General features: G+C 38.2%; 8 protein-coding genes, 1 long non-coding RNA gene and 1 pseudogene across 15 annotated transcripts; 4 read left to right on the forward strand and 6 right to left on the reverse strand.

Moving 5' to 3' along the window:
• The first annotated feature begins 3,943 nt into the window (after positions 1-3,943).
• On the forward strand, positions 3,944-39,239 carry LOC122646811. Of its 3 annotated transcripts, none has more exons than XM_043840411.1 (14): positions 3,944-4,039; positions 14,124-14,669; positions 15,630-16,823; positions 17,033-17,360; positions 24,828-25,083; positions 25,195-25,411; positions 25,545-25,897; positions 26,214-26,750; positions 30,459-31,662; positions 31,954-32,304; positions 32,733-32,970; positions 35,327-38,004; positions 38,084-38,235; positions 38,719-39,239. In XM_043840411.1, the coding sequence occupies exons 1-14, from the start codon at positions 4,013-4,015 to the stop codon at positions 39,074-39,076; spliced, it is 8,439 nt and encodes a 2,812-aa protein (XP_043696346.1). In that variant the 5' UTR covers positions 3,944-4,012; the 3' UTR covers positions 39,077-39,239. The 3 variants fall into 3 exon arrangements, with proteins under 3 accessions (XP_043696346.1, XP_043696349.1, XP_043696347.1); XM_043840414.1 differs by having other exon boundaries at positions 38,084-38,233; positions 38,715-38,952; XM_043840412.1 differs by lacking the exon at positions 3,944-4,039 and adding an exon at positions 12,260-12,372.
• Positions 39,240-42,123: 2,884 nt separating this feature from the next.
• On the forward strand, positions 42,124-43,109 carry LOC122646815 (microsomal glutathione S-transferase 3-like). Its single transcript, XM_043840419.1, has 4 exons — positions 42,124-42,344; positions 42,441-42,513; positions 42,633-42,802; positions 42,914-43,109. Exons 1-4 carry the CDS (start codon positions 42,229-42,231, stop codon positions 42,987-42,989), a joined length of 435 nt encoding a protein of 144 aa, XP_043696354.1. The 5' UTR covers positions 42,124-42,228; the 3' UTR covers positions 42,990-43,109.
• Positions 43,110-45,904: 2,795 nt separating this feature from the next.
• Positions 45,905-62,546, reverse strand: LOC122646813 (stress-response A/B barrel domain-containing protein HS1-like). 3 transcript variants are annotated; one of them, XM_043840417.1, is made up of 3 exons: positions 61,373-62,546; positions 48,857-48,863; positions 45,905-46,121 (listed from the first exon to the last, which is right to left on the reverse strand). In XM_043840417.1, the coding sequence occupies exons 1-3, from the start codon at positions 62,269-62,271 to the stop codon at positions 46,068-46,070; spliced, it is 960 nt and encodes a 319-aa protein (XP_043696352.1). In that variant the 5' UTR covers positions 62,272-62,546; the 3' UTR covers positions 45,905-46,067. The 3 variants fall into 3 exon arrangements, with proteins under 3 accessions (XP_043696352.1, XP_043696351.1, XP_043696353.1); XM_043840416.1 differs by having other exon boundaries at positions 60,809-62,546; XM_043840418.1 differs by lacking the exons at positions 48,857-48,863; positions 61,373-62,546 and adding an exon at positions 49,556-49,721.
• Positions 48,206-48,632, reverse strand: LOC122646818. The gene is made up of 2 exons (XR_006330699.1): positions 48,563-48,632; positions 48,206-48,410 (listed from the first exon to the last, which is right to left on the reverse strand). It is a non-coding gene; the product is annotated as an uncharacterized LOC122646818 (long non-coding RNA).
• Positions 62,547-62,956: 410 nt separating the features above from the next.
• Positions 62,957-67,972, forward strand: LOC122646816 (mediator of RNA polymerase II transcription subunit 21-like). 3 transcript variants are annotated; one of them, XM_043840420.1, is made up of 5 exons: positions 62,957-63,016; positions 65,539-65,783; positions 66,963-67,040; positions 67,138-67,189; positions 67,717-67,972. In XM_043840420.1, exons 2-5 carry the CDS (start codon positions 65,574-65,576, stop codon positions 67,791-67,793), a joined length of 417 nt encoding a protein of 138 aa, XP_043696355.1. In that variant the 5' UTR covers positions 62,957-63,016; positions 65,539-65,573; the 3' UTR covers positions 67,794-67,972. The 3 variants fall into 3 exon arrangements, with proteins under 3 accessions (XP_043696355.1, XP_043696357.1, XP_043696356.1); XM_043840422.1 differs by having other exon boundaries at positions 67,493-67,786; XM_043840421.1 differs by lacking the exon at positions 62,957-63,016 and having other exon boundaries at positions 65,197-65,783.
• A 2,687-nt stretch (positions 67,973-70,659) lies between these two features.
• LOC122646814 lies at positions 70,660-71,730 on the reverse strand (annotated as a pseudogene).
• A 13,979-nt stretch (positions 71,731-85,709) lies between these two features.
• LOC122646812 (phenylalanine ammonia-lyase-like) lies at positions 85,710-90,390 on the forward strand. Its single transcript, XM_043840415.1, has 3 exons — positions 85,710-86,851; positions 88,133-88,669; positions 89,696-90,390. Exons 1-3 carry the CDS (start codon positions 85,766-85,768, stop codon positions 90,227-90,229), a joined length of 2,157 nt encoding a protein of 718 aa, XP_043696350.1. The 5' UTR covers positions 85,710-85,765; the 3' UTR covers positions 90,230-90,390.
• Positions 90,391-94,027: 3,637 nt separating this feature from the next.
• Positions 94,028-103,239, reverse strand: LOC122646052 (zinc finger CCCH domain-containing protein 19-like). The gene is made up of 4 exons (XM_043839511.1): positions 102,891-103,239; positions 96,504-96,614; positions 94,307-96,368; positions 94,028-94,261 (listed from the first exon to the last, which is right to left on the reverse strand). Exons 1-3 carry the CDS (start codon positions 103,002-103,004, stop codon positions 94,308-94,310), a joined length of 2,286 nt encoding a protein of 761 aa, XP_043695446.1. The 5' UTR covers positions 103,005-103,239; the 3' UTR covers positions 94,028-94,261; position 94,307.
• A 1,601-nt stretch (positions 103,240-104,840) lies between these two features.
• LOC122645216 (polygalacturonase-1 non-catalytic subunit beta-like) lies at positions 104,841-105,818 on the reverse strand. The gene has a single exon (XM_043838548.1). It carries the CDS (start codon positions 105,816-105,818, stop codon positions 104,841-104,843), a length of 978 nt encoding a protein of 325 aa, XP_043694483.1.
• A 3,124-nt stretch (positions 105,819-108,942) lies between these two features.
• LOC122645658 (ABC transporter C family member 3-like) lies at positions 108,943-117,510 on the reverse strand. The gene is made up of 10 exons (XM_043838977.1): positions 115,684-117,510; positions 115,281-115,367; positions 114,546-115,199; positions 114,283-114,447; positions 110,893-111,187; positions 110,574-110,782; positions 110,120-110,425; positions 109,630-109,693; positions 109,165-109,404; positions 108,943-109,043 (listed from the first exon to the last, which is right to left on the reverse strand). The coding sequence occupies exons 1-10, from the start codon at positions 117,493-117,495 to the stop codon at positions 108,943-108,945; spliced, it is 3,933 nt and encodes a 1,310-aa protein (XP_043694912.1). The 5' UTR covers positions 117,496-117,510.
• Between the last annotated feature and the right edge of the window lie 6,837 nt (positions 117,511-124,347).

The following is a 124,347-nucleotide window of genomic DNA, read 5'->3' on the forward strand; positions in this document are numbered from 1 at the left end:
TAGCTACCCAAACTTAAAGGTAAGAGATATCTTAGATGATGGTAGCAAGTGGTATCAACCAATCCAATCCCAATACCTAAAAACCATGATCTAATGGTAGCTACCCAAACTTGAAAATAAGTGATCTCTTAGATGATGGTAGCAAGTGATATCAGCCAATTCAATACCAATACCTAAAACTATGACCTAATCAATGGTATCAATCCAAACTTGATGGTAGCAAGTGGAGTTCAAAATTTCTAAACACATTTTCCGATAATGAAAGTAATGCCAAAGAATACTTGGTAGATTTAGCCATTTAGGTAAGGGTGTAAAAAAAACCCGACCAGCCCGAGCTCACCCTAACCTGCCTTGAACCCGGACAGGGCCGAGCCAAGCCTAGGATTAACTCAAGGTTGGACTGGGTTGAGTCTTTTCCTGGCCCGATCAAGAAAATATGGAGAAATTCCCCAATGATCTGGGCAACTCTTCTTAACGGAGGTAGTAATGAATAATGGAAATAAACAATACCTGCTTGTAAAACTCCTCTACACTCATAATCTGTGTAAATTTCATAAGAAGATAATGTAGGGAAGATGAATACATACAGAAGGTCCACACTTCCATCTCCTCCCTAAACAGTACATTCTGTTGAAGTGGTAATTCTGTGGAAAGGTCAAGTCCCCTGTTTTTAATTAGGTCGAACTTCAGATTTTAACCATTGCTCTAAGCACTGGCCCCGTAAAAGGGATGTTGGGTCCTTGGAGGGGTGGGTTCGGAGTTGGTCCTAAGCTTTGGCATTTTTGCATAAAGTGATCGCCCTCAAGATTCGAACCCGAGCATTTGCCCTAACAGCTTGAACCTTTTACCATTGCTCTATAGATATTAAGAACTTAAAATTGGGGGAGTACCTCTAACCTATGTTCTTCTTCAGCTTGTTATATCAAATCGAGGCCCAGTGGTGATCCTCAAGCTTCATGCGTTAGAGTTTCCAAACTTGATTGGCCAGAATAAGATCTTCTTTACCATGTAATCGGTGTCATATAGGGATAGAATAAGATCAGACCCAAGTAGTGCCTGTTAATGGATCTTGTCTTAAGAGAATCACATGTATCTGGTGTAAAAAGAAGCTGATCTTGGATCCACGTGATATTAGCCCTTTACTACTTGTCTGAGGGACCATACTATAGTAACAACTAGTGATTCGAATGCCTGCCTTTTTATGGCACAAATGCAATCCAAGAGAGTCGATCCCTTGACCTCCTCTTGGGGGGCATGTAGTCAACCTGCAATGCCTCCAACCAATCAAGGTAGTGGTTGTTTTCGTCCTGTATTTAGTTGGGAGACCCTATTTACAGGCTTCACTATTTTGCGACCATTTGGAAGGCAGTTAACCTGAAACTTTTTAACTTATACAATGACATCATTAAGGAAGTCAATTTGGGACTAGGACCCGGAACTATCTCGGAACCAACCTGCTAAAGCTCCAGAATCGATTCGTTCCATTATTAAATGGGATGGTACTGGGAGTTGATTTTGGGATCGATTATCAAATGGGATGAGATGGTTATAGGACGGATTTCCCAACAGGTCCATAATTGAAAGGGCTAATAAGGAACCAACACGAACCGGTACCTGTAGGGCCATTTAAGATGTATATTTTACTTATGGGCAAGAGATTGTTGCCTGGTCGCATGGCCCCTACACCAATATGGGGGCTAATGAGAGTCCGTGTAGGGGCATCACATGAATAGGATTTTTTATTTCAAGGGGGTGGGGCGGCAAGTCTGCACGCTCCTGTATCAGGGTAGGGGCCATATGACGATGCAACACATTCTTTTTCCCTTTAGTTATTTAGTTAATGGGAGTGTTTGAATGATACGTCTATAGATGTGCTTAAAACTTGACACCTTCATTTAATTGTCCCTAGTCTTATTTCCAAAAGTATTTAATGTAGATTTTTCAATGAGGGTAAATCTATTATTTTATCTAAGAATTGCATTAAATGTTGCATTAAATGAATTTCACATTTTAAAAAATGCTTTCTTTTAGGTACATTTTGGGAATTTTAACATACCCTAAACCTAGAAATAGTACCTCCAAGTAAAAAAGAGAGCAGAGTACTTCACCAAAAAAAAAAAAAAGAGAGCAGAGTAGAGAAAGAGAGATAGAGGGAGAAGAAGAGAAGGGACTATCAAGAATAACAACCCATAGATTGCAATCTCCCTCCCATTTTCTATTTATATAAATTCAAATAGTACAAAAAGCAAGGAATTCTTCAATCCTTGCCATAGAATGAAAGACTAGACAACTTGTCTAATCTAACTAGGAAAGAAAAAACTAAAGCTGATGTGCCAAAGAAACACTTATATTTGAGCATTTTGAGTGCCTAAAACCATTGAGGGATCAGAACTAAACCGTCCCATTAGCAAAGAAGATCTAATCCTAGTTTTGGGGCCATTTAATATGCATGATGCTTCTTGGGGCCTAGAATCGATAAGGAACGGTCTTGATTACCAAACTATCTCATATGACACCCTTAGTCCTTAAACATCATGGGCCTACGTGATAATACTTCTGTTTCTTTATTTCTCTATTTGTCTTGTTCTTGGGAACCAAAAAATAAGAGAAATCCATTTGTTAATATTGGTTCATTTTGGTTCTTGGGAATGAACAGACGAAAAAGTTTGTGAGAAATAGAAAAAAAAAAAAAGAAGTTCCAATTTGAAGTTTCTCTCTCCTAGAAATAAGAGAGGGGGGGAGTTGCTATTTAATGAGCATATGGTTAGTTTGATGAGCAAAGCAGTAATTTCTTGTTCAAAATAAAACACCACGTCTAGTGCAATTTCAACCACCACCACCGCTACCATCAAATTTTTAGGTATTCAATGATATTTTTGAAAATTTATAGAATTTTAGAAACAGAAATGATTGTGCATAACAAACACGTTTCTGATTTTTTTTTGACCTAGAAATATAAATTATTATGCTTTATCAAACCCATTTTTTTGTCCAGAAATTTGGTTCACTAACAAAAATACATAAAGCCATTTTTGGAATAGAAACATAACCCAAAAACAGAAATGTTATCATGCAAGAATTTTCATCCAATTGGATGCTACCATAAGTCTCCATTTGTTTCGATGTAAAATTTTGCATGATAAATTTTACATGTTGAAAAATTTTTCAATACTTGTTTCCATAAAAAAACAAGCATCGAGAAACTTTTATCCATGTAAAATTTTTTAAGTCAAGTAAAATACATTAATATTACAAAGGAAAAAATGCGAATCGAATCGATAGGGAAGAGTCGATGATTGAGTTAATGCGTTCACATTGGGAAAAGTAAACGATTGAGTTTGATTCTTAAAATTCACACAATATTACTGTAAACCTGTACTCTATCTCCTTGGTAGCAGTCTTTGCCAATGTTGAAGATCTTACTAGAATTGTTTACCTGGTGGAGCAGTTCCCAACTTAATTAACCCACTGGGTCGCTCCATCTCTTTCTTGGCTTTTTATACATCCTTCATTCACTGCTCGATCATATCTGATTCGATGTCTCAAACCTGTTTGGGTTAACAGATCCAATCGGATCCGACCCGACCTGACCCGGTTTATTCTAGAACTTTTCTTCCATGCAACGTTTGCATGTAAAGGGATTCAGACTTCAGGGATGAGAATTTCAGGTGTTATTTTTCTAATGGTTGGGATTTCCTTTCCTAGGTTTCTTTCTCCTCTTTCTCATCTTTTCTCCTTTTACCTTCCTTATGAGCTAAGAAATCCATTAATTTCTTTCTCTTTTCTCCTTTCTTCTTTCATTTGAGACTTTTTATTGTGGATTCGTAAGGTGAGACTGAAAGTGGGTTCTCACTTCTCACTTCTCAGGTTATCTTTGTTTAATACAGAGTGAAAGAAGAAGAGAGAAAGAGAGAGATTAGAGGAGATGGAGAAAGATTCAGTTAAGAAGAAGGGAAAGCTTACAGACACAGAGTTGATTGATTTGGTGTTTTCATGGAAACTAGAAGATGTCATGCACGAAGAGCTTTACAAGGATCAAGTTCGCCATTTTCACCTCTGTTCCTCTTCTTTACGGTCTAATCATAGTTTTTGGAATAGTTTAACCTCTTTGTGTTTTTTCCAGATTGAGATTGAGATAATAAGATTAACGAGACAAATTCTCTCTGGTTTCTAAAATCTTTCAAACCCAAAACTGAATCGTATCACGTAAGAGTTGCATTGAGTCTACGGCCAGTCAACCATAAGTAATAAGCCCATCAAACGGTACGTTGTTCATGGGCTTGTTAAAGGAGCCCACATGGCATAAAATTGAGGACCGTCACGATATTTAACCGGTTCGGTATATCAGGTTTGTGTCGTTTCCTTCACCTGTATGTACCCTTCGGTACCATTAATTTCCACCTTCCTTATGCTCTGCCTGTCATAAGGCTCACAGCTTCCAGACTAGTTCTTCAATGGGTCATCCTATGTTCTTGGCCTTTCTCTCAAAACCTGAACTTAGTTGCAGTTGGAAGATTTTCTTCTTTCTCTTAGCTTTATGATCTTTCAAGTTTGCCTCATTAGTTGATTCATTTAGGAGCTTTGCCCATGAATGTTTTTGGTTTCAAAGCCTAGATGGGATCATTACAAGGACGATCCAGATCCTCTACTGCCAAGCTGCCCGGCAGGACCGTGCTGCCCAGACATATGGGTAAGGCGAACATTAAATGCAGCATTGTATCTGGACAGCACGGTCAAGCCGGGCAGCTTGACAGTAAAGGATTCAAATTGTTACAGGGAGAACATTAAAAACTCAAACTCACCCGAGTCATTGAGTCAAATGACTCGGGAAGCCCTTTTTGCAAAATCAGTCTCTCTCATTTAGTTTCAATTTTTTGTGGTTGTTTAATATAACTTGTTAATTCTATTCATATGGTGGTGAACAGTGATAAGATATTAGAAAAAATATGTGTGTGGGTCGTTGACTCTCAAATGCAAGTAAATCATTAATTTCTCCTATTTTTAATGCTTTTTGGTAAAGAAAGATCTATTCATTTGATCGTGCAAAACACGTAAGAGATGGAGATAACAACTCAATCAACCACGGAGTGGAATTGGGCCACACTGTTGTGCACGAACAAGACAGGGCCCTCCTATTTTTAATGCTAACAAGAGGTTTTTTTTTTCTTTTTCTTTTCTCTGGTAAGAAGAAAATTTATTGAGCTAGGGAGTCATTACAACCAGTGGCTTCTTTCTCACAAAGATGAAGAAGCCAAGGAGTGGTTTCAGGAAAGTCTTGGTGGAATCAAATTGTTATTCGTTAATTCAGCAGCTATCCTCTTCTGATCCGAAGCTTGCCATTCAGAGTATTCATCATGATATTGTTCAGCTTCAGAAATCTTTTGATGATTGCTCTTTTTCTTTTGTTCCAAGGTCTACCAATAGTGTGGCTGATGCCTTGACTAGGTCGGCCCTTTCGATTAAGTCTCTGATTGATTGGCCTATTGGTAGAATGAGAGGTCATGTTGGACACTGTAAGATAATGCAATTATAAAACTATCTCCCACCGATAGGATTGGCCTGCCATTTAATTTCACATAGACATTCATCAACAAATTGATTTGGTTGTATTAAAAAGTTTCCCTGATATTTTTGATAAACTCCTATGTCTAATGTTTTTTTTGAAGAGTGGGAATACGATATTCTTGGCTTCAATTTATACAATTACAAAGTGAAATATTGGTACTAGTTTTTAATAGGTCTGCACTCTGCATTCAACTTTTCAAAATGTCTTGGCATTTGCGGATATTCGCAATTGCAAATTCGATCTCAATTTTCAAGATTACATTGCTACCCACCATTGTTGCACTCTAAACGGCTCCCGCTGGGTTTTGCATTCAATTTTTAGTGTAGATATTAGAGTCTTGATATTTGAATACTATGGAACAATATGAGCGGGAAATCTTCATGTACGTGAACGACTCACAGTCGTTCAGATGGAATATTCTCACAGATTGAATTCCATCTGAACGGCTGTGAATCATTCACATACACTCACGTACGTGAAGATTCACCGAACTCTGGAACAACACCTCCATAACTATAGTAAACAAGAAAGGCAACATGGGGCACTCTCGCCGAATCCCAACTTACTTAGGGAAATAACTTTTAGGGTTTCCATTGATCAAAATGGAAAACTTAAGACAAAGAAATGTACTTTTACACCCGTATCACAAACCTCTGGGGAAATTTCATAAGGAGCAAGCTATATCTGATAAACTCCCACCAGACTTAATCGAAGGTCTTGTGGACATCCAACTTCATGGCTAAGTAGTGAGCTTTCTGTTTCTATTCAATGCAATAAAGGAACTGAACCTCCTACTCAAGGGTTGGATGCTAATTGTCCAGGGATCGTTCTCCTCTTAGGTTCCTCGCCCAGTCAAGTGCGCAGGTTCCTCTAATAGGGAGGCAAAAATGATGACCTCACCCCCTGCCCGAACACACTGCCCGGGTGGGGTGAGGTTGTCATTTCCTCCATCCCTATGAGAGGAACCTGCGAACCTGACCGGTCAGCGAACCTGAGAGGAGAAAAATTCAATTGTCCAGTACTTTGCCTTTTTAGTAGAAAAGAACTTCACTGAAGGACAGAAAAAAATTACTTCAACTAGTCAACCAAACTAAACAAGAAACAATCACTGCAATAGACAAAGTAGAAGTAGTATTGTCAATTGTCATGAGCCACAGTTCCTATTGATACCAATGAACTCAAAAGCATGCAAGACGTTCAAAAACAACTAGTAAATAGAACAACCATTAAAATTTGTTTTTGGGTTGTTATTTTTTTTTTTGGGTAAATTACATGTCACCCCCTGATTTTTTAAAAAACTCAAATCACCCCTGGTTTAGACCCCAATATGACAAATTAGTTCCTACCATTAGTTTTATGCTGTTAAGTGATGATGTCAGCCAAATAAATAAATTTAAATCCCTAAACTACCCTTGACAAAATGTTGAAGATGAAGGAAGGCTTGTATTGTAAATTTAATTCTAATGTTTTAGTACAAGGGGTAAAATAGTCCTTTCACACCAATAACTAACAGCAGACTGCTAACACCGTTACTATAGAGGGGGTGATTTGAGTTTTTTCAAATACCAGGGGGTGATCTGAGTTTCATTTGAGAACCAGGGGGTGACATGTAATTTACCCTTTTTTTTGTTTTGGCTTCTTACAAGATAAGTCGGGGGAAGCCAATAAGAGATAACAAAAAAGGAGAAAAAAGAATTATACAACCATAAATAAACCACCCTCAAACAGGGGAAGCACCAGAAACCATGAGCTGAATAGGCAAACGCCAAGTGGAGACCAAGAACCTGTTATGGGGAGTATCAATACAAGGATTTTGGAAAGCTTGCATCTTACTTCTAATCTCAAATGAGATCGAATCCCAAATTTGTTGGATATATAGTTCTAGAGCATCTAGCCTGATTCTTTAGGTTCCGTTCCATCCAAATATGATAAATGATAGCTCCAAACGCAATCTTACCAATTGAGTCTAAACTTGATTTCCCTTTAAATATTTTTCTAATCCATTTTCACTGTGCCTCAAAGGTCTTTAATCCTCCGATTGGAAGGTCAACATTTACAAATTTTTTTGAGTTGTTATTCATGTCACAAGGATAGGTTAAATTTGAAAAAATGAAAAAATGAGGAAAAGACCAGTACCTAATGAGTGGTGGGACATGGAAGCATCCATTACGATAGTAAACTGCGTCCATTCTCCTCTCAACACCTCTTTTTAGTCTCTGACCAAATACTCCCTGCCTTACCTTCCTCCCATTTTTGGCGGAGCTCAAGCTCTCCTTGAAGTGGCTGTGGATGGTTGAAGAATACCTATGCATGCTGCAAAGTATTTCTTTGTGTAATTGATATTTCCAAAAAAAGAAATCAGGGTTTTAGAAATCCGGAATCATCTTTGTCGTCATCTCTCTAAGCCCTCTTCACCCTCCCCCCCCCTTTGTTAGTTGTAGGATTCTGTTGACTTGTTTTAACCAATCTGGATCCAATTACATCCAACGAGATATCTAAATTACCTGTACCTGACCTAATTTTGAAATGGATCTTGTCTTAAGAGAATCACATATGGCGTAAAAAGAATCTGATCTTGGATACAAACCACTCCATTTATTGCCTAGTGGTATATGTCTTCTTTGTACAAATGAATAGTAGTATTTATGTATAGATATTTGTATCTTCTTGTAGAGATTAAAGATGGAACTTGGACCCTTTTCTTATATTTAAGTTTCTTACAAACTGGTATTAAATATGACCATATATGAGTCTTATATGAGGAAAAGATCTCTACTTGATGGTTTTTTCTACGTCCTCTCACAAGGCATCGTGAAATGATGCTTCTGCCCCCGGTTAGATACGCAGGCGTGCTCGCCCCCCCCCCTCCCTAATTCGCCTAGATGCTTGTGTAGAGATCATGCGACCAAGTAGAGATCTCTTGCCCGTCTTATGTATAAAACTATTTCTTCATTCTCATGACTGTCTTTGGGTTAGAATCCAGAGCTGATCTTGATAACTCCTACTTACTTGAAAGAAAAAGTTTTCTTTTTTAGTAAAACATAAAAGAAAAAGTTAAATCTAACAATTTCCACACACACACAAAATATATTTGGCCTCTCCACTAGCCATGTATTATTAGTCAATTTTATTTTTTTTGGGTAAACGGGGAATTTATTGATGAGAGGGGTGGGTACAAGCAGTAGCATCAGTCACACAAAGATCCTGAAGCCACCGAATGGAGTTTGGCCAATCTGTCACGCACCCAAGTGACAGGGTCTTCCTGGCCAAGGCATCTGAAATACAATTCATAGTCCTGGAAACAAAAAAAAAGACAATGTTGGAGAAAGAAGAAGCAAGCTTCGACACATCAACAACGAGGTCCTTCACCTCCCAAGAAAGCGCTTGCTCACCATTGATGAACCGAATAGCTTCCTTACTATCAGACTCCACAACAATGCTGTCCAGCCCCAATTCCAAAGCAGCCATTAAGGCACTATGAACGGCCAGCACCTCCCCTTGAATGATCGAACCAAACTGAAAAGGAATGGACCGCGCCAAGGAGAAAGCCCATGTATGATCTCTACAGACCACACCCAAACCACCTTTCTCGGTACCTTTGGAAAAAGCCGCATCACAATTCAACTTAGAGGTACCCACCGGAGGGGGATTCCACATGGAACAACAGTGAGGAGACGCACCAGTAGTAGGAGAAGAGTGGTTATCCTGCTTCTGAACAGCATTACAGAACTCCAAGAAAGCATTGTCAGCCAGTCAATTGTCTGTTACCAAAAAATTAAAAAATAGTCAATGGTCAGACTTCCTAGGTAGATTTATGAGCAATGCTTTTGAAGTTTGAAAATTTTGTTTCTGTTATAGATTCAAACGAAATTTCATGGTTCAAGATGATAAGAATGTTTAATAAGGATAAAAAAGTAAAATTACAAACCTGTTGATACCTTAGGGGTGTCAGTAAGAAATTTCTTTAATTAATAGCTAATAGTATAACCTATATAAGGTTATGTCAAAGTTAGAAATAAAAACTAAAGATGATGTGTCAAAAAAACACTTACATTTTAGTATTTTGAGTGCCTAGAACTATTGAGGAATTGGAACTAAACCATCCCATTAGCAAATAAGACCTGATCCTAGTATTGGGGCTGTTTAATATACATGATGCTTCTTGGGGACTAGACTCGACAAGGAACGATATTGATTACCCAAACCATCCCATATGGGGCCTGCATGATAACACTTTCGTTTATCTATTTCTTTGTTTTTTCGTTCTTGAGAACAAAAAAATAAGAGAAATCCATTTGTTTCCCATATATATTTTTTTTCTTTTTTGTTCTTGGGAATGAACCAGGACAAAAATAAAATTTTTTGAGAGATAAAATAAAAAAATAAAAAGATCCAATTTGAAGCTTCTTTGTCCCAAAGATATAAGAGAGGTGGGGGAGAGTGGATTGAGCTCCTCTCCAGGGAGCCCAGCACGCCAGGGGCATCCAACTATTGGGCTGTGTCGTACACATCCCTAGGCACATGCCGAGATGTGTGCGGCACAACCCAACCCTTGGATGCCCCTTGGGCACTCCCTGGGCTCTGAGGTCCTGGAGAGGAGCCGGATCCATGGGGAGTTGCTCTTTAATGACCTACATATGGTTAATTTGATGGGCAAAAAAGTAATTTCATGTTCAAAATAAAACACTACCTTCAATGCGATTTCAACCACCAACACCACCTCCATCACTGTCAATACCACCACCAAAATTTTGGGTATTCAATGACATTTTTGAAAATTTATATAAATTCTAGAAACAAAAATGATTGTGTGTTATCGGGCCCATAAATAGAAAATACGTTATCAAACCCAATTTTTTTTGCCCAGAAATTTGGCCCAATAACAAAAATACATGAAGCCATTTTTGAGATAGAAACATGGCCTAGAAACAAAAGTGTTATCATACTAACCCCATATAGTGTCAATTTTCATCCAATTGGATGGTACTATAAAGAAATCAATTAAAAAACAATACATTAATATTACAAAAAGGAAAATGCGAATCCATAGGGAAGAGTTTTTGATTGAGTTAATGCCTTCACATTGGGAAGAGTAAACGATTGAGTTTGATTCTTAAAATTCACACTATATGACTAGGGTTGCAAGTTTGGCCCTGTTGGCCCGAACCTGCCCTGAGCTCCAACAGGGTCTGGGCTGAGATATTTGGCCATGAGGGCGGGTCGGGGCTGGAAATTTCTAACCCTGAGTTAGGATCTGGTCGGGTTAGGGTTGAGGCCTCGAGCTAAGCTTGGCCCGGCGGCCCGGCCCTGATTTAAGTTATACTATAAAATATATATTGATATAATGTATACATTATAGACTTTAAATTTTACTCACATTTTTTTATAAAATATATTATATATGAAGACAATAAGTGTTATAATATAATTTATTTTATTTTTATTTTATGTAAAATTAATAATGTTCTTCCTAGCCCATTCTAGCCCATGCATTTCTTTCCCCCTCCCCATGATCAGGGCCAATCAGGGTTGGCCCGACCCGACCCTGAGGGCCGGTCAGGGTTGGATTTTTCTGACCCTAAGTCAGGGTCGGGTCGGGTCGGGTTTGGGCCCAGCTAAGGGGATTTAGGGTTGTGCTAGGGTTCTATAAAGCCCGGCCCAACCCGACCCTGTTGTAGCCCTATATATGATTGTAACCTGTACTCTCTAGTCTCTCCTTGCTAGCCCTGCCTTACTCAATATTGATGAACTTAGAACCTTTCATGGGTGTGTCGAATCGATTTGGGTTAAGAGACCCAATCAGATCCGACCCGATTTATTATAAAATATTTTTTTTTTCTCTTCCATGCAAAAGGGATTGAGCTCCTCTCTAAGGAACCCAACACCCAGGAAGTGCCGACTGCCCAGGGGTCATCCAGTCGTTGGATTGTGCCACACACATTCTGATGAATGACTGAACATACGTCACGATGTGTGCGATACAGCCCAACCCTTGGATTTCCCCTGGTCAGTCCAGCGCTGAACTCCTTGGAAAGGAGGAGGATCCATTCAGACTTCAGAGACAGAAAATTTCAGGTGTAATACTTCTGGGAATCATAAACATTTGATTGGAGATTGAGTGTCTAATGGTTAGGATTTGTTTACTTTATAATTTACGTTGACTGATGGAAGTCTGACCACCTTCATGCAATAATAACGAGGCTAACACAGTAGAGGAAGGGAGTACTTTTCAGATCCGTACTACCAACCCTCATCTGGTATGGAAAGAAGTCTAAAAGGTCTGAAGACCCCAAGTCTTTCTTCTATTTCACTCTGTCACATTAGGGTTTCCTTATTCTTTTTGGTTTTTATCCTTTCGAATCAGCTTTTCTTTTGGGTGGAAAAAGGAGACAATAGCGGTCACTTTCCTATGAATTAGTAATTTTTAGTGCGTTCTTTTGATAGAATTGCATGTGATTTGTACTAAGATAAGCTTTCCTTTCCTAGGTTTCTTTCTCCTCTTTTCTCCTTTTACCTTATGAGCTAAGAAATCCATTAATTCTTTCTCTTTTCTCCTTTCTTCTTTCATTTGAGACTCTTTATTATGGATTCGTAAGGTGAGACTGAAAGTGGGTTCTCAGTTCTCACTTCTCAGCTTATCTTTGTTTAATACAGAGTGAAAGAAGAAGAGAGAAAGAGAGAGATTAGAGGAGATGGAGAAGGCTTCAGTTAAGAAGAAGGGAAAGCTTACAGACAGAGAGTTGATTGATTTGGTGTTTTCATGGAAACTAGAAGATGTCATGAACGAAGAGCTTTACAAGGATCAAGTTCGTCATTTTCACCTCTGTTCCTCTTCTTTACTGTCTAATAATGGTTTAATCTCTTTGTGTTTTTTCCAGATTGAGATAAGATTAACAAGAGAAATCTCTCTGGTTTCTAAAATTTTTCAAACCCAAAACTGAATCGTATCACGTAAGAGTTGCATTGAATCTACGGCTAGTCAACCATAAGTGATAAGCCCATCAAACGGTACGTTGTTCATGGGCTTGTAAAAGAAGCCCACATGGCATAAAATTGAGGACCGTTACGATATTTAACCGGTTCGGTATATCAGTTTTGTGTCGTTTCCTTCACCTGTATGTAGTATGTACCCGTCGGTACCATTTCCACCTTCCTTATGCTCTCCCTGTCATCAGGCTCACAGCTTCCAGACTAGTTCTTCAATGGGTCATCCTGTGTTCTTGGCCTTTCTCTCAAAACCTGAACTTAGTTGCAGTTGGAAGCTTTTCTTCTTTCTCTTAGCTTTTTGATTTTTCAAGTTTGCTTAATTAGTTGATTCATTTAGGAGCTTTGCCCATGGTTGTTTTTGGTTTCAAAACCTAGATTGGATCATTACAAGGAGAAGATTAAAACTCAAACTCACCCGAGTCATTGAGTCAAATGACTCGGGAAGCCCTTTTTGCAAAATCAGTATCTCATTTAGTTTGAATTTTTTGTGGTTGTTTAATATAACTTGTTAATTCTATTCATATTGTGGTGAACAGTGATAAGATATTAGAAAAAATATGTGTGTGGATCGTTGACTCTAAAATGCATGTAAATCATTCATTTCTCCTACTTGTAATGCTGACAAGAGTATAATCAGTGGTAGAATAAGAGGTCATGTTGGATACTGTAACATAATGCAATTATAAAACTACCTCCCGTCTGTAGAATTAGCCTGCCATTTTATTTCACATAGACATTCATCAACAAATTGATTTTCTTGTATTAAAAAAGTTCCCTGATTTTTTTTGATGAACTCCTATGTCTAATTTTTTTTTGGAAGAGTGGGAATACGATATTCTTGGCTTCAATTTATACAACTCCAAAGTGAAATATTGGTACTAGTTTTTACTAAGTCTGCACTCTGCATTCAACTTTTCAAAATGTCTTGATATTTGGGTATATTCGCAATTGCAAATTCTCAATTCTCAAGATTACATCGCAACCCACCATTGTTTCACTCTAAACGAAGAATTGCTGGCTCCCGCTGGGTTTTGCATTCAATTTCTAGTGTAGATATTAGAGTTTTGATATTTGATGGCAGAACTCCTTATAACATTGTCCATGTATGATTTAAGAGCTATTTTTAGATTTCTTAGGTGTTTGCACTTAGTATATGTTGAATTTTGTCCATGTGTATGGTTTGATTGTTGTTGGAATTAATTATTCCAGTGATAATGTACAATATATCTTTTTTTCCAATTGTAAACCTTTTAGCAAACTACACATTTTCATGACAAGTAGGTCGAATTTTGAGCTGTTATGTTAGGCCTCAATTTTTACTATTATAATAATTTGCTTGTATTTAGTGCCATCAGATTTTAAATCTTTTTTCTTGAAGCAAGTTTTGTTATATCATTTAACCTATCTATTAATGCTAGTACTTATGGTAAGTATGGTTGTCTCTTTTTTGGAAGTATCTTCATTGGTTAATTATGGAATCAATTAATTGTGGCTTTCCACTTTGCTTTAAGGCTATGAGCTTTGTTTGCTCTGTTTTCTAAACTTAACCATTTTCTAATGTTCATTGCAGGTGGAAAATATTCCAGAATCTTTTCTGTCAGTTGAGCATTATCTTGGGTCTTTTGTGTCCCCTTTATTAGAGGAAACACGTGCTGCATTATGTGCAAGCATGGAGGTAATTTCAGAGGCGCCACGAGCAGAAGTAACCTCCCTTGCAGAGTCTAAGCCTTATGGGTCACTCTTATATGAGATCAATGTTGACTCTTGGAAGAACAAGTTGAGATCAGGTGGCAAGGAAGCATACGCAACTAAGCCTGGGGATATTTTTGTCTTTTCAGATATAATACCTGAAACTGTTTCTGATTTACAATGTTATGGAAGGTCATGGACTTTTGCTCTAGTCACTAAAGCTCCTGACAATGAACAATCAGAAGACGACTCAGCTATTTATTTAAAAGTTAAGGCTTCTAAGGCTATTGAAGTCAAAGAGGGGATGCAGAATTCACTTTATGCACTTTTTCTGATAAATTTAACAAGAAGCAGTAGAATTTGGGCTGCTTTGAAAGGGATAAGAAACTTGAAGGTTATCGAGAATATTCTTGGTGACAATCTTAAGGTATGAAAATTGAGATAACTAGTTCTATATTTGGAAATGTTTAATAGGACTAACGTACATTTACAAACAGTCCTTGCTGTTGTGGAGAACTCAAGGTTCACTTGAATTTCTAGGTTCTGTATCCACCTATTTATTGTCACATAGGATGTGCTGACTTACATTTTACTTGATTTGATGTATTTAAGCTTAGATCTTTAGGTTGTGAATGACAAGGAAATGTCAATCACTTTATTGGTCATACTAGAGTCTTAAAGATTGTACCATTAGACCAATCCTCAATTTTGATTGGATAACAGTCTAATCTATGGAAAAGAGATGGTAATCTTATGAATGATTTTAAGAGATAATTATAGATTGATGCTTAAGATGCAATGTTCTCCTAAAGGTGAATATTGGTGATCAAGTACTGTTTTTTCAAGTGGTGTGAACTAAATACATCATTTTCCTTGCCATGTATCAACTGTGGCCAATATGGTAGTTCTCCATGTTTCAAAATGTAGCTTAACGATCCCTTTTTTAGGTTTAAGAATCACCTCCTTGTGCCAAGCATAATTTATTGAAATATGCTTTTTATATTTTTTGTTTATTTTCTTGATTGTTTCACTTTGTGAAACTATTATGTTTTATAGTTCTTAATGCTATCCTCCTGCAGTTTTAATTATTTATTTTGTATATAGTATTCATAGCGTCTAGGCAACCCAAGTTGTTGGACGGATCCTTGCATCACTGAAGGCAAAACTAATTAGGCGACCAAGGCTACCCCCTAGGTGGCCAATGCGCCTGGATGCCTAGGCGAAGCCTTAACAACTATGTTTTGGATAGATAATGGAGAAATTAGAGATAGTTCCTTAGGGTATTATTTCTGTTAGAAATTGATATTATTGCATGAAGTAGATGGATCAGAGTGCTGTGTAATTACTGTGATTTGATGATTCCTTGGTTTTTTGTTTCATATTCTAGGCAGAGCATTTCTGCAATATCTGTTCTCTTTGGAATGAAAGATTTGAGAAGGGCATATTACCAGAGTTGAATGAGTCCCAAACCAACGCAGTACTACAATCTATTTTGGCAATGCAGTGCAATCACAAGTGTTTTGTTAAGCTTATCTGGGGTCCTCCAGGAACAGGAAAAACAAAAACAGTCAGTTCATTGCTTTGGAGTGCCTTAAGAATGAAGTGCAGAACTGTGACATGTGCTCCAACAAACATTGCAGTTATGGAGGTGGCCTCACGTGTCCTTATGCTGGTTAGAAGTTTCAGGCAAACTGAATATGGAGTGAATATCACATGTTGTCCCTTGGGGGATGTGCTGTTGTTTGGAAATAAGGAACGCTTGGAAGTGGGTTATGATCTTGAGGAAATATTTCTGGATTATCGGGTGGAAAGGCTTGTGGAATGCTTTGGACTAACTGGGTGGAAGCATCGCTTTACATCCATGATAGATTTTCTTACAAATTGTGTTCTACAGTACAATATTTACTTGGAAAATGAACTAAGACAGGTCCATAAAGATTCGAAGGAGAACAAAACCAACAAAGATGTGCTGTCATTTCTTGATTTCACTAGGGAACGATTCAAGGCAGTTGCACAACCACTACGAGGATGTGTCATGTCATTATCCACTCATCTGCCCAAACATATCATCTTGCCACAGATTTTCCAATGCATGACTTCTTTGCTTTATTTGCTGGAGTCCTTTGAAAGTCTGTTGTTTCAAGCTGATGTGGTTGAGAAAGAGCTTCAAGAACTCTTTTTAGATTCAGAAGATGTTGGGATGGCAACACCTCCTTTGGTTAAACTTGAGCATCAATGGATTAATTGTTCCAAATCAGACATTTTGTTGAAGATCAAAAACCAGTGCCTCTGTACTCTAAGATCTCTACATGATTCTCTCATGAATCTTGATCTGCCCCAATCTACGAGCAAAGATTCAATAAGAAAGCTATGTTTTCAATCTGCTTCTTTAATTTTCTGCACAGCATCAAGTTCACATAAGTTGCATTCTTTAGAAATGGAGCCTCTGAATTTACTAGTTATTGATGAAGCTGCTCAGTTAAAGGAATGTGAATCAACAATACCATTACAACTCCCAGGCATACGGCATGCTATTCTCATTGGTGATGAGTGTCAGCTTCCTGCAATGGTTGAAAGCAAGGTGTACATAAACTCTTCTTTCCCTCTCCCATCTCCAACTCTTCTTTCCCTTTGTACTTGTAAATATTGCATTCATGAATTGTGGTTGTGGGCCACTATTTATTTGGTCTCTCTCGGAGGAGATTTATTCCATTGATCTATCCTATGGGAGTATTGCAAATGTTCTTTACATTGTAACTGATGATAGTAGTTCCCCTACCTTTTTTGTAGTTATCTAGTGAAGCTGGTTTTGGAAGGAGTCTGTTTGAGAGATTGAGTTTACTCGAGCATCCAAAGCACCTTCTTGATATGCAGTATAGGATGCATCCTGAAGTCAGTATTTTTCCAAATGCAAAGTTCTACTGCAACCAGATTTTGAATGCACCAAGTGTTCAAGACAAAAGTTATGAGAAACACTATCTTCCTGGATCTATGTATGGCCCTTACTCATTCATAAATATCCGTGATGGAAGAGAGATATTGGATGATGTTGGACATAGTCGAAAAAATCTGGTGGAGGTAGCTGTTGTTGTAAAAGTATTGCGGAATCTTTTTAAAGGTATGTTCTGGTTGTAGGATTTTGGGTAGAGATGTACCTCAGTATCCAAATTCATATCTGATTAACATATCAGTTATCTGAATATGATTTAATAGCTTCTTGATATTTAATCCAAGTATCCATGTTTCAAATCCAACAAAGATTCTGATATCCAAATTTGGATTTGATATGCGATCATCTTGATAAATGGATAAGAGTCCTGATAGAGTTTGTATTTTTTAGTTTTTTACCATACATTGACCTCCCTACTTTGTAGTTCATTTTGAATCATCATTGTGGTCATCATTGTTGTTACAAGATAACTTGTCTCCCCTTTTCACTGCGGTTCATTTTTCTCTGTTATCCATTTTTAATGATTTTGTTTTTCTATTAGTATGTCGTTAATCAATGCATATCTGAAAGGAGGCAGTTTCCCTTGCTTTTGAATTCAGTGACAAAGGACGTCCAAAATGACACCATCCTCTTTCTTTCCTTGTCACTTTTGGCAATGGGTCCTCCTTACCTTCAAAGTTTCTTCCTTTCCTCTACCTCCAAAGTCCAAATATATTAGCTCACTTCAGAAAGAATCTTTCTTGTCACTATTTCAGATTTTTTCTGTACGGGGCCTCCCTAACATTTTGACAAAACTGAAAGTATTGATGACCAAGAAACCCAATTTACTCTTGTGATGTAAACAGAATCTAGAGCCAATACCTGCACACACAAAGAAGACCCTCACCAACATGCACATACATATAACCTCATAATAAACTTATTAAAAAATATAGAACACCAAAACTACCATGCCAGCTAGGATATAAACTTTAACACTCATCCTCAAGCTGGATCATATACATGACCCATGCCCAGTTAAAACAGCATCCCCTAAAAAGTTTTTGTAACATTCATATGAAATAATAAAGAAAGAGCAACTTCTAACAAATTTCTATTCTTTCCTTCAACTACACCATTTTACTGGGGTATAGGCGCAACTAGTTTGATGTATCATACTATGATTAGAATAAAAGGAAGAAATAGCATTTTGAGGAAACAACAAAGCATTATCCGAAAGGTAAATCATAATCGAAGCATCAAATTTAGTCTTTATTTCAGTATAATAAGATATAAGAACAGATAAATAAACTGAACTATCTTTCACTAAGTACCACCAAGTCAGGCGTGAATGATCATCATCAAAAGTAACAAAATATCTAAAACCCGAAATACTCTAAACTGGACATGAACCCCAAATATCATAGTGCACCAAAGAAAATAAAGACCAACTCCTAGACTTACTACGAGGAGGAAATTACAAACGATGATGCTTCCAGAATTCACAATCTTTACATTCAAGATGAGGTATGGATTTGCAACCAGGAACCAATTTGTTGAAGAACAGACAATGATAAATTACCCAATCAGGAATTCCACACCAAAGGGGAAACACCACTAGAAGTAGTAGCAGCAGTCATAGGAGACACGTCACCATCCAGATAGTACATCCCATTCTTCTCACTCTTTACACCAATTGTCTTCTTTGTCTGAAGATCCTGGAAAACACAATGAGAAAGGATAAAAAGTAACAGAACAGGTAAGAGATTTATTGAGCTAACTAACAGACAAATGGTTTAAAGTAACTGGGGGTACATATGGATTAGAGGATAAAGTCATAAAAGAGGTGAGGTTGAGCACACCATGGCCAATCACTTGCGTAAATGACCCATTAGCAAGAACAACTTGTGAGGGACAAAGAACGTCATAAAAAGAAGAGAACAATTTAGACTTACCAGTCATGTGATTTGACGCACCGGAGTTAATGACCCAAGAGATAGGAGAAGGAGTGGTAAGCAGTGTAGTTGTACCTGTATGAGCCAAAGTAATAGTAAATGTGGAGGCAAATGATTCAAGCTGTTGGACGGACATGCTTCAATAATTGAGTGACCAGATCATCTCGATAAATGGGACCTGAAAAACTAGCTCCAGATGAAGTACTCAGATTGGTGTTGCCTGATAACACCAAGTTATCAGACACTGCAGTATTAGCCAACTGTTGTGCCCATTCAGGCTTACCATGTTTAACCCAACAAGTGTCTACCATATGATTAGATTTCCCACAATGCGTGCACTGTCATATAGTCCAACAAGTGTCTACTGTATGATTAGATTTCCCACAATGCGTGCACTATCATATAGTCTGATCTGTCTGCTGACACCTCCACCATGTCCATGCCCTCCCCCTGAACAATTACCTTTGCTAGAAAAACCACCACTACTAGCAACAAACGTAGAACTTTCCTTAGAAGAGGTAGAGTGATTAGACTTGGAATGAGAGGGAGAGACAACCCATTGAATACCGCAAAAGTCCACGTTCATCTACAACACTTTCTCTCCAGCAAGAAACTTACTTTTCACATGTTGAAGTCCTGAGTTTAACCCGAACAAAAATTTTCCACCTTGAAACTCAGCCCTCTGGGTCTTTAGTAATTCCAAGCCATTAGTGAGAGGCTAATAAACTTTAAGTTCCTCCCACATCCCCTTAAGCCACTATAATATACACTAACAGATTTATCTCCCTGTTTAAAATTAAAAATATTTTCATAGAGATCATAAATGCAAGACATTCTTATCGTGTGGGAAACTTTCTTTCAAATCATCCCAAACACCCTTAGCGGTGGTGTGGAACATCACATTAGCTACAACATAGGGCTCCATACTATTCCATTGTCACACTAGAAGGGTGTCGTTTTCACACATCCATTCAGCATACTCTTTAGAATCAAAGGGTGGAGGTGCAGGCTTTGGATAATTAAGCTTTCCCTTGGCATTTATATAAACTTTAACGACTTGACCCCGTAGCAAGTAATTAGAAGCTCCATTGAGCTTAAAAGAAGTAATTTGGACAGTGACGTAGTCCACAAGAGGCTTAAACTCACTTATCAAATCAAAAGCCAGCAGTCAATATAACCAAGCCAATAAAAACAATAACCAATAACCATCAATGATCTATTAAAAAAAAAGAAGCCGACACACATTGAGAAGTCCTTCCACCAAATAATAAATCCCACTAGAGAAACTAGCAATATATATATCCCTATAGAAATTGATAATGATCTGATGGCTAAATCTCCAAACAAATCACAGTCATGAAAATAGCAGCTATCTAAAAACATGCAGAAAACAATGATCCATAACCTTTAATATACTATCAGTTCATCACATGTTATATAGAAGAAACAGATCATAAGTTGGGGAGAAAACACCTCAGAAAATTTCAGACTTGCAAGAAATTTTAGCTGTAGTATAGATCCTTGTAGCACCAACCATCGGCTGTCCTGATCAGCCACCAAATCAGGTCTAGTGGAAGCCTTACGCAGAAGAAAAATATCTCATAGTTTGAGAATGATTTGATGGCTTGATCTGTAGTTACATAAATCAGCAACCAAAATAGCAGGTATTCAAGAACATGGTTGAAGAGAGGTTCCAGCTCAAGTATTCATGCTAGAACAAGCTGAAATCCAAGTCTAATATGTTAAATAAGTAGCTTATTAGGTTATAGCGGTCATCAATTAATTATTCTCATCGGAGGCGCACGTTAGGTTTTCTTCACGTGGGGATTAGGTTATGGCGATTCGTCCTCCTCAGGAGGAAAGCACTCCTGATCCATCTCCCCGTCTAGGGGTTGTTGCGGGTCGGTCTGCGCCTGCTTCCTTTGCTGCCGTGGTGTCTCGATCGCTGGCTTTGCCACCTGTCATTGTGGAGGTGAAGAAGCCTTCGTCCTTTTTTGGGAGCCTGCGGTTTTTTTCTCCAGGGAAGAATTGGAGAGTTCTGAGAGGGCTTTCTCTACTGCGCTGGTTGCCAAATGCAGTTATGGGAAACCTGCTCTGTTCTTGATCAAGGATTATCTTCAGAAGAAGCTGTTCCTGCAGGGGGATGTTGTTGTTTCGACTTTGGACCCTAGACATGTGCTTCTTCGTTTCTCTCTTCAGGCAGATTTTGTCAAGGTCTGGTTGAAAGAACAGATTCACATCCAGGGTTTCCTTTTGCGATTTATGAAATGGACTTCTGATTTCGTATCGGGCTGGGAATCTCCTTTGGCGCCAGTTTGGGTTTCCTTGCCAGGGCTGCCGTTTAATCTCTATCAAGGGAATTTCTTGGTGTCTATTGCTGGGACGATTGGAAGGGTTCTGAAGGTGGATGGTGCAACGGCAAATTGCACTCGCATTGTGGCGGCCTGTGTATGTGTTGAGGTGGATCTAAGAGCCTCACTTCCGACGAAGGTATGGATTGGTTGTGGTGCAGATGGTTTTCACCAGAAGGTTCTTTATGAGAGACTCCCCTCTTATTGCGAGTCTTGCTCGAAGATTGGACACCCTAAGGAGTCTTGTAGAAAGTCGCTAAGGAGGATGCCTGCCGTCGATCTCCAGGATGCTGCTGGTTTGGGTGATGATAAAGGAAACAGTTCAGGCGCTGCGGCGGTGGGTGTTGGGGATGGGGACAGAACCAGTGATGACGTCTTCATCCCTAGGGGAGAGGGCTCCTCGCTTGGTGGCGTTGGGGGCCATAATGGTGAGCCTGGTCAGGGGTACCCTGCGGCTGGCCATTTGAGAGGTGGTTGTTGGAGACCAACTGCGAAGCAGGCTGCTGCTCTTCGTTCTTTGTTGGCCGCAGATGTGGGACGGTGCGCTAATTCTTCTACTGTTGATTTGGTCCCTATGGGCCAATTGGAGGGTGTGGTTGCCCCCCGGCCTTTGGAAGAGGGGGTTCTTGCTATGGTGGAGATGGCGGGTGGTGTGGTTGCCCCCTAGCCTTTGGAAGAGGGGGAACTCCCATGCGTGGCGGTGGGGTCTTCAGAAGCCGAGAAGGCAGGGGTCGTCGAGAGCAGGGTCTTGGCTCCTGCGTTGTTGAGTGAGGAGTTGTTGGATGAAGGGGAGGTTGAGGTTGCCGCTTGATGCGAGTTGGAAGGAGCCTGCTCGCAATCTGTTAGTGGTCTCTCGTTACCTTATTTTGAAGACAAGGCTGGGCCCCATGGGATTAGAGATGATTTACATGTGCCATGTACGGCTGCCACGCTGTTGGGCCGTGAGGCTTTGCTGGAGAGCTTTAAAGCTTTTAATGCCACTATTGAAGGGAGAATTCACAGAACTTTTGAGAGAATTGGGGAGGAGAATGACACCTCTGAGTCAGCAAGCCCTCGAGCAGGGAAGCGGATGCCCTCCTGGTCTGCGGTTTTCAGTGCTTCCCATGTGTGTTTACAATTAAACAGAAGACTGATGGCACTGTTGACAGGTACAAAGCTTGGTTGCTAAAGGATTTAGAAAACTTATTGGATCGACTACCAGGAGACCTTTGCTCCAGTTGCCAAGATCAGCACCATTAGAGTTATCATCTCTTGTGCGGTTAACCTTGGATTGGAGCTGCAACAACTTGATGTTAAGAATCCCTTCCTCCATGGCGAGCAGGAGGAGTAAGTCTGTATGGATATCCCTCCTGGTTACTTTGGTGAAGCAACTCAAGGAAAGGTTTACAAGCTGAAACTTGCATTGTATGGGCAGAAGCAATCTCCCAGGGCCTGGTTTGGTAATTTTCACAGGGCTATGGTGTCATTGGGATACAAACAGGGCAATGCTTACCACACTCTATTTATCAGGTGTGTCAGTAATCATGTAACTATTCTCATAATATATGTTGGTGACATTGGGGTCACAACGAGTGATCCCACTGAAATAACTAAGCATACTTGGGTAAGGAGTTCGAGATTAAGGATCTGAGCAAGCTACGGTACTTCCTTGGCATTGAAGTGGCTCGATCTATTAAGGGTGTATTTCTTTCTCAACCGAAATACACTCTTGACATTCTTTCAAAGACCGAGATGTTAGGGTATAAGCCTGTTAACAGTTAACAGTCCTTTGGAGGCCAATACACACCTCAAGGGCAAAGATGGTGAACTAGTTGATAACGGAAGATATTAGAGGTTTGTTGGCCATCTCATTTATCTGTCACATACTTGCCCGAACATAGCCTATGCTGATAGTTTGGTTAGTCAGTATATGCATGATCCCTATTCCTCTAACATGGAAGTTGTGTTCCGTATTTTACGATACTTGAAGTCAGCTCCAGGAAAGGGTATCCTTTTTTCCCCTCATGATCACATGCGTGTGGAGGCATTCACTGATGTTGGTTGGATGACTCACCAAATGATCGGCGCCCCACATCAGGGTACTATACCTTTGTTGGTGGCAATATTGTCACCTAACGTAGCAAGGGACAGACTGGTTGCAAGATCTAGTGCTGAAGCCGAATTCAGTGCCATGGCACATGGGATTTGTGAGTTCCTATGGCTTCAGGGTTTTCTCCAAGATTTGGGATTTTATTTCATATGCTGATGATGTTGTACTGTGACAGTATATCTGCTATCAGCATTGTTCATAATCCAGTTTAATATGATCGGACGAAACATGTGGAGATTAATAGACATTTCATCAAAGAGAAGCTGGAACAAGGTCTTATTTGTATACCTTTTGTGAAGATAGGTGATACGTTAGCGGATGTCTTCACCAAAGGTCTTAGTAGTAAGGTTGTTCATCCAATTTTATGCAAGTTGGGCATGTGTGATATCCATGCACCAACTTGAGGGGGGTGTTGTAATATGGGTATAAGGGTATTTCTGTCATTAGGGGTATTTTGGTCCTTGTACTCTATTTCTCTTTATTTTATAAATAAAGGTGGCTAGTTTCTGTCAGACAGAAGTCAGTTTTCTCCCAAATCTCAACAAGCATTGGAACTTTAATGCCTGATACCCTGTGACGTAAACAGAAAATATAGTCAATACCTTTACACACAAAGAGAGAGAGAGAGATGCAAGGAAGAAAGTATCTCACGGTTTGACTGAATAGTCTTATCGTGTGGGGTAGGGTATATTAAATAGTAGAAACAAAAATACATGACCTTAGTACCCCCAAGTCCCAACATGCACATACACATAACCCCATAAAGTAACTAATAAAAAACAAACAGTATAGGCATAACTATACCGAAGACGTAGAGTTTAAGTTCTGTTGCTATGGTAGCCACTTTTAACCAAGCCAAAAGTTGATACCTAATCCATGTGTTTTTTCATTTTATTATATTTTTTCCCTGTTCTTTGATAAAGTAGATTTTTTTCATTTGATCTCATCTTTTCTTTTCTTTTTTTAACAAGAAGTAGAGTTTAAGTTCTGTTGCTATGGTAGCCACTTTTAACCAAGCCAAAAGTTGATACCTAATCCATGTGTTTTTCATTTTATTTTGTATTTTTTACGTGGGCTTTGATAAAGTAGATTTTTTTTTCATTTGATCTCATCTTTTCTTTTTTTTTCTAACAAGAAATACTTCATAATCAAGGATATAGATGTTGGCCTAGTTTTTTGAGTACTGTTTTCTAATATCATTCTCAACTATTTTGATCGAACCGTGAAACTTCTAAGAAATAGTGTATTTTAAAATTTCCAGCATGGGATGCCTCAAGACAGAAGCTTAGCATTGGTGTTATTTCTCCATACAATGCTCAAGTTGCTGCAATTCAAGAGAAACTTGGAGGGATATTTGGGAAACACAGTAACTTCGAGGTGAAAGTGAATTCTATTGATGGTTTCCAGGGAAGTGAGGAAGATATCATAGTAATCTCTACTGTTAGATCCAATAGTTGGGGGTCAATTGGGTTCTTGTCTAATCTACAGCGAGCGAATGTCGCTTTGACGAGGGCCAAGTATGTCCTCTATGTGCTTTAAATTTTTTATACTAATGCATATAGGTTAAAGATGGTCAATCTAGTCTATTGTATCATAGATTATTTATTTAATTATTTCATTTTTGGCAGGCATTGCCTTTGGATTTTAGGAAATGAAAAAACTCTGATCAACAGTGGATCTATCTGGTCTGAATTAGTCAACGATGCCCAAAGGCGTCAGTGTTTTTTCAATGCTGATGATGACAAAGATCTGGCTAAAGCAATATTGCAGGTTAAGCAAGAGCTTGACCAGTTAGATGATTTACTTAATGCGGACTCGACACTTTTCAAAAATGCGAGGTGGAAGGTAAACTATTTAAATAAAATTCACTTTCGCTCACTAAATTATTCTTCAATATAGTAATTTGTAGTGTGAACTTTCATACGAATACTTAGGATATTTGTATTAAAGTTCTTTTAATGCTTCTCCAAATTTGCAGGTTCTCTTCAGTGAAAACTTCAGGAAATCATTTGGGAAACTGATATCGACGCAAAAAAAGAAATCAGTTATTAATTTATTGTTGAAGCTCTCATGTGGATGGCGCCCCAAAAAATCAAAGATAGACCCCATTTGTGAAAGTTCTGTACAGCTTGTTAAACAGTTTAAGGTTGAAAATTTGTATATTATTTGTTCTGTTGATATTATGAAATATGAAAGCTACTTGCAAGTTTTGAAGGTTTGGGATATTTTACCTCTAGAGGAGATTCCAAAACTGGTTAAACGTTTGGATAACATCTTTGCTCCATTGACAGATGATTTTGTCAATCGCTGTAAAGTGAAATTCATGAATGGGTATGTTCTTTTCTTTGTTTCTCAGTTATATATGCAACAGTTGTGTGTCATGCATTTTGATGTTTTATATATTTTCATTCCACCTTTGGTGCCCCTCTTAGTCAAGCAGTATGGATCATTTTTATGTAATATACAACCTTAATATATGGTTGTGTCTTAGTATTTTACTTCTCAATTTTCCCCATCTATAACTTGTTTCGCTATTTTTATGCATTTGGTTTGTCTTGGAAGAAATCTTGCATATAATTAATGGGACTTTCGAAGCCCCCTTTTTGTATTTTTTAAATTTGTTACATATTTATTTGTTGACATGTAGGGATTTGGAAGTGCCCATGACCTGGCCAAGCTCTGATAACATTGTTCGGAGTAGGAATATATGCTGTACAAACCTTCAAAAGATTTCAAATGATGACGACATTGATGGTAGAAGCTATGTTGAAAATTCAAGGGTGAGCGAGAGTTTGCTACTGATGAAATTCTACTCATTATCATCTGGTGTTGTTGGGCATCTTCTCTCTGGAGATGATGGTAGAGAACTTGATCTTCCATTTGAAGTAACAGATCAGGAGCGGGAGATTATTCTTTTCCCTAGTACCACATTCATCCTTGGAAGGTCTGGAACAGGGAAAACAACTGTGTTGACCATGAAGTTGATTCAAAAGGAGCAACAGCAATACCTTTCCTCTGAAGGACAATCTGAATTGAAGTTCGACACAAGTAAGGATGTTCACAAGACAAATGAGATTGTGAAGGGTGTTGGAGAAGCCAGCGGGACTGTCTTGTGTCAGGTGTTTGTCACTGTTAGCCCCAAATTATGTTCTGCTGTCAAGAAGCAAATTTCTCAGTTGAAAAGGTGCATATTCAATCTTTAATTATTAGACATTATGTATTTGTTGAGCGAGTGCAAGCCAGGACAGACTGCACCCCAGTGCAGTACAAGTGGCATTATCTGCCATGTGGCAGGTCATGCTCCCCTAAATTTATTGTCAGATAGACCCCACTCTTCTCTACTTGTATGCCAATTTTGAGTTCAACCCTGCTCTTTCACAAGTTAATTTAAAGTGAGGAATGCTTTGGACAAACACAACTTTTGAGCAATTTTGGACCATTGAAAATACAAGGAAAATGTGTAATACGAGGTGGATTACTTGATTGCACTAGATCCCTGAACTATGCACAACCTGTGCATCATGATATCTTCCCGTTCAATTGTTCGTATTTGCTTAGTTGGAATTCCATGTGGCAAAAATGAGGTGCTGGAACTGCACTCCATTTGTATCTTACTGAACCTGTTTTTCTCTACTTTAATTCTCAGAATAGTTTTCATGCATAAGCCATGCTTTTTCGCTAGGTTGTTCTGCTGGTTCTATTTTATTTTGTGGTTATCTGTTTTCTTGCATATGTGATTTTGAGGGCGGGCCTTGGTGCAACAGTAAGGTTGCTCCATTGTGACCTAGTGGTCACGGGTTCGAGTCTGGAAACAGCCTCTTTGCTAAAGCAGGGGGTAAGGCTGCGTACATTATGACCCACCCCAGACCCCACAGTGGTGGGAGCCTTGTGCACTTGTTACGCCCTTTTTTTTTAAGCATCCATTATAAACACTGTAATCTATATTAGACTATGTGATTATAGATAATAATAGTTAAATGGAGCATTTTATCAAATTTCTTCTGTAGATTACTAATAATATTATTGCTTAGATGGATACTCTATACATGAAGAAACCCAGCTCAATGTTGAAAGTGATTAGTCAAACCAGGTTAGTTAGGGCCTAGGGGTCCTGGATGGGCTGGGCTAGGGTGGGAAAATCTCTAACCAAATTTTAGCCACAATTGGCTAGATTAGTAAGACAGTCAATGATGCAACTAGGGCAGCCAACAGTTCAATCATTAGAAAAAAACAATACTAAATTATGGTGATCAGAAGATATGTCAAATGTCTAATCATAGTTATCAAGGTGTCGCCTAGGCGTCCAGGCTCCTTGGACACCTTGCTGCCATGTCGGTGTCGCCTTGATTTTCGACCCTCAAAAACACCATGTTCGCCTTCCCACCTTGATAACTATGGCCTGGTGGGGTTAGGGATGAGCACACGTCAGTGGATTTGGTTAGGCTGCAGCCTACATGGGTTCAAAATTTGAGTATATGTTTTGTTTTGTCTGCGGCAATGTTTTATGTTTCGGTTTCGCCCTTGGTTCCAGGCCACGAAACTGAAATATACTGAGATCTTGGCAAGATGATGCATTTTTTCCATCCCAACTCGATGGTGGGTTTCGGCGACCTTATGGCCAAGATAGGTCCTGAAACTTGACATCCACCCTATTTTAGGCCTTCTAAACACAATGGAAGCATTAGTTTTTACAAATTCAAACCCAAAATGGTACTTTGAATTCGGACCCTAGGTTGGTAGCATTACTTTCTATTTTTGTGTAATCTTTTGTTATTAGCTTAGATTTTATTTATCTTTAGTACCTTCTATTTTGGTTAATAGTTAAGATCTTAGTTAGTTGCTTTGTATAAATAGAATGCCCAGTTCTTTTCCTAGTTTTGAACACTAAAGGTAAAAACTTGGGACGACATATGGATGAACACAACCCTCCTGCTCAGTGCAACAGTGCCTCATCTTGGTAGCTGCATAGTAGAGCCTTCCATAGAGCTTGATTTCCTCCTTTTGTTCTCTCCTTTGTTTTCCGTCGATCATTTGGCCTTTTGATGCAATAAAAATGTTGATGGTCACATGGAGAGGGAAAAATATGTGATGCTTTTGAGAAGGAACTAAAGAAGACAAGTATTTTTATTTATTGAAGGAAGTGGATGCACTGAGGAGGGTTAAGAGCCTTTGGTTGAGGCTGAGATGATCTGCAGGGGATAAATTCTTCTTCATTGATCTCTCCTTCCTGATTTTGTGTCCTATGAGGGTTTTTGTGTACAAAATAACTCAAAAAGTAAATAAATAAAAAAAATAAAAACAGGCTTGCTCTTTATACTAGGGATTAATGTGAGGCTACTTGAGGATTGAATTTGTTTTTCTCGATTCCTTTTTTTTTCTTGTCCCTTCATTTCAAAGCCACTTAAAAAATAAAAATTATGTTTTTCGAGGTTTTATGGTCCACACAATGGTGACAGCTCAATGTAACCATGCATGGTTACAAGGAGAATATTCCCTTTTTTATCCTTGTTTTCACCCCTTGAGTCTCATATTTCTCCTATTTCTTTATTTCTGTATTTTTTAAACAATCTTAACCAAAACTCTTCATTTTCAAGATTTTGTCCTGGTTGCCCTTGAAATCGGAATGAAACATTGGGATTTTAGGAATCCTGAATGAATTTAAGACCTTGGTATAAAAAGACCACCCCCTAAAGGATAGATAGGGATAAATAGATCCACTGAACAGTATATACTTCTCCATAATTGATAATTTCTACAATGGCTAAGTTAGGAATGTTCTCTGTGTAGAGAGCAAGATACTGCTGAAAATGCTGGAAACACCTGGAATTCTAAATGTACACTGACTTTCCTTGTTCTATCCTGTTTAAAAACACCCAATGTGCCATTGCTTTCCAAGCTTTTTCTTAAATATGTGAACCACTTGCCATCTAATTTATGTTTTTCTCTCAATTATAATCATTAAAAGCTCCCTATGGCCTTCTGACCTAGTAGCTTAACCTTGCTATGGCCAGACTTATATGAGCATGCATCATTAAGTAGATAATCAAAGTAGGTATACTGTTCTCTGATGAATTATCAACACCCTCAGTCTTCACCTGTCATCTAGAGCTTTTATCATACCTGCTTAAGAGTATGCCAGGCTGTCTTATCTAGTGTTGCTGCTGTTTGAAAATATTTAGTCACATCGCAGTAAGTTTCATAAGATCTTAGAATATTAATTAAAGGTGACAGAGTGAATCCATAGCATATAATTCTAGTAGTTGTTGCATTAGAAAGTGTACTTCATATTTATGACGTATTGCTGATTGAATTGTTGAATATTAATTATAAATATATGGCATCCCCTACACTTAAAACTAAATGATGATTCTAATAGGTTATCTAAGCTTATAGTTTCTTGTCTCCAACATTCTGAACTAATACGAAGAATGATGCGCGAAACAATTCTTCTTGTTGGATGTTGTGGACAACTAATCATGTTAATTTTGAACAAATAAAGTTAACTGATGAAATAGTGGGTCCTTACAAATGACAGATGCAAATTTTAGCCTGTAGATTCAGATCAACTCAATGAAGCCTTATTCTAACTAAATGGGTCAGCTACAGGAATACTTTTTTATTATTCAATTCTATTTAAGTACACATCTTCCTATGGATAAAAAATTAAATGTATTTAGTTGGAAAAGTATTCAGTCTATCCATTTAGTTAGCCACAAGGTCCATAATTATGTCTACATGCAACCGAATTTCTCATTATTTATACTTTTATACATGATGTTATCATCTTATCTCTAATGTTCATATCATAGATCTTCTTGTCATTTCATAGAAAGAAATAGTCTCTGCATTGCAATGTTTCTATTTTCTAATAAACGATCTACACTGTCTGCAGCTTTATCTGTGGAGGAAGTTTTTCAGAAGCTAAGTCAATCGATATGCATGATATTGATGACATAAATGTCTCCAGGGATATTCCTGATTGTTTCCGTAATGTCCCACCTACTTCCTGCCCTCTAGTCATACCTTTTCAGAAATTTCTTATGATGCTTGATGCAAGCATGGAAAACTCATTTTTTGATAGATTTCGTGATGCAAATAAATTTTCGCTGGGTACAACTGGAACTTTTAATTCAGTTGCATTACAGGCCTTCATAAGAACAAAGGAGGTTAATTATGACAGGTTCAATTCATTATACTGGCCACATTTTAATAGTCAGTTAACCAAGATGTTGGATTCTTCCATAGTGTTTACTGAGATAATTTCCCACATAAAAGGTGGAATGTGTGCAGGCAGGGCAGAAGATGGTAGACTCAGCCGGGAGGATTATGCTGCCCTGTCTGAAGGCCGGGTGTCCATCTTAAATAGAGAAAGGAGAGAGGTAATTTATGATATATTTCTTGATTATGAAAAGAAGAAGCTTATGAATGGTGAGTTTGACTTGGCTGATTTAGTCATTGATCTTCATCACCGATTGAGAGATGGAAGCTATGAAGGTGAGGAAATGGACTTGGTCTATATTGATGAGGTTCAAGATCTAACCATGAGGCAGATTGCACTTTTCAAATATATATGCAAAAATTCTTCTGATGGCTTTGTTTTCGCTGGTGATACTGCCCAAACTATTGCCAGGGGGATTGATTTCAGATTCCAAGATATAAGATCACTGTTCTTCAAAGAGTTCCTTTTGGAATCAGCAAGTGATAGCAATGAGAGAGGGAAAAGAAGTAGCCAGCCACGTGTCTCGGAGATTTTCCATTTAAACCAAAACTTCCGTACCCATGCTGGTGTTCTCAATCTTGCACAGAGTGTGATTGACCTTTTATATCGTTTCTTTCCTCACTCTATTGATGTTTTAAGCCCTGAGACAAGTCTTATATATGGAGAAGCTCCTGTGTTGCTTGAATCTGGAAATGATGAAAATTCAATCCTAACTATTTTTGGCAATAGTGGACCAAATGCTGGAAGTATGATTGGCTTCGGAGCTGAGCAGGTCATATTGGTACGTGATGATTCTGCAAAGAAGGAAGTCTCTGACTATATTGGAAAACAAGCTCTTGTTTTAACAATACTTGAGTGCAAAGGACTTGAGTTTCAGGTGAGTGGTTGTTTCAATTTCCATCTCGTGAAACAGATGTCCCTTTCAGTGTCATTCATTTTGGATGTCTTCTAAGTTGGTATAACGTTTCAAATGCATACTTTGAATGCCTAGTTGGAGTACCCTTCCATATAGATCAGAGCATGAAAACTTTACCAAATAAAGTACTTTTTGTATGATTAATAACTTTGGTAGAATAGCTGAGATCCATGAGTATTTACTGAAGTTCATTGTTCAATGAGAAGGATTACTTATAATTGATAACTTGGTCCTTATTTTCTTCTATTGCAGGATGTACTGCTATACAACTTTTTTGGCACATCTCCTTTGAAAAATAAGTGGAGAGTTGTGTACGAGTATATGAAAGAACAGGATATCCTTGATCCCTCTTCACCAAAATTTCCATGTTTCAATGTCACAAAACACAATGTTCTTTGCTCTGAATTGAAGCAATTATATGTGGCTATCACTCGTACAAGGCAAAGATTGTGGATCTGTGAGAACATTGAGGCGTTGTCCAGGCCTATGTTTGATTACTGGAAAAAGTTGTGCCTAGTTCAAGTTAGGCAACTTGATGGTTCACTTGCACAAGCAATGCAAGTTGCAAGCAGCAAAGAGGAGTGGCGTTTACGCGGCATCAAGGTATAAAAGTTGACAATTTCACATTCTTTGCTGTCACTTCTTTTTGAAAGGGGGTAGGGTTTATCACCATTGGATAGCTTGGAAACCGTGTGGATTGTCTACTTTGACAAATTTGGTGGCCCATCTCAACCATATTATCTAGTTAACTTTTTCCTTGTTCAATGTAGAAAAAGTTAACTACATTGACAGGGAAAAAGAAAAAAAAAAGTAGGAAAGATTGACAATGATCCCAATCTTTCAACAGTGGTCACATTTCTCCACACGTCCAGAAGATCTATTGCAATAAGTTAATAAATCAGTCTGTTGCAAAATACCTTTCTTCTTTATTAATTTTCATCTTGCAATGATTACAGCTTGCTTGATAATGTGAGAGGATACTTTTGATCATCCTACCTTTACCATTTATATGAATTTTGGTTTTATTGCAGCTATTTAATGAGGACAATTTTGAGATGGCTACAATGTGCTTTGAAAGAGCTGGAGACACATACAGGGAGAAATGGGCTAAAGCAGCTGGTCTTCGAGCTGCTGCTGACCGCATGCATGGCTCTAATTCTGAAATGCGGCGTACTGCTCTTTTAGAAGCTGCAGAGATTTATGAAACAATTGGTAGAGCTGAGTCTGCTGCCAAGTGTTTTTGTGAGTTGGAGGAATTTAAAAGAGCAGGTAAGAATTTTTGTATTGATTTTGCATATTGTTCCTATAACAATAACAGAACCTGAATCTGACATAAGACAAGAGAACACAGCCCACGGTTTGAGAAGTGAGCATAACACTTAAACCGTGGGGTGGGGGGATGTATATAAAATAACTAAAGAAGCATTTAAAACCTGAAGACTGGGTCCACATCCCAGAACTGACTTAAGAACTTAAGAGTATTGCAGATAAAGACTATGACAATAATACCATTAAGATCGACACATACCCAAACCCATAAAGTCAACAATACATAACTTAACAGTTCCGATTGTACTTTCACCTCTTATATGTTTTTAGCCTTTTGACTATTTGTTTTTTCTTCGTATGACCATTTAAGAATTGGAAATTACAGGACTCACCATTTAAGAAATGAAAATTACAGGACTCACCCTTTTCTGTTTCCATCTGATATAGTTTAATGTGGAATCTTAAAATAAATAATTTTCCTGTACTCTGTTTTTTTATCATCCTGTGTTTTATAGTAAATATGTTAGGTGAAGCTACCAGAGGGCGGGCTTTGGTGCAACGTTAAGGTTGCTCCATTGTGACCAAGTGGTCACAGGTTCGAGTCTGAAACAGCCTCTCTGTGAAAGCAGGGGTAAGGCTGCATACATTATGACCCTCCCCGGAACCCCCATTGGCGGGAACCTCGTGCACTGGGTATGCCCCTTTTTTTTTAAATGTTAGGTTAGGCTACCCAATGGTATATCTTAATCTATTAATTTGTAAGACATGCCATGTGCACTATATGCCTCTTATGATGAGAGACCTTATCATATGTTTTGTGAAAAAATTAAAAGATGGAGAAGATTTAAAGATTATAGAAAGTCATGGAGGTATTCCTGTTTTTGCTTATTTTTAATTTCTAGTGGTAGGAGTATCAATAAAAAATGCACCATGAGTGGCATACACTGACAGAACATTTTTTATTTCATAGGTACCACATAGTCTTATTCTGTTTTTTGTTCAGAAAATTTAGTGCAGATCTAGAACTTGGTGCTGGGATCTTTGTTTTCTTTGTAGGCCCTCAAAAATTTTGAAGCAAGTATTTTAATGTTACTCATCTTGTTCTGTTTAAATCACATTATTGCTTACCAGATCTTCAATTTTCTCCATAGAGTTTTGTGGCCTTTCTCAGGATTTCAACTACTGTGAGGATCTCAATTTGTTAATGCCTCCTCCTTATATTAATATTTTTTATTGTCTCAATTCCCATATGAAATGCATAGCAAGCAAAAAGAAAAATAGCTATCTCGGAACAGCATTCCTAGATTGAAATTAATTATATTAAAAATTTGTTAACATATGCAGTTTGCTGTAGTAGTTCAAGAAAATAACAGTACCCAGGTAGGAATACCTAAATCTAGCATTCAATTGTGAAACACCCATTACTAACATGATTTGCTTTAAAATTCCAAGCTGATGACATATATCATTTTTTCTCTTTTTTTCTATCATAAATTCAGCAGAACCTGTTCTTGCATAAGAAGTTTCACTATTGTGGTACTAATCACTAATATTGGGTCAATTTATCTTGGTAAGAATTGAAACCCATTATCATTTTGAAGTCTTCTGAATAACTGTAGTGTCTGGCTTACTCATTGGCATTGTGGCCATTTTCTGTATGCTGTACCATGGATTATTGATTCTCTGATGCTTTTCCTTTTTTATGCATTTAATATGATAAACATTTCCAGATTTGAAAGGCAAGAATCTATTTCATTCAGTCTTATGTAAAGGACGTACGCAATGCATGAGGCTCCCTCCATTGCAGGGTCTTTGGAGGGGCAGATATGTACAAAGCTGTACCCCGGCTTCACGGAGAAACTGTTTCCCCATACCTGCTACCACCAGGTTGCAATGGAGCAACATTGCCATTGCGCCGGTATATTGATATATGAATATATGATGATACATATAGTTTCTAATTGGAAATTATATTGAGCTTTAGCAGCGACTGCCTAGCAATGGCTTTACATGTGGTGCATTTACATGATTTAAGAGTTTCTGCTAAAAACTTTGATCTTTCAAGGATTTCTTTTTTTTTTTTGGGGGGGGGGGGGGGAGGCGAGGAATTGTTGGTGGAGAATAAAGTATGAAGTATTGTTTGTCAATTGGGTTATCAAAAGAGTTTCTTACAATCATATCCTTTATTTCAGTTTATTGTAGGAGATATCTGATCTGTGACTCTTTAACTGCATTGTAACTAACCATGTATGCAAGCCTTATTTTATCTCTAACCAACTTTTGTTGTCCTTATTGTAGGAGATATCTGATCTGTGACTCTTTACGATGCTTATTTTGTAACTTCCTACTGATACAGGTATGATTTATATGGAGAAATGTGGGGAATCAAGGCTTGAGATTGCTGGCGACTGTTTTTCCTTGGCAAAATGTTGGAGTCTTGCTGCTGATGTATATGCTAGGGGCAACAATTTCTCAAAGTGCTTAGTTGCTTGCACCAATGGAAAACTCTTTGACATGGGACTGCGCTTCATTGAATGTTGGAATGAAAATTCAACTCCTGCCATTGATATGGTTGCAAAAAGTCAAGGATTGGATGAAATCGAACAAGCTTTCCTCGAGAATTGTGCAAGTTACTATCATGAGCTTAAAGATACAAAAAGTATGATGAAGTCTGTGAGGGAATTTAACTCTATTGATTCAATTCGCACTTTCTTGAGGTCACGGCATTACCTCACTGAGCTTATGCTGTTGGAGGAAGAACTTGGGAATTTTTTTGAAGCTGCCAGCATTGCAAAGCTGAAAGGTGATATTCTTTTTGAGGCTGATATGCTAGGTAAGGCTGGATATTTTGAAGATGCATCGAGGCTGATTCTCTTTTATGTCATTGGGATGTCTCTTTGGGGATCTGGAAGCAAAGGCTGGCCACCAAACCATTTTCTTCAGATGGAAAATCTCTTAATGAAAGCCAAGTTGATTGCGAAAGATAAATCAGAATTCTTCTATGGGATGGTCAGCGTGGAAGCAACCATATTATTAAACCAGGAGGGCAGCTTGTTAGAAATGGAAGAATCCTTAAGTGCTTCCCATGAATGCAGAAGTTTATTAGGTGAATATTTCTGTACTCGGAAGATTCTTGATCTTCATTTTCGGCCAGAACCCTCTAAATATGAGTGGGAACAGGAAGTCCTCCTGGATCAGAAGAATCATGTGTATAACACCATTTGCAGGAACCAGGTCTCTATTGAAACACTAGTTTATTTTTGGAACTTTTGGAAGGGCATGGTTGTAAACATATTTCATTACCTCCAGTCTATTGGATCACCCCTCCATAAGAATGAATATATGGACCATGGACAGCTTTGTTTCGATTATTTGGGTGTCCGAAAGCAGGAAAATAATCATGATATACTCCACCTTTTGCTCAACTCTGATGCATATTGGGTCAAGGAAATTGATGAAAGAACACTTTGGAGAAATGCGAACTTGGTTGGTCTCAATCTGAAGCAGTTTGTTTCTGCTGCTAGGAGCCACTGGTGTTCAGAAGTGTCCTTTATCGGTATTAAAGTATTGGAAAGACTGGAAGCCCTTTATAATTTCGCTAGGCGCAATTTTTTCCCAATATTTTGCCAAGAGATTGTTGTCCTCCACATGTATGAAGTATCACAATTTTTAGTTGAGTCAGACTTTCTGGTACGGAAACACCGGTTACGTGAACTTCAGAAGTTCCTTGCGTCATGTAGAGAGCGCTTCTTGAATATTCTATTCCCCCAGGACTGGAGGCAAGCAATGACAGAGAATTTGATTGCCTTGAGGGAGACCTCGCCTTTTAGGGATTTACTTAAAGATGTTATAATTGATAACATCAATTTGAAGGGTAGGCCAACATATGGGCAATTTGGGAGGGTGGTGATGCTGATCTTTGTATCTGGAGATCTAACAGATGAACTGTATCAGATGATCGCAAACCGATTTTGTGTGCAGGCGCCTTGGAGAGCATTCATTGAGGAGTTGAAAGAAAACAAGGGGTCAGGATTTGCACGGATTTCTCTAGTCCACAGGCTTCAACATGCTCTGGAAGATGCTTTCAGAGTGACCTGGAACATGGAATCTGACTATATGTCACCTCACTGTTACATATATCTTGTTGAGCGCCTTTTGTATTGGGCATCTTCTTGCCAAAGATATTTTTTCACAACGAAATCTTCTATTATTGAGTCGCTCGCTTGCCAAGAGTGGAATGCTAAGTCAAGCATTCGTCGGTCTACTGATGTGCATGCATCATTGGAAAATTCTTATGATTTTATTGCTGGACAAATCGCGCAACTTCTTTTTGACAAGCGCGTGACATTTGAATGGCTTAAGAAGTCCAACTTCACCGTCAAGGACTATTATCCAGTTTTTGTGTTAAGATTGATTGTAGTGATTAGTTTAGTTTGTCTTAACCGTCGGAGGCATTTTGGTTTACTTTATAAACTGCTAAGTAGGAATGACATTATCCGTGAGCTACCTCATGCATTCTATGGGATACTTCAGGGAAGACGGAAGCATAATTTTTCTTATGTGCTAGCTGAAGCACTTAAAACTATTGAGAATCCCCTTGTACTGATTTCAGGAGGTAATTGTACAGAAATTTTATGTTCAGATGCTATACATGTAGATATGGGGGCCATCCAATGCAGAGAGGATTTATTAAGAGTTTTATACCCTAAGAGTTTGGAAGATGTGGAAAGTCAAATTTGTTCTGTTGAAGCAGAAAGGATTATTTCATGTAATCAAGATCTTTCTTCAGAGAGAACTGATCAAAAGAATATTGCTGAACCTCCATCTCAGTCTAGGTTAGCTGTGAATGTAGATGAGGGGAACAATGTTAAACTTTCTTCTGCCGCTGAGTTAGGTGGAAAGGTGGATCCAATCATTGAGGGGGAAGATGAAAATGAAAAAAATGATCTGCAAATGATATATCAGCATTTTTGGAAAACTTTTGAAGATTATGGGAATGCTACAAGCTTGGCTTCTAAAATCCCACAGATCAAGGTATTATGTTTAAATGCATCCATGTTATTTATTTAATAGATGAAACGCGCATATAAATTGTTTCCTTTTCTTTTCCCAGGTGTCAGTGAAGGAATCTATTTGCATTATGGAGTTCGCTATAACCCAACTGGGGCAGAAGAATAACTATCCAAATGAAGATTTAAAATTGTTTGAAGAAGCAAAACACATGCTTGCTGATTTGACTAAGCTCTCCTTTGCTTTGGACATGCGGTTAGTTTCAATCTCTTCCCTTCGGTGTGGGTCTGGGTCTGGGTCTGGCCGGGTGGGCGGGTGTTGTGTGCATCCGGTCTTGCTTTACGCTACATCATTGCAGTCACCTTTTCTTGACTATGCTGTTTATTTGAATGGCTATTGAAATTGGTAATTTACCTCCAAAAGTGTTTATTAATCTCTTTCACAAGCTTTTAACCGAGTCTGGAATAGTTTGCTTGGTACATTAGCCTTCATTGTTTCGTACAGTTGTTTCATTCTGGTCTGAGCCTGAAACCCATTCAAGTGATTGACGCATTCAAGTAACGCCCAATGATTATTTTGCTTCATACAGCTCAACAAAAAAATTAACTACTAAACAAACAAGAATTTTATATCCAATGGTGCCGAAATAATTTTACTGGTTCATCAGTTTATTTGGTTGCTGAGGCTTTGAAATTTTCATTTCCTTCTGATTGAACATGTTTGATTTTTTTTCCCCAGTGATGAAGAGCTTAAGAATAATATTTCAACAATCGAAGAACTTTTTAGAAAGTTGAGTGAAAGGAGGTCAAGACTCGAGAATTTGTTGGATTCCCTGTTCTTGCAAAGTAACTCAGACACACTCGGTGAGGCATCACAGGATGGTGTTGCCTCAGGAACCCAAAATCACAGCAGCAAGGGAGAAGAAAAGAATGGCAAGGGTAAGAGAAATACCAAGTCCAAGAAGGGGAAGAAAAGGGCTTCAACTGAAAGTATTCCATCAGAAGCTGAAAAGACTAGCAAAAATGAAAAAGAAAACGAGAAGGGGAAAGGAAGTACCAAGTCAAAGAAGGGAAAGAAGGGCAAAAGAAAGAAGTAATTTTATGCATTCTTGCTCTCATTCCTGTTCCCTCTAATATGTTTTTTCCTTTTTTTTTTTTTTTTTTTTGTATATGTAGCTTTCATCAATGGCTTATTTGTTTGTAAATTTTTTTTTTTTTGGTAAATTCTAAGCAAGTTGAACCCCATCCTTCAGTTCTTTTTCTTTTTTGTATCTGCCAAAACAGGGATTTCCCAGTGTCTTCATGCAAACTTGGGCAGGGGCCAGTGAAATCTGTCTCGCAAAAATGTTCAGCATGAATGTTTCACCCTAGGAAGTCATTGAAATTTTAAAGTTCTGTTTGAGTAATGAAAAAAATCTCAGAAGTTTTTAAACATTTGGGGAGTGGGTAAGCTTTTGAAACTCCTAGCTAATGTTTAATTTAAGTTACCTAAGTTAACTTTGTGTGAAGGTGTCAACTTGAAAGAAGTAATAACTGCATATGTTCAGTTGTCATTATTCATATATTTGCAGGTGTGACTGTTCCTTTAACTTAGTAAAGTCCTTAATATTTCTGTAATTCCTAGGTTTCTGACCTGTTCGATGACTTCAGGAAAAAAAATGAAAGCCACAAGGATTCCTCAGTGTCTAATTGTTAAACCATATAAGACTTAAACTATTATTACCATATAAGGGTTTCTTGTAAGCCTATAGCCTCAGCTTCCCCTCCTAGTTGAATCTTAATCTTACCACAAAACTAGTATTATTTCAGATGCTCTCTCTGTACAATGATGGCAAACATGGAAGGTAACACAAATATAATATGTTACTGTTGATCTCTTATTCTTTGTAGATCATTAGTTAACATGTCTGATGGCTATTTCTGTAGTTGATGCATCTACAGTGTTAATCCAGCTACTCATCCTAATTCGAAAATGAAACCAGTCATAATGCCCAGATTTCTTTTCCTGTTTTCTCTCAGATGGATCCAACTCGGCAATTCAGGTATGATTTTCTACCATGTAGCAGGTATTGAGTGCATCCATCCCTACTTGTGTAAATTTTGAACCCAAACAAACCCCATCACATATCAAACAAAAGTGGATGAACATAATTAAAACTCATTTGCGATTCAATAATTTTGGAATTTGAATATATGAAATGATAATAAAAATTATTCAATACATGATGAACCATACAATTGAGTTTGGACTTTTTGAAATATAAGATCACGGAAGTGGTGAACCCCTGAGTATAATGTTTGTTTTGATTACGTTTTTTATAATCTATAAAAAAATAAGTAAATAAATAAGAATTGTGTCAGTGTCAAAACACCTTCTAAGAACTAATCCAACTATTGTTTAAAGTGCAACCCACATAGTGGCAAGTGATAAATAGTCAAGTGTTACATTTCGTTAGGCATAGGCATAATGACGCCTAGGTCCGTATATTCTTACACTACCACTGACTATGCAGTTTCTCCTGTTTCTATTCAACGGTTTGAATTTCCCACTTGGCATGCTGACACAAAGTTGGTGGAGGGTGGAGTGACGGAAAAAAATTACCACCTAAGGCGGCTTGTCCAAGGAACTCTAATCCATTCTAATAAAATTTGATGTGTTTTGTATAAGTTTGATTTCATCTGGCGAAGGGTTCTGTTTTCTTAATGGATATAAAAACCACCAAGTGGTAATAAAATGAGGCAAATAAAGAAAAGGAGAGGATTCATCTTAAGGTTCATAAATCCCTTCAAGGGTTTTAGTATGTTCTAAAATACCGTTTCTTGCTTCTCGTGAATTGGATCTCATTTACCGTGGACGGAGGGAAACTCAGTCCTATATATGTGGTTTGAACTGGCCTTACCAATATAGACTGTATCATTTTTTTGGGTTCAGTCATTGGTAGATGAGTTGAAAATCTAAATCTAAAATTTTACAAAAAATATAAAGATGAAAAATGAAAACTTTTAAAATACAACGAAATTACAATAAATGTGTAATAAACGGTAATTTTTTGTTTGTTGAAATGTAAATTTGCCTAGAATAGAATTACTAAAAATAGTAATAAGGCTCATGGTTGATCAAATCCATACCATGACTAATATACTTAACCATAATGAGATCGGTTAGGTATCAGTATCATGCAACGACGATACGTATCAGTCGATGTAATACTAATACCTTAAAAGGTTTTTTGGAAAAAAGTTCCCTGCATGGCCATCCCCAGACACATTGGGGATGGAAATGACCACCCCACCCCCATGAATGATAGAATTTCCATCCCAATGTGCCAACACGCAATCTCATTGGCTGCCGCGATCTCATGGCCTCTACGTTCCCATGCAGAAAACGATTCCCCAAAGGTTTAAACCATGCAATGAGGAGAGAAAGAGAATAGAGAGAGGAGCTGCTGCTGATACAACTAGGGCTGCAATAGGGTCGGGTTGGGCTGGGCTTTTTAAAACCCTAGCCCAACCCTGAGTCCCCGTAGTTGGGCCCAAGCCCAACCCGACCCTAAGTCAGGGCTTGAAAAATCCCAACCCTGACCCGCCCTTAGGGTCGGGCCGGGCTGACCCTATTTGGCCTTGATTGTGGGGTGGGAAAGAGATAGATGCATGGGTTGGGCTAGACCGGGGAGAAAATTATCAATTTTACATAAAATAATATTATAATAAAATATATTATAGCACTTATTACTTTCATATATAATATATTATGTAATAATGTGTGTGTGATGTCTAAAGTTTATGATATATATTATAATGTCAATCTATATTTTATAGTATAACTTAAACAGGGTCGGACTGGGCCGGGCCAGGCTTAGTCGAAGGCTCAACCCTAACTCGACCCGACCCTTACTTAGGGTCAAACATAGCCAGCCTTGACCTGCCCTCAGGATCAGGATATCTCAGCCCAGGCCCTGTTCGGGCTCAGAGCACGTTCGGGCCAACAGGGCCAAACTTGCACCCCAAGACACAACCAACGCCGGCAGCCCAAAGAGATTTTTCTCTTACGCACGTACTTATCAAACATGAGAACTAAAAATGGTTTTTTTAAGAAACTTCTGTTAAAAATAATAGAAAATGGAGAAAATCTAGACTTGCTACCCAAGTAAGTCGTCTCTTCCGACCTGATAAAAGGGCCCAAGCTACGGAGAATCGAGAAAACATCGAATTCGACTCTCAGATCAGAGAAGAAAAATCGAGAGAGAAAATGGCTTCTGTGGTTGATTTGCTGCCCAAGGAGTACGGCTATGTCGTTCTGGTGCTCGTTCTCTATGGCTTCTTCAATTCCTGGATGGCCTTCCAAGTCGGCAAAGCCCGGAAGAAGTAATCAACTCTTCCTTTCTCAAAATGAAAAGAAGAATTTATAATATATATTTCATCAATCAAGCAAAACCCTTTAATTGTTGTTGATTTTTACAGGTATAAAGTTTTTTATCCTGCCCTATACGCTGAATCAGATAACAAGGATGCCAATCTCTTCAACTGTGTTCAGGTTCAATTTCTATATAAAAAGATCCATCTTTTGTCTTAAATTTCATTTCTTTTTATTGGGTTTTCGATTTCATTTAATGGGTTTTGAGGATTAAATTCGATGGGGATGATGGGTTACAGAGAGGACACCAGAACTCACTGGAGATTATGCCGGTGTTCTTTGTATTGCTTCTGCTTGGAGGGCTTCAATACCCTGTAGTTGCAGCTGGGCTTGGCATTTTTTACATCGTTGGTCGATACTTCTACTTCAATGGCTATGCTTCTGGGGATCCCAAGAATCGTTTGAGAGGGTGAGTTTTTGAAATTTGAATCATCAGATTTCAAATCAAAATTGAGTTTTTGATTTTCTGTAAATGGGTTTGATTTTTATTATTCTTTCTGGGTTTTGTGGATTTGAACAGGGAATTCTATGCCTTATCATTGCTTGGACTTGCGGGTTGCTCTATTTCATTGGGAGTTAATCTTCTGCTTCGATGAATTTTCTGGAGATTAGAGATTGGGTTTTAGATTTAGGTTGGCTTTTTGACTTTTAAAGAGATGGAAATGTTGTGATTTGGGAGTGATTGAGGTAGTGGTTTGTGTTTGACGTTGAAATAAATGTTGGGTCTATGCTTTCGTCTTAGTGTCAATCTAAGGTTACATTCTGTATTAATATATTTTACTTTTTAGATTTTTGAATCTAATGTTGACTTTCATATCCATTTATTTAAATTTTTTTTATTTATTGACGTTATCTATCAATTTTTTTAGACAATTATTACAATAAAATTAAGGGCGATGTTCTCTGTTCGGGACCGCACAGGAGCAGTGCCTAGAGGTCATTTAGGGGGTGGGGCGGTTATTTTACCCACCTCCATGTGTCTGGACGCATCCTACACTCCCAGACACAACCATGTCTACAACCATTGAATAGGGATAAGAGGTCATGTATTATACATAATCATTCTCATCCAATGGTTGTAAGTAAGGTTGTGTATTATACACGATCATTTTCATCCAATGATTGAAAACACAAACATGCATCATGCACGACCGTATACAAAACCTTTTTGTCAAATTATAAACACAGTTGCAAGTAGTCAAGTATTAATGAATGATGGTTTACCCAAAAAAAAAAAAAAAAAGTATTAATAAATGATGACCAATAGTTTGACATTGTCTAAAATGTATTTTTTTTGTTATAGTAAATAGATTCAAAATGAGGAAAAGAACCACAACTGATTTCAATGAGAGGAGTCTCCAAAGCCTGCTAGAGCATTCGCTACAAAGCTGTCTTCTCTAAAACGTATAAAGGTCAAAAGTGCATGTGTGGCGTGTAGGTCCTATGTTGAAGTTTTCTTTTTTTGTCTTTTTTTTTTGGTGAAAAGAGGAGTATTTATTGAAACGTGTCCAACGCTCGGTATCGAGATTACAAAGATATGATAGCCAAGGAGAGGAGATGGGCCAGGATGTCCTACATGTGACGGACATCACCCTCCTTGCCAGGGAGTCCGCTGTGCTATTATTGAAGTTTTTTTTTTTTTTTTTTCCTTCTTTTGAGATGCAATCCATTCGGACACACGTGTACTTATGCATACGTACATACACGTGCACGCACGAACGCACATTTCGACACACGCACAAACACGCATGCACAGACACACACAGGCATGCATATGTGCATGCAGATGTATGGACGCACATAGGCACATGCATGCCCACACATGCCCACATAAAAACATACGACACAAATAGGCACACACACACACACACAATGGCATGCCCACACACCCAACACACTCATACGCATGCACACTCATCCACACACGGACATGCATGCAAGCACACGTACACGTGTGTGTGTGTGTGCTTCACTACTTCCTTCCATGAGAGAGAGGGATTGAGCTCCTCTCCAAGGAGCCCAACATGCCCAGGGAGCATCCAGCCGTTGGGCTGTGTCACACACATCCCTAGGCATGCGCCAAGATGTGTGCAGCACAGCCCAATCCTTGGATGCCCACTGGGCACTCCCTGGTGCTGAGCTCCCTGGAGAGGAGCCAGATCCGAGAGAGAAAGTGAGAGTTGCAACGATCTCGTCTACCTTATTTGGTAGAGATAATCCTAAAACTTAGCTAGCAATTTGTGTTTCACCAGTCCCTTTGATTCCTCCAGTCCTTGAGCTCTTGATCTTAATGTTCTCCTTTCTTTTTTCACTATCTCCTTATCTTATGTTTTTGATAGATATTTAAATTCTTATTTTTTTTTTGGAAAAAGAAAAAAATTAATTAATAAACAGACCTTTACATCCTATAGTAAAATTTCCCTGCAGCATCTTTGGAAATAAGATGGTGCAAGAAGGGGGGGGGTGGAATCTATACAAAATTCGATCTCAGATGGAGAGTGTATAGAGTTAGCTAGCCAGTTTGCACAATGATTTCCATCCCTCTAACAAAAAGGAAAGGAGGTGGACCGGAAGGCATTTGCTATATACTTGATTCGATGGATGGTGTTCCAAGCTCGCCAGTGGGCTTCGATAGATATCTAAATTCTTTTATCCATAAAACATAAGTAAGCTATTGAGGTAGAGTAAATAGATTCATTGGATTGGTTATGTCAAAGCCTTCACACCCATATTTTACTAAAAGACATGTCCACCGATAAAGTAAGCTTATAAAAATAAGATTTGGTTTCCACCAAAACATGCTCTATGAAAGGATTGAAAGCATTTAAAAGATAGTATCGAGTTTTCCTTCACCCATAGCGAAGGGCGAACTCTTTCACCGATAGTCATCATTATGAGGTCAAAACTGTCGAGTTGAAATTGCTCTAAAACAACAAACAACAAACTCAGCATTATCCCAGCTTAACGGATCGGCTAAATGAATCCAAACAAAACAAGTAAAGTTGAGGTCTAAACAAAGAGGGGAATGAAGAGATGCAAAACAAGGGATGCAGAATAAGATGAGAAATGAAAAAGCAAAAAAGAAAAAAAGACAAATGAAAGGTGGAAAATAAAAGAAAAATGAAAGTAAGAAGAAATAGGCACAACCTAGTAAGTCAAAAGAATCTCAGTTAGACGGGTCTGTTACATGAAATTGCTCTAAACCTCATTCCATAATCGTAGCTGACCATCCATAACAAATCAAAAAACAAAAACCCTTAAGAAAATAATAATGAAAGAAAACGAGAACAAAACTACCACAACTCCAATACATAACCTGGGAATCTGGAGGATATACTTCTATCACAGATCCATTACATGACCGGGCCTCGAGGCCTACGGCCTCTTAACAGTCCTTCGGAATAAGCCCATTTATGCAAGTGTCGGAATACAAGATATCGCATCCCAACAACCACCATTCAAAGTAACATAATAAAAGTTTGTGCACGAACGTCTCACTTTTATGACAAAATAAAAAGATAGAAATATCACTTCTGATTTAGGATTTGACAAATGTGGGTTTGTAATCAATAACAACGACCTTGTCCAATGCAGGCAGGAGCAAATTTGAGAATTCAACATGGACTGGGTGAGCAACATATTCTGCAACTCCTTCCACACTCTCGAAAGTGGATTCAAACACATGGGTGAATCCTTGATGCAGGTTCTCTGCACTCACATCTGTTCCCCTGTTTTATTGAAAAAACCCATGGAGTGTCAGAACTTGGAACCGTGAGGCAATGAAATGATATCTCACTAATCAAATATTACTCCATATTCTACTAGTGGGTGATGAGAGACCCTAAATAAGAATGACCTTTCCAATTGATTAGTTATTGCTAAAGTATAACCATTTTGATAAATACAATGAATTTCTGAAGCAAATGATGCTAGCACATGCACATAAACAAGTCCACAGAGTCCATAAACTACGAAGGAGTAAGGAATGACCATATTAGAACTGAGCTGGGAGTAGCTCTGATTCATGATAAGCTACAAGAGAGTCGTTTGAGGTGGCATGACCATGTTCAACAGATAATGTAGAACCAATTCAGGTTAGAATTAGTCCCAAATAACCCAGGAATAAAGCACAACAGCATATATCGAACAGGAAAAGGAGAAAAAGACAGAAGAGAAGATAGAAGAGAAAGGAGGGGTAGGGGAATGGCTATCTCAGCCTGGATCTCTCACCCACAGCTATCCCAGCCGTTGAACATGGGTATTACTCCCATAATCGTGTACAAGAGTGCCTCAAAACTTCATTCATTAATTCTGTCTCGATCAATTACAATAGCTACCTTTATATAGACTGAGTCTAGGCTACAAAAATCGAAAGTAAAACTTAGCAACTGTTTGGAAAATAGAAACTAATGAAAATAGTAACTATGGAAATAGAAACTGAATGAAATTAGAAACTACTTAAGGCTTTATAACTCAGCCTTCTAAACATGCAAAGATAACCAAATTAGAAACTAGTATAAATTAGAAACGACCTACTATAAACTGAACATAGAAACTAAACTATGACAGCATTAGGATGGAATCTTCCAGCACTGATGGGCCCACAAGATCTTCTAAAAATCAATCCCAAGCAAGCCAAATATTGGTTGACAATGTTCACGTGAACAGTGGAATGAACAGTGTTTTGTCTTTTTTTTTCCCTTCATATTTTGATCTACATCAACAGAGGCCTTGGAATGCTCCAGTACAGACGAGTGGTTTGATTCAGATTGAAGGATCTAAAAGAGATAGGAGAAGGCCTAACATAATCCTAGGAGAAGTGGTGAAGAAAGACATGCATAGCATAGGCTTTGTATTTTGTATGACTTTGACTAGAGCAGATTGGAGAGCAAGGATCCATGTAGCTGACCCCATTTTGTTGGGATAAGGCTAAGGTGGTGGTGGTGGTGTTAGGGACCATAAACTTTATACAGTTTCCAAAGAACAAAAAATCATCACAATAAAAAATGGTAATTCAAATTACTCAATGGTTTCATATAACCATGCAATGATACGTCTTACTCCATGGTTTATATTATTATGTATAACTAATAAGACATGACCTTTCAAATTGATTATGTGTTCCTTGTAACATGGGCCAAGGAAAATAGCCAGCCTAAAACTAAGCAATGATATGTCTTACTCTACTCTACTCTTGACATAAAGAATAGACAGATACCTCCAAAAGAATACAAGAAGCTATTTATGGATATATTATTATGTATAACTAATAAGACAAACAGGTAGTGATGGACATATTATTATGTATACCTGATAACCCATACAAATGGATAAAACTGAAAAACACTGTATATTCCTGACTTGATATGTGTGCCTTTCTGAATCTGAGACACAGTGTACTGATTATTAGTTGTTCAGACAAAATTACAAGGACTCATCCATGGTTTCAAGTATCAGGATCAGATTGGGCAGATTGGCTGAGTAAACTCAGAATCAAGGCCAGATCCACTAGTACGATATTTGATCCACCCAAAATATAGTCTTACCCAGTAAGTTTAACCCCGTTTCCACCCAAATTTCCCCAGGATTGGTTGGTATTGGCAGAGTCAACTTGGGAATCAGCAGCAGCAGAGTCTGATCCGATAGTGGATCCCAAGTTTAAAATCCTTGGAAACACCAGTCACACTCTTTATCACTCGAGTGTGTCAAAAACATGAACAAACCAAAGCTAGAGGAGCTCCCAAATTGCTGATCCAACTTGGAATCGGATCAGCAGCAGCAGAGTCTGATCCGATAGTGGATCCCAAGTTTAAAATCCTTGGAATCACCAGTCACACTCTTTATCACTCGAGTGTTTCAAACAACCTGAACCAACCAAAGCTAAAGGAGTTCCCAAGTTGCCGATCAAACTTGGAATTGGATCAGCAGCAGCAGAGTCTGATCCGATAGTGGATCCCAAGTTTTAAATCCTTGGAATCACCAGTCACACTCTTTATCACACGAGTGTTTCAAACAACCTAAACCAACCAAAGCTAAAGGAGCTCCCAAGTTGCTGATCCAACTTGGAAATGGATCAGGAGCAGCAGATTCTGATCCGATAGTCGATCCCAAGTTTTAAATCCTTGGAATCATCAGTCATACTCTTTATCACTTGAATGTTTCAAACAACCTGAACCAACGAAAGCTAAAGAAGCTCCCCAGAACCATAGATAGTTCATTCAGTCCACCTGTATTGTTTCTCCAGTTGTTACAATGCCATATCAGATATGGTACTGGATTCCCTCACCTTGTAAGCCAGTAGTTTTCCCAAGCTCGTATCAACAGTTTTAAAATCTCGTATAGGTGTTCAAGTTCAAAGAAACAAAGGTTTTGAAGTACAAAATAGTTTTATACAGGCCAGGTTAGAAGATTAACAATATGTTAGGCAGCATAGAATTTGAAGAAGAAATTATAGACATAGAACCTTGAGACTTCTCTACTCTTTGGGCATAACAAATAAATCTATGTTAACTGTATGAGAAGATAGATAGAACAGCTTACATACAAATAAAAGTCCAGGACGATTCAGAAAACACCAACCATTTAGGTCAAATGCCCAAAAGGAAACCACAGGGATGCTATGTTCATAGAATAGAGCACTCAAACAAATAAAAGTTGTGTACTATTCTGAAATCAAACAGAAATTCAACTTCAATATGTTAAAACTGTATTTCCACCCACTATACAATTGATCCAGACAAGGCAATAATGGTGGAGGCTGTGTCTTGGATTGGTAGTCGCCATTAACAAGTAAAGGTTAGCTGATTTGAGTGTTCATAACCATCAGCTAATTGAATCGTTCTGTAACTTACTGTAAAAGACAATGTGCTTTCTTATCTATTTCATCAAGCTGTGGGTACATCCATGTATCGAACCCTCCATGGAAAGGATTGCTATTCTAGTTTATGAAGCTCAGTTTCCTCCTGTTGATGGGTTGACTGATTGATACCAATCCGGATTGAATTAGGGCTCTGGCAATAGGCAACAAGATTCATTGCCTCTTAAAAATTTTGGCTGTGGAGAAAGTCTAGGGTTTTGGGTATAGAGAAGAGAAAAGGGCGAACCATCTATTCCATACGAACAATAACACAAACACACAAAGAGAGAGGGAGAGAGATGCTACCATTGGAAAGCCTTCATGGGTTCAATGAGATTGACAAGATTTGCATAACCCCTGATGAGTTCGACAATCTTTTCAGGTGGGATATCGGCCTTGAACTTGGCCAACAGTACGTGCTTCACCACTCCCTTCGCCTCCTCCATCCTCCCCCTCTCTCTCTCTCTCTCACATGTCTATAATGCATATCTATTATACTTATAGGGTTTTTTCAAAAAAATAATTAAATAAAGTACACGTACCCCTTATAATGCACCCAATATTCCTCCTAACCCTTAAGCTTTTGATTAGTCCACGTATCACCTTTTAATATTTCACATATCATTCCTATTTTACCCCCTAATGTCATTTAAGTGTACATCATGTATTAAATACTAAAAGATGACCAAACTATTCTTTCTTCTATCTTTTTTTTAAATTTGAAAAGACCTAATTGTCCTGACTTATTTACAAAAATTTGAAAACACTAAAATGCCCTCATCTTCCCCAAATCATCTTCTTTTACACCACCCCCACCCCCACCCATCCACCTTTAATACCATCACCATCCTATCGTGAAGCCCCACCTCCCTGTCTCTCCTCCCCTCCTCTACTTCCTCCACCTCTCGTTGAGTTGGGAGCCGGAGCCGCATCCACAGCCATCGCTGATTGTAGTGAAGAAGATGGGAGTATCACCTCAGTTGCCAGGTCTCCTCTAACAAGGGGGCTGAACTCTCACCCATACAATGAGGTGGGGATAATTTTCCGCTTCACGGTGGGAGAAGAAGGAGAAGAGTTATGAAGGAGGCAAAGGGTCTTTCAACTTTTTATTTAATAGACAGACAACTAAGCAAATCAAGCTGAAGCAATATTTAATTAGAAGTAAGAAGCCACGACCTGCAACACCCATATTTTCTTCCTTTTTTTTTAGTTTCTTATTGCTGAACCATTAATTAGTTTTACAAAACTTCTAATCGTTGCCTAGAGGCAGCTGTGGGTCAGTCCCTTTGTTTTTAGGATAAATAATCCATTTTAAAATTGGGTAAATTTCTAAAAGAGCTTTTACACTCAGGAACGGCGAAGATCATCCAATCCAGATTAGGATCAGACACCATGTTTTAAATCTATATCTAACAGGACTGGAACTAGGACTAGAAAATCTCATCTCATCCTAACTGAACCCTCCAATCTGACCTTTCAACCTGGCCCAATTGCTTGACCAGCTGTTATCTTATACAAAATTCCAAAATCTGGCAATTTAGGGATTGTTAATCAATTGATCCAACCGGTTACTAGTTGGCGTTTTCTGGTCTCATATTTTTAAAAATCTAAATGTTCAAAATCTTTCTCTGTATGAGTCATCAAGCACATGTTAGGCTAAAATGATCTGAGCTATTCTCTTTTATCTCATCTCATCTTAAAGATGGGAGTGGAAACTTCACTACAATCAGCGATGCTGTGGCTGCGGCTCCGGACTCAACAAGAGGTGGAGGAAGTAGAGGAGGGGAGGAGAGACACTGAGGTGGGGCTTCACGGTGGGATGGTCATGGTGTTAATGGTGGGTGGTGGTGGTGGGTATGTAAAAGAAGGTGATGATTTGGGGAAGATGAGGGCATTTTGGGCTTTTCAAATTTTAGCAAATAGATCTTTTCAAATTTTAGAAAAGATAGAAGAAAGGGTAGTTTGGTCATCTTTTAGCATTTAATACCTGGTATGGATTTAAATGGCATTAGGGGGTAAAGCAGGGGTGGTACGTAGAATATTGAGGGGTGATACGTGGACTTATCAGAAGCTTAGGGGGTACGAGGAATATTTGGTGCGTTATAGGGGGTTACGTATACTTTACCCAAAAAAAAAAAAGGGAAACAGTTTTCTGTACTGGAGTGTGGCCCACGCCAGCATTCCCATGAGTCTATCTCTCTCCTCCTCAAAATAAGGTGGCAGATGTGTTTTTTCACATGGGGAGGAGAGAGATAGACTCATGGGAGTGCTGGCGTAAGCCACACTCCCGAACAAAGATCTTTTTCCCAAAAAAATATTATACTTATATGGAGATGGATGGATATGCTAGCGGTATAGTGTAGGCTAGCACCATATGTGTGTCTCTCTCTTCCCCCTTTGAAATAACTCCCTTATCCCTCAAAAGGAGGAAGAGATAGATTGACATATAAAGATATGGGGAAGGTATTGATACACGATAGATTCCGTACATCAATGCATTCAATAGGGGGTGGGGGGGCTTTATGGTCATTTTGGATGGGTATTTTTTCCCATCTGACGGTACTTCATACAGGTCGTGTACATGCACAACCGTGTATCAAAACTTCTGCCATAAGGTATTAAGGTGCTAGCTTATGTTGTACCAGTAACATACTCAATCTTTTCCTATACTTATATATCTTTGTTATAAATCTCTACAAACATGAGTTTACCAAAAAGTTTTGTATTATAGGCCTAAAAGTTTGTTCAAACACTTAAAATTTGGTTCAAGGAATCTGTATCGGATCGGTCATATCCATCGATTCATATCAATATTAGTAGAGATTGATACCAATTTCTGATCGATACGATACCAATCCAAGAGTACTGACCAAGGGTAAAATTGATTTCTTTTAAATTATTTTAGAGGTAAAACCGTTCGATTTGGATAGACATGGGCCGCTCCGGATTGGTATCATATACCGATCCTGATTACTAAGTTGTCGAAAAGTAAATTTTGGCACATTTATGTAAAATTAAATAATTCAAAAAAATAAAAAATGGATATATATTGGCAGAAAATTATATATAAAGGTTTTCTTTCCCATCTAGGCCAACAGAAGCATAACACTTCATTGTTTACAACATGGTAGTACATGGGTTAGTCCATGTCATAGAGGACTAGCTAAGCATATCATTGGTACAATTTCAACTCAAAATGAGTAGAGGATGTAGCTAACATTACAAAAGGTGTCATTATGTATTTTATTTCATCTCCATTTGATGGTATTTTTGGTAAATTTTTTAAAACTCTGAATCAGAATTTAAGTAACTTTTTTTGCTTATTTTGAACTTAAATTTGACCATTGAGATGTATATGGAGTCGTCTATCACATGGATTAACCCATGTACTACCAAATGGTAAATATTGAATTGTTATATTTCATTAGTCATAGTGACGCCTAAAAGAACAAAAAGAATCATAAAAATATGTTTAGGTGTGTGATACTATCACAAATATATGTCATAAGAATTATATTTTTTTGGGATTGATTTTACTGTCTAGATGTAGTGTACGCTAGCGCCTTCGTTTATCTATCTCTTCCCCCACAATAAGAGGGAGGAGAGAGATAAACATAGCCCACACCCAAACATAGAGGGGCAAAATGACCTCCCCATCCCCATGATCAATGCCAACACGCACTCTCATTGCCCCTGGCATGTGCAGGGGTCACGCTCCCTTTCAAAGAACACGGACTCTTTTTTCTTTTCTTTTTTTTTTTTTTTCCTTTAAATGCCATATCAATTGTGATTGAAAAAGTTTTGCATGTGTGATTTGTGAGTTGGTAAGTAATACAGGGGCTCGCTCTGATTTAATCAGCATCTTCGGGTGCCAACCCTATATACCTATTCTGTCACACCCAACCGACCAATTTGTAACCTCTCATTGTAAAGGTGAAGATTAACTAAAAAGGGGAAGTGTTAGTGGAAGGAGGTTGTTATAAGCTATTATCACATGCAATGCAAGGCAACCCTCCTCAATTTAACCTAACCACCAGTTAGTCAAAGCTCTACTCTAACTCCTGTGAAGGAGGAGCAGATTCACACAATTCCCACGAGAGTCTCTCCTCACTTACAACTTATCTATAAATCATACCCGAACCCCCTACAAACTGATCCAACCTCTTTCTATCTCTTGCAGGTTCTACCGTTCTGACTTATAACTGGTTCTTCTCCAAGTGTTTGATCAGGTTGATATCCGGTGAGTGATCTCCCTGCTAGCTTTGTCAACTATGCAGTCTTTTGCAGGTTCACCTCTATTTCGTTGTCTGTTCGACCTTGAACTTACATAAACATAATGAAATATAACTAATCAGAAACCCTAGTTACTCTCATCTAATGAGCTACCTATCTATAGTTATTGTAGTGGCTTTCATGAGGATTCTAGTTTAGACCAAGTTAGAAACCCTCTTTAATCCATAGGGACGTGATCAAGGGTTTACTATTTATCAAAACTCTCAATTCCTCAATATCTTGTTCATTCGCAACAAAATATTTTCTTTGTGTCGATGAAAAAAAAAAAAACATGTTTTTTTGAAGAGAGATACTATTTCACTAATCGAGTCACAAATTGTAATTCACTGAACAAAAAAAATCGAAATAGAATATTTATTGGAAAAGGTATGCCATAAATGGGCCAAAGGTGAATCGTAGAAAAAAGATGTCATCCAGTAGATCGATATGAAGTTGTTGGTCCTAGGGTTCATCATATGGTTTTACAGTTTGATGTTTAGATCATGTGTGATGGGTAGATTGAGTTTTACCATTCTATTAATTGGAAGTAATTGGGGAGGACCTATGTAGAAGTGTAGAACAAGTAGTGATTAAAGTGAATAATATGATCTTATCATTACATGAAATCAATTAGTATACTATGAAAAATGTAGAAAACAGATTTATGAGTATTACTAGATAAGGATTAAGTAAATTTCCTTTATATTCTCCTTAAACACATACAAAATTAATAATTATATCAAGAACACAAACAGAAATGACAACAACAACAAAAAAAAAAAAAAAACAAAATTTGGTGGTAAGGTGTATCATATATGCTTGATCACCATTTGTGGGTAAGGTTGTTTTCAGGCTTTGGAGGGTTGAAGGGGGGGGGGGGGGGTAGAGAGAGAGAGAGAGAGAGTTCTTATATTTGGTGGTAAGGTGTACCATATATGCATGGTTTCCATTTGTGGGTAAGGTTGTTTTCAGGCTTTGGAGGGTGGAAGGGGGGGGGGGGGAGAGAGAGAGAGTGAGTGTGTGTTCTTACATTTGGTGGTAAGGTGTACCATATATGCTTGGTTTCCATTTGTAGGCAAGGTTGTTTTCAGGCTTTGGAGGGTGGAAGGAGAGAGAGAGAGAGAGAGAGAGAGAGAGAGAGAGAGAGAGAGAGAGGATCATATAGAAATTTACTGTTTACAAAAACTATTATTTTTGTAGAAGTAAGAAGATTTGAAAATTTATGTTTTATATATAAAATCATGAAATTCATACTAAAAGACATTCTAGAAAAGCTCTTAAAAGTATTTAATGTTATTGTTCAAGGTCGAACAAACCACGAACTTGAGGAATAAGCCAAGGACTACATATTTGATAAGGCATTTGCATGGAGATCATCGATCAATACCATTGCTGGTGTACTCCATTATAAGTGTACTGATTATGTTAATTTTCGAAACCTTTTCTTGTTTCTTTGGCTGGTTGCTGCATCAGCTTTTAAGGTTTTTCTGCTGTAACTATTCTTGTATTTTATCCTCATTTTTATCTTAATATATACTTGCTGACCTTCCGCAAAAAAAAATGTACTGAAGCTCTTAATCGACATGCTTTACCCTCACTCCATTGGCTCTTGTAACTAGAACATGTCATTAATTAAACAGATATTTAAACCTTCATTTCTTAGTCATGTATGTAATTAGAAGTTCAAATTCTCTTACTTTAGTTGATTATTTACATTAAGATGTCATAACTTTGGTCTATACCTGAATCTTCTTTGTGGCATTTAATATTGGAAAATCTCTCTCTCTCTCTCCAAGCATTGTCTGAAATCCCATAATGTTGGGAAAGTTAATTGTTAGATTTTGTTTTACAATAAGATCAACCTATTTTCCCTAAAAAGTAAAACTTCATAGTATTTTCTTGTGAAAAACATTGTAATCTTTCATGTTGGGAGTCCATGTGAAAGCCATTATTCTGCATCGTATTTGAGTAGCCCGATGTGAAGGACTATAAGGATTTGGGACCTCTCTTAGTGACTAACTTTTAAGGGTAAGTTCTATATACCCAAGTCCCAACAAGTGCTATCAAAGTCCAGTTCTTTAAATCGTGGGCAATGATTGAAGGAAACACCACAACACGGTAAAGCTTGAATGCGAGCAAATGGATGATTTAAAATGCAAAGACGGAAAACTTGCTATTCTATAAGGATTTGTACGCACCTGTAGAGGGTGATAAGATGAAACCTGAAAGTAAGAATGGTGCCAAATGGAAAACCTTTGATCAAAAAACTGTACAAAATGTCATTAGATTTATCCAATATTTTTTGGATGACACCATTTTCCATCACGTAACCACAAAGGGGTCAGAGCATTCACTATGGAAGAAATTAGAAGAGTTGTACAAAGGATGATTGACGACAACAAAGCTTTCCTGATCAGAAAGCTTGTGAACCTGAAGTACAGAGAAGAAAGCTCAGTTGCAGAATATTTAAACGAGGTGCAAAGAATTGTGAACCAACTCTCCTCCATGAAGATGACGCTTGATGATGAATTACAAACCCTATTACTTCTCAGTTCATTACCCAACAGATGGGAAACACTAGTGGTGTCTCTTAGCAAGTTTGCACTAGATGGGGTGTCTCAATGAGTCAAGTAACAGAATTTTTGTTGAATGAAGAAGCAAGAAAGAAATCATTGGGCTCACCTTAGCAAGTAGTATATAACAAAAAATCGGGAGATAAATATAAACAAATTAAGAAAAATGATTACATGTCACTACTGCAAAAAGGAAGGGCATATGAAAAAAGAGTGCAGGAAACTCAAAATAGATTCAAATAAAGAGAAAGATGAGGAGGAGAAGACAGGTGAAAAAAACACCATTGTTGTATAACACAGAGATATTATGTAGATCTTGCTACACCTCCTCAACATATTTTTCATAATGATGACCTCATTAATCATGTTCAAATCCTCCTCCAATAGCACATAATGATGGAGTAAGATGTACACTAAGATAATGAAGATGCAGATGGTGATGATGATGCTTCTACAGTTGGTTTAGGTAATGTGAACAGGGGGAGCTGCCCCCTCAAGAGCTAGCAGTGGAATCTTAGTTGATGAGATGATCTACCAAAGAGCGACAACCTTTTACTAGATTCCACCACATCACTATATGTATGTAAACCAAAATGCTTGGAAGAAGCAAAGGCCGATGAGTGTGAAAGCCATACAAGTAGAGTATTTGCCTGAGGAAGTAACCGATGCCAAGTTTGATCCTTTCCATGATCGAGAGTTGTTTATTCGAAGTACTAGACATTGAAACGGTTAATCATGTCTAAAGCTTATGGCACTTAAAGATTTATTTGAAAGATAAAGAGTTCACGATCTACAAAAAACTCAATGTTGAGTAAATAGAGTTGATGAGGACCGAAGTGGGAATTGAAAGAGGTGCTTGGTTCAACTATTCCGAAGAGATAGAACCAAGTTCAAAGAGACTAAGGGATTTGATGATAGAGAAGAAAAATGAAGAGGTGTTGTGGGAAAATAGCCAAATTGTAGAATCGTTTAGAAGATATTGTTCATATGAATGAAGATTAGAATAAGATCCATTGATTTTTCTTTTGCTTCTAATTTTTTATTTGAATGGACCAAACTTGATTTTTTTATCAAGCTTCCTGCATACCCTTAACATTTAAAAGGATCAAGTCGAACGTAATTCCGATAGTGTCTTATTTTAGGGATAGTATTTCTTCAATTGGTTGAGGTTGGTTAGATACGGCAATTCAAAACCATCTAGATCCATTACTCTGATAGCTTTACTGGAAAGTATTTCCTTCACCTTAAAAAGGCCACTCCAATTTAGCCTAAACTTCCCTCGTGGATCATATATGGGTTTTCTTTGTTTTTTAAAACAAGGTTGCAATTTCTAATTGGCATGTCACGATCTTTTTTATTGAATGTCTGGCCGTCCTTTAATGATAAATTTTTATTTTGTCTATCACACACATTCTCTCTTCTCATGGATGAAATTAGTTCTTCATATCTAGGCCTTAACCATTCGGCTTCTAAGAGCTCACGTTCCATTAATACTCTTAGGGAGGATACTTCCAACCCAAAGGCCGGGAAGGATGATTTCCATTGCATAAATTAACTTGTCAGGCCCAATCATTATTAATTTCTTTCAGCCATTTTTTCTAGAATTCTCTAAACAATATTATTGGCCGCTTTCGGCTTGTATGGTTAAGATCTATGTCTTTTGATCCAAAATTGGTCACACAATGCTTTTGTCTAACCTCTAAAATGAGACCCTTAATTTGAGATTAACTCCCGTGGAACCCATATCGACAAATAATATTTTCGTTGAAAATTTTTTGTGACCTTTTTACAATGTAACTTTATCATATGGTTGCGCTTCAAACCATTTAATGAAATAGTCTATGGTGACTAAAATATATTTATGATCATTAGATGATTTATGGGCAACTTGACCAATGATGTCGATGCTCCAAGTTGCAAATGGTCAAGGAGAACTCATAGTATATAACTCTGTTGGAGGCATATGTATCGGATTAGCAAATATTTGACATTTATGACACTTCATATCATAATCGACATAGTTGGCGGCCTCCAATGTATTACAATAGTATCACAACCTTAATGTCTTGTTTTTCCAGCATCTTTGCTTTCATATGTGGCCCACATATGTTTTGATGGATCCTTTCCTTGAGTCTTCGTGCTTCTTCTTCATCGATGCAAACTAGTTGTAAGCCATCAAAGGATCGTTTATAAAAGATTACTTCGTAGCTTAGTTAGTAAGTTCGGGAACGGCAATTGAACGGGAACGGATATGTACGGCAATTAAACGGACTAGACGGTAATAATACTTTTAAAAAATCCGGCTTCATAAAACGCATATAATAATAATACGGTACGCGTTTAATATGGGTATAATACGGCATAGACGGCAATAATACTTTTAAAAAAACGGATATATATTCATTATATAACATGCATTCACCACCTAATAAACAAAATAATATCATGATTTTATGAACTAAAATAAACACAATAATATAATATGTGCTATATAACATCTCTAAGATTATCATTTAACATACCAAAATATCAATAATCTACAAGAAATGACTGTAGATTGTCTGAAAATGAGATGAGCAAGTTGATTACCTTATCATTAAATCATTCTTCCAACATTACATTTCTTTCTATCTACAATGAGATAACCATATATTTTTAACCAGATGTGTTCTTGTGAAGGGGGATGAGTTCCCACTAATTAACCAACACACGACAAGAGGGAGGGTTCCAGATATGGATCTCCACTGTACACATTAGCTACAAGAGACAGAAAAACAAGAATAAAATAGAATAGAGATTGAGCCGTTCTCGCCAATATCACACCAGATTCATTTGCTTCACTACCACCATCAAAGTTCAAAGACCAGAGAAACAAGAGGAGAGTACAAGACTTAAGTGCCGCTTTGTTGAACGGAGATGGGGAGGATGATTGGAGATGGAGGGCGGCTACTGTTGCCTGCTACGGTTGGATGTTCAACGCAAATCAAAAGGGACGAAAGGGAAAGTGAAATCGTTTTCCTAATTTCTAGTCTTTTGGGGTTTTTTTTTTTTTTTTTTAAAAATGTATAATACTCGATATAAAAATACAGGAAAATATGGGGACGGGAGTATTATATGTTCAAAAATTCGAGTACGCATATAATACGCATATTATACACGTATTTACTAACTAAGCTTCGTAGAGGGAAAAATTGAGTGGCGTAAGTTCTTAAAAATTGGTTTCTTTTACTCTTCCTTTGATAGATTTATGAGTCACGTGTCTAACATCAAATTTAGATAGTAATAAAAATCATCAAGTAAGCCTTTCTATTAAGGTTAATTTTTCAAATAGATATTTAATTGGATCCATCCTTGAAATTATCAACACTAGGGTGGGCAATCATACAATGTCTTAACCTGCGGGTAGCCCATATTAATATTGTGTACGTTTTTTTCCAAAGTTGAATATTTGACCTCATATTTTAGAAATTTCTTGCTAAGGTAATATATTAATTTCTCAATATTTCCATCTGATTGGTGTTATGACAGTATTGCTCCCATGGACATATCTGTGACTGATGAATACAATAGCAATGATTTTTCAGGAATTGGTGGTGCTTGAACAAGTGGGTTTAACAAATATTCTTTGGCTCGATTAAAATTTGTGACTAATAAATACAATTGCAATGGTTTTGTAGAAATTAAATGGGCAAAGTATATTCCACTCCCAATGGTCATGGCTATCCCATGCTATCTTGGAGGCTACTTTGCAATTGACATGTGCATTGAAAGCTTAATACTATTTTTTGTGGCACAACATTAACAAGTCCAATAGTATAAGCATTGGACCACTGTAGCTTCCAGTTTGATTTGTGGGGATGAAACATGGACTTTGTCCAGTTCAATAATGGCTTTGGCTAGGGTAATGTGGGATTGATATCCCCATACACATGAATACATAAGGATCTTATCATTGTGTTAATGAATCACAAACATAAGAGAAGAGACACATACCGGTCACTGACATATGATGTGTAACGATTCCCTGACTCCACTAGCCATGACGACGTTCGTCTTTGAATCGCTATAACAAGATCAAACAATGGAACTTCTAGGTTTCTCTCTCTTGATCTCCCACAATGTTTTTCAGTGATGGACTGATATAAAACTTAACACAGACAGAGAGAAGACCTAGAATCCTTTATATAGATATATTATGATGCACTTCTCTCATCAAGGATTGCTAATTAGACTAGGAATAGAACTCTAATCCCTTTAGTCAGATAGGATTGAGTTTCCTAATATAAATCGAAATCTATGTTGAGATATACTTGGTCAACAATTAATAGATCATGTGGGACATTAATTAATTAATTAAAATTAATTCCTACAACAACCACCTATCTGCATGAAGTACTTGTCATGGAAAACGAATGTTAAGGTCGATAAATTGTTAGGTTCTTATGCCAAATTTCAGTTCATCTGTGTTGTAGCTCTATGGCTTATCCAAGTATATTTGAAATTCTGACATGTATTTATATCAGTAAACAACCAAGTTCCATTGTAATGGTAAGGTTGGTCCAAAGTGACCAAGTGGAACGAGTCTAGAAACAGCCTCTTTGTGAAAGCAAGGGTAAGGCTGCATACATTATGACCCTCCTCAGACCCCGCAGTGGCAAGAGCCTCGTACACTAGGTACACCTTTTTTTTTTAGTCAAGTTCCATTACATCAAACATTTCCAATGATACATGATGAAGCATAGAATAAATAAGATGGTTTTGCGGGTGCAAGTTATCTCCCACACCAAAAACACTTACATCTTTTCCAATCTCAATCCAACTATAACCACTCTCTTTCTTCAAACCCTTCTCCTTCATGAGCCATCTTATTCTCCTCATCTCCTCCCATCTCCCATTATCAGCATACATGTTAGCCAAAAGAACATGATTAGAAGCCGATTTAGGCTCCAATTTAAAGAGCTCCTCTGCACATTTCAGCCCTAACTCTAATTCTCTGCTAGCTCTGCACCCGTTCAGTAGTGCACCCAGTGCACTAGCACTAGGCTCAAAAGGCATTTGTCTCATAAATTCCTTAGCCTCATTTACACGGCCAGCCCGCGCAAAAAGATCAACCATGCATGTATAATGCTCTTCCCCTGCCTCAAGCCTATATTCTGTTCTCATTGACTGGAAATACTGTATACCATCTTCAATAAGGCCTGATCGGCTACATGCTGACAAGACTGCAACAAAGGTGATTGAATTTGGTTCCACACCTGCCTCCTTCATTCGATCAAACATTTCCAATGCCTTAGTCGCTTGCCCATGTTGTGCATACCCAGATATAATTGATGTCCAAGTAATGACATCTTTTAGATTCATCGAATCAAGTGTTCTTTGAGCATCAAACAAACACCCACATCTTGAATACATTGCCACCAGAGAATTTCCTGCAAAAATCTGAAATTCATATCCCAACTTCATGATACAAGCATGAATTAGTTTCCCAAATTCAAGCGCCGGAATGTTTGCACATGCAGCTAAAATGCTCGAAAGAGAATGTGCATCAGGTAGGACCCCAACAAGGATTTGTTGCTTAAATAATTTAAGTGCTTCTGCTCCTTCATCAATTTGGACATATCCACTGATAATTGAAGTCCATGAGACAACATTAGTTTCAGCCATTGAATTGAATACCTTACGCGACCATGAGATATATCCAAGCTTCACATACATATCTAATAGTGCACTGGAAACAACTACATGAGATTCAAATCCAGTTTTTAAAACCAGACAATGGAGTTGCTCTCCTTCCTTTATGTCTTTGAGCTCTCCACAAGCTTTTGCAGCAATTGAAAACGTTTGATGACTGAACTCCATGCCTTGGATTTTCATAGTTGAAAATAATTTCCAGGCTTCCCCACTCCGACCATTTCGTGAATAACCAGAAAGCATTGAATTCCACGACACCGAATCTCTAATAGGAATTTCATCAAACGCCTGTGCTGCTTCACTCAACTTCCCACACTTTGAATAAAAATCAATAAGAACATTTCCAACAATCACATCGGATGGTGGCAACTTCTTCAGTACTTGAGTATGGATTTGCTTACCTTCAATCCATTTTGACAAATTGCCACACGAGTTCAAACAGGAAATCAAAGAAGACCGATTGGGATCACACCCTTCTTGATTCATCAAACGAAAAAAATGAAGAGCTTTTTCGGGTTCATTGTTCTGCGAACAAAAGGCAATTGCTGAAGACCAAGAGAAAGCATCTTTTTCGGGAATTCGATCAAGCACCCTATATGCAATATTGGGTTCTCCACATTTAAAATAAGCTGCAACTGTAAGATTGGCAAGATGGGTATGAGAAAATAAAGAGGCGATTAAGATTTGAGCATGAATTTGCGGGATTTGTCTTAAACATTTTTCTTTGATGCAACTTAGAAGTCCAGATACGAGATTGATCATGGCTGTGTTGACCGTTGAGACTGAAAGTGAGTTCTACCCATTTCAGTTGCAGAAGGGAGAGGGAGCGAAGAGGCGGATCAGGGAGAACCAGAACCGAAATCGAACCGATATCAGAAATTCAAACTGACCGATCCATAATTAAGGTGGTTTCATTTGTTTCGTTTTGGTTTTATATGGTAGACCAACAGGTCCAGACCGAAACCCCTCGTTTTAACCAATTCCGAATAACCGATAAAAACTGGTTTAACCGTGGTCTAAAAATGGGGTCAATCAAGACTCAAACGAGAGAGAGAGAGAGAGAGTGAGAAAGAGACTTCGAGAAATCTCTCAGAGGGAAGAAGACCTACAGAGTCACAGACTGAGAGTGAAAGAGACTGAGGGTCTCGTCCGGGAGAAGGAGAGATAGCCTTCCTCCGTTCACACAGATCTTCGCTGTCTAGGTATGTCTCTGCAACTTTTCAGGTTTTAGGTTTTCTCTCTCTCTCTTTCTCTCTTCTCTCTCTCTCTCTCTCTATGTGTCTACACTTCCTCACCTCCACCACCAAAGTATTGTAGTTTGGGTATTTGGCAGAATGAATTGGAAGTCATAAAAGATGGAAAATTTGTGCATTGCAGTCTTTTTCTTAGAGTCAGAGGCTGATTGTCGGACTCGTCCAACTTCAGGTCCTGTTCTGAATCCTCATCTCTTTGAATGATTCAGAATTTCAGGCAGGTATCAAGTAATTGTTGGCAGGCTAGCCCACATGTAAGGATCAAAATGAAATAGCTCCAAATGAAACAAGTGCAACTTGTATTACATCGTATGGTTTATTGGGGAGGCCTGTTGGGATGACTTTAAGTAATCTTGTATTTCTTAGAGATTCCTTTCTCCATCTCTTCTGAGTGCCTCAGTTCAGTAATTAGAATTTGCTGATACGACTTGTAGTTTAGTACCGGAGTACCTCTTTTTTTTTTTTTTTTTTTGGAGGCTTTTCTGCTTATTGGAATTACAAGTTCTGATCTTATTGACCATGTCCTGCAGGATTTAAGTGGGGTTTATAAATTGTCATGGATTACTTTAGTGCTGTTTTGAGGCTATGTAAATACAGCTAGTGTGTGTATGTGTGTGTGGCTTTGTGCTTCTAGGCTTGATCAGTTCAACTACTTACCACCAGCAATCATATTTAGGTTCTAGGCTTTAAATTCAGATAATTTTGTTTTTGTTCTTACTCTAGTTTGTACATATATTTTTGCTTGTTCCAAATGCTGTCTTGGTAAAATGGTGGAAGTTGTAGAAGTTGAGATGATTGACTCAAATGATAGTGCTTTGATACCACAGTTCCGTGCTGTTGACTTACAGGGTGATGGTGAAACTGTCCTGTTTTTGGGATTTCTTGCTCATCTTTTCTTGAATTTAAAGCGCCCTGTAGTGGCTTCTTTTAGGGTATTGCAACTAATGATATGGATAAAAGTGAGAGAATTTTTTGTGATGTTGCTGATATTGTGGACTCCAGAAAAATACCCAGAAGGTTAAGTAGGAAGTCTGTGGAAGGCACCAGTTGGCTTCCATGGATGGTGAATTTTGTTTTGAGGATGCTGAAGCAGTTGCACAGCGTCTATTGTTTCCTCTATGCTCTGAGTCTGCTTGGCCGTTCTGAAATTAATTCCATCTAAATAAGCACATTTTTGCATTCTAGACCCTGTCAAATACACAACAGAGCCTTTTTTTTTTTCCAGCCAGAAACTTTTCTAAAACCTCTTTTTCTGAAAGTATAGAAATAGTTTCTGAGAACCCATACCAAGGATACCCGTTATTATGATTAATGGTTTATTATTCTTATATATTAAATATCAGGGCTGTGTTCTCTGGTTGCTGCATTTTATTACATGGGTTGTTGTAGGCTTTTCAACTTCATTTGTTTTTCACCTCAAAACAATTGTCCTTAGTGATTCTTGATGAGTTTTCATTTTTGGCAACTCAATGTTTTGAAGTGAAGGCTAGGTTTTCTCCCCCTTTCTATATTTCAAATTGAGAACATGATATTTGTTTGTTGGATTTAATATATAATCACAAGTATGTTTATAAATTTTGGTTGGCTTTGACCTTATTCCATTGAAAATATTGTGCTCTTATTCAAAATTATACTTTTTCCTTTTCACCCAGAGTAGTCAATGACCACCTTCCCCCCTCCCCACACACACACACAAAAAAAAAAAAGGATGTTTTCATTTTTCAATATAGTTATGTGTATTTGTTGTTGTACCCAGATCCTTCCATTATCTTTGAATGGTAGTTTTCTTGTGTTCCTTTCTTAGTAATAAACTTCTATGTAACTGCATAAGAAATTGCCTTGAAGATTTGGCTGATGATTTTTAGCTCAAAGTAATGTACAACAGAAGAAAAAGAAAAAAACAACATTGGGAAAGTGTAGGCAATTGATCAAGTTGCAAAGGCAACTCGGGCATTATTTATCGCCATGTGACAGGTTTGTTGGGGCCCATATCTCATGGAGGGAAGGCCCACCCATCCCTGCTCATGTGTCAATTTTGGTCCAAATGAACTCTTTTGCATGACGAATTCAAGTGGACAAAATTGGTTAAAAGCCACTCATCATCGGATGGTTCTGAACCATTGAAAATATTATGAAAAGGTTTGTAAAACATGGTGGAACATCCAATGAGTTAGGACCTGAAATCTGGGACCTAATAAATAGTCTCTTCTTCACATCAGTGGTTTGGATTGCCCCACTTGACATTTCCACGTGGCGGAAAATGAGGGGCTGAGGCAACTCAGCCAAGCTGCTTCCTTTTTGCCAAGAAAATATTTTGGTTAATGTCCCAAGAAGAAAAGGAGGATGGAAATTTTGTTTTTCTTGTAGTATCATATATGCCATGGAGCTTCGATATCGAGTTTCCTTAAAATACTTCTACTCAAAGCATGCAAGACCATCTTCCTTTCCCCTTCAGATTTGAAAGTATGGATGGATATTTATTCTTTGGATTGTTATTCAGAATAATACATTTGGAATTTCAAAGCCAATTGCAAGATGGACATCATATCTCAGCTCCAGGATCAAGTCAATACAGTTGCCTCTCTTGCCTTTAATACCTTTGGGACACTGCAAAGAGATGCCCCTCCAGTCCGTCTTTCACCAAATTATCCAGAACCACCTGCTGCCAATCCCTCGGAGGACACTGTGAATATTGCAGAACAACCCAAGCTCATGAGTGCTGCCCTAGTTAAGGCTGCTAAGCAGGTGAAGAATTTATCTGTAGCTAAGGAGAAATGTTGACATTGGAAATTAGTGACGTAATAGTTTTCTCTATTGCCGAACGGAAACTAAAGGAACTTGTTTGCCAACAGCTAGTGTATTCAATGGAGAGAGAGAGAGAGAGAGAGAGAGAGAGAGAGAGACTTGGCACAACGGGTAAGTTGTGCCATTGCAACCATCAGGTTGTGGGTTCAATACATGGAAATAGCCTCTCCGCGAAGCGGGGTTAAGGCTGCTTATATTTGCCCCTCCTAGACCCTGCAGTAGTGGGAGTCTTGTGCACTGGGATGCTCTTTAGGAGAGAGAGAGAGAGAGAGAGAGAGAGAGAGAGGGAGAGAGAGGGGGGGGGGAGGGGAGAAGGAAAAGTTAATCACCTGTGTTTTATATTTTTGTAACTCATTGTTGTTCTCTTCCCCCTTCTTGAAGTATGCATCACAACATCATCTTTTTGTTAGCTTTTGTGGGACAGCTTGATGTTCCACCTTCCCACCCCCACCCCCCAAAAAAAAAAAAAAACAAAAAACCTGCCAAGAAGAAATTCATTTGAAAGTTAAGATATTATTATACTATGTCAGTTTGTAAATGGAGCTCTCCTAGATAAGAGAGCCTTGATGCATGCTTGATGTCAATATACCTTGCATTAGACATTAGTGTTCAAGGTTTGATTTATCTTCTTTGCTTTTGATCTTGCTAGAAACATTTCCTTTTTATCATCTTCAAAGACTGAATTTGGATTTCTATTGCTTACTTTGAATTTTTTTTTATTTTCTTTCAGATAAATTTTGAATAACTGGACTATTTTTCACAGGATGTTCCTCTTTCAAATGAAAATGGCACTTATCCTTTGATTTTTTTGTTTCCATAAAGCCAGAGTTACCATGAAAGAGAAAACGAATGTAGCCTCCCAATCTGCCTCATCAAATTAATCTCCTCACTGTAATGAAATTTTACCACATCTGAAAGATATGGAAATTTTCATGACATGAGGACAAATTTCTGACTCTTGACTTAAAGTATTCTTAATAATAATTACCATTAGGAGCGGTTGTGTAATCCAGCTCAATTCTTTAATTGAGGTATAGAGTTTGTTGAATCCATCCCAAGTTATCTGGATAATCACCATGTTTGTAATAGCTTAATATAGTAATGATTTTTTGTTTCTAGTTTGATACATTGGTTAATGCGCTTCCAGTAGCAGAGGGAGATGAAGAAGCACAACTGAAACGGATTGCAGAACTTGAGGTATAGTGATGCCAAGTTATTATTCTGTTAACAATGCTATTATGCCCCTGGTAGAAATTCCTCTCTTATTTCTCTAATTCTCTTACTCATTTTCTAGGCTGAAAATGAAGCAGTGGGACAGGAACTCCAAAGGCAACTAGAGGCAGCAGGTGAATTTTTAACTCTTCTTGGAAGATTCACTTATTAATTCATTTTGTCTCAAATGATTATAGCAGAACATGAACAACTAGCTGTCATCTTTTATATTTCTACACATATATTCTCTACAAGAGGATAATATGAATGGAATAGAGGCCTGTCAACTGGTAAACTATATCTTAATGTTTCCCTTGTAAGAAACTTTTTGTGCTCAAGAGACATAGATCATGAGTGATGATGGATGGTAGATTGCTGGATTAATGGGCAATCTCAGCTAGCAATGTTAGCATTTGGCACCTACTGAGATGTAACAAGAAATCATCTCAAAGAGTTGTGGTTAATACCCATGTAGAGAAACCAGCTATTTATTTGTGGAAATTCCTAAAATATGCTTTTTTACTATTCAGTATATAATGGGTGGAGTAGAGGAACCACTTGCACCCAGTACCACCCTTTCGATTCCATAAATGTTACTCTTCATCAAAATCAGAAATTAATAATTTACCCATACTGTTGTGTTTGGTGCTACTTCTACCAGAGCAAGAGTTGAAGCAGGTTCAGGAGTTGTTCAATCAAGCTGTTGACAATTGCGTGAACTTGAAGAAACCTGATTGATGAAAGTTCAGGAGTTATTTGACCTAACTGTAGAAACCGCTCGAACTTGAATAGAGACCATCAATGATCAGTGGACAAGAGGAAGTATGAGTTATGCCTTTCTTTTTTTAAAATTTTGACCTATTTTCTTTGTCCAAAGTGTATGCCATGGTTCATATTGTAAAATTAATGCTGGGATAGATCCTGTGTCATCTATCTTATTTTGGTTTCGTGATTCCTGTCATGAATTCAATTGCCAAACATGGAACACAAATTAATAGCTGCATGAGTTGATAAAATTCTTATTTCTTGTAAGATCCATGAGGTCGACCACTGTGGGTTTTCTCCATATTTATGCAACCATCTTGAATTTGATAGTTACTTGATCTATTGAAGTACTTTCTATTATGCAAACTGGACTTCTCTTTCTTGGTTGGTTTTTGAAGGGAAAGGTACTAGCAAAGGCTAGTTCATATTTTTATGACGGATCAGTGCACACTCAAGTTTCTTAAGATGATGTTCTTTCCTCCGTCACAAATCGAGTCAATATATTATTATAAGATTTTCTAATGTCGCTTGCTATTTATTTTAGATTAGAGTTTCCCTCCACCCACGCTGAATGGGAATCCATTCACCGTGGGGAGGGCAGGGTTTGGTTTGGTATCGTATCGGTAGAGTATTTTGAGGAACATACTAAAACGCTATTGGAATCAGATCGCCCAATCCATTTCACAGAGTTTTGAATCACCAAGAATCTAATTGGGGATGGCCACCAAAAGGGGTGGCAGCCCAGCAAGAAGACTACCCCGCGGCTAGATGCCAATTTGAATTGGACGATCTGATTCTCTTTAAACCGTGCCCTTTGCTTTGCGGTGATATGTATTGGTCCTAGACAACCCAATCACAATTTGGCCATCAAATTTTTGTAACATTACATTTTTATCCTCTTTTAATATGATGCGAAAAATGTCTAAGACAATGATAAGATATTTTTAGATTATTTTCGAAAAAAAAAAAGACCACCATTTTATTTAGTTATAATTTTTTTTTGGGGGGTGGGGGGGGAGAGGGGGACCAAACGTAGAACGTGTACTGGGTAATATGTATAACTTATCTGCAAAATTTAAACACCAACTAAACTGTCATGTGGCAAAAAAATGCCCAAATGTTAATCCACTAGAGACTTCCTCTAAGGGTGCTCAGCTAGAAAGACCACACGTACATAAACACATAGATTACTTAGGAATGTTCTATTCAAGAAATATGACTACTGTAGTTCAAAACCTCTATCACATATCAATAATTCAAAAATAAATGAACCTATAGATTTATTAGTAGGTGAGTAGAGCTTAATTGTTAATTGTCTAACTTGAAACATTAAAGAGATGATTCATAACCATCTTAAAGTCCATTACAAATGACCAAATAACTATAGGGGCGATGTTCTCTGCTCGGGAGCGCATCTGGGCGTAGACTGCGCTCAAACACATGGCGTGGGATAGGGGTGAGATTTCGATCATTCAGGGGGGTGGGCTGGTCATTTCAACCAACCCCCATATGCCTAGGCGCATCTTGCACCCCCAATGCAAAGAACTATATCCCATAACTATAAGTCCATCCATATTCTTGATAATTTGATACCTGTACTCAACAAAAATAAAGTGCAACAAGACCAGTAAATGCTAAAAAATTGAGTACCCCACACATTTCCCCAAGAGGTCATTCGCCCATGAAGTGTCCAACGAGGCATCCAATGTTAGGATGATTGGATAAGCATTGGGATACATGCAAGCACACATCCCGGCATGAGTCTAGTCAACCCAGTCCTTGGATGCTCACTAGGCAATCCCTGGGTGATGATGGGGGTTGCTGGAGAGGAACCCAATGCATGCATGCGAATCCAATATTCGCGGAGGGAAGCTACATCTCATCTACAACATAGATCCCAAGGATGGTTCCAATCAAAACTTAAAATCTTAATGTAAATATAAAAGGCATTGCTTATCATGTGGGCAAAAGAAAGCACTGTGCTCTCTGGCAGACTAGTTCCTGAGAGTGTTTAACTTATGCTAGACTTCAGGAACTTGTCCATCCCACATTGGATTTACTTTTAGTTAATTGCCAGTAGTGAACTATAATATTTCAATTCCCCCTTTTTTTTATGCCATAATGTATAAGTGAATCAACATTGAAAGTATTTTCTTTGCATACATGAGAGAGGCAATGAATCTTTTTCAGGGGGTTGGGATGGGAAGAGAGATAGACACAAAGCCTGGCGGCATGCCCAGCCTTTTTTCTATATTTAACTCGGTCTTGGATCTGCTATTGAATAAGCCACGGAAAATTATTTGCTTCATTTGCCGCCCAGTCTATTTCCCCAAGTCCCTCTACCAAGGGGTGGTGGACACCACCTGGGCAATGTGTTCGGGCAGGAGGTAGGGTGGTCATTTCCGCCCCTACCCCCTTATTAGAGGAACTCGGGAAATAGAGCAGATAATGATCCGTTAGAACTATTTCTAGATTTTGATAAACACTACAAAGGAATAATCTTATGAGATTATTACCCACAAATCATTGTTTAATAAGAAAATCCATATTAGTAATTTATCTAGAAACTAATAAAATTTCTGACTCCCAACTTTAAAAGAAAGACGGCTTACAGTACCAATTCTATTGTTAACTTAGAGAATCAGAACTGCCACAGAACCTGGTAAATTTGTCTATGGATTCCCTTGAAGTGTTTTTCCCTCTTCTAATTATTCATGCCAAGTTTCCATGGAGATTCTTCTTTGAAATTTTGAGAACAAAAAATATTTAAAACAGAGGCCGAGAGAAATACCAGGAAATCTCAATATTTGCCTTATTATTTCAATCTCTCAACAGAATTTCAATTCTCTGAATCTATCCCAAAGAGCTTCTCTTTGTCAATGGAGTTCGCAGGTATCCCTCTACCTCGAACTCCTTGGGTGAAACCTCATAATACTTTGCAAACTGTTCTCTTGCCTCTTTGTTTCTATCAAGAAAACTGTAAATCACACCTTGGCAGAAGTAAGGCCTGAAATCATTTGGGTCTTCCTTTGCCAGTTCTTGGTAACTCCTCAAAGCCTCATCAACATTCTTCTGAAGAAATTGAATCTGAGCGATAATTAACCTCGCATCTCTTGATTCCTTACTCTTCTGCTCCTCCACTGCAAGTGTCAATGCTTCTTCGAGTTGTTTCAGCACAACCTCCCCTTCTCCACAGTGGTCCATAAGCAAGGCATTCTCAAATAAAGCTTCAAAAGTGAGAAGATTTATAGTCAAAATCTCTTCATAAACCTTTCGAGCTTCATCTTTCTCTCCCATCTCACTCAGCAAATTCACCATTAAAAACATCCATTCCACCTCTGACGGTTGAGCCTCAACCAATTGTCTCAATATCTTCGAAGCTTCCTCGTTTTCTTCGTCTTTGAGCTTCCTTTGAAACAGAGATTTCAAGACATCAACAGAATCAGAATGAGATTCATTGGTTTCTTCCTCTTCAAGCCCCTGCTTCTCCTCCGTCAATGTTGCTGCAGTATCTGCTCTGACAGGCAACCCAGAGAATCTCCCGAATGTCAAAGCGGCGACTGTGGCGGTCAAGATAACATTTAGCAGTGTTCTTGATCTTCCGGATTAGAGGAGTTTCCTCGGATACAGGGTTGACACTCGATGAAACCTTCATTGCAAAAACCCTAACCCTAGCTTGAGAAGTTGGTGGTTTTATGATAGATAGGCTGATATTCGAAGGAGGCCATTGTTGGGAGGTTAGGAATGTAGTGAATGGAAGGGAATTGGAATTTCCACCATATGCTCTGGTTAGAGAGATGTCCATTGTTAAGATTTTGGGTAAGCTGAGAGAAGTTTGACTGTTGCAGGTTTAGGTGCAGATGAAGGAGAGGGGCTCTTGGTTGGTTAGCCAATTTGTTTGTTGCAGGTGAGGAACTATAGAAGATTTTTTTTGAGTAAATTATTCCCCCCTCCCCTCGATTATGCTCTAATGACAAACCCCTCCACTGGGTTTTGAGTAATGATTCTCCCCTCCTCTACATTCCCTAGATTCTATTAACGGTACCCTTTCTGTTAAGTGATGACATCATCCTAAATATATTCAATAAAACCCTAAAATGCCCATCTATTTGTGATATTCTAATAATACCCTCTAACCATATCAAAACTTTAAAAACATCTCTAGGAAAGTCGCCGCCACCACGGCTATATCCACCACTTTCACTTCCGTAGCCACCTCCACCGCCGCCACCATGAAAGAACCTTGCATAGGGTTAAGAAACTTCGACGTTGTTAATGAGAATGCCAACATCCAGACCTTCAATGGCTTCCCGAATCTGACGTACGTATCTCCTCGGAAAAGTCACCGGAGAAATAAACCACCACATTCTTGATCTGGGTGTTCGCAACGAAGAAGAATTATGGTGAATTTGGACAAACAGAAGAGACCTAGAAAAGATAAGAAAGAAGAAGGGATTAAGATCGTCTGAGTTGAGGTGAAGTGAAGTGAGGAAGATGGGTTTCGTTTTTGGGAGTCTTGGAAAGGGAGTGGGTCACGGTGATGAGGTGAAGTGAGGAAGATAGTTTAGGTCACTTCAATCACCCTACTTTAGGTTACTCCAATATCATAACTCTCTCTCTCTTCCTTCGCAACCAGCTATTGAATTGCCTCTTTAATCAAGGATTCCGCTTATATATAATTTTCAGGTTTCTGTTTGATATTCCACAAGTCTACTTCAAGGCTACTTCTTCAATTCTGATTTTTCTGAATCTGGTTTCAGTTAATGCTTTAATTGCACATATTATTGTTTAATCACTAGATCATACCATTATTAGTTCATTGTTTTGAGCCCTTAAATCACTGCTACAAATTTCTGTTTTCCATCTGGGTTTTCAAGTTTCCTAACTCCAACAGGAAATCTCAATATGTCTCAAATCAGCCACTGTATTGTAATCAAATTTTACTCTCATATTATCCCTGTTAATTAGACCGTATCGACCAGGTTCTGCCCCAACCAGATTTGTTCCGACTATCAACTTTCTCTAATCTGGTTCTAATTCCTAACCCTGTGGTTCAGGAATTCTTCTATGCTGCACTATGAAAGAGAATTCCAACTATAAAGACTACAGAGTGATCTGCAATTGAGGATTAAATAAGATAAAAAAGAAGGCCCTATAAAGAATCTAATCTGGGTTTGTTCGAATTAGCTAGGATTTGTTGAGATTAGTAAAGATTTGACAAGAAATAGAGACTGATAACATAAAATCCTCAATGGACATCTGAAAGTAGGAAGAGGAGAGACGATGAGTTATGGATCGGTAGCGTTCCTTTTAAATGGATAGGGATGATCAATTTATAATGAAAAGTGATTTTATATTTTTTATTTTTGAATCAACCAATTGGGGGCGGAGGTGCAGGCGGAGTTGCAAGAGGAAGAAGAAGAAGGGGTCAGAGGGTAATATAGTCTTTTTATAACACTTAACAGTCCTTTTTAACGGAATGGGTACAGTTGATAGAATCTAAGGAATACAAGGGCAAGGAGAGTCATTACCCAAAACCAAGAGGAGGGGTTTGTCATTAGAGCATAATCGAAGGGAGGGGGGAGTAATTTACTTTTTTTTTTTTTTGTGGTAAAGAGGAACTATAGAAGATTTCAGGCCTTTAAGAGAAGTAGGACAAGAGTTTCTGTGAAATGACAGAAATGTGCCCTTCTGTTTGGTAAACCAGCTGAGGTGGCACACCGCCCCTTCGCACGGAGACAAGGGCACGTGAAATAACCACCGCACCACTGATCATTTTCAGGGTTTTGGGGGTCCGATAGTCATTTCTTGTGCCCCTACGTTAGAATGCAGGACTGTAGGAGTGGTGTGCGCTGCGTGACCCGGTGGCGATCTCTTTCCCTTATTATGATGTTTTTTTTTTTTTTGTTGGTATGACCCCTTTAATTGTTTTGCATAAGAGGAGTGTAATGATATAATCTCTTTCGGCCAAGAGTTATCAGTGGAGTGTGGCCCTTGCAGGGAGTGCATGTGGCTGCATTAATGAGATCATTGCCGCCTTTCATGTGGGGTGGGGCAGTCATTTGCCTCCTCTGTCCAAGTGTGGTGCACCCTCCTCTCTCTCTCTCTCTCTTTATTGTCGTTAGATATTACTTTGCTGTCCTTCAATGTATGAAATAGTTTCATTGATGAGCTTCTTTATGCTGTTTGTTCATGATCTCTCATTTCTTTAAAAAACTTAAGGGGCCTTTTTTAATATTTAAGCCCTGGGGTCATGGTTTTAGAAATTGATATCGGGTCGGCGGATTGGTACCAATATCTAATCTTGGCTGATCTGATACATAACCATTGTATCGGATCAAGGGTAAGAGGTAATTAAAAATTGATTTTTATTGAAAATCAGGGGTAAATCTATCCAATTTGGATCGTTATAGGCTGACTCAGATCGGCATCAGATCAGTATCGGCTGAGACTGATGACATGAGAATTGATTATTCCTCTATCCAATGGCTGAAATTTGTATGAAAACCTTTCAGCAAAACTTAAAAACAGAAATTTCAATGAGCCCCTTAACTTCACCTATACATACTGAAACTCCCCTATAGAGTATATATCTTCTGTCATCATCAGAAAAGCAAACTTTCAGTCTACATGAGGGGCAATATATGTATTAGATAATTAATCTTCTTCATAGTTAGTAAATGTAGATACAAAAAATGATGATATGTATATGGGACATAAAAGAGGCGCAAGGGTGTCGCTCACAATATTCCAAAGTATACATATTTATACAACCCTAAATGCATTTGTTTCGTGTTGCAGTTTCGTTAGACTTTAATTTTGTAGATATGTTGTCCACATCATTCTCGACTTAAAACATTAAATTTTTTTTAAAAAAAAAGGAAATTAGTAGTTGGTTTTAGTTGAGATTTGGATACTTGAGGAAAAAAGAAATACTTGATGAACCATATCATTGTATTTAATTTCAGAATTTGACATCTAGATGGTCCAAATTTTCTCCTATGTATCCAATAGATAGAATTGCCATGTACCTTTCATAATTTAATATTTGAAAATTTACAAGAAAAAGTCCCTTAAATAATAAACCATCATTGATAACTTGATATAGGCCATGAAATTCGTATATAGATGGGCCAAGGAGTGCACTATTTGTTCAATAGTCAGATTGATCGAAATAGACCTTTCTATTGCTGAAAAAGAAAGTTGTGAAAATAAACTTGTTCTACCAAGTAACCAATAGATTATATTAAGTTGATGTATACATATAAGCCAGATAAAAACTTGATACATTTATTTGTGTGTAAATTGACTTAATTAAAACAACGGAAAATTACATCCCCCTCCCTTGTACTTTGCCCTAATTATACGTTTCTCTCCTTGGTTTTCCTACCTTACATTTTGACCTCCGGTGTTAGCCTGCTATTAGATATTACTTGAAAAAGACTATTTAACCCGTGTACTAAAACTACAGAAATTACCATTAGAAAAAAAAACCACAGAAATTAAATTACAATGCTACCATTTCCTTCATCTTCAACCTAAAACACCCGTAACAGAGGACACGAATCACAGGTCTTCATCTCCAGTGAGCTGTAAGGTATCTCCGGTGAAGGGATTTTCTGAAAAAAAGGGTTTTCTTCCCTGATCTGTGATACGATTCATGGTCATCCGTAGGCTATCCAAGGCGTTTGATGGCAGCCTTCTGGTCATCGGTCATTCATCGTCGTTTGCCGTCAATCTTGGGAGCCGGTGATCACTTGGTCTGGCCACCTCAAGCGATTTCAATTTAAAGCAGAACCCTAAACTGGATTTTCTGTTTTGTTGTTTTGGGAAAGAAGTGGGAATATTTCCAACCAAAGTGACAACCTGGGGATGATGGTTTGATGGATCAAGAGTGTTATTGGTGAATAAAGTCTGGTTTGACAGTGGTCAAGTATCTGGCGCATTTGGTAGCTAGTGGTGCATAAAGGCCCATTGCTATTAGGAGGTCTTGAGTTCAAGTCTCTTGATTCACATCTTACACCCTCCTACCTATCCAAAGGAAAAAAAAAGTCTAGTTGGACACCTTCGAAATTTCTCGTGAAGGTCTGTGACCTCCTTATACTCTTTTGCGCTTAGTTGGGCAAATGTTGCTGGAAAATTCAACTCTTATGAAAGTTGGAAATTGTATGCTTAGGAGGGATTCTTTGTAATCTTTTTCTAGCAGCCCTGTGTTGTTTGTTTTGACTTGAACAAAAATGCTAGGCTTTCTGGAATCATTTGGATCTATCCTCACATGGTGGTGAGGCTTCTTTATTTGGAGCATTTGATGATGTTCAGAGGATTTATTTAGAGTGAAGTGACCTCTTTTCCAAGATAGCTGTTAATATGCAGATTTTGGGTATTTTTCTATCATATTGGGTTGTTATTGGATTTTTCCTCTTTCCTGGTCCCCTACCTCCTTCATCTGATCTTTGTGCTCTCATTTGCCCATCTGCGTCTTCTCCTCTTCCTCTGCTGCCTAACCCATGAGGCAGGCTCATGCTCTGGCTGGACACCTCCGACACCGCCGAAGACGCTGCTGCGTTGGCCTATGATCGTGAGGCCTTCAGGCTAAGAGGAGAGAATTCTCGTCTCAACTCCTTCTCAGTCAATGGCAGCTGGTTTCATCGCCGGCGATATCCAGGTGCAGAGGAGGAAGACGAAGTGGGGGAGAAGAAGAAGAGAGAGAAACCCCCTTCTCTTCGTTTTTAATCAAAAGGGTATAATGGTATTCTTACAAGATCTCAAGGTCAGTTTTGGTATTTATCAAAAGGGAATAATGGTATTCTCACAAGGTCTCAGGGTTAGTTTTGCTATTAAAAAAAATATAAATACGACATACCACGACTTAACAAATGAAGGCTAACGGCAGGGGAGGTCTTATTAATTTTTTGAACACTACAGGGGAATCGTATGTAAGGTGGGAACCAAGGGTAGTAAAGTGTGTTACATTAAGAAGGCACAAATAATATGATTACAAATTATTTGACCCCTTAAGAGTTGCCAATAGAAAATTTCTAACAGGGATTTAAGGCTTCAACCAATGTAAATGTTGAGTATTCTACACTACAACTAGTAACTTAACAAAATTTTGGGAGAGAGAAGGTTACTCGGTCATGTGGCCCTTGCTCCAACGCGAGGTCTAATGGGAGCGCACCCCAAGCAAGCATTCAATATGGGGGGCAAGGTGAACATTTCGCCACCCATGTGTTTGGGAATAGGCTAGGGGCCGTGACCAAGCAGCTAGCTTTCTTTTTCCGTATAATTTTATGCAAAAAAGAACCTGATAGATAGCGTGGCCCTTGCACCCAAACACAGAGGGGCATGAAATGACCCCTCTATGAAAGGCGAAAATCCATCCCCTATTTATGCTTCCGTGCATGCTCTCATTGGCCCCTGTGCTGGCATAGGAATCACATTATCTTTCTTAATTTATATAGTCAACAATGTGCGTACAATTTGTGAGATAAATTAACTACAACATTATTGGAATTAACAGAGAATTAAAAAAATCAATACTATAGTGAATCACAATGTGCATGTGCACTTAAAGAGTTCAAGAGACTTAACTCGGCGATGTCGGTTGAGAAACGAGGGGCCCGCTTGATAACCTTACCAGGTGTTTCTGTTCTAGAACTGTGCTGGGAAACACCAAAACACTTTTTTGTTTCCCAGCACAGTTTTTTTCATTTTCTTTGCTGAGAAACCATTTTTTACCCGCTTAGTAAACCTGTTCTGAAAACGTTTTCAGAAGACAATTGGAACACCATTGGTACTTGATAAAATCTGTTTTTGGGAACATAATGTGACCAATTTTAATAATATTTGTCTTGAATAATGTACTTTAACCAATAAAGATTAAAATAAACATTGTAATTAAAAATTTTATGATCCAATAAAAGTTGTCATGAGATCCAAATGGGTCTAGAGCTAGTCCTTGTGGTAACGGTACTCCAAGCCAAATAATAGAAGTTGTCATTTATTATTATTAATATTGATAGCATTTAATTCAAAAGTTAGGGTTTTTCCATTTGAGCTAAAGACTCATCTATTTTAATGAAAGAAAAAATTGTTCTCGAGTTTTGTTGGAATCAAACCGCCATCTCATGGGTGTAATCCTACTTGTTCTTCCGTTTAACCTAAAGATTCACTTATTTTAATGACTGAGACAACAACCACATTAAAGAAACCTCCAATGCTCATAGTGAGTTCAATAATGAAGCTGCATATATTTTTGTACTTATAATTTAAGGTGGCTTGAGTACTCCAAAGGTATCGACAACATCTCTCATTATTCTGAGAGTAAATAGAAGGTGGGTGGGTATCTCATCCATTTCATTCCATTATATATATGTTGAAGGATAGGACCAGAGGCATAAGTGAGATCTCTACATAAGTCAATTCTAATGAAGACCAAATAGACACAAACCAGATACAGTTACATCCAAATCTAGTCTGATTAGATTGAATTTCACAAATCCCTCCATTTTTTGCACTTCTAGAGGTCTAAGTCACATTGAATGTTTTGAAACTGTCTTTCAGTCTAGAACAATGTTTTGGACTCCTAAGAAGGGATGATTTTTTTTTTTTTTTTTTTTTTTTAGGTAACCTAAGAAGTAGGGGTGCAAGTTTGGCCTTGTTGGCTCGAACCCGCCCTAAGCTCGAATAGGGTCTAGGCTGAGATATTTGGCCCTAAAGCGGGTCAGGCTGGAAATTTTTGGCCTTGAGTTAGGGTCTGGTGGCTAACTCGATCCTATTTTAATTTATACTATAAAATATATATCGTTATAATATATATTATAAACTTTAAAAGTCATCCACATATTGTTATATAATATATTATATATAAAGATAATAAGTAATATAATTCATTTTATTATAATATTATATTATGTAAAATTGATAATTTTCTACCCAACCCATTCTAGCTTATGCATTTCCTTCCCCCTCCGCATGATCGGGGTCAATCATGGTCAACCCGGCCCGACCCTGAGGGCGGGTCAAGGTTGAATTTTTCAGGTCTTGAGTTAGGGTCGGGTCGGGCCTGTGCCCAGCTAAGGGGACTCAGGGTTGAGCTAGGGTTCTATAAAGCCCGGCCCAACCTGACCCTATCGCAACCCTACTAAGAAGAATTTGGATAGGCTTTAATATGATTTAAATCGATAAAATCTGTAATGGATCGATTGGAAAACTTTATGCTATGTTTTGAGTCATTGATCTTATATTTTGCTCAAATTTCATCAAATTTCTAACGAAATTGGGATTGGGACAATTTTAGTATCAGAACGAAGTTAAGAGGCAAATATACTTCCTCACATCTCTTTTGTTTCATTCAATTTGGTAAATATCCATCAAACTATTGAATCAACATCATAAGTATATTGTTACTGTCCCTACTGGACAATAATGATATGCTAATATTTTTCTACTATGATTTCAATTTCTTTGCTGGTTTCTTTCTGTTTATAATATCTCAAACATTTTTATTTTATCCACTAAATTTTTCTGGAGTTTTCTTTATTTTGTTTCTACTTATTTCTAATTTCTCTTCTTATATTTGAATATTTTGTAATTACTTTATTTGTCATATATTTGTCATTTTAAGTGATGCTGGACATCTTTTCTATCTCAAAGAAATAGGCTTACCATTTTTCTGTGTTTTTAACATTATCATAATTATTTCTAATTTTTTTTTGCAAATTTTATATTTTATTATTTCATATATAAAGGCATCTTAGTAAACTAGGGTATCTTTTTTGCACAAATTTTCAAATATATTTTTTCTACGTTATTTACCATGAATTTTTTATTAATCATATTAGAATAATTTAATTCTCCCAATTGGTTTTTTTTTTTTTTTTTTTGCATGTTAGGTTAGATATAGCATATAAAGGTATTTTAGAAATTTCACCCTCTATATTTTCCATCCAAAAATTTTAGATTTTTTTTTTATTTTTTATTTTACGATAGAATCATGTAGATTTGCGGTTATTTAGCATTCTAATAACTTTTCCATGCATTCTTCCATTTTTTGTCATATTTAGGGTTGTTTTCTGTTTACCAAAAAAAAAGAAGGTTGTTTTCTATATTATGGCATTCTTGTAAATATGTTTCTTCTAACCTTGGTTTACTGTGCAACGTATTAGTCTTAAGTAGGTTCTTTCTCCTTCTATGCAATTTTTTTTTCCTTTTTTCATTATTTAGTGATCAATTAACCGGGTGGGCAAAGGTGCCTAACACCTTCCTTGTTAAGCAACTGGCTCATGGTTAAACTAATCCATATTGCAATAATCTTTGGAGCCATATTTGTGGCTCCTAGACCTTAATTTGGTGGCGACTTTCTCTTTGCTCCTTCTCTCTCGAGAGGATGATGTTGCCTTTCAAGAAACATACCGTCTTCTCACACTCCCATTGCTTGTTTATATATCTATCATCTACTTTAATGTGTGTCACATTAGCATTTAATGAGATTCTCTAAAACTTTTAGTTTTATTTAATTTCTAACCTCATTCTGTGGTTTTCGGATAAGATTTATTATCTAATGAAAGTTTAAACACTCATCCAAACTTCAATTTGACTGGTTCAATTTGAAGTAATCTGTTTCTAAAAAAGTAGCAATTTTTGGGTCCAGGGCTTTAATCCAGATTAGACTGCGTATGTTATGATTCTCCCTAGACCCCACAATAACGGAGCCTCGTGCACTGGATACGTCTAGCTTTTTTTTAGACTTTAATTTAGGTAGCGACTCTTTCTCCCTTGTCTCCCGAGAAGAAGACCTACAATAGTACTTCTCTCCATTGTGAGAGAGCACTAAGTGAGCCTAAAAATCCCTTTCTCTTGTTAGGGAAAAGCTAAGCAGAGTGGCAAGGTATATGAATTCTTTACTGTATTAAGGGTATTGTTACCACATAAAAGAATAATTCCATCTTTTTATAATTCATGTAGGGGTATTTTTGTTACATTTTCACTTGAAGGATGAAGCCGCATGTTACTAGTTTTCTAAAGGGTAAATTACACGTCACCCCCTGATTTTCAAACGAAACTTAGATCACCCCCTGGTTTTTGAAAAAACTCAAATCACCCCTTCTACAGTAACGGTGTTAGTCAGTTGTTAGTTATTGGTGTGAAAGAACTATTTTACCCTTATACTAAAACATTATAATTAAATTTACAATACTACCCTTCTTTCATCTTCAACATTGGTCAAGGGTAGTTTAGGGATTTAAATTTATTTAACTAGCTGACATCATCACTTAACAGCATAAAACTAACGATATAGACTAATTTGTCATATTCGGGTCTAAACCAGGGGTGCTCTGAGTTTCGTTTGAAAACCAGGGGGTGATGTGTAATTTATCCTTTTCTAAAAGCAATGAATTCTATTTATTGGAACATTTGATGTTAATACTATCATTATTGATAGGGGTGTAAATGAATAACTGAAATCCGTTTCTGTATCCGTGTCCGTATTCGTTTAGCACTATCCGAATCCATCCGAAAGCTAAATGGATGCGGATACGGATAGGCTATAGCTATCCGAAAAGCTATATTTACATGTAAACGGATAAAATATCCGATCCGTATCCGTGTCCGTATCCGTTTAGCATTATCCGAATCCGTCTGATAGCTAATCGGATGCGGATGCGGAGGATATAGAACTATCCAAGCCGAATCCGATCCGTTTACAGCCCTACTTATTGATGGAGGTTTCTTTTAAGGATAAAGGTGGGGCTTTTGGTTTTCTCATCCTTAATCCTAACTGGAAGAGGTTAGCAACGATAGTGCTTTCGGCCAGAGATGCAGAGACAATAACTATTATGAAAAGTTTGAAGTAGGCAAAAGAGCTTAGTCGGAAAACCAGGTTTTTCAACTTAACTCGCCTTTTTCAAAACCTCATGAATAGGGCAAGTCAAACCTAGACAAACGAGTCATGTTATTTTATTTTATTTTTTAATTTCATCATTCTTTTCTTTTGGATGGAGGCTATGATTGCTTTACAGGTGAGAAGAAAAAAAGGCATTAATATTCAAGATAACAAACAGAAATTCTAGGGTTTTGTGTAGTTACAGACCAAACTTATTGTCTATATACAACATATAGTTCAATAAAAATAAGACTCAGTGAATTTCAATGATTTGGGCAAAATATCGAGTCAATAAAAACTCAGACTAACTTGGACTTGGTCTAATAATTTCTTAATCTGGGCAACTCTTCATAACTCCTAACCAGGTTTCATTTTTTGATTTTTTTTAACTCAATTCGGATGAATTAAAACCTAATTTTCCAACTATGGGCATGATCTCTGTAAATATTTAGTTGGGTTAATAAAAAGATTAGGTTTTTTGACAAATGTCCCCTAAAAATGCCCATTTGTCCAAATGGCTCTTGCAATTTTTCTAATTGCATACTCCTCCTACTTTCAAAACATTGTAGTACTTTGGTCCCTGTCGTTAATTTAGGATGTTAGATGTTAGTTTTAAAGAATCTAATGATCAAAATGCCCTTCTAATAATAACACACCAAAATTAAAGAATAAAATGATCAAAATGCCCTCATCTTTCCCAAATCGATTAGGGTTGAAACTGAAAAAAATTTCTCCAAATCGGTTAGGATTTGAACCCATCTAAAAAACAAAAGATCAGATGAACCAAAAGCTGTGCAACTGAAAATCCCCCAAGAAGCTGAACCGTCTATTTCCTGGTTCATTATTCTGAATTCCGTTTAATGGGATCGTCCCCCAAGGAACCACTACAAGTCTTGTCTCTTTCCCTCTCTGCTTTCTATTCTGATTTCTGATGAAATTCTGAGTTAACTCTCTCTCTCTCTCTCTCTCTCTCTCTGAAAGTCGATGCTGCAATTCAGTGAATCACCATCACCTCCATTGCACCATGCAATTAATCCATATTCTAATGTCACCATGAGCAAGAACCCATTTCACATGACCAGGTCTTTGCCTGGTTGCCCCACACAGAAGGCATTTGAGATCTTCGGTGATGCCAATTGCATGGAGTAGCTGCTGGTCCACTGTGCAAATGCAATTGAGAGCAACGACGCAACTCTAGCCCAACAGATCCTTTGGGTCCTAAAGAACATCGCAACTCCTGATGGCGACTCTAACCAGCGTCTCACTTCCAGCTTCCTACGAGCTTTGATTGCCCGTGCAGCAAGGACTGGTAGCTGCAAGATGCTCACCGCAATGGCTCAATCAAACGCTAATTTAGCTCTCCAAACCCATAAGTTCTCCGTGGTGGAACTGGCCAGCTTTGTGGACCTCACGCCTTGGCATCGGTTTGGCTTCACAGCTGCCAATGCCATCATATCTGAAGCCATTGAAGGCTTCTCGGTCGTCCACATAGTTGATCTAAGCTCCACCCATTGCATGCAAATCTCTACACTGATCGATCTCATTGCGAACCGCCCTGAAGGCCGCGAAGGCCCGCCGCCTTTAATTAAGCATACAGTCGCCGGACCCACCGCCTTCCATCTGATCTCTGGTTTTCAGATGAGTTCAAACCCTAACCAATTTGAGGAAATTTTTTTCAGTTTCAATTCTAATCGATTTGGGGAAGATGAGGGCATTTTGATCATTTAATTCTTTAATTTTGATGGGTTATTATCAAAAGGGAATTTTGATCATTAGATTCCTTAAAACTATCTTAAATTAATAGCAGGGATCAAAAAGCTACAATGTTTTAAAAATAGAGAAGAATTTATAATTAAAAAAATTGTAGGAGAGCATTTAGATAAATAGGCATTTTCAGGGGAGCATTTGTCAAGAACCCAAAAGATTATTCTAGCTAAGTGCTCATGCTAGTTAAATTAGCGTTTTCCAAGTCATAATTTCATTTGGTATGATTTGTTCCCTGACTACGTTTACTCTTTGAATTCTTTGTAGTTTTCTTTTATCAGAAAAAAATCGCTCGAGATCTCAATCCACGTAATCCACATTCTTTGCCCCGGAATTTTAATGGATCAAACTTATGTCCAAATCCGTTTTATGTTGAAGGGTCAGTCTGGATCTAGGCTCAATGTATGCTTTATAATCATAGCTAAAAACTGGTCCAATCTGATGGACAGTTGGGCCGTTTAGACTTGATTTGGACACAACGGTTCTCGGTTTTTGGGTTAAATTATTAGCCTATTAGGGCAAGAGAACACTAACCGGTCATGTAGCTTTTACATCAGCGTGGGGGTCAATAAGAGTGTGCATAAAGGCATTGGTCTGGATGAGATTTTCAATTTCAATGGAAGTTGAACGATCTTTTCCTACACTCCTATGTCTGGGTGTAGTAATCACGCGACTAGTTAATATTCTTTTTCCCAAATTATTATTATTATACTTTAATTTTTTTAGATCAATGATTTTGTTTTTCGAACATTATAAAGAAAGTTTTCCATCACGGTTCAAAATATCTTTTCCAAGTTCCATCGAACCATCAAATCTCATGGATTAAGAGATTCTGTCCTCACCATAGGTGAAGAAAGACTCAGTATATACATCCCAATGCTCTAAAAGACAATAACGGATTGGATCTTCCAAGCCTAATTCAATTCGGAAGTAACTTGGTAACCATCTCTCCCTCTTGTTGCAACCTTTGCTTCTATTTCTGCTTCTCAATCTCAAACTCAAACTGATGCTTAGCTACTTGAATCTTAGCTTCCTTTAATTATTAGTGGCCTGACCTTAGTTATGATTTATATATCGATCCCTTGGTTGGAGGACAGATCTTGCTACATGCTAAAAGGAATTTGATCACCGCATTAAAATTACCTACCACAAACCTTCTACCCTAGGATCCCACTATTTAGAGTCCATAGAAAGTTGCGGGATGGGAACTATCAGATTAACACCCTACCAAACTACCAAAGGGGAGGGGAAATCATACTAGGTTTTTATTGAACCCAAATTCGGTATTTTTGGCTCACCAAATAACACCATTAATGTTTTTATACAAAAGTGTGGTCTACAATCAACTGTGGACCCATTGCACCACAACACACTACGATACTCGTTAACAATGACCAAGTTTGGAGGGTATATCCAGAATTTGGATCCTTTTCTCACGTGAGGACGTTCCTTACTTATTTACATTGTACATAAGATGCTAGATCCACCTTTGATATACATGACCCACACCCATGAACGATATGAATGGAATAAGAATCATTTTCACGAGGCGAATCCAAACTCATATATCGAAGCCTATCACGACCAATCCAAAGTCTAAAATTAGGTTCAATGATACAATTGAATCGGACAACAATCCAAACAGTCGAACCACGGTATGGTCAACTTATAAGGATGCCATAATGTCCAAACGGTCCTTGAAAACACTGCTTATATCACATCGCCTGGCCATCAGGTGAAGCAAGACCAGCCGCACCAAACCAAAGGAAGGATGAAAAAACGAAAGAGGAGACGTAAGTAATAGAAGTCGGCTCGTGCGTGAGCGAAGTAGGTGAAACAAGTGGAGGACTCAAGTCTGAAGAGAAGGGCGGTTGAAACCCATGCCTATGGCTACGACAACCACCACCTCTCTCACGTGCGACCCCCTAACCCCACCCTCCACACCTATCTTTCATTCTTTAATCTCCACTTTACTTCTCTCTACTAACAAAGAAAGCCCCATTCCCCAATCTAACCAAACACCCTATCCCTCTTAAACTCTCAACGACCATATCACGAGGGAAGATGGAACCAACCAACCTCTGTGATTCTTCCACGTCATCTTTTCTTCTCCTTCCATTCTTCGTGGCCATAATCCCCACCGCACACCACATTTCTCTCTCTCTATATATTAAACCCTTCATTTCCTTTCTCTCCCTCAGCCACTTTACAACGTAAACCACCACTTCGTCACTGCCGGGCAACCCTTCTCCTTCTCCACCCACCTCTTTCGGATCTTCGCGCACGTGCCAAAAAAATGGTTGCAGGTGCAGAACCCATCCAGAATGGTGATAACACGCACGTTAAAATTGCTTGCGGCACGTGCGACGAGGATCCTTTGAACTGGGCCAAGGCAGCCAAGGAACTCCAAGGCTCACACTACGAAGAAGTGAAGCAAATGGTGCACCGTTTCGCCCGATCCGATTCGGTCGTTCTCAAAGGCCAGAACCTCCAAGTGGCTGACGTCGTCGCTGTGGCCCGTCGTCAACCGGAGGTAACTGTCCGGCTCGACTCCGATGCAGCTAAGCCACGTGTCGAAGAGAGCTCCAACTGGGTTATGGCTCAGTCTTGTAAAGGCACTGACACTTACGGTGTTACGACCGGGTTCGGTGCTACCTCTCACCGCCGGACGAACCAAGGGATGGACCTCCAGCGAGAACTGATCCGGTTCTTGAATGCTGGTGTTATTGCCGGTGACGGTAACGAACTCCCCGGTGATATCGCACGTGCCGCCATGCTCGTGCGAACCAACACTCTCTTGCAAGGCTACTCAGGCATCAGATGGGACATACTTAACACTATCAAAGACCTTGTCAACGCTGGCCTCACACCACTACTCCCTTTACGTGGCACCATCACAGCCTCTGGTGATCTTGTTCCACTATCCTACATAGCCGGTTTAATAACCGGTCGACCCAACTCTCGCGTACGTACACCTTCGGGTGAGTTGATCTCCGGGTCGGAGGCACTTTCCCGGGTCGGAGTGGATAAACCGTTCGAATTGCAACCTAAAGAAGGGCTTGCCATAGTGAATGGGACGTCAGTCGGTGCCGCACTTGGTGCGATCGCATGTTTCGATGCGAATGTGCTAGCGGTGGCATCGGAGATCACCTCGGCCATGTTCTGTGAAGTGATGCAGGGGAAACCGGAGTTTACCGACCCATTGACCCACCGACTAAAACACCACCCGGGACAGATGGAGGCTGCGGCAGTGATGGAATATGTCCTCGCGGGGAGTGAGTTGATTAAACACGCGGCGAAGCTTCATGAGTTCAACCCGTTACAGAAGCCGAAACAGGACCGTTACGCGCTCAGGACATCTCCACAGTGGTTGGGACCTCAGGTACGTGCGTAGTAACACAAACTCGTAAAGGTGCCAATCGATTCAGTTTGGTTTTAATTTGGTTCAGTATACAATATCTCCAAATCAAAATCAAATAATTTTCATAACCTCAAAAATCGAATCAAACCAGATTGATTTGGTTCGTATTTGGTTTCTTTAGTTTGGTTTAAATTCTGTTTAAGTAAAAATAACTTGTCGTAATAAATAAAATATGTAAGAAAATTAGAACCTCATGAAGAAAGAGTCTCACATTGTCACCTCTAGTACCTTTTAACCATTTTACATAAATAAAAGAAAGACTCATAGTAGATGATTTCATACAACCCAAACAAAACATATGATTGTAGGGTTTAACACGGTTTAAATTTGGTTTTATTTGGTTTCGTTCAATTAACACCAATGATCTTTAGGCTAAAACCAAAATTAAACCAAATAAAAACAATAAATATACCTAACTGTACAAGAAATATACACATACCAGTCAGAAGGGAAAGGGTTGATAATTACTCATTTAATGATGATTGGTGTAGTTTCCAAACCTGACAGGTTATATAATTAACTTCTTAAAATATTTTTGTAGGTATTCCAGGATAGAATTTCCATCCTAATTTTTAACATGTGAAATTGATGATAAAAACCATGAATTGCGTAAATTAGTTTAGCAGAGAGGGATAAATTAGGGATCCAGATCTTCTACTGTCGAGCTGCCTGGCAAGACCATGCTGTCCAGACACTGTGCTGTGTGCAATGATCGTCTTACCCCCACTCGGGCAAGGCGTTTGGGCAAGGGTAAGGCGGACATTGCGCACAACACCGTGTCTAGGCAGCACGGTCCTGCCGGGCAGCTCGGCAGTAAAGGATCCAAATTGGTAAATTAGAGAGTAGCAGCAAGTCATCATGCGCCTCTTCAATCATGAATCCGCCCAATGAATACCCAATGAGGCATCCGACAATTGAATTGGCTGACACATATCTTGGCGTGCACTCATGAATGTGTGCTCGTCAGCCCAATCTTCGGGTGCTCATTGGGCAATCCCTGTCCGACGGGCTCATTGGAGAGGAGCCGGATCCGGCACCAAATGGGGGCTATTTGATGGAGTCCATGGGAGAACTATTGTTTATCCATTGGAGGATGAAATGTCCATACCCTCGGTAGTCACGGATTCCATCGTTCTTTTTTTGGTTAGCTGTAAAGGTTCTTCATTTCCCTAATGCCAGCCACTACTACCCCAACTGTTCAATATTTTTCCTAACCGATCTTCTCATCATTTATGATTGCAGATAGAGGTGATAAGAATGTCAACCCATATGATCCAACGCGAGATAAACTCAGTGAACGACAATCCAGTAATCGACGTCGCTCGCGATAAGGCTCTTCATGGCGGCAACTTCCAGGGAACCCCAATCGGTGTCTCCATGGACAACCTCCGCCTCGCCGTGGCGGCGATGGGGAAACTGATGTTCGCACAATTCTCAGAACTCGTCAACGACTACTACAATGGAGGGTTGCCATCAAACCTGAGCGGCGGGCCAAACCCAAGTCTGGACTATGGTTTTAAGGGTGCAGAGATTGCCATGGCTTCTTATACTTCTGAGTTGCAGTATCTTGCGAACCCAGTGACGACACATGTGCAAAGTGCTGAGCAACACAATCAAGACGTGAACTCGTTGGGTTTGGTTTCGGCACGCAAATCGACCGAAGCACTTCATATTCTTAAGCTGATGACTGCAACATACTTGGCCGCGTTGTGCCAAGCCATTGATCTACGCCATCTCGAGGAGAATCTAAGGCACACCGTTAAGGCAGTTGTCGCACAGGTGCGTAGATTAAGTAACAAACACTATAAGATGAAAGGGGAGGATGTAATTTCCGTCCTCCAACGGGTGAAATTTTCAGGGAGGATGTAAATTTCATCCTCCGACGGAATTCTCACAGCCTGGCTAACCTCATAATGAATTCACTCAAGACGGCCGTATGGGCTTTTATGCAGTTATTTGAGCCCAGAAATCAATGGGCCCACAGAGCAGTTCCTGTGGACCACGCATCTGTACCCAATTCCATTTATTTGGGATGGGCAACAACTGAAGTACTAAACGTGCAGAGTTTGTTGGCTCAGCTTGACCATGGTTTGAGGAATCGGTATTGGATTGGTCAGATTGATGTTTCAATACTGGTAGAGATCGATATCGATTCCTGGTCGATCAGATTTATCCTTGTATCTATATCCATCGATACGAAACAAGAGTAAAAATGGAAAATCAAAAATCTGATTTTTTGAAGAATACAAGGATAAATCTGTTCAATTCAGACCGATACGGACTGATCCAGATCAGTATTGGTCGAGAACAATACCGAAACCCTGTTCTGGACCTGCCAGTATTGCATCAATACCATAAAGGTCCAATTATCCGACCCGAAAACCCACATTTCTGATTTGATATAAGAATCTCACAGTTAGGGGTGTAAATGAATAGCCGAAATCCGTTTCCATATCTGAGCCCGTATCCGTTTAGCACTATCCGAATCCGTCCGAAAGTTTAACAGATGCGGATATGGATAAGCTATAGTTATCCGAAAAGCTATATTTACATGTAAACGGATAAAATATCCGATCCGTATCCGTGTCCATATCCATTTAGCACTATCCGAATCCGTCCGATAGCTAATCGGATGCAAATGCGGATATAGCACTATCTGAGCCGAATCCGATCCGTTTACAGCCCTACTCACAGTACATTTTAAGTAGATTAAGAAGAAAAAAAAAGGTTGGTTATGGAACCCGATCCGTTTCCACATAAATCACTACTCTTTGGATTAAAATTCAGCAAATCAATGACATGCAGGTGGCAAAGAAGACACTGAGCACTGGACCAAATGGTGAGACACTCCCGGGCCGGTTCACAGAGAAGGACCTGCTGCAGGTGGTGGAGAGTGAACCGGTTTTTGGTTATGTGGATGACCCATGCAGACCCGATTACCCTCTCATGCAAAAACTCCGGACCGTATTGGTTGAACATTCGCTAGAGGGCCCACATGATGTGGCAGAGGTCGAGGTGTCACCTAAAGCCAGTGTGTTTGGACGGATCAAGCTATTCGAAAGCGAGCTCAAGGAGCAGTTGGTCCCACACCTTAGGATCACACGTGCGAAATATGATAATGGAAATGCTCCCGTTTCAAACCGGATCATGGATTGCCGATCTTACCCGGTTTATAAGTTCATACGGTCTGTGCTTGGGACTGAACTGTTGAGTGGAACCAGGAAGGTGTCCCCTGGAGAGCAGATCGAAGCCGTCCATGCGGCTATCAGTGATGGGAGGATCGTGGGACCGTTGATGGAGTGCTTGGATGGATGGACCCAGAGGCCAGGATCACTTTGATTGGTTTGTGATTGTTTTATCTATCTTTTTATTATTTTTAATTTTGTTTAGTTTTTTCTTATACTTTTTCTCTTCTCGTGTCGCTTGGAGGGAGAAGGTATGATAATAAATCATAGTTGTAAGAAATGAATAGCTTGTGAAATGGAAAATGTGCGGTTGAATTGGATTAAAATGGTTTTTCCTTTGGACAAGGATCGCTGCGTTGTTGTGTGAATTTTATCCTCTCAAGTGCGGTGCACTGTCTGGTAAGGGTGTCATTCGATTCGGTTTGGTTCGGTTTAAGAAAAAATGTGGAAATCAAAATCAAATCAAACCGAGAATAGAAATACATTTTCAAAACCAAAACCGAATTGACCTACACGGGTGTGGTTTTTATTCGATTTTGTATTTAACTTCTTAGTGGGTTTTAATTTGGATTCATATTCGGTTTAAGTCATATTTAAATGTATGAGTCAACTTCTTTACATCTTCACCAATAAAAAACCCTTATTTGTTAGGATCATAGTTGACAAAAGTTTTCTCGGACGCGAAAATGGAAAAGAATTTATCATCCACATTTGATTAAAAAATAAAAAAAATGAATATAATTTTATACGATTCTTTATTCGGTTTGAAAATAGGTAATTTTGTTCGGTTTAACGGTTTTGGGCATGAAATCCAAACCGGACCTAGAAAAGATTCCAACTTTGGAAACCAAAACCGAACAGATTGACTTTGGCTTAGTTCGATTCGATTTTAAACAGGTTCAGTTTTCGTTTTGGTTTTAAATTGTCACCCTTACTGTCCTAGTGCACCTATAATGTGTATCTAACGGTGGCCAAGAACATATTCTTGGATTTTTATCCTCTCAAGAGCAGTGGGCACCGTCAGATGTACTTTAAATGTGAATTGGGCAGTGCACCGCACTTGAGAGGATGAAAATCATTGTTGTGTGGCTCTCCTTCAACATGGGGGGTAATGAGAATGTGTGTAAGGACATCAACATGAGTGAGATTTTTTATTTCACAAGAACGAGATGGTAATTTCATACGCTCCCGTGTCTGGACGTAAAAAGCAGCGTACTTTTCCTCTTTTTCTTTTTATCAAAATGCCCTAAAATTTTGATGGCTGGTTTTGATGACTGAAATCATTGACCATTAAAAATACACTCGTTATGTAGTATACATATTAAATATGATACCCTTTTTCAATTATATGATTCACTATCTAGTTGATTTTCTCTCGTGCATTTTGAGCGCTAAATAGGATCAAATAAATGGATGGTTATAGCAATTCCATCTATTGGATTAATAAAGTAACCATGTCGATTAAGCATTTATAAATTTCAAGAAAATCAATCATGACCCACCATTTATTAGATTTTTTTTATTAATCATTTAAATCTTTATTAAGATTGATGTTGTAATTTTAAACATTTATATCATTTACTTTTTTATGTTATTTATGTATGGGAGTACTGAAAGACACCTTTTGTTTTTTTGTAGAAGTTGACTGACACCTTTATAGGTGTGTTTAGAACGTGACACCTTTTAATTGTTCCCTTGTCTTATTCTCAAGAGGTGTTTAAGATATAGATATACAAAGGTTTTTAAAAATAAATTGAAATCGACATATCATTAATGTCATTATCAGAAGATGTCATTATTATACATATTTTTCGAATACGCATGACACTACTATTCTCATTGGAAAATTTTGTCATACCAATTAAAAGACAAAAAAAAGTATGATTACAAATTATTCATTAAAAAAATCTAATATCATGATTCGATAATTGTGCCAAATCTTTACAAGTGTTTCACCTACAAAAATACTTGAACAAATTGCCCCATATTTCTTTTTGGGAGAAAGAATGCAACCTGGTGCGGTGCACTACCCCTGCGCCCAGATAAGGGACGCATGAAATGACTATCACACCACCATGGAAAGGCAGGAAATCCCAGAGGTGCGGCTGTCATTTTGCATGCTCCTATGCTTGGGTGCAGAGGTAGTGCACCGCACCGCACGCAAGCAAATAGCGTTCTCTTTCCCTTTCTTTTTTTTATTTGCCAAATCTACCGACCAATTCATCTTTTCTCACAATTCAAAGGTTGCGAATGGTATGCATTTTTTTAATAGATTCTGGGGCTAGAACACATTATTAACTCAAAAAAATATATATATATGGGATGATATTCTCTGTGCCACAGTGCAACCTGCACCCAGACACTTGGGTTGGGTATTCATGCCATTCAGGGAGGCAAGGTGGTCATTTTGTCCACCCCCATGTGTCTAGGCGCAGCCTGTGCTCCCGACACAGAGAACATTTGGCCCAAAAAAATAAAAAAGAATTATATTTCAGAATGCATTCTTGACTTAAAATCTATTCTGAGAATGCTTACCAAACACAACCAAAATTTACTAATTATGACACAAATATCACTCCACATACTTCCCTTTCTTCCACGCCATATCTAGGTTTCAGTGTTTCACACTCAACAAAGTTGCACAACCAAACAGTAAAAACTTTTCTAAACGAAGACTGCCTAGCGCAGTTGATGAGCTGTGGTGTGCTTCATGCCCATACTCACTAGGAGGTCTCGGGTTTGAGTCTCCTGGCTGTTACCTTAAGTAAACGTACCCCTCAAGCAATTGTTTCCCAACTTTTTTTCCATGGAGAAAGTTTCCCACCAGTCTTTTTCCTCACCTGAGAACAAACTTTCTTGAGTTACAGAGCACTGTAGGAGAATTTCTGGAAACCCGTTTGAGAAACGAATGAGGGCCTCTATTAATCATATCCGTTAACCCTATATCCTTGGACTCTTCTTTGGTTTTGGAAATGAAGCTCAAGTCCATACAGCCAAAGATTGTTCTTGGAGCAGCAGATCTCATGATACATAATGTGTTGAACGGGAGGTTTCCTTTGTCCCTGGTTCTGTTCGTACATGTGGGGTAGGAGCAGGGGATTGCAGAGTAGGAAGCAGAGCTGAGCGAATCGAAGGTGGAGAGCAAAGGGTAATTACCAAAATTAAACTGGCTTAATGCCTGATTAGAGAAAAGAGAGGGGCAGTTCTCACAAATCTGAATGAAGTGGAGCAAACAGTAGCAAGAGAGGTCCTTGGGACAAAAAAAATAGGGATCAGGATTACAAGAAGCGGCAAGAATGGCGGAGGTGTAGTTGCAACGACTAGAAAAGAAAAGAATGGCGGAGGTATAGAACAATTTTCCCACAAGTCACAAAATACCAAAACGGAATAGTTGAACATATAAGAACATTACGACGCCTCAATGTATGTCTTTTAGATTTTGAATCAACATGTGGTCTGATAAGTCATGCTACAGAGTGCGGGTGAAGTTAAACCTTTTGAACATTTTCTAAAACATTGTAGTTGTTTAACTTCACCCGTACTCTGTAGCATAGGCTACACAGGCAGCTGAGAACCAATGAAGGCCCCCTATCGGTTCAATCAATAGGGAAGAGAAAATCATTTCATGGGTGGAGGAGAGAGAGAGAGGAGGGGGAGGTAGTGGAGGCTATGCACACACTGGGCAGGAAACCTTCTCTCAAAATAGTTTGAATGACTTTCCAGGTGTAGGTAATTAGACCCAAAAAAGAGTGAAATCAAGTAACCTTGGCATAATCACACAAGTAAAAAGTATGTCTCTCGTTGTCCACAAACTGGGTTTGAGAAATTGTAATTTTGTAGACAAGCTTTGATTCTAGATTTGTTTAAGAACCCTAATACTAAGCATCCGAGATAACAAAATGATAATGAACACACAATAATTATTTGGTGGTATTGCATGAGCCACCACTATTCCAAAGAAAGAAATTTGAATTAGCTTAAAGGTTAAATACAAAGAAGCAGGCTTTGATTAATACAACAAGGTTTCCTTACTGTTCTGCAGAAAACCACAGCTGCAATACTAAATTGGCTCACATCGAAGAGCTATTCTATTCTTTTCAAATTGAAACAGAAGTCCTAAATTCTCTGAAAACACTAAAAATAAGTCTCCCCACCCCACACCCCCTTTTGCCTTCTCTCCATATCTTAAGAGAACATGACCCCAATCTTCTTTGCAAAATCATCTCCATATCTTAAGAGAACATGACCCCAATCTTCTTTGCAAAATCATCCCCATCTTCATCATCCAAGTACTCTTCTGGGTCCACATTATCATCATCCCCACCATCAGCCTGCTCATAATCATACTCTCCATCCTTGTGATCAAAGTTTTCAAGCTCTTGATCTTCTTGATCTTCCATTGCATCATCAACCATCATTCCATCTTCAGTTTCAAGCTCAGTCCCCTTTTGAGCATCCGAAGATTCAACTTCATGAACCACATCATCACCTTCGGTAGTGATCTGACCTTCTTCATTGTCTTCAGCGGCTATATCTGGATCAGCATCTTCCTTCCTACTGTGAGTCTGATGATTGGTTTCTTTCTCAGGCTCTGAGGTCTGAACAGTCTCTCTCTCTGCTGACATCCTGGAGCTGCCTGTAATGATTTCACCACTCTCCTTTGGGCTATCCAGCTGTCCATTTTGTGAACCTGTGCTATTCCCAGAATATGATGTTTCTGCTTCTCTCTTTCTCTTCAAAATCTCACTCAGGGGCTTTGGGCCCTCAAAAGGAAGTGAACCATCAGAATCTTGATGACCCATTAGTTGTCCAAGTTTTAAGTTTTTCTGTTCCTTTAGCTGTGACCCTTGTCGAACCTTTGCATGCCGAGCCTCAGTGCTCTCTGAGACCTTCGAACTTTTTAACTCAGCAAGGCTCTTTGGACCAGCAAAATATGAAGTGTTACTATCCACCTCATCTCTTCTGTTAGGGCCGCCTCTAATATTTCTGGCCTCTCTGAAGTCATCCTGGCCTGGCCGTTTTATTCTTCCTTCTTGCCTGCCCTGGTGGGAGGAAATTGGAGGCCTGCCTGGTGACAATCTACTGCGGTTCATTCCCCTATCTATTTCCCTCTCTAGACGTGAATCATTCTGATTTCTGTCTGGTGAAGATCTCCCAGGAAGTGTGAGTCGACCGTGCAGCCTATTGCTTCTGGAACTCTCATGAGGTATATGGCGTGAATCTCTCGAAGAACGACCCCGGTTTCTTTGGTCCCGACTATGGCGATCACGGTCATCCCTCCGATGGACATCACCATGACGGTCAGGGCTAACTGCGGACCTCAAACCATTGACCCTCCTCTGCTTGGATAACCGTTGGCGCAGATCTGATTCATCAATCTGATCAAGGTTCTCAACTCTAGAGAAGCCTCTCTTTTCTGGCATAGTTGGCCTTTCCGTCCACTCAGATGAAGCCCTTCGCTGTTCCCAAGCATACTGATCTTGCACTTGCCCATATGAATCATAGCCACGTGGATCATCATATGGTTCTTGGTCATATTTAGTAACTGGAGCATAATCAACTGAACGATCATAATCAAAATCATTCACAGAGTTCAAACGCCTTCCCTCATGGCTAGCTGTTCTTCTGAACTCATCTTCTGCATGATAGTAATCAGAATCCCTGAGTTCATCATCAACAAGAACATCAAATCCAGGAGAGGATTCCCTTAAGAACTCATCAGCCTCTTTACCATCTTGGAAAAAACGGTCATCAAATGCCTGAGCCTGGCGACTAAGCTGGGGCCTTGGCACAGAGTTCCCACTGGCATTAGGAGGAGCATTTGTCGACATGTATTTTGGACGCTCGTCATCCAATATGGTGGGTGGCAGTATATTTCTTTTAACTATGCTGTTTTTTGGTGGAGACGTTTCAGGTTTCATAGCTGGTTTTGGTGGAGGGCGAACTTCAATGGACTTTCTGATGTTCTCTTGTGTAGTCTGTTGTTGATTACACCTTTCAAGGCCCCCATAAGTCTTCTTTGGATTCAGGGGCTCAGAAACAGTGGTAGCAGCTTTTATTTCCTGATGCTGTGGAAGTGGATTACTGAGGGGTTGTGATCCATGCACGAAGGCACATCTGTCACCCTTTAAACAAAGCCCCTTCTGGAAGTAATAGCAGGGAACAGCTGGTTTTCCCGAGCTATAAGCTGGAGTTTGGCCTGGAGGCATTTTCGGAGATGCTACACTTTGTGAAGGTGGTACAGACAATCCCACTGAAGGTGTTCCTGGGGTTCCTATCAAGCCATCGAGCGGCTGAAAACATAGTATTAGGCATAGCACCCACATTGATGAAAATAGAAGATGATTGTTAATAATATACTAAAGGTTAGGAACAACATGTTTATTTGTCCATTAAACCAAAAAGGCATATTTGACAAAAGGACTCACCGGGTGCCGGAATGCACATTTTGGATTCAAGCAGTTGCCATTCATCCAGAACCAGCAATCCCTGGGGTTAATCCTGGCAGCTTCACTATGACGATATTCACATTCACTTCCCTATATCAAGAAGAAAGGAAAATAAAAGGGTCATAAGGACAATTTCAGAATTGGAAAACAATTACTTCGAGTATCTATAATTGCTTAATGATAGATAGGCCACAAGACTGACATTCATTGAAATGCTTCAGGGAAAAGAAAGAATTCATAGGAATCACAACTCATCAAAAACGCAAATAATATTTACTGGATCTTCTAAAACACCAAGAAAATATATAATACCTGAAATTGAGAACTCCAAAATTATATTCAGAATAAAAAGGAAAACAATGGCAAGAATAAATGGAAAGAACTTTATCTTCCAGGGCATTCATGAATAGTACGACAGTAGAAAATATAATGATACCAATTTGCATGATAGCTAATAATGATCTGGTAGACAAGGTGTATGCTATTATTAGTGTCACTGGAGAAAACATATGAAAGAGACTATGCCCCCTGAATTAAATTTCACAAATTGATGGGCTCAGTGCCAAAACCTGCCAACAAAGTTTCCTTAAAAATAGAATTTTTATGCATTTCATTCAGGCTCAGCTCATTTGACCAAAATTACTTAGCTATGCAACTGCAATTTTGCAAACACTAACATATTGATTTGCCGGAGAAGTTTCTCCTCTTCCCCCCTCCCCCCCTACTTCATTTTCTCCAACTCTAGAGCCCATTCCTATTAAGCTTGTGTTTAAGAAGAACGACTGCTTTATAGATTAAAACTTTTTTGAAAATATTTTAATGTATAACTTCAATGAACCAACAACAACAATAAACAAATACCATGGCATCTTTACAACTAAATAAGTTTGCTGACCCTGATTAGCTTCAATATTGAAAGCGGAAAAAACCATTAGACGCCTAGAAGCAAGTACATTTCTCTATTCAATTTGTGTCTCACTTTATATGCAAGTTTAGTAATATAATGATTTAGTAGCATGAATGTATACTTCATTTCATTTATAAAATTATGGACATATATTTCCGATTAAACATGACATGTCCAATGTTTTCATGATTCACATACCACCACAAAGATGGCCTTAATAAGGCCAACTCCACAAACCCAATATCAGCCTCAGTCCCCCACCCACCTTTTTAGAGAGATGGTGGGAGGGGGGGGGGGGATGATAGAGATATAAAGATATTAAACTCTAGCTTATGTTACATGTATCTGCATGTGTAAGCTTATAAATATTTAAATGCATGTAGGCATATGCATGCATACGGGTTAGGCTCATTTGGTTATGGGCTTCAAATTAATTGCCCCAAACCAAACCCCAAACACCCCCCACCATAAAAAAAAAAAAAAAGAGGCTCTAAACCCAATCTGCCAGCTAAAGTGCCACCCAAGCTAATTTAAGCTCAGAGCCTTTATAATTGGAGGGCACCTAAGCAACAAGGCACCCTAGGCATGCAGTATATGACTATATGTAATATAGCAATGAAAATTTCATATAATTATGCTTCTATGCAACATTATAAGCCATATCAATGCAATATGACATAATTATGCTAGTAATGATCTAATACGAGAAAACCAACATATAATAAATAAAGCATAAGATATAATATATGCATATTCACCAAAAACGAAATTATAAACATAAATCAACGTAAACTCGTAAAGTGTCAACAAGGCATGTCGTCACCTTGGACCCCAAGAAAGAGCCTAGACGCCTAGGCAACATACACACTGGTTTTTTTCCCTTGTTAATTTTTTAATTTAAGAGAGCTCTGAACAAATAATGTAGAAAATCGATCTCGAACCAGTAAATCCAACGGGAGATCAATCACAACAGAGTCGTATATAGGGACAAACCAGTATTAAGAACAGAGTTCTCTAACATTTCTTTCATATGAAAGAAGAAATAAGACCAAGGCTTCACCAACTAGTCTGCAGGAATGAAATCACCCAGCCTACTGAATCACCACAGTTGGGTCTGATTGGAATTACCACCAAGAGGACTGATACCATAGTTGTCATGGCGTCGCCATGGCGTTGCCATGGCGTCCTGGCGCTGGAGAGGGCTGCATGGCGACCTACGCCATGGCGACCCTCTTTGATTTCTTCTTCCTGTCTCTCTTTCCCTCTTCGATTTCTTCTTCCCGTCTTCGATTTCTTCTTCCCTCTTCGATTTCTTCTTTCCCTCTTCAATTTCTTTAGATTTCTTCTTTCCCTCTTCGATTTCTTCTTCGATTTCTTCTTCCTGTCTTCTTTCCCTCTTCGATTTCTTTCGATTTCTTCTTTCCTCTTCGATTTCTTCTTCGATTTCTGAATTTTCTTCTTAAAACTTGAGAAACAATAGAGAAAAATAAAACATGGCTTGAGTATACATCTATTAACACATTAAAAATAGAGAAAATAAAAATAAAACATGGTCGACATGCTCGCCATGGCAACGCCATGGCGGGCGACATGTCGATATATCGACGTGACACCCCTCCACCGACTTGGATCGCCGTGACGCCGTGACAACTATGACTGAAACTGCATGAGCATGGTCCAAAAGGACATCACCACCACTGCACCAACAAGGCTGTGATGTGGATCTGGGGTTACAAAACCCGATTCGGATTGCTTATGGGCCCACCCAACCAAAGAAACTCAAATAGTGATGATAGTGGCAATATTGTAATTAAAGGAAATCAAATAACAAAAGCAAAGGCACCACACGTGAGTGAATAGGACTTATAAGTGAAAGGGTAATCTTGGAAGGAAAAATAAAATAAAAGAGACTTAGGGGTAAATAGGAGGGCAATATAGGAAAAGGGAATTAAAAGGGGTTTTATAATAAAGGAAAGAAAGGAATCCTGGAAGGAAGGATGAGTCGTCTTCTTCCTTGCGCACAGAACTCATGGTGGAAAACAGTGGAAGATCGAGAGGAAGAACTCCTTCGCGTGCACTACTGAGTCTACAATTTTGAGGCTAGGATCGAAACCCCAAACTCTCTTGAATGCACACCATTATCAGCTCAAACACTACACAGGAGAGAGGTATTTGATGTCTGAAACAACCACTGGCGGAGAGGGCAAACGTGATCTAAAAATTGGTTCTGCAACTCACTCATACAGATAGGTTTGGGATAAGAATCCACAGGTAATGTCTCCCTACAGTAGGGCTTCCTTTGCCCCAAAATTTCTCGCTAATAAGGGCTGAATCGATGGAACTCAATCTAATTGTAAGGGCTGTTGCTACTGCTCAGAAACCTAAAAAAAAAAAAAAAAAAAAAAAAAAAAACACAGAAAAGAAGAAGAAGAAGAATGAAGGAGAGAGATCACACGGAAGAGAAGGGGGTATCACTGGGAGAAGAAGAGGGAGAGAAATCACACAGAAGGAGGGGGGGGGGGGGGAGAATCGCACATGCACCAGCCCACAGTCTTCAACCAAATTCTTTCCATCCCTTAAAAGTGTTGATTACATCCATATAAATAAGGAAGACTCCAACATAAAAATGGAAACTAGCCCAATCTAGGTAACCAAAATAAAATAGAAAACTACCTTCTCCTACGTAGCTATCTCCGTCCAAAGAAAATAACATAAAAGATTACAATGTTATTCCCAAAACTAAAACCTATATATTCTACTAGACAACTACCAAACTTGGACCCGGTTCTTGGTCGGGCGCTCAAATGGGTTCAGCCCTGTCCAAACAACTTCTCCAGCATCAGGCTGAAGCCAAAACTCACTTTTCTTTTCAATCGTAGGGTCTAAGCCCTTTCTCCTTTATTTATAACTGCACAGAAATCAACAAAATAGGAAACCTCTAGTATGATAGAAAGATCGAAGATCCCATACAACTTAAGTCTTCCTTCAAAATTGAAACTATCTAGAATATTCTCCACTCAAATCTCCTATATCTTGTAGAATATCCTCCAAATCTCCCCTAAATCTTCTGGGATATCCTCCAAACCTCCTCCCTATGATCTGCATCAGTTCTCCCTAGCTTGGAAAGGACGAATTTTGAAAAGTCTAGGAATCAGATCCACACAATCAACATTCAGTCGGAAGTAAAACTCAGCAACCGTCGACTTCATCTGTCATCCCTCCATGGCTGTGATAGCAAGTAATGCAGAATCGATCTCGAACTAGTAGATTAATCACAATAGGATCACATATAAAGACAAAACAGTATTAACGATTCCTTTTTTTTATTTTATTAAGAAGAAATAAAGATATGACCAACGCTTCACCACCTGACTTGCAGGAATGGAATCACCACCATACCCAACGTACTGAATCAACATAGTAGGGTCAGATTAGAATCACCATCAAGAGGGCTGGAACTGCGTCACCACTGCACCAACAAGGGTAAAGCCATAGAGGGTCTAAGCCCCTTCTCCTTTAATGATCCCTTGCTACTTAAGTCTTCCTTCAAAATAGAAACTATCTAGAACACTATAAAATAGAAAACTATGGTTGAATTGTAGCATATCTATCCAACCCTACAAAATAGAAAGAAGCCACAAAGTGATACCCACAATCCCCATAGTAGCTGGAATATCTTCAACAGAATATTCGCCACTCAAATCTCCTTTAAATCTTCTAGAATATCCTCCAAATCTCCTCTAGATCTTCTAAAATATCCTCCAGATCTCCTCCTTATGATCTGTTTCAGCTTGAGCTTCAAGTGTAAAGTCATAGGGACAATTCTGAGGGCAGCAACTTAACTCAGAAATGCTGAAAGCTAAGGCCAACTCTAATCAACCCTCAAGTGACATTGCAAAAGTGAACTTTGTACTTATTTTTACAAGTCATGATCATTAATGAGTCCCCAATCCTCAGCCATGTCTTTATAGTTTCTGCTTTAGCTGACTTGTGTATATCTCTTATAACAGGATCTCACAAATTGTAGTCATCAATAAAACTGTCTGCTATTTTCCCCACTTAAAAAGGAAAGGAAATATATGTCAACTGTCATTTTCTGGCAAATTACCAATTCATTGAATTAAACCCACTTCGCTGCAACTATTTAGTTGATGTCTTCTCCTAAAACAGGGAAAGCCATGTGATTAATTTTTTTTGCTTTGCAGTACCTCAAATGACAAATTTTAATATGCCACTCAAGAAGTGCATTAAATTTAAATATCACAAGCTATATAGAAGCAGAAGCTGGATTTCCATCAAAAGCGATTGGAGATGCATTCATCAAGTGCCTGAGCTTAATTGAAGAGGACTTTCCCATTTCCAACAGCACTATGAGGTTTAGAGAGGCGTTCGCAATATGCCCCACCCAACATTTGAGTTTTCCCCAATAATTAATTTCTTTTGATCATTAAATTTCACCTTTATAAGCAATTTTCTGATGCCACTAAATTCTAGTTTCAGAAGTGATGTCAGAATTTCTAAATGCAGTACTGAGCTTCTGCCAAATCCAATTATGGAAAAACTAACTGAAAATATAGTTAAAGAAAAGTCTGATAGGATAAGCAAAAGATGTTCTTTTTCTTCCTCCCCTTCTTAAGAAACTTCTAAAAATGGAATGTCAAATATGTGTCATAGAAGGGACTACAATTCTATTTAATCATGCTTCTGATAGCTCATCCTTCACACAGGGACAAGGAAGGATAAACCATTTACAATCTGTGGCCGGATGAAACAAAGGGTGTGATATTTGGCCCTCCATTCAATCCAAATATTCCCCACTAAGATGATTTCTCGCACATGCAGAATAAGGAAAACCCACTCTTCAAAACAACTTTGCTTCTGGTGTCAACAGTTGCCACAAATAACACCTCATGTTCATTAAATACAACTATTGGGGTTTTGAACTCCCGCATCAAAAGCACAATACTATTCGATACAAACAATCTTCAGATAAAATAAATAAGATCCAACAGCATTAGCAGTAAGCTAATCTTAAGTGATTGTCATAAATACCATATTTAAATTGTATTCACCAGTTGTTAGGACGACATACGACTAAAGGAACAGTTGAATTCTTATCGTTTCCAATAAAATTTCCATACATTTCTTCTGACAACAAATAAACAAGATACAAAAATACCAGAACTGAAAATCCTCGACCTGCCACCATCTGAAACTATAAGTTTCCAGAACCAAAATATAAATTTTCACGAATCCAACTACTGGGTTTTCTAGTAACAAAACCTTAATCAAGCACATAAATCTAAGCACCCCTTCTGTAATCGAGATCCAACACAGAACCATTAAATCAACCCACTAATATCAAACCGATTCAATATTCAATCTAAAAGAACCCAGGAAACCCTAAAAACCGAACAATCAAGATTCAAAAAACCAAAAATTAAAAAGATAAATCTAACCTTTTTGCAAGTCAAAGGAGACGCGAGGAAATAAACGCAATCCGTATTTCTTTTCAGAAACTCTTCCTCAGCCGTCGATACAGGCTGAGCTGAATCTCGAGTTCCAACTTCCATGGGCGTTCTGCAACCTCAAAATGATCCCTTGATTTCAACCCAATTCGTGATAAGATCGATCGTGAAAGCTTAAACAGTCTCAGAAGTTTCGCTGTAGCTGGTAAAGATTAGGGCAAGAACATAAGAGAGTAGGATTGATCCGATCTCAGGAGCTCAGATCCAGTCACCACTCACGTGAGGGTGGGAAGAAAGAGAAGAGAGAGAGAGAACAATGGAGGCTTTAGAGAGCTCTCTCTTCACCCATGCCCACTTTCTATTCATGGGTTTTGTCTGTACTTTCCGAGGTTGTGAATATATAACTAGGGTAACGGCTATCTGGGAACAAAGATACTCTGCTGCTCAATAAGGTATCATGAAAAGGCATCTTAATGGTAGTTTAGTAAATGTAAAATGAAAACAGTTACTGAATTGACAGAATTACGAGAACACCCCAGTCATGGTTACAAATTTACAATAAACGGGACGAGGGTTTCAAATTCAATCGAGTGCCCATGGCCAACAGGTGTGCAACGTGTCAGGAAGATATCAACAGTAAAAGTGAGGGTGTTTTGGTAATTGTAAAGGATCAAGCGGCTTTTGTATTTACGAAAGAACCCTTTCCATACATTTCTAGCTGAGCTGTAGAAATTTCATTGGAGCAGACCGGATAGGGTCTAGCTTGACCGCTTAGTACAAATCCGGGGTCCATATGTCAACTCTAAACCAAACATCGATTTGGGTTGTCAATATACAAAACAAAGCACGGCGTGTTTGGTAGGGAAAAAATGGATAGGAAAAATATATGGGAAAATGTTCTTTGTGTCGGAGTGCAGGTTGCGTCCAAACACATAAGGGGTGAGTGAAATGATGGCCCCGCCGCCCTAAATGGTGGAAATACCACCCCCATGGGAACATTCACCGAAAAATATATATACAATGGGGAAGGCTTCTCCGAGACTAGAGCTAGAGTGGAAACCTAAACCACACACACATTTAGGAAAACTTAAAGGGTTCAAGGAAGTGGGAAACCAATGTCTAATTATCATTAGGGAGAATGTTCTTTGTGTCAGGGTGCAGGCTGCGACCAAACACATAGGGGTGGGTGCAATGACAACCCTACCCCCCTGAGTGGTAGGCCCATGTGTTAAGACGCAGCCTGCACTGTGGCACAGAGAACATGAGCCCTTATCATTATAATCATGCCAAAACCCGACAGACAAGGCATCCAGTTTAGTACACACATAGATAGAAAACTTAAAGATAGACATCTAGTTAGTGGGAACTGAATTTAAGACAAACTTAATAACTACAAAGCTACCAACATAAGTGAGTAAGGGAGCTTTCCATAACCCGAGTTTAGAGGAGACACGAGAAATGACCTTAATCCAAATGGTATGTTTCTCCTTTTTAGGAACCAAAGGGGTCCAAGGTAACAACATCAATCATGGAAACCAAGAATATTGAAATTTTCTCAAAAGAGATACATTTTCAATGGAAAACACTACTTTTAGAGATTTTGATCTATTGGCCTGATAGATCATGGAAAAAAATTCAAAATGTTTTAGTTGGAGAAAAGCATCATGCTTACAAACTTGACCGGTCAGGTTCGTAGATTCCTCTCATAGGGAGGGCAAAAATGACGATCTCACCCCACCCAGTCAGTGTGTTCGGGCAGGGGGTGAGGTCGTCATTTTCACCCCCCTATGAGAGGAACTTACGAACCTGACCGGAAAGGGAACCTGAGAGGAGTTAAGTCCAAATAGATCATTATTTATCCTTCAAATAACATGTACATTAATATGTAATACAAACAAGTGAACTGGAAGATAATCAAATCTTGAATTGATGATGTTCAATCTATAGAGTCTTTGTCCAGACCAATGCATTCTCATTTAGCCAATGACAGACTTCAATTAGGCCTGGGCCAAAACCCAGCAACTTAAAAGCAAGATTGTTTGGATCCCACATTGTTGTGTCATAGTGGCATGCCATGATCACATAATTCACTTTCTTCCTAGTAAGTATATCAACTTCATATACTTTAACATTTTGAAAAACATGGCAATAATAGACTTGAAATAGGAATGGCATACTATGACATAATGTTGGTGGTTCAGAGAGGTTTCCATGGATGAGTCTCACAGCTCCAATTGTGACATTCTCATAAGATCCTTCGACACTCTCAGTACTCCATACTCTTACATGGTGCCCTAATTTCTCGACAACAAAATCTATGACATCTTCGGCGGAAGTCGTACAAGTGCATTGTTCGCCTCGAATGGGACTTTTCTCACATATCTCAAGGGTGTTTTGAATATACTCATCCATTTCTGAGCCATCCTTAACATCAAAAATCTTCTTCAATTCTTTGATCCGAGCAAAGGAAAATGGGATTTTTGATGCCAGAGATCGTGGTAAGAACGATTTATATGACATTGGGTCCCTTAAATCAGGAACAGGAATGAAACCTCCCTCTTTCACCATTGACTCGCGAAAATATGGCAATCCCCCTTGGGTAGCAACCGATAGGGGTGTTTCATTTGGAAGTCGATCATATTTCTCTTTGATATGATTCCATTGAGCTATTGGTGGTAGGGTTGTGTCATCCATTGTCTTCTTCACCAGTGCATTTGTAGAGCAAACAACATTAGCTTGCTTACAAAACAAATGCAAGTGAGAAGCAAATTTATTTTCCTCCATAAGTTTCATAAACACTTGCACTTGATGGGGGCTTAATGGAGAAGCCTTGGCAGCTAACCAATGTGGAGGGTTTGTAAGACCAATATTGTCTTCCCAATACAATGAGAAGGAATTTTCAGCTTGAAAACCCTGCATTTTCTTTGAGAGAAAATAACAACCAAATAAGAAAGATAAATCAAGAAAAGCAATAAGGAATTGAAATGATTCAATAATGGAAAAACATCATTTTTCTTACCCTCAAATATGGTACTATCAGAAGGCCAAGTAAAAGAATGGGATGCGTCATGGTGGAGCTGAAATAGAGAACAAGATGAGTTGGAACTCTGCCTTTGTGGGAATGGATTTGTTGGATGTAAGGGGGTTTGAATTTATATAGAGGGGAAATTTTGTAGTACCAAAAAAATTAAAAAAGGGGGTGGGGGGAGGATTTTGACAGTCCCCTAAATGGCTAAACATATTCTGTAATTTTCCAAAATGAAAAATTGAAAAAATAAATCTCTTTTATGAGTATCATTAAACAAATTTCTAAGAGTCCAAATCCTCTGTAATAATGTTTAACCGCTAGAGTCGATCTCACAGTATCCATGGGTGTGGCCAGACACACCATGGATGGTGTGAGATTGACTTTGGTGGTTAATGTCATTGGAGAAAAACTATTCTCAGTTTGTAATTGCCCATTGGAGAGGAACTATTCTCAAGTATAGTTCCTCTCCAATGACAATGACGTTTAACCACTAGAGTTGATCTCACACCATCCATGGGGTGTGGGGAGATGGTGTGAGATCGACTCTAGTGATTAAATGTCATTGGAGAGGATCTGGATTCGACTTTTTCCCCCATCTTTGGAGTAATCGTTGTTATTCAGCTAACCTCAGATTCTCAAAAAAAATTCAACATTTCTTCAAACAATTTTCAAAGTAGTAATATAACATAGAGAAGGGAGCTTCCTACAAAGAAATTATAATTAATATTTCCACAAAATATTGACTTTGTAATGGATGTTTAAGCATTATTCTGCCACATGGTTAAATCCAATAGACCCCAAGACCTCAAGTAGGGGACCTTGACCCTACCTGACTATAATTTTGGGCCTCACTTGATTTACCACATGACAGATATTTGGGCGATGGATGAAACGATTGTTATGGCAAGGCAGCTCAGTTAGAACTTAATTTTTGTGGACTTGATCACCACATGATCATCCATCCATTTGTGAGGTTTTAATCCAATCTGTTTTTTCCCACATGGATATATAATGTCTCAAAATACTGGTGGACATCTCAACTTTGATAGACCTGGGAAATTGCAAGGATACATGGTGAGCCATACAATAGAGATGAAGTCTTAAATTTGATTTTCCCTTTTTTTTTTACACATGGCTAATCCGAAGCGGGACCTACTTACTAAAATGGGGAAACCCAGTAGTTAAGGCTAAAGCAAATTTTAGAGAAACGAAGTATTAACCGGCGGGAGTTTGAAGATGTCACGCCGTAGGCAACCCTTCGGGCCACCTATTAGGGACATTGTCCAAACATCAATAGTAGAGGGGAGGGGGATTAAAATCCTCTACAATGCGAGCATTTGGCGGTACACTACAGTGAGGTTTGAGAGCTCGACACAAGGAAGAAACTTCATCTAACGGTGTGAGCTTGATGCAAGGCAGTTTCTTTTTTTTTTTTCTTTCTTTCTTCTCGAGCTCGGCACTGTTGGATGTCGCATCTTCCACTTGTCAAGCTCTCAGGACCGCATTGCAGTGCATTGCCAAATTAGGGCACTGCAGAGGATTTTTTTCCTGGGAGGGAGGAGGCATGTGGTAAAAACTAAGTGGATTTGACTAAGCGAACCATAAAAAGTTTCTTTTCATTAAGGATAATTGGGTGAAACCCATTGGATTTGCACTAGTTTTTTTTATTACCTTTACAATAAATTTTTCTAATAGATAGGCCTCACTATACAAGTAGGATTTTTATCCCCTCAAGTGTAGTGCACTGGCCAATGCACCTCATTTGAGTATCCAACTGTAAAAACATGGGCAGTGGTGTATTTTTATCTCTCAAGTGTTGGGTGAACGGTTGAATGCTCAAGTGAGGTTCACTGGTCAGTGCACCACACTTGAGAGGATAAAAATCCATACGACTAGGAAACAATTGGATAAAGCGCCTTAAGGAAAAAGGACTTAAACTTTTCCCTTTTAAAAGGTTATATAGATCACTTAATTCTTTTGGCATTCCTAACTTACCAAAAATTGGGATTTCAAAAATTTTCTGAAACAAGATATCACTCAAAAAGTAGATGTGCTGAAGAATTATTTAATTTGGAAGATATCTTTCATGTGAAGAACCTCAGCCATGCGTTTTTTAGGTCAGAATAACCTCCCATATGGTTGGCTAACTATATGAACAATTTAAATTGCCACTCTAGGAACCAAGTTTGAGACTTTCGGGTTAAAATGCATGACCATGTAGGGAAAACATTGATAGGAGAAAATTAACTATGGCAAGAAGTGGTAGGAAAATTTTATGCATAGAAAAGATAACTCGATTGTTATTCAAGAAAATTTTGCAACCAGATAAATTAAGATATGTTTAATGTAGCAACATGCAAATTTTCTATTTTAGAAGCTTTGAGGAAAAAGTTTTTTGACTAACAGGCTTCAAAGGGTATCTCTAGACCAGCACTAAATTTTTTCCAGACATAAGAGTGACTTAACAATTCCTACCATATGATTATTTAGAAAGTGGTCTAGAGTTGGGCACATGCCAACTTTTAGACTCAAATTCAAGCCTGCTTGCCACATATTATCTTTTTTACTTGTATATTTAGCTGCATGTTTTTTCTTAAAAGTTTCATTTCTTCACTGGATATTTAAAGCTTTATTTTGCCACTTGACCAACTTTATTTTGATTAAAACTTGACATATGAGCATAGGAACATTGGCGTACCTGGCCATAAAATTTTATCTTTATTTAATATTCCACGTGATAGATATTTGTGAGGTCTAAAGATACTGTTGTAATACTAAATTTCTCCCAAAGTTTATAGACATGCATGAAGAAAAAGATTTCATTTTTTCCTCACATATTCTTTTCTACTCCCAATACTTAAACTGAATGTCAATGCCAACTCAAATGGTTATAGGTAGCAACGATGTTTATTCCACCAGCTTCTCCCAGTTTTTTACACAAAAAATAGCAATAGTAGTCTAATGCAACCCGTTACATCTAAACATTCAAAACTCACTTATTTAGCCTTTCAAAAATCAAGTTCTACATCTTCCACTATACTCCTTAATAAGCTTTGCAAATGATGAGGATTTGATCTCTAGCAAGCTGGTTGGGGAACCATATTCCACTATGAGGCCTGCTTAAGATATAAAAACATGTCAATCTAATTAAGAAAGCACTAAAAAAGGATGAGAAGATGTATTACCAAACTCAACTGAACCCACTTGATTGTGTTGCACTTATTTCTAGCTACTAACCATTGTCAAGAAGGAGGACCATATCAACATCAAGAATTGATGTTATCCTATGTGCAATTGTGAGGACAGTAGACCCTGAGAAGTGTTGTCTAAGTGTTTGCTGAATTAGATAATCAGTTGTAGTATCCACTGATGCAGTAGCTTCATCCAGAACTAACACTTTGCTCCTTTTGAGCAATACCCGTCCTAAACAGGCTAATTGCTTTTGGCCCATGCTCCAATTCTCTCCATTTTCAGTCACTGCAACCGCCATCATATGAAAATGGGTTAGATATTTAAGATCTAATTTTTATTTTTGTTCTTCCCCTACTTTGTGTCAAAAAGAGGTTGAGGGCTAGGAGTTAGGTTATGCTCTAGAAGTTAGATTTACCATACAATAAGAATTCCAGAAGGATTATGCAATTGTGCATAGATAGATTGATGTTGAGCAACTTTGATATAGAGTGAGTATGGTAAGAAACGAACCTACAAAATCAAGCTTCCCATCCTTCTTTCTTACTTCGTCACCAAGTTGGCACCTATCTAAAGCCTACAACAACAAAAAGTTCCTGTCAACTTACCACCTTTCTTGATTATTTGAATTTCCAAATAATCATCAAAGATCTAAATAATCATTAAAAAAGAGCAAAGAAACATATTAAGAGAATAAACACAGGGTGCCAAGTGGAAATGGAAAATAGGACAGTAAAAACAACATACTTCCTAGTTCCCACTAAGGGAATCTCTTAAACCAAACTTGGCCCAAAGATGATTCAGTGCATCCAATTAAATGATTCCAATATCTCATTAAAAAAGAAGACAAATACAAGAAAGGAGCTCATAGAGATATATGCCCAACCAATCACTAGTAAGCTATTCATTTTGTGTGTGAATCATCACTAAGCAGATGATATGTCAACCCTATCTTTGTCATTGGTTAAATATTATTCATCAAATAAAAAGAAAAAAACCTCACCTCCCAGATCTTTTCATCATTGTACTCTTCAAGCGGGTCAAGATTGCTTCTTAGAGTTCCCTCAAACATTGTTGGTTCTTGCGGAATGATGCTCAATCTTGAGCGCAAGTCATGAAGACCAATCTTGGAGATGTTGATGCCATCTATACAAATATGACCAGTTGTAGGTTCAAGCATGCGGAAGAGAGCTTGTACGAGCGTTGATTTACCACTTCCCGTCCTCCCAATGATACCAATCTTCTTCCCTCCAAGGAAAGTGCATGTGAGACCTCGCAAGACAAGAGGAAGGTGTGGGGCATATCGGACCTGCATATATATTAAATAAATCATGAAGCTTAAAAAATTCCATAGGAATAGGAAGAACTATCAAGAAAACTTATTCAGAGGGTCAATTCCATAAAACGAGGAAATAAGTAAAGAGATAAAGACTTCAAGAATCTAGATTGGGGATTGCCTGTAGATCAACAATATCAACTGTCCCTTGTGATGGCCATTCACGATCTGGTCTATCCTCTTCTACTAACAGAGGAGGTTCACTAGGGATATAGGTGTATTGTTGTATTCTCTCAACAGATATGATTTTATTCTCAAGACTGCTAAAATCCCATATGACTCCATGCATGCTGAAATCAAGCCCATATGTGACTGCTAAACCCACAACACCTTCAAGAGAGAAAAGAAAACAAAATAAATTCAAAATCATGCTTTTATGTGACCAATCAACAAGTTACCCTAAAGAATGATATCACAAGATCTTGAGTGCAACGTTTTACCAGGACTGAGTACTCTATTCAGCACGGAGATCAAGAAAACTAAAGAGATGACATATGTGATGGACGCCAACATATCCATGCGGAAGCATAACCACTCCATTGCACCATAGAGATGAAAAATGGGTCGAAAATATCCATCAATCAACTTGAGGTTTGTGTCCATAAACCTATCTTCTTGATTGAAGCACCTGATTGTGGTTGACCCTAAATGTGATTCCGAGAAATGTTGTATAATTGGAGCCTGGCATACTCCGACTAAGCGTGATAGTTCTCGTGCTGTAGATATATAGTATTGCTACAAGACAAGGTTCATAAAAAAAGAAATTAGTTACAATGTAGAAAAATGCATAATCAATGCATCGTTAGTGAAAAATAATATATGACTTTATTTATGAGGGATTTTTTAATGTGACTACTTATATTTAAACGGTTGATAGGGAACCATCATCATGGTTGAAACTATAGGAAAATATTTCATTTATTTATTTACTTCAACGTTCTCTTTTGAATGGTTGCCACTTTCTATTTGTATTAGATGGTTGAATTATATACTATACTTGTATGTGGACTATATCATGAAATTTCTATCCTCAAATTCTTAGAGAAAATGTTTACTGAACATTAAGGTAATTGAATCCAAAATTTATTGGTATTCATTTTCTTCTTTTACCAAAATTTTAATCATGTTATAAATTTTCAAATTCAATCAATAACTGCATGTTTCGATATTAAAATTTTTACCAAATCTAAATTTTCTAATGATAGACTAAACAACATAGCCTTAACAATATGACCTTATTCACTGTCACCAATTAAAAGCACATGGAGAAAATGCCACCTGATCTAACGGACCATTTCAAGAATACAAATCTTGTCCTCTTCCTCAGAAAACTTGAAAAATGAAAAAATCATTTTCAAGTAAGAAAGTGTCCACCACTTTTAGACACTGAATTTTGTCACCCTAGAGGATCCTCCAGATGATGAAGAATTTTATCTGACATGAGCAGTGCAGCTTGTGATGATCGTATAGCAAGAACTGTCGGTTATGCCCTAGGAATATTTTAGACAATATAACCTTTCTAGAATTGGCAAAAAATCTAGGATAGGTCCATTTCACCATTTAAATGACCATGTCTAGGCTCTGGTACGAAGACGATGCCATTTTGCCACTATGTTATCTAAATTAGGGTCCCACTCGAAAGATTACCCAAAAGGCGATGAAATGCACTACATATGCCGACGATTTTTGCAAGGGATTGCCAAGGAACTATGTATTTGGGCGCTAGAGAATATGTTCACTAATGAATGCCGCAAAAATATTATGGCAAAAATAATCGCGAACAAAATGGGCTTTAATTCGCTAGTAAAATATAACTTATTTTGCTAGCAACCTTCCTGAAGGGGAAAGGCTATACATAGCCCTCCCCAGAATAAGCAAACAAGAACAGAAAATCTAGAGAAAGTTTCCAAGGTCCGGAAAAGAGAGAAAAAAAAAGAAGAAATAGAAGGAAAGGGAGAAATACTCCTGGGAATTTCAGGGAAAAGACTGGAAAAGGAGAAAAAGGCTTAAATACCCTTGGGCTCAGAATTTTACCAGAAGATTAGAAGGAAAATCAAAACTCTGCAGAACTGAGTATAGGAGCCCTCTCTAACCAAAAGAGGTAATTTTCTTCCACCTGTCCTTAATTTTTATTATTTAGTTAATATTTCATTTTTACCCCATCATAATGTATATTATTGCAAGTGTTATATTATATTGCATTTTACGTTGTAATAATGCCGAGTTTTTTGTAATCTGAAATGAATCCAGCCTTTCGATAATATCAAAAGCATTATCCATTTGAGTCATCCTCTTCCTCTTCGAGGTAAGATCTTACAGGTCCTAGACCCTCATTTAGGTGGCGGCTCCAAAAGATAAAATCAACCTTTTTCACTCCTCTCCTGGAGACGAGAGCCAATTATCCCCCAAAGATTATTAAAAAAAAAAAAAAAGAAGGAAGAGGATGAGTGATACCCACAAATGTGAAAACCCCCCTTTACACCTACACCACTCCACTGGTCTGCCAATGTAACACCAAAGTGGATTTCACGATGGTAAATGGAGGCCATTAACCAATAAATAAGTAGCTAACAATGCGATTCTTCCACTTCAGCGCTTCCGCTTCCAGGTCTTGCCTTGTGCATCTCGCAACTCTAGTGTTGTCTCACAAAATGGATGGCACAAAGTGTAGGTGTCAGCCCTCTCCTCTCTTCCACTCTAATGAACCAAAGAGAGTGACAAACATTGAGCTTTGGCATTCTGCATTCATTATGCTTGTCACTACCCACCAAAGAAGGCCCAGGCGACCTAGCAACCATAGTAAAACACTACACCCCACCCCCTACTGCAATGCCAAGACTTTCACCCACAATCTCCCCTTCCTTTGGAACAGAGAAATCCCCAGTAAAAGTCCCTCAATGGCAGAAACCCTCAACCCTAATTCCTACTCTCCTACTAAACTCTCCCTACCAGATGGTAGAGGGAAAGCCTCTTTGGCCAAGGATCCATTACTGAAGCCATGGCTAAAAAAAATGACCAACCCTAACACCACCCCACCACCCTAGACCCTCCAAAATCAACCCCACAAACCCTCTCCACTCTTCAGCTCTTTCCCTCGCTCTCGAACACCTTCACCCCTACTGCACCCTTGATTAATTTATTATTTGATAATTTCTATTAATTATCATCCTATTTTTCGTATGAGATCCAATATAATTGGCAGAGCTATCAACAGAGCTAATAGGAAATATTTTATTTTTATCCATACATTTCTAAGTTATTTATGCATGTCAAAAGCACAACCATGTTGCTTTAGGTGCACTTTGCACTTTGATAACATTGGCCTTATTTGGTCATTTCTTCTCAAACAAATTTGGTAAAATAAAGACAACAACTTTGCACTAATTTACATGAAATGTGTGATTAGGAAAATGGATATTTTTTTTTGTATATTCTTTATTAATTCAAGAAAATAATTATGTTTAAATCACACCTTTAAAACCTAAGTATATATGCATCTGCCTTATTTGGTCCTTTCTTCTCAAACAATTTTGATAAAATAAAGACAACAACTTTGTACTAATTTACATGAAATGTGTGATTAGGAAAATGGGTTTTTTTTTTTTTTGGTGTATATTCTTTATAAATTCAAGAAAATAATGATGTTTAAATCACACCTTTAAAAGCTAAGTATATATGCATCTGCCACTAAATCAATTTCAGTATAAATAAAGCAAATTTAGAATTTATTGGTTAAATCTTAAACCAACTTATATTATGGCATGTTAACCTTGGGAAAATATGTCGAGCTTGATTTGATCATGAGAAGTGGAAGTGCTTATAGAAATTACCTGGTAGCAGATGCATGTCACCATCATCGGGATAAAAACTATTAACATTTGCCATGAAACGTGTGACATTACTGCAATGGTTCCCAATAAACCTATGGTTGAAGTAAGAAATTCTTCAATTTGATGTGGAATAGAGGTGTCAACTGCACTTTGATCTACAGATGCCTGTATACAAAAATAAAATTTATTTAGAATTTTATTGACTTTTAAGTTGATCAAATATATTCATTTGGATCTAAAGAGTATTAAAGATATTTACTAACTCGATTTAGAATCCTTCCGCTCGGAGTAGAATCAAAAAATAACAAGGAGGCACGGAAAATGCCCAAATGCATTTTGTTGAAGAGTATAGTGGATGTCTTGTATCCAGCAATTACAATCAGCGTGGACCTTATAAGCACACAAAGAGAACTTCCAAGGGTCAACGCAACATAAACAAAGATGATAGTGGATCCTCTAATATTAGGTCTCACATCCTCTGAAATTGGAGTAGCCAACACCATCCAGTAACTACTCACTATTTGCAGAAGCTGAAAAAGAATTCCTGCCAGCAATATGAATGGTACCAAAGCCCCTTTATATGCAGTGGTAACATACTTCCAATAGAATGAAAGACTAACTTCACCCTTTTCTCTCTTTTCTTCTTGGACAAGTTGCCCTTCTGGTCCAACTAGTTTTTCTATTTTGTAGTTTTTGGGTTCCCTTTCTTCATCATCTTGAATAGACTTTTCGCTATACAACATATTACCATCATTTTCTTTGCCATTACTTAAATTATTTGAAGCATCCCCACATTCGACAAAATTAAGTTCTGCCAAAGCTTTCTTATGTTGACCCACTAAATCCATAAAGTCCGTGCCTAAACTAAGAATTTCTTCGTACTTTCCTGCTTGGGTAATCTTTCCATCTCTCATAACCTAACAAACAAGAGAAAAATAATCACTCTCAAATTAGGTTGAGGGACTTGAAGTCAGGAAAAGAAAATGAAATAATCTCACCAGAATAAGATCAGCAGAAGGTAAAAACTCTACTTGGTGGGTAACATAAACTACTGTTTTTGAACCCAAAATTCCCAACAAACACTCCTGCCATAGAAGTTCAGATGTTCACATTAGGTGCTCAAAAATAATTTCTAGTTGCTTAAAAGACTCAAATAATTATATGTACAATTATTCTTTTAACTTTATAATGATAACATCAAACCATAAGTTTTATGTAAGAACATACATTGCTAAATATAACGTGTTTGTATGTCTTGTTTGTTTAGATAGCCATGATTTCATTCTCATGGATCAAACTTAGTTTTTGGTAAACAAAAATATGATGTAAGAAATGAGATGCATATCTTCAATTCAATTTCATCAAGGAAAACTTTGGAAGTGGAGGTCAAAGAAAAATTACCTTAAATAGATGAGTTCCTGTGTGAGCATCCACAGCACTAAAAGGATCATCAAGCAAATAAATATCAGCATCATGGTATAAAGCACGTGCAATCTGAATTCTTTGCTTTTGCCCACCACTCAGGTTCACCCCCCTATCCCCTATAATAGTCTGATCCCCAAAGGCTAATAATTCTAGGTCCTTCTTTAATGAACATGCTTCTAGAATCATCTCATATCTTTCCTTATCCATCTCATTACCAAACAATATATTGTCTACTATCTTTCCACTCTGTATCCAAGGTGATTGTGCAACATAGGCCTTCGTCCCATTCAACTTAATTTCTCCAGATACCTTCGGCATTTCCCCCAATATGCATGAAAGCAGACTTGACTTGCCTGACCCAACAGAACCACAAACTGCCACTCTCATACCACGGTATACTCGAAAATTAAGTTCTTTTAATGTGAGATTAGGGGAATCAAGGTCCCACGAGAAATTCCCTTTGACTATCTCAACTGCAACCTTGACACAATCTCTTGTAGGTTTTTGTATTATATTCGGAGGAAGTTCATCAAGACTAAGGAATGAAGCTATCCTATTGATGGAAACTTTAGTCTGAACTACCATGGAGATTGTATCTGGGAGATTATAAATAGGTCCTTGCAATAACTCAAATGTTGCAAGTGCAGATAGAATCTTCCCCGACTCTAGTGTAATTCCCATAAGAACACAAAACCCAAAAGTAACCATAGATATAAACATGGGAGCAGACCAATAGACAAAACCAGTCATAACTGATGTATAAAGTAATTTTTTTAACCATCTTGTTTCCAAGTTTCTTAGTTCAATTATCTTAGCCAAAAACTTCATCTCCCAGCCCTGGAGCTTGAGAATCCTCATATTCCTCAAAGTCTCAGATGTCACCTTCATCCTTCGATCCTTTGAACCCATCATTTTCCCTTGAAAATTTTCCTGTAGTTTTCCTAGTGGAACATTTGCTAACATCAAAATAATTGTGGCAACAAAAGCTGCTAGTGAAGCGAGCCCAAGGCTTTTGTATAAGATCAATAATGCTAGAACAACCTGAAGAGGAACCCTCCATATATCGTGCAAGTACCAACTGAAGAAGCCAGCTCTTTCTACATCAACAGTGATCAAATTAATGTCCTCTCCACTAGTGTGGTGTCTCTTTGATTGGCTTGAAAGACTAAGACCCTTCTTATAGATTATTGCGAGCAAGGCAGCACGGACCTTATTTCCCATCTGTCGTAATTGAAAGAACAAGTGCCTCTCTGAGAGGCACCTTATGAGCTTTGAAAGAAAAAAAGTAAACACTAGCAAATAGCCCTTATATTTTAGTTGGTGAGGGCTATTGAGATATTGAACAAAGGTGCTAATAAGGTATGGTCCAACATAAGAAGCCAATGTGTGTACAATGGAGAATAGACCCGTTAATAGAATTTCTTTCCAAGTTGAGAGAATCAATGCCTTCACAAGCTTGAGTGTGTTTATCTTACCAACATTAGCACTGCCATCACTACCAGATTCAAGTTTATTTCTAAAACAAGAAAATACCACATTGGCACTATCACAATTTGCAAGCTGAGGAACATCTTCAAGATCCAGTGTTTTTTTATACCCAAGTGAAAGCAAAGGGCCCATCCAAGAAAAAGTGAAAATACTAAGAAGATTAGCATTTGCATAAGGAGTTACTCTCTCTTCATTGGCATTTGATCCCTGTCCATCGTCGTCATTTCTTTGATTGGATTGACTTTTCAAAAGAGGCTCCAAAAGATTGAAATCTTCATATTTTCGGTCCTTACCAAACATCCCAACATAGCAAAAGAAGAAACCAACAATAATGTATATGGCATTGGAGACCCATATTAGGAATGGTAAGGACGAATGATTCCAATCCAAACTAAGATGTATAATAAGATAGGAACACGACATTAGGAAATAGAAGGCCCACCAAATCCTTAGTAGAAGAGGGAACTTGCGCTCACTTGAATGAGAAAACCGAATGTGCAAGTAAGCAGAGATCACAAACCAAGTGAGTGTTCTGAGTGCAAAATTCAATTGGGAAACGAGTTTTAGATTAGACCAACCATGCCTATACCCAGACAGATAGTTTAACATGAATAGGAGAAGATCACCAAAAGCCAGACCTAAGCAAGATATAAAGACTGGCCAATAGTATGAAAAGTATGTAATATTCTTCGACATTTGTTTTGAATTTTGAAGGATAGGCATCGTGCATCTCTTGCAAACCCAGGAAATGGATAAAAGCAATAACAAAATTAGGTGTGAAGAAGCAGAAAACCCGTCTAGAAAAATGGTTGTTGAAGATTGTGGAAACAATATCCAGATATTCATATTATTCTTTGATTCTTCAAAAGCATCCATGTTTGGAAGTTTTCTTCTCTCTTAGTTGTAATTTGGTGGCTTATTCCAGGTAATTCCAATGTAAATCCCACCAGTTTACCACATTTTGAATTGATGCAAGCCCATTTGCAAATATGTTGTAGAAACTCCAGCATTTAAATACCGACCATTTCCAACTTATGTGCTTCAGAAAGACAAAAACCAATATTGGAATCTCAATATAACCTTTAGAGGTAGTTGAACCTGCTAATGAAGAAACAGAACATAAACATTTTGAAAATATCTATAAAGTGCAAGAGACTTAAAAAAATAAAAAAAAATAAAAGAAGCTGCATTTATATGTGATTTAGTCCATGTTCAATTACAAACATCAATCGGGTAAATATGAACTTAGTATTATGCGATAAAAAATAACCAATAAATGTTTTAAATATTAGAGAAAATACCGAGAAAGGCAAAAAAAACTTCACATCATTACACCAAGTGATGCATTGCAGTAGATGTCTATTACTATTTGAACGAACTCTTCTTTTTTTTTTTCACACCCCTTTACAACCAAACAACCTAATTTAACTACAAAGGGTTAGCTTAGTTGGCAAGGACCAACATATCACAACTAAGAGGTCATCAGTTCAACTCTCATGGACCTTAGCTGACAAAAATTAAAAATCTTTCAAAATATCATATCCATATACGAAGTTTCAAATAATGTAACTATGGAAACAACATCAGCAACATAATTAACATGTGAATATAACTGTTAAATGTTGACATACAATAGCCTTTTTGCAAGAAACATTGCCAAACCATTTATGGCAACTTGAAGATTATTAAATGTGCAGGGGGGATCATAGTGACACAACACTTCTACTAACCGTACTCAAGCTGATTTTATCTATAAATCAATCATCGATTGAGTAAATCACCAAGTTTAGCTATGTGTTTCAATCTATATAATATGTCAATATCTATTTATTATATACAATAACCACATTCTTGAAGAACTTGTTATACTTCACCACTCTTAAATTATGTAACAAAATTTGTAAATTGAATATTAGAACTCTGTTGCATGTGTATTTGTCAGTTAACCCTTGTAACAAGACTAGCCTAAAGTCTTGCCTTCACATCTGACAATTATGAAAGTTGTGATGTAGGACATGTTGAAAATAATCTCACATTAGAAAACTATGGGACTTTGGATGACTTCATATACCAGTTGGGTCTCTCCACCAAATATGAGATTACTGCCAACACTCCCCCTCACATGCTACCCTTATTTTTTGGGTGACAACACACATGGCATTAGTGACTCCTTTTTTGGTGGTCATATATGAATGTATTAGTATGATGGTATCAGAGCCACTAGGCCCACTATGTCAATAACACATTGGTGTATGACCATGCAAAGGGTGTCACATATATTGCCACACAAATAAGGGCAACATATGAGAGGGAGTGTTGGAATAATCTCACATTGGAAAACTCTGGGACTTTGGATGACTTCATATACTAATTGGACCTCTCTATCTAACAACTTAAGCTTTGGGTTGGATAATTCAACATGACACCTATGAATAAGTCCCTTGGATTCTATAGGTTATGAGGCCAAATTTATCGAAATGATTTCTAACAGTCACCACAAATCTGATTCTAACTCAAAAAACCAAAATGCATGGCATAATCAATAATGCAACAAAATTCAATTAAGGTTAAACAAGCATATTTAATACAATAAGCCTTCAAGATTTTATGACCACTAAATATGGATTATGTAAATTCTTAGGCGCTAAACCAAGCAACTCGTGTGATAAAGCTCCTTTAGAAACTAGGAAGAAAAAAGGATTGTTATCTCTTACAAGAAATTCTCTAATTTTGATTTTTTCTTTTTTTTTTTTAAATTATTTTTTTGAAACAACTGAAAGAATTATACCGGCCTCCTTTTACCATCGATGGTGATATGATGTGGTGTGCAACATTAAGTCAAGGTTTCAAGACTCAATGAAGAGTGAGATCGAGAGAGGTGAAACAACAAATCAGATCCTTGTTGCAAACACTTCCATGTTTAAGCCAATTTGATACTCAAATACACACATTTTGATCAACTTAAGATGAGTTCAAATCTTTTTGTTTCAACCAAAAAATAAAAATAAAAAAATTTGCACAAATTGTGATAGAAGGAATAGAATATTGTATTATGAAGACATAAATTTATTTTGGAATGAAATACACATCTATACTACTTTATTAAGGGAAGCATGGTTCCTACCATTCTTCTTGCTATATGTACAATAGTTAACATAACTCCTTTTCTAAAAAAATTAAACAGCAACATTCTAATTCCTTAACTACTTGAATTCTAGCCAATCATTTATACTTTCTTTCCTGCCTCCTTATCCAAGTGACCTTTCACCTTTCCCCTTTTCACATCTCTCTCTCTCTCTCTCACTGCCCTTTTAGTTCTCCTCTATTGTCTCACCCTTGTCATGTGCACGCTTCTAATTTTCAGTCAATTGAAAATGAAAATCATGGGCATTAATGCCTCAAAGTTCCTCTCACCATTTAGGGTCTTTTATATATTTTTCGTATAGAATTGTTAAACCTCGCTCACATAATATGTGAAGGATTCCACTCACATTTCCAATACAAAAAAATCGTATAGTAATAGTTTTTTTTTTTTTTGGGCATTGAGAACCCCATAAAATAAGGGGATTACTGACAACTTATTAGATAACTGATTGGCCGTGTGACTCACATTAATTTGAGGTTAGCATTTTCAACTCAGTGGAGGTGATCCAGGGTTTTACCCACAGAGGAGGGGGGAAATGGAATAAGGTACCAGAAACTATTTTTGTAGGGATCAACTTTTGCTATTTGATTGGTTAGAAGAGTTGGGTCTCTCCCATGTTGTTGAACCTAACTTTACCTTTTGTGAAAAAATTCATTTTGTTTTCCCTTTTTACCCTTGTCTATACAAGTGGATCGGATTAGTCTCGGTCGATATCATTCCAATCCAGCCAAAATCAACTGATCCAATCCTAGATTACGAACCTTGCCTGTGACTGTCTCGCACAATTTCAGGACAGGAGAAAAGAGAAAAAGGAACAGTAAAATAGTGCATCTAATTGAGATCCTTACATGCAATGACGAGGGTTTTCAAGCACGGCCGCATAAGTGGGGGAAGGGTTACGATCACCAAAAGGCCAGTGCAGCAAACCTTTTGTCATTAAAATTTATGGATAATGGTAACTTCTAAGGAAAAAATTATGTTGAAACAATTGGAGCCTAAGGCAACATTTGGTATGCATTCCATTGTTTTTATCACCTGAGAATGCGAAATCGACCCAGAATGCATGCCAAACACAGCCTAAGTGTTTGTGGGAATTGTGTACCACTATTATTCATGATTTCATTTTCATTCCTATAAACTTAACTTTTCTATAATCAACCAACTGCCATGTTACAATGTTGATCAGAAACCTTGTCTCAGGTAGAGTTTGGTATATGTTCATGGAATGCATTCTATAAGTCGATTTCGCATTCTTGGATGATAAAAATAGTTGTTTTTTTTATCGTCTGAGAATGTGAAATCAACTTAGATGCATTCCAAGAATGCATACCAAACTCATCATCAATGAACACTACAAAACTTCAATCCTGCTCAACAGAACCAAAGGACAAAAAAAAAAACAGGAATCCCTCAGGGGACCTCTAGAGAGAGAGAGAGAGAGAGAAAAGTGCACCTCATCAACGAACCAAATATTTTCTCCTGCAGCTCTTCAACGAAATTGAACCATGGCTTCTGCTGGTATTGTAACTCAATATGGGAAGTACCTTTGATGAGTTTTCGCCTATGGATGAAGAGAGGGAGCATTTAACTCCAGACTCCCTCAGAAATAGGAAATGGGTGTGTTTGACTTGGTCTCGTAACTGCTGAGTTCCTGAGAAATAATAGGGAAGGAAGGAAGTCCCTGTCCTCTTGAATGCCAGTTTCAGGGATTGCACTACACGTACAATCGAAGAGATTACTAAAATATATTATAACTAATTGAAGAGATCGATCGTTGGAACCACACTTCTATAGGTGTATTTAGAACAAATGGTTTTCAAAATAATAATTTAAAAAGCTTACTTACTATTATATAATTGTCAAGAGCTGTCTTTATATTGTCTTGCACGCATATTTTTTAATACACATGTGAAATGATTTGGATTTTTTCTTCATCGATGTGTTATCCAAAGAGGGCAAAATATTAGGTGACAAATCATTTGACACCTTAAGGGCTGTCAAGAAAATTCCCTACTTTATTTTTTATTTTTTTTTTGGCTAAAGATCAGAAAGAATGCATTAAAATTAAAGTTAAAAAAAATGATACAAAATAAACGTCTTAGCATTCTAGGACGCTCCTGGTGGTCGAGCTGATCTACGAGCACCGATGTGCCTTAACATGCTTTGACACGAGAGCACGCTTATAAGTTGCGCGCGCCTTATTCAAATAGGAGCAAAAGGACTTTCTTTTTGATTTAGAGTTGGGCTAAGTAGCATTTTTACGTCTAAGAGTGCTTGTTTCCACTCATTGAAGATTCTATCTACAAAAGAAGGTCAACAGGGGATACTAAAGTAGCTCTCACTAACACCATCTACAAGAAGGCGAGGTCGTCTTTCTGAATACAGAACAAAGAGATCGAGAAAGGTATCCCCACCTTTAGCATGACCATATGTGGGGACCCCATGCAGGATAAAAAAAAATCTAAACCTTGCTTAGGCTGAATTTTTTTATTTTTGTTATAAGATTAATATATTAAAGAATTGAGATGTACAAAAATTTAATGTCCAAGCATATATACCTAGATGAGGAACATTAATGGAAAAAATATTTAAGGATTGGACTCCACCTTTGGCATCCAGCCGAAGTTCATCATAGATAAACTATTCTTTGTTGCATTTTTCGCTAGAAAATCTGCAATGGGATTTGCTATCTGAAAACAATGGGATATTTTTCATCCATGAGGAATGAAAGATACGATTGCAAGTAGAGCCAATCTTGTAAAATTTGTCAAGGAATTTGATTACAATGTACTAAGACGACCACTGACCCTGAATCACATTCAATCCATAGCTTCTCAATACACAATTCCATAGCAATTAAAATCCCTCTAATTAAACCTGCAAATTCCGCCTCAAAGTTTGACATATACCCAAGGAAAACATTAAAAGCTGAGACTACTTTCCCAAATTGTCTGTGAGGATGCACCTGCTCTAGATCTCCCTGGATTTCCCAACGAGCAATCGTCAACGTTCAGCTTGATCCAACCTATCTCGGGTAAACACAAATAAACTTTGAAAATTTTTGGCCGGGGCGCTAGCTGAATAGGTAATCCCAACCTACCGGCACATAGTAAGTCCGAAACTAAACGAACACAAACCTTCAACATCGAACATAAATGGAAGAAAAGCTCAGATATGGAAGAAACTGGATGCCTAGGAATACCGAAGCACTCAAGGAATTGTTTACAATCCACAAAAATATGAAAGCGGGATTCCATAGCCTCACAGCAAAGATCACATCTTGATGCAAGCTACACTCCTTTGGCCAATTCTACATCATCAGTGGGCAATTTACCACGCATTAAAAACCAGCCAAAGAGAGATTGACGTATATTTAGACGATTCTTCCAAAGCAATGATGCCCAAGGGACCTTAGGATTTATGAACCTAATATCGTTTGGATCTTTATCTCCTTCAGTTCCCTGCCTGGCCCAGTTCCCCAATTCCCTAGTGCCCCTAACAAGGGGTCGCAATGACCCCCCCTATCCCTACCCGATTACTCTGCCTGGGTGGGGTCTACCCTCCCTCCCCCTTATTAGAGGCACTGGGGAACTGAGCCAGGCAGGGAACTTAGAGGAGATAATTTTCCATATTGCTCCACACCGACTTCAGACTTCACTAAAAAAATAACCAGATGAAGTTAAACTCCAATACCAGCATACAGCCTCAATTAAGAAACTATTAAACTACTTGTCCTTCCAGAAATTTATTTGAGAATCATCTGTTAGATTTAAAATATATTTTATTTTATTTTAAGTTTCAAAATATTTTGATTACTTTGTTATGGTGTGGGATCCATGTGATCAAAAAGTAATTCCAAAGGTTGTAACATTTATGGGTACCTCTAAAGTTCATTCATGGTCACTATCATGAGTGGGAAGGTGGGTCAAAGATATTGAATGAGATTGATTTCTCAATTCATGGCCATAGGTGATGTCTCTCCTTTATGGGTATTAAGGCATTTATGG

The sequence above is a fragment of the Telopea speciosissima genome, chromosome 11 (assembly GCF_018873765.1).
Source record: "Telopea speciosissima isolate NSW1024214 ecotype Mountain lineage chromosome 11, Tspe_v1, whole genome shotgun sequence".
Classification (NCBI taxonomy): domain Eukaryota; kingdom Viridiplantae; phylum Streptophyta; class Magnoliopsida; order Proteales; family Proteaceae; genus Telopea; species Telopea speciosissima.

What these genes read in the sequence shown, in the direction of transcription:
- LOC122645658 (XM_043838977.1), bottom strand. Translation starts at nt 117,495, where the DNA reads ATGTTTGGTAAGGACCGAAAATATGAAGATTTCAATCTTTTGGAGCCT. An exon ending in TGACATGCATCTGCTACCAG is followed by an intron (nt 111,188 to 114,282) that starts GTAATTTCTATA and finishes CTTGTCTTGTAG; the next exon opens with CAATACTATATATCTACAGC. An exon ending in TGGGAAGCTTGATTTTGTAG is followed by an intron (nt 109,405 to 109,629) that starts GTTCGTTTCTTA and finishes TGGCGGTTGCAG; the next exon opens with TGACTGAAAATGGAGAGAAT.
- LOC122646812 (XM_043840415.1), top strand. Translation starts at nt 85,766, where the DNA reads ATGGTTGCAGGTGCAGAACCCATCCAGAATGGTGATAACACGCACGTT. An exon ending in CACAGTGGTTGGGACCTCAG is followed by an intron (nt 86,852 to 88,132) that starts GTACGTGCGTAG and finishes TTATGATTGCAG; the next exon opens with ATAGAGGTGATAAGAATGTC. An exon ending in TTAAGGCAGTTGTCGCACAG is followed by an intron (nt 88,670 to 89,695) that starts GTGCGTAGATTA and finishes AATGACATGCAG; the next exon opens with GTGGCAAAGAAGACACTGAG.
- LOC122646811 (XM_043840411.1), top strand. Translation starts at nt 4,013, where the DNA reads ATGCACGAAGAGCTTTACAAGGATCAA. An exon ending in AAAGTGAAATTCATGAATGG is followed by an intron (nt 25,898 to 26,213) that starts GTATGTTCTTTT and finishes GTTGACATGTAG; the next exon opens with GGATTTGGAAGTGCCCATGA. An exon ending in GGAGGAATTTAAAAGAGCAG is followed by an intron (nt 32,971 to 35,326) that starts GTAAGAATTTTT and finishes CTACTGATACAG; the next exon opens with GTATGATTTATATGGAGAAA.
- LOC122646052 (XM_043839511.1), bottom strand. Translation starts at nt 103,004, where the DNA reads ATGGAAGTTGGAACTCGAGATTCAGCTCAGCCTGTATCGACGGCTGAG. An exon ending in CTCCTTTGACTTGCAAAAAG is followed by an intron (nt 96,615 to 102,890) that starts GTTAGATTTATC and finishes TTCTTGATATAG; the next exon opens with GGAAGTGAATGTGAATATCG. An exon ending in AATGTGCATTCCGGCACCCG is followed by an intron (nt 96,369 to 96,503) that starts GTGAGTCCTTTT and finishes CTATGTTTTCAG; the next exon opens with CCGCTCGATGGCTTGATAGG.
- LOC122646816 (XM_043840420.1), top strand. Translation starts at nt 65,574, where the DNA reads ATGGACATCATATCTCAGCTCCAGGATCAAGTCAATACAGTTGCCTCT. An exon ending in TAGTTAAGGCTGCTAAGCAG is followed by an intron (nt 65,784 to 66,962) that starts GTGAAGAATTTA and finishes TTTTGTTTCTAG; the next exon opens with TTTGATACATTGGTTAATGC. An exon ending in AACGGATTGCAGAACTTGAG is followed by an intron (nt 67,041 to 67,137) that starts GTATAGTGATGC and finishes CTCATTTTCTAG; the next exon opens with GCTGAAAATGAAGCAGTGGG.
- LOC122646813 (XM_043840416.1), bottom strand. Translation starts at nt 62,271, where the DNA reads ATGAATCAAGAAGGGTGTGATCCCAATCGGTCTTCTTTGATTTCCTGT.
- LOC122645216 (XM_043838548.1), bottom strand. Translation starts at nt 105,818, where the DNA reads ATGCAGGGTTTTCAAGCTGAAAATTCCTTCTCATTGTATTGGGAAGAC.
- LOC122646815 (XM_043840419.1), top strand. Translation starts at nt 42,229, where the DNA reads ATGGCTTCTGTGGTTGATTTGCTGCCCAAGGAGTACGGCTATGTCGTT. An exon ending in GTCGGCAAAGCCCGGAAGAA is followed by an intron (nt 42,345 to 42,440) that starts GTAATCAACTCT and finishes TGATTTTTACAG; the next exon opens with GTATAAAGTTTTTTATCCTG. An exon ending in ATCTCTTCAACTGTGTTCAG is followed by an intron (nt 42,514 to 42,632) that starts GTTCAATTTCTA and finishes GATGGGTTACAG; the next exon opens with AGAGGACACCAGAACTCACT.